Raw genomic sequence first — 103,249 nt, forward strand, 5'->3', positions numbered from 1 at the left:
AGATGAAATGCTTAAACTTAGTTTATTGGCAACTTTTTTCATACATTTATTATTTCAGAGTTTTTTGGAAGTCCTCAATAAGTTCAAAATCACATGGTCAAGATAAACATAAAGCAGTTTTTTTTTTTTTTTAATGTTGTCCCAAGGAATCCCATTTGAGCGGAATAATTTTAGAGTTAGATTTGTTGGGTACGTCATTACATCACTGTCTAAAAGCAGGAACCTTGGAAATATTGATTAAAAAATAAGTCTTACACTTGCCAGCACAGCCTGAAAGAACCCAGCTCTCATTTGGAAAGGAAGGATCCCCTGAAATCTGCTGGAGACCAAAAGTAAACAGTAAACAGTGAATTTAGAGAATTGGACTGTGTTGTTCGTGCTTTGACACTTAGACCATGAAAGAAAACAGTCAGCGACTTCTTCACCTGGGGCCAATGCGTCTAACATCGTTCGCGACCATTAGTCCTGTTTTTAAACCTTAAGGGCAGTGCTGAAATATTGCAGCTAGACTACCAGACTGTCATCTTATGGAACCCTGGATGTCTTTGGGCCTTTCAAGCACATTTGCCATGTTTGCTTGATGTATATTCTTAGCTTTGATTTAGACTCCCCTGGGCTGAAGGTAAGGCGAGTTGCTGTGCCTTGCAAATACCCAACTGACGCCCATACATCTCCGTCGTGCGCTATGGGGAGTGGGTTGGAGTGGGGGAGGCTCCGGGGAGGCGCCGTGCGTCGTGCGCTGCAATGCTTTGCCACGGATCTGCGCGCGGCACTCGGTTCCCGTCAGACTGATCAGATGCTCAGTGCGCGGCTCAACCTCGATTGCTGACTGAACGTAACAGAGCCGGACAAGAGCTCCGCTTCATCGGGTTTCTTCGTTTCCAAAGGCTGATCGCCACGGGAGTACAGCCTCCGGACCGTTTGAGGGTTGGCTCACGTCCCCCGGGGGGTCGAGGGAGGAAAGAAAAGAAAAAAAAACAGAGAGGGAGTGATAGGAAGAGAGCTAGAGAAAGAGAGAGAGAAGAGACGCGCGGACTTGCTGTGGCTCTGCGGGGCTGGCCGCCTCTCACAGGTTCGGAGAGCCCCGGGGGCGATGCTGCTGGGCGGGGATGGTGCACAGTTTCTGCCCGGTGGCGGAGAAGAAGATGCGAGCCGCTGCTACAACAAACCCGCACTGCCGCCGTCGTATTTTCCGACCACGAATTGATGATGGTGATGATGCTGCCTCCCCCACTGGTGTTTTTCTGCTCCTCCGGATCCTACTCGTCCGGTTTTCTTGTTCTCCCAACCTTGGATTATAGATGATTGTTGTGGACATTATTTTTCTTTTCATTTCACCAACTCGTTTTTTTTTTTTTTTCTGGGGAAGTGGGGGAATATATAAATTGGTAGACTGAGGTGTATTTTCGTCTCCAAGTACGCGCAATCACGCCCAAAATCAGTGACCGACGCCTTGGTGAGGAGGAGGGGGAGGAGGAGGAGGGGGGATGCCGCACCGTCCATCACCAAATATCAACAAATGTCAGCAGGCTCGGATTTTGGGGAAGCCCCCCTCGGTTGGCGTTTGCGTGTAACCCGAGTAGCGTGGTGGCAGTAGGAGGTGGCAGCAGGGATATCTGCCGTGCCACGGCAAACGGTGCAGATATATGGCACGAGAATACATTACTCTTATCTATTTCTATTTTTATCGCACAGAAAAAAGGCAACCAGGGAGGAGAAAGAAAGACAACTGCAGATCCTGTCAAGATGCACTAGTCTGTTGAGAGGGGAAAAGACGCAGTCTCCAGATATGGTAGCCCACTTAGTGGAGATGATTGCAATATTTATTTCACCGCACAGCTATGCATCCTTATCGCATGTATTTACGGTGATCGATGTGATTGCCTATTGAAATGCAAGAACCGGCTCATTCTCGGAGAGGTTTTTCCTGACCAACAGATAAAGAGGATGCCTTCCTTTTCGACGGATAGAGAAACGCTGATGCTTTGACAAGATATAACTTTTTTTTTTTTACACTTTTCTCACCGCCAATAAAAGCGACTGTGTTTTCATCTGTCACAGAACTGATTTGCGTGAAATTACGTAAACACATCGCTGTATTTCCCCATTCATATTCCAAACACACGGTCAGAGACACCGTGCGCTTTCCCTCTCCTCTCCCTCCCCTGTCCTCCCCCTCCCTCCCTCTACACACACAAATGGAGGGATCTTCTCGGTGCTGAAGATCTGGGAAGGAGATACAGATAGACAGGAGAAAGACACAGACCAGACAAGGAGCCCACCCCAACTCCTTTCTGCATGTGTGTTTGGAGCCGAGGCTAATGGGGTGGTGGCATGTGGAGGTGTCACTCTGAGGTTCCCCCCCGGCTCCTTCCTAACCTCTGGCGTTTGGTGTCTGCAGAATGGCGCGTTTTGGAGACGAGCTACCCAACAGGTATGGAGGAGGAGGAGGAGGAGGAGGTGGTGGTGGCGGCGGTGGCGGGGGTGCCGGCGGACAAGGGGGACCCGGCCGCGGCGGCAGCAGGCAAGGGGGGGCCCCTGGAGCGCAGCGGATGTACAAGCAGTCGATGGCCCAGAGAGCCCGGACCATGGCCCTGTACAACCCCATACCCGTCCGGCAGAGCTGCCTAACGGTCAACCGCTCCCTCTTCCTCTTCAGCGAAGACAACGTGGTGAGGAAGTACGCCAAAAAGATCACCGAATGGCCATATCCTTTCATAAGACATGCCGAACAGCAAGCCAAGGTAAAGGGGTCGTGGTGAGGTGTGGCCTGTGTGGAGTGGTTTGGTGCTGAATCAGCCAACACCTGCAGGCTGGAAGTTGTGACTGGTCTGGTGATTTGCAGTGTGAGGTGGTTGGTGCGTTTTTTTTTATTTCCTCTTCTTTTCTTTCTTTTTTTTTTTTTTTTTTTTTGCAGTGTGAGCTGATAGCTGATGTGTTTTCTCAGGCTGAAAGTTTGTGTGTGAGCTGTTTAAGGCTGGTGATGCCGATACATGAAAGGAAGCCTGATTGCACTTCATGTTCACTGCTGTGTCCACACCTGCTGGCCTCAGGCTCACCTGGTAAGGAATCACCCATGATGCTGAGGATGATGGGGGTTGTCATGACATGTTGCTGCTGCTGGTGATTAACTTGCATCATGAATACGCATTTCGCTCGAACCTGTTAGTGACCTAACTCTGTGTGTGTGTGTGTGTGTGTGTGTGTGTGTGTGTGTGTGTGTGTGTGTGTGTGTGTGTGTGTTACAGTTATAGGCTAGTTGTAGTCATAGCTGAGTGCTGATGTCAGCATTATGGCAGGCTTAAGCACCAAGCAACCAGAAGGCAGAGGAAATCTCTCTCTCTCTCTCTCTCTCTCTCTCTCTCTCATTACAACTGACCATGTACAGCAGTGGAAAAATCTGGTTTTCAGGAGAGATCTGCTATTAGAACCTGGAACCCTCTCTGTCATAGTGAGGCCTTAAGCTTCATCCAGATGAAAAGAAAGATGTGAAGTCTAGTTTGCTTGGTGGTGCAGTTTTTAGTACTTTTTAGATCATTTTGCCTTTATCAGACAGACAGAAGAGCGAGGAAATAAAGGGGATGATACAACAAGAAAGTTCTGTAGGTTAATTTAGGGATTTTAGCGTTACATGTTTGTTATTTTAGAACCGTAGGTTTTTAAAGTCAGATGGATAACTAGCAAAACATAAACTGTCATCACGACAGGGCATTTCAGCAGCAGCAACAGAGGCCGGTAGCAGAAAATGTAAACATGACTGGATTATCTTGCTTGTTGACCGTCAGCTTCAAAGGTAGAAAGGAAGTATTGTACTTTAGGCAGCTGTGTCTGTGTTTGACAGAAAATGGGAAATATAGCATAGCATGACGTAGGGAGTGACATGCAGCAATGATCGCCAGTCACATTCAAACCAGGTGCCTTGTTATGTGGAGTTTTGACAAACTAGTTCACCTTTTAACTTCTTTAGGTTTTGCTTGGAGCCTAAAGAAACTACCTGATTTCAGGTTTTTCTGTGGCCAATTAGCTTGTGGTCATTTGAATAGAAAACATAATAAAAAAACTGAGGTATGCACTATGTTGACTAAATAATATAAAGGTTTTGAAACCACATTCTGGTGCACACAAGGTCTAACTACAAGATGGAGCTTCAGTGTTATATAGTAATGAAGCCTGAAACCTGTTTTGAGGTTTTTACAGTTACAATTTGTGTGTTCATGTAGAATTAGTCAAATTGCCACAAGCTGGCTGGGGACCTCTGGGGGTCTGAGGCCCCTGGGACAGTTGTTCGCTGTGTTGGTAGACCAGCTTTGGGTAAACATTGGTATTTTTTCTACACTGACAGAAGCTTCTCAAATTCAGAAGGCGACCTAGTCATTTTAAAAAGCTTGTGTAACACTTGTAGTCTTTTAAGCTCTTTGACTGTCAATACTGATTTCATCTACCACCAGGCATTCTGGGAAATGTAGGAAATCACCCACCACTAATATAGACTAGAGAGATGCATAAAAATTATCATAAGAGCTGAAACAATTTAATATTAGCAGATCAACAGAAAAATAATCACTATTTTAATTACTGATTTACTATTTTATATGTTTTTAAGCAAAGATGAACCAAACATTCCCAAGTTGTAACTTCATAGCTGTGAAGATACTTGTTTTACAGGATGTAGCAATAAATTGAATCTGTTTACTGAGTTTTAATCAGACGAGACAGGCAGTTTGATGACACCACCTTTGGCTGTGGGTAATTCTGATCAACATTTTTCACAGTTTCCTGACGTTTTATTGGCTAAATGATTAATTGAAAAAATAATCTGCTGATTAACTGCTAAGGAAATAAATGCATATGGAAAAGTGATAGCACTTGAACTTCTGGATAGGGTTGGACTTCAGAACAATTACAGGCACATCTTAACAGTACGGCATGTGGTCACTACAGAAAATTTAACTGTATATCTATACTATTACAAAAATAAAATAAAGACAAGAACAGAAAATTACCACCTGAAAGAGAGAAAGATTAGTCACATGCTGAAGGCTGTTTTAATGTTCTGACTGAATCGAGCTTGTGAGTTGAGTTTCGAATGTTGGAGGGTCAAACAGAGAAACAGCTTCACTTGTTTTGTGTTTGCCACAAAGACCTCCATAATCAGCTGATCTCACCAGCTGGACTTTGCTCCCTGAGGAAGACAGATACTGTTTATTAGACAGGATTAAACCATGTAATGCCTTAAATGATGTGAGTGTCAGGTTTGTCAGATAAGCGTGTGTGGGCCTGTTTCGTGGTAATGGTGTGTGTGTGTGTGTGTGTGTGTGTGTGTGTGAGAATTTGATTGCAATGCTTTTATGCCATGTGACTTTCTGCCACAGAAACGGCACAAACTGTTCATTAAATCTTTCATTTCAATTAGAAATCAATCAAACCACAAACGAACCTGTGCCAGTGAAGTAATCTTCAGCTTTTTCTTTCCCTTTCTTCCTTCTGCATCAGGTGGTCAAACGAGTCGCAGCAACTCTCGTTGTCATTAGTTACAGCTACTGGGAATTATGGAGAAAATGTGAAATAGAAACATGTGACGAGTCAAACAGGAATAAAAACTGCAGAGACGCCGTTTTGGTTCTTCATGTTCACACTCTCTTGTAGAGAACCTCTCATTGTGAGCTTTGCTGTCACTCGTCACTGTGTGTAACTTGCAGCTAACCACCATGGCATTGCTTTTTTTATTTAGTCCCTTCTGTCTTTGCCTGATACACCTAGGAAACTTATTTGGAAATCTTTTAATCTGAAAAGCGTGATGTCCTTATGCCAGAGGTTGTGGTGGATGTTTGATTGTATGAAGCAGAATACGAGGGTCCTGGGGGTTTGGGTTCCTGCGTTGAAGTTCAGGTAACTGAAAGCCTGTGGTTAAGGTTTGGAAAAGTTGGTGGTGACTGTCAGAGTTTTCAAGCACCTGCTTCAAGACAACTTCAAGTTTTCTCAATAACCAACCGATTATGTTTAGCTTGACATGGAGGCAGCCCCAGAAACATCATCATCATAAAACTAATCATTTGTCCTATTTTTACTCAGTGTGAGAAGATTTTCTGCTCCAAAAATATTTTCACATTTAAAGAACATCCACCTTCTGATTTGAAAGTGAACTGAGCATGCCACCATCTGCAAACAGCCAGGCTGTGTTGGCTGGCAGGCGCTGTGGCATCTTCCACCAGAGACCCAGAGGACTTCATTACACCTCCCTCCCCTCCCTCCACCTGCACTTCCCCAGTCCCTCGCTCCATCTCTCTCAGTGCTCCTTTCATCTCCTCTTCTCCACCACACTTCTCCTTCTGCAATCCTGCTTCCAGTCGTCTGCCCTCCATCTTCTCGCGCTGCCTTTTTTCTTTCCAGTCTTTGCTCATCTCATCATTTTATTTAAATTTAGCTACTGTGTTAAGACAAATACACTGTATATCACGTTAGCGGTAAAACTAACATGAAATGTCAAGTTTCCAATCAAATTTCAACCTAATGTCTGGAAAAACTTCAAAGGAAAATGCAAATGAATGTGTTTTCATACACTGCTGTTATGTTAATGTGCGGAGAAGGGTGCATCATCCATGTTTGTCATGTTTCTCCACTGATTTATTCAGATTTTTCTATTCGACACAATCTGAATTTTCTCTCTCACTCTTGTGTTTACTGTCTCTGCTCTGGTTCTTTTTATCTTCTGTCACATTTTACTTTAATTTACTTCAAATCTGATTTGAATTCACCACAAATGAGCAAACAACAAGCAGAATCAATAATCCTGACCTTTACATAAGTAACGTTATGCAGATCAGGGCTGAAACTATTTAGAGTAAGATAGTTGAAGTCGTGTCCATCTGCCAGGTGTCTTGAGAGCGTGTCAGAAGACCAGCGATGGTTGTGTGTGATTTCAGAAGACGGTGTTTAATTCTAGAAGATGAATCTAATGTCCTGATTTATAGTGGAGCCCTGTTAAGTGGATGGTGCCATGTGTGTTGCTTATTTTAAAGATATATTTATTTGATTCAGTAAAACTAAGCAGTTGAAATTTTGTACGTGTGAGAGATTTTGCATGTTTTGGAAATTTACAGTCAATGTGGCTGTGTTACTACGGAGGACTGATGATTACGAGTTCCAGCTAATCAGATAAAATCCTGGATGGAGACTGTAAGATGCACACAGACATTCACACACACACACACACACACACACACACACACACACACACACACACACACACTCACACTCACACTCACACTCACACTCACACTCACAGCTATCAGAGCCTATGTCAGCCATGACTGATCTGAACGGATCTGCTTGCTCCATGCCAGACGGATGAAGCCAAGCCACCAGCTGATCTGTCAGTGAGTGTGTGTGTGTGTGTGTGTGTGTGTGTGTGTGTGTGTGTGGATGGATGGATGGATGGGTGAGGGCAGGTGATACTGTAACACCTGTTCAGTAGGATCACTTACCGCAGGGGGCTCTGCTGCATCCCAGCACACACACACACACACACACACACACACACACACACACACACACACACACACACATGCATAGTAAGAGCATCCCAGAGGCTGCCAGAAAAAAAAAAAGCACCATTTGGGACATTCACGCTCCAGTGTGCAATCTCTCCCTCTCCCCCTCCCTCTCTCTCTTTCATTTGCTATAATCTGGTGACATTTTGATAATGCTGACGCCATGATATGATACTATCACAACAGAGCAGTAACTGAAATAAGACTCCATCAAAACACACTTCAATGGCAAAACAATAAAACAATTCTTCTATTTTCTTGGGATGATTCCATTGCTAAAATCTGTATTATAACAAATTTAACGTTCACAATTAGCAGCAACAAATTGCAGCACAGACCTGAAATGTATTCAAATAGTAGCCTAATAGTCCTATCATTTAAAATGGTCTTCCTAATGTTTTCACCAAAACGTACTGATCATCTACATGGACAGAGTGAGCACAGATCTTGTCACAGATCAATAATGACTGAATTAAAAAGATAAGGATTATTAGCTAATATATTATTAGTATCATCCAGGCTCCAATGCTTATCTACATACACTGCATTGGATTACAGCAAATGCCATGAACTGAGATTCCAGCTTCTCACAAAATCTATATGTTTGTTTTTCACTTTAAAGCTTCTACTAAATATATTCCCACAAAATGTTTGTATACACGCACATATTCCTGCGTACGCACAAACATACACACATACTGTACTGTCTTTGGTGAGCTCATACATATTTGCATCAATCTATATGTTATTCTGTCTTTTACCCTGATACAACATCATGAGAGACAGACAATCAACATGGTAATGGCTGTTTTGACAGAGCTTTACTCCAGATATGTGATCCTCACTGTCCTCAGTGTGTGTGTGTGTGTGTGTGTGTCTGTCTCTGTGTGTGTACTTGTCTGGATCTCACTATATAGTGAAATGTGATGCCCCTGCTGTCCTCTTCTGAACCCTGTGTATAGGCTGCCGCCACTCTGTGTGTGCGCATTACGTCTGTTGCACATTATAGTCTAGTGTGTGTTTAAAGATATCACAAGAAATCAAAATACACAGAAAACCAGTTATGATGATGGAACAAGTGAGTTAGAAGATACAAATTTTGAGAGTGACAGAGGAAACAGGAGGAGAGGAAGGAGAAGAAATGAGACAAAGAAGAGAAAAGGGAAAAAACAGAAGATGTAGAAAGGCTGGAAGACAACTAATTTACCATAACATCAATTCAACAGCAGCCATTGGCCTTCTAGTATACAGCTCATTTTATTCATGTGGAACTGGAAGCGAAAAGTTACCAACACTTATCTCTTGGTGAGAAAGCATCTAGAATATAACAATGACGAGGAAGAAACACATAATGAGGTGCAGAAAGAAATGGGTGATGAAGAGGACAAAGAAATGGACAGAGACTGAGAAAGAGAGAAAAACGGAGGCAGCGAGGGAAAGAGGCAAACAAAAAAAGACAAAGAAAGAGGTGATGAAAGGTGGAGAGAGAAAAAAGAGCAGGAGAACGATGGAAGGAGACAGAAATGTGGAGAAAAGACAAGAATTAGAGAATGATAGAGGTGGAGAGCCATAGTTTCCCCCCATGTTGAGTCACTGATCTACATTCAATCTGCACTATGTGAATTATTGATTGGCCTTTAGCCAGTGTGTGTGTGTGTGTGTGTGTGTGTGTGTGTGTGTGTATACATGCACATGCATATGTGTGTGTTAGTGCTCAGACACTTTTGCTGAAAAGCACAGTGGTGGAGTTTTCTTTTTCCTTTTTTATTCTATTGATGCAGAGGGAGGGAGAGGTAGAATAGGGAGAGCAGGACAGACTGATGTGTGCACACACACACACACGCACACCAGCATGTGTACGCCACACACACACTATCATCCATGCACAGAAAGACAGGCTCGCAGGTATCTGTAAACACACACACACACACACACAAACATGCATATGGTGTATTAATGCAGCCAAAAGCACATTTCCATTTTTCCGCTCACAGCACACACACAAATGCATATACACAGACACATGGAGAGACACAGAGGAAACCAACCTCTGAGGCACAACTGATCTCTAAATACTGATGGGGGGTGGGAGATGAAGCATCTCTAAACCAACACCCCCGTTTCACCAGCCAGGATGGTTTCAACTCCTGCCAGATGAGCCAGGAATCTTCTACTCGCCCGTTTCTAACACAGGGGGGAGTTCTGAGTTTGTGCTTTTGGCTTGTGGTTTTTTTTGAGTGTTTGGGTTCAGCATTTCTTCAGGACACCTGCACATTGTCTGAACTCGCATGAGAAAAGTGATGTATTAGTAGGCATTGTGTGTGTATATGTGGGTGAGGTTCTATATTTGTAGACAGTCTCATCTCCTGCTCTAGTCTGCAGCTCTGGTTGTCCAAAAGATGCCTTAGTCATCTTCTGAAAATGTTTTATTCATTTCATATTTAAGCTCAAATCTATGCTGCTTAGAAACTGTGTCTTCACTCTGGACACGTGGATATAGATTCCCATCTAATGTTACTGTAAGTAATTAACAGGGAATGTTTCTGTGATTTTAAAGCCCTCCACTGTTCAGCCAAAGATAACTGATACTCAACACTCAGTTACTGTTAATTCAAGTGGTCATTGCAAATCTATAAAGTGCTCTTCTCTTTCTCTCTCAAGCCATCGTCTGCAGCTACTCCAGCTACTTATGCATATGTCACAGCTCATTGTTGCAATATGAACTCAGAAGAATGAGTTGATGTTCTGAAAAAAAAAAAATGAAGATTTGCTGTTTTTAATTTTCTTACGTGAAAGTAAACTACTCAGTCCACCCATTATCAATCTCAGCTAACACTGGGGCATCACGTCGGGTATTAGAACGTTGTGATGGGCGTTTTTGTCAATTTATAGACTTCACAGCCTATGAGGTGAAAAACAATAATAATAATTATTAGTTGCAGCCCTAAATGTGTGTAAATGTTGTTGCATTTTGTGAGAACTGCAGATATAATTTGACTTTCAGCAGTGCAGGAGTTGACCCGTCAACTTTACAGCTGCAAAACTGCTGGAATGTAAGAAATTGGGAAGGACAATGAGTGACAGTTGTCCCTGGTTCAGGGTGGAAAATGAGGGCCATCGTCCCTCCAACCTTGCTGCTAAGCTTCTAATAGTTATTTTGCCAAAGTAATCAATGGTGGTGTCAGGAAATGATGACCTTAATGATCGTAATTATTGTAATTGAGCTGCAATAGAACATTATTCAAGGTTTCACAAACATAAAAAGAGGAGCAGTGTGTGTGATATGAAGGGTTTGTATGGTTGGATGAGGACAAGAGGAGAAGACGCAGAGAGCGAGAATATTACAGAATAAATGATGACTATCTACACTCTCAGCTCCATTTCTTCGTCTGCTCTCCAGCTCTTCCGGACTGAGCCTTTCTCCCCTCCCACCTCCTCCTCCTCCTCCTTAGCCTCCATCTCTTCCTCCTCTTACACCCCTCTCAGCTCTCTTCTGTTTTGCACTCTTCTCATCCCTCCTCCAGCACAGCCCCCCTCCCCCCTCCATTTTACTCTCCGGCTGCTGTCGACTGCAGTGTGGAAAGCAGATCGGAGCAGCGAGAGACAGAGCGAGGCAGGAAAGGAGAGATGCGGAGAGAAAGTGAGCGATATGCAATGAAGGGGGAGGTGGAGGAGAGGAAAAAGGGAGAGCAGTGAAGGAGTAGTGACAGGCTCCGTGTGTGTCCGATCAGGGCACTTCTCCCCAGAAACAGGGCCGAGTGCAGGCATCTGCGTGTGTGTGTGTGTGTGTGTGTGTGTGTGTGTGCACTACAGTCCATTTGTGCAAGTGTGTGTAGGTGTGAATGTGCCTCTCGTGTTCCTGCAATTTGTGTTTCTCTGAGTGTAATAAATGCATTTGTGCTTGTGTCTGAGAGCTTGGTGAGATGGTGTACTGTAAGTCTAAAGCTGATCTGAAGCTCGGTTTTGTTTTGCAGTATGGTGCCCAGCTGCTACAGGCTATTCCCTTCCATTACCCATCATTCCTTGCTATAAAGTGTGATCGTATGCTGCTCACCTGAACTAACACACCTTTCTATTCCTTTTATCTCTGTCTCTACCCATGTTTACTGATAGTGCAGTTGTTGCAGTGATACATCAACCAATATCATTGCAGTGCATGCAGCACACACTGTATGTGCTACGTCCATACCACACAGTATCATATCGACTGCGTACAATTAATGCACACTACTCACTGGACATTCAGGATTTATTTTATCTGTGCAGTTTCCACAGGCAGGAAACATGTGATTGCACCTGCTGTTATGTGGGAAGTCTGGGTTAAAACAAACTAAAATAATCTGCTACTGTATGATAATAATTTCTTATAATGAGGATTAACCGCAAAATGCATATCAGCCACACCTTCGTGCCGAGTGTCATCAAATAGTTGAAACCAACGTTGGTAACCAGTGTTATGACAGAATAAAAGAAAATAACATGTACTCTGATTCATTTACAGCAGCACGTTTAGGCTGCAGGGATTTTAATGCTTTTAATATATATATATTTTTATTTTACTGAACAGTCACTGTAGAGAGACAGGAAACATTACAGTCCTGTGGCCTAGTCATGACTCCACAGAGACAGTGTTGTTCTATCACTGATCCTCACATGAAAAGAAATGCAGCATCTGAAAATTTATGGACTCACAGCTCAACTCAGGAGACTTTTTAAATACACCACAACCTCTTGACCTAACAAAGAAAAGCACTGTACTCTTGAAAATCATAATAATGGTGTGAAATGTTTTGTTTTCCAATTGTGGTTAAAATACAGAAATCGTTCAGTGGCGATAAGAGTCTCATACCACGATCATCACTAAGATCACATCAACTCATCCTCAGGATAAATTCACTTCAGCGAACGTCACCAACCTTTATGAGATTAAGCATATCAGCAGATAAGTAGTTAGGGTTTAAAGATAACCTCTGTGCAGTAAGTTCCCATGAGGCTCTACTGCAGCGCAGTAAAACAGAAAAATCCCCTTCGCTCATCAACATTTAATTTCGAGATCATGTGGAAAAAAAAAAAAAGTTTCCTCTCCTAGCGCGAGCAGGCGTGTGGTCAGCATTGTACAAACTAGTGCCGGCCGAGCGTCCAGTCCAGCTGACTGGGACACTGCAGCATCAGCAGCCTGTCAGTCAGCCTGACAACCAGTCTTCCACGTTACTGTGTCACTTGGCCAAGTCAGGGGAGTTGTCCTGTCAGTCCGAGAGGGTGGGCCCTGGGGTCAGCACGGCTGTCAATCAGCGGGCCCTGTGGCAAAGATGCCGAGGACAAGTGGATAACTGAGAGGAGACGGAGAAGAGACATGTCACTTTAATTAGGGAATGGCTAGTGAGGCCTCTCAGGCTGGATTTTATGGTGTGATGGGGTTAGACCAATATAACGATTTGCTAGTGTAGTGGGCCATTTTTGGCTTTTAGTTAAACACTGAGCAGTGTTGTTGTTTCTGCCACATCCCAATTATTTTAAGTACAATATCATGACTGACAGAAACAGGGGCTGAAGTTCTGAAAATAAGACCTGACTTTTAATCAACTGTAATTGCTCTTTAGCTATTCAGTAAAATAAATTAGGTCTTCTTTGGCAACGTAGGAGAGTTGCACTGTCTACAGGATATTCTACCCATAGCCAAGACAAATAATCTTGGTTTAAACGGTGAATTTAGCATCCTGTCACAAATATCCACATGATATCATGCCAAAGTGTTTTAATATTAAACCACTGTGATTCAAAATAGCAGCTATGGGCATTAAATGTCTTGGGTTGTTCTTAATTTTAGCTCCACTTGTCCTGTCAGAAGTGGGAGGTAGTCAGGAAGAGAAACAGAGAAGAAACAGGAGGAAGAGGATGTAGGGGGTGTGTTCAGCATGAGCACCCCCCCGCCCCCTCCTCAGCCGCTGCAGGAGGTTGTCCAGGAGGGGAAGAAGGGGGGGAGGTCAAGCAAATATCTGCATGACCTCGTCCTTGACATGAGGCAACAGGACCGATCAATAACACTTGATTCATTTATTTGCCTGATTAGTTGATGAGACACTTTGTTTCTCTGTGAAACTGCCTCTTATTCAAAACTGTGACAAAACAGGGTGTAAAGACGGATATTTCAAGAACACTGTAACTTTAGTTCTGTTTAATCAGCTCGGTCAGTCTGCAATGCAAGAAACAAGAAACGCAAACAAGAAGATATTTTTTAATTGCATTTGCAAAATGAATTCTTCATGTGTGGTGGTAATCTGTTTAATGTGCCCTGTTACTTTAAAGTTAAATACAAACTCTAAGAAAACAGCAGGAATTTGTTTCCATTACAGAATGTGACGTGATTTGACAACAGAAAATTTAAAAATATTTGAACATTTTTAATATTAGACTGTTATCGATTAAATCGTGAAACGTTTCAGCCTTGCACTAGTATCTAGGTATCTAGAAACGCTAATACTTTCACCAGCATGAACATTTTGATAGCGAGTCCTAACCAAAGTCCTCAGCATCAGTTCAGTGTTTCAGCAGCATCTGCACACACAGGCTCTTATCTCAGTCTGCGAGCAGGCCCGCTACGTTAGCCGGGGTCACGGCATCAATACCGGCCTCAGATCTCAGGGTCAAAGGTCGTCTGTTTGAACCAGAGAGGATGAGAAGTTGATGTCATTAGGTCTCCAGGGGCTCCTCCAATCAGAGGGCTGCAGGGCGCTTGGTGTGGTACAGTAGAGAGAAAAGACAGACATGTTTTCCAAATTGAAGTCACAACACAGGAAATGTGGACAGGATATTATATTCTGCAGCCTTTAGCATGTATATGCTAACAGTTTGGATTGCAATCGAGATTTGGATCGACCGGACCGGGAATGCTGTTACCATGACAACTGTACTGTCTTCCCAGTGGACAGTAGCTTATGGAAAGCTATTTTAGATCACCCCTTCGCCACATTTACAAGAACAAAACAGTGCTTGTGTAAGAAACAAGAGAAATGTGGATTAGAAGAATCTTTACCAATTGGCACAGTTGCAACGAGTTTAGGAAATCCAAAAAAAAATGATGTTTTCATGTCACAGAAATCTTTAGCCCCAAGACAGCTGACCGGCATGAGCAACAAGAAGTGCAGACAGAAAATCTGACTCGTTACAGTGAGAGGAAGACCTCACCTTCTGTTAATATGGCAATATGAAAAAGTGGAAGAAAACCACGGCTGATTTTGACCATGGTGGTCCAGAGTGGGAAGCGTATGTGTGTGTGAGAGAGAACTCTGCATGTAAAAAAAAACAAAACACCAAGAGGGTACGTATTAGGACATGGTGGAAAAAGAGACTGAGAGGAGAGAACATAATTATAATTACAGTGTTTAATCCTCTGGACACACACACTCACACACACACACACTCATATACACGTACTGGGTGAGCTGTTAATTAACTATTCAGCGACAGGGGACTCTGGCATTGGGCTAATTATTTGAACCACACATCCCTGTACTCGTCTCTTTGTCTCTAACGCTTCCAGACAGGTAGACAGGTATTCCTCGCTTTGAGCTCACCTGGTAATTGAAAGGTTTTGCGTGGAGATGAACACGCTCTGAAATCCCCAGAAGTCTAAATCATCAGGGACAGTGAAGGAGCTAAAGTTAGGCTTCTTTTCTGCTGCAGTCTTATCCACAGTGTAATACGGATTTAGCGTTAAAGGAGGACAAGGAGGCAGAATAAGCGGCTGTCGCCTCCTTATTAAAGGTTTTTAAGGCTCCATGACTTTATCTCACAATTCAGCTCAGTTTTAACATGGTCAAATCCTCAGAGGGATTTTGTTTGCAGAGGGGGTTTACAAAAAAAAACACAACATGAAGCCACAGTAGAGCAGAATGAGTAACGTAACCTGGGCCAATTACACGCAGACAGCTGAACATGTTATGTACTGTAAGTACTGCAGGAACCTGTAAAAGCAGTAGATTTTGTTAAGGTAGCAGAAATGAAAGAACGTTATTATGAACATTAGACAACGCAGTAGACAACAGAATGATTCTTCCAAAACAACCACCTTCCTTTTACTGGTACAGTTTTAAAAGGGTCTATTTTATTACAACACATTAAATATTAGTTGAAAATCCGAGACTTAAATGATGAATTATAAGAAAATACTGCACATTAATCAAGTGTCAATTAACCGTTTCACTGTACCTTATGACCATTTTGCTGGATTGCGTATCTTTTGAGGTTGCAGGGTCTTCAGTAAGGTTCAGTGGCTTTTTAAATCAACAATGCAGAAGACCTGTCAATGTTACACTGCAGATTTTATTCATACCACGTCTTTCCTGACCCCAGTTGCACGAATCCAGTTTGTTCAGTTCTGTTTTATTTGACTCAACCTATTTGTTCTCTTGGTTATATATTTTTGCATGACTGTGTCACTTGGCCTGTTAACACTCGTCCTCATTAGTGTGGGATTTAATCAAGTGTTTTGAATGTTCTGTGACTGTATAAATGCGGCTTAAGTGGCATTTCCACTCCTGAATGGATTTCTAAGTAATTAAAAAACATTTGTACAACCATTTGTTTGATGCTAAATATTAGATGTAGAGCAATGACAATTTCAGCCTAGTAAACATCCAATATCTGTCTTGCATCAGTGCATGTGAATAATTGTCTGTGGGTGAGTTTTTCACACATCTGATTGTGACTGCGCATAAATGTGTCTGTGTAGGTGTGCGTATGCATATGTGTGTGTGTGTGTGTGTGCGTATGCATATATGTGTGTGTGTGTGTGTGTGTGTGTGTGCTGGTGGAAGCAGCAGTCAGGTGTATGCAGTCTGTTTCTAAATCAGATCTGTGTGATTCACTGGGTTGATGAGTCACCACAGCAGCACGAGCACAACCAGCCTTGTCTTCCAATACACCCCCAACCCACACACACACACACACACACACACACACACACGCACACACACACATATTTAGTAACTCCATGTGTTTGTGTCCAACTGTACATGTATGTGATATTGTAGTGTGTTCATACATAAGCCTGTTCATACATACAGGCATCTTATGTTTCTCTCTTCGTGTGAGTGTGCGTTTGTGTGTGTGTGTGTGTGTGTGTGTACTAAATAATGGGATAATGCTCCATTCTGCAGATGCGATTTGGTGACTAATGTAGAAGTTGCTGATGTCATGTGTTTGCTTCTCTTCACTGCTGAACTCCTCATTTCCTGGACATTCATCATTTATCAGCCAATCACCTTACACACACACACACACACACATGCACACACATGCACATGAATACACTCATTATCTAGCTCAAAGATGCAGGCAGCGTAATATACAGGATATAACCTATTGACATTACATGACAAGTTGCTTTTATTTAAGGAGATGTGAGAAATGAGCAAGAGACAGATGCACACAGGAAAGAAAGCGAGGGATGAAGATAGAAGTGGGATAGATGTGTGATTCAAGCTTGCAGAGTACAAGAAAGTGGGTGAGAAGGTGTGAAATCAAACTAGTCACAGTAGTAGTAGAATTACTAATAACATGCACCCATGGATAACTCAGACTAATGAGAGAAACTGGATCACACTGATCAGAATATTGGAATATTATACATATGGAGTTGGATTGAACTTGGATGTTGTTAAAATGCTTCAAGGCAGAATTGCTCTGGAGAAATAAATGTGAGTGAAGTGAATGTGAGTGACTTTGTTTACATGGACTCCTATACTCCAACTGAGACATCCTGGGCGAGACACTCACCCAACTGAAAAATCATATTGACATATTGGCTGATTCTGCAAAATATTATCTTCACTCTAGTCGAGATTATGTTGAGAAAGCTTGTTGATGTGATGCTTCAGGATTCACTTGCATCAGATAAATACCAATGTTGCGTGAAGACACTTCCTGCTTATAAAACTCTGGACTAAAGATTTATTGTTGTGCCATACATCATAAGCTTCAAATAAGAGCCATAGACAAACTTAAGGAAGTGGAGTCCACACATTGTTGTAGCCAAATATATCATTTCAACAAACCCAACCCTAGAGCTCACACCAGTCTTTAATCAGTCTGGGCTGCTTGTATATGTGGTCTCCAGATGCTCTGTGCGACGGTCGGAGTCAGCAGTCCCATTTTCAGCTGGACCCATAGACTAATGACTTGAACTGAACCACTTACTGTACAACAAGTAACCACTGTTTCATGGCGTCATGACTTCAGAATTTGCTTAGTGTATACTGTTCTTTTGGACTCATCAGACAGTTCATCCCTGTGATACTGCCCTACTGTTGACCAGTGTGTTTTTGTGTCCCTGATTTGGGGTTTTCATGCACAGTTTGTTGTAAACCAGCACAGAAGCCTGTGCATCATCATCATCATCTGTGTGTGAGCATGTGTTGAGCAAGTGATGGGGAGCAGGGGATGTTTTAGAGATTTGTGGCTAAGGTGAACTTGCTGTGTGTGTGTGTGTGTGTGAGTGAGTCAGAGAGAAGACAGACTAGTCTAGGTGATCAGTTCTCTTGACAGTTTTACGGCTGCTGACCTAGCAGGACACTGGGATGTTAGTTAGCCCAGCTCTTCCCACATTAGACTGTGTGTGTGTGTGTGTGTGTGTGTGTGTGTGTGTGTGTGTGTGTATCCATGTATGTGCATGTGCACGTGTGTGTGTGTGCTCATTCCTGTAGACTGCAGATCCACTGATATTTCATAGACTCTTGACTTTGCCTGTACGTCTGAATGTCTTCCTATGAGTGTTTGCCTCTATGCAGTGTTTTTATAAGTTATTATGTTAATTTGCTCACAAGCTGAATTTTCTCTTGAATCTTATTTAAGCCACAAAAAGGTTCCATAGTTGAAGGGATGAACACATATTTCTTTATCCTAACCTATCTAATTATTTTGAGCAGAGGCTATTCACTGGTAAACTTCACCTTTTGGTGGTTAGAAAAAAGCTTAAGAGGCTTATTAAGGTATATTAGGAGAAACTGGTTGAAGATCAGGCACAAAGACAGGCTTTGCTACCTGCAGTGGCCTGACCTGAATAAAGCCAGAATACACTTACATCCTCCAGCTGAATGCCTACTCTGTGTAAGCACCATGACTTATCATACCATTGTAGCTCCGCTGTGATTCTACGCTCAGCTGCAGCCATTCTTCACTAAATCAATCACACTGAAAAACAAATATGCGCATGCAGCAGTTGTAGTTACACAGGTTGTGCAAATCATCATATGAATCATCTACAGATGTACATAGCATGTACGTTTCTATCAAAAACACATTGATTCAAATTGCTGAGGTCTGGTTGAAGCAAGCTTAAATATCATCTGATAGGATTACTGTGAAATTTCATTATGGGGATGGAGGAAAAAATTCTTACAAAATTCCCCAGTTACACAGACAAAAGATATTTTAAGACTCAACCTTGTATGACTCGTGCTGACCAATGTGCTGCAGGTGAAACTTGCTTAGGTCTTTTAATAGAAGGAGTTTTCCATTGAAACTGTGTGATAGCACATTGGGTTTGTTGACAGGATATCACGATTTCAAGCAAGACGGTTTGATTATCGACTCACTAGTGCGCCAGCACATTATCACTGAATAGCTCCTTCAAAAATACAGACTGTTCAGATCCAAGCCCGTAGTCAGCTGATCTGACAGGACCATGACACTAATTATAGCTCCAGCTCAAATAATTCTTGCTTGTGCAATTATATTAAACTGAGGAGAGACATGTGGGGATGCAACTATTCCACTTTGTCTCTCCTATATGAATTTTAATATGCAAACTTGGCATATTGGGCTTAGCCAAGTATCGAACAATGATTTTGCTAATAAATTGCTAAGTTTCCTCCTGGCGAAGCTGAGCTGCTTTGATGAGATCACAGTGTGGCCCAGGTGGTCTGCTATGGAACGTGGAGAAGCTTATTTATCATACGGGTCACTGAGGAGAATTAGACTTTGTTACTGAAATGTTTCTTCCACGACAAGGAAACATCCAGTGTGTATATATCAGAGACATCTTTTCTGTTTTCATTTCACTAGAAATAGAGACATGTACACCAACATTTTGGTGCAAACTGTAAAGTTGTGGAAAATTTTACAGAGACATAGAGTCAGTGTTCAGTCTGCAGCTGTCATACCTGGCCTGCTCTATACCCGACCTGTTTCATAAGTTGAGTACTGGTGCCTGGACTGATCCACTGTATTTCATCAGTGCATCACCAGCAGCGACTCTATGAAGGCAGATATTTTCTGGTCCATCGGTTCTTCCTGCTGAAAGATCTGCCCCTGCCATTGAGGCAGTCCACTTGTTATTGTCATGTTGGAAGTCTAGCTGGTGGCTCACTGAGCAGGCACCAGGCTCTCTCTCTCTCTCACACACACACACACACACACACACATATGCATATATGCACACACACTGCAGCTGCTTCAGTGGAGCAAAAATGGAAATGGTACATGTAGCTGTGTGTCTGCTGACAGTAACCTACTTTTATGGAGCCCACTCACTCAGAATGATAAAAATACTGCAGTTCTCCCTCCTCCTCCTCCTCCTTCTCCTCTCTGTCCATCTTTACTTTCCACTCATCTCAGCATCCCTCCACTTCTCTATCACTGCCCCATCACTCCCTCTTTATATCCCTACATCGCCTTCTTGTCAGCATCTTCCTGCATCTCTCCATCTTTCCATCCTTCTCATAGTTACCTTCATCCTTCCTTTCCTTTTTCCATTCTTCCTTGTTTCCTTTTGTCCCCTCATTTCATTCTCCACTTTTTAACTTTCATTGTTCTGTTTGCTTTTTTGTTTCCTCTTTTCTCCCCTTTTCTCTGTTTTCTTCCTTCCTTCATTCCCTTTATCCTTTTTTTTTCTCCTTCCTTATTTTCTCCTCTCTTTATTCTCCTCACTATTCCTCTCACTTCCTCCCATCCTGGTGAGGAGATGCTGATACTGTAGCTGTCGGCCTGAATGAGCTTGGTCTGCGTGATGGAGTGAGAGAGAGAAAGACAGAAAACAAGCCATGTTTCAAGACAGAAACACTGGGAGGGAAAAGAACAGTAGAGCTGTATCTTCCGGCACAAGTGGTTCAGATTAAGAGGAAAGCAAAAGAGGCCTTAACTAAAAAAAAATATATATATATAGGGAGGGAAGATTAAGAGAGGAAGATGATGGAGAGATGTGATGCCTTTGGCTGGGTGAGAGAAACGGGTAGAAATGAAAGCTGCTGGAGATATTTTAAATGAAGGCTTGGGATAAAAGTGTAGGGGCTTTTAGAAATTAAGATTTTATTGGAGTCGAGATCTGATCTGAATTTCAGAAGATCTGAATTTTAAATAATGACAGGACTGTTAACGTAAATAAATCACTCCCATAGCTGAAAGGAAGTTTCCACTGCTGTGATGTTCTACAGTGTCAATCAGTGTAATTAGTAAAACGTATATAAAGGTTAATCCGTGATTTTTCAAAAGAAAACAAAGAGATAGAATAAATCTTATTTCATTAGTGTCTGTCTCTGATTATAGTGGTTGTATGTTTGTTATTTCTGGTGGTTGTGGCTTCTTACTCTTCACTGCTTAAGCCAATATTCAATAGTCTTGCTTTCTGCAGTTTGTTCTATAACCAGATTCTCCTGTTGTTCAATTCGATGTTGTAAATGGAAACCACTGCTGGTGGTCTGACGGTAACCAGTGAGTTTTTTATTGCATGTTGATTTAATTGGGAATCCTTAGATGTCCCAGATTAGAGGGCAAAAACAAAACAGGTAGACTGAACCTGGACTAAACTGAACCCTTTTCTCCTCTGCAGCCACTAAATTTACGAGCCACCTGATTTAATAATTCAGAAGACGACTGGATTGTTGAAAGAGAACAGGACTCCAGATGATGACTGACCTCCAAAAGAAGCTGCTTGAGCAGAGTTACTTGTCAGAGTTAACAGCTGTTTTAGTCACATGTTCATATTCCTTCTGTGATTTTGGACTAAACTCTGAATTTCTCTGCTGCACAAATGACCCAAATAATTACAGTCAAATCTAATCAAGTGTAAATCCTTGTAGAAAGTGAATGGACGTAAAATGAACAGAGGCAGCGAATGACTCAGAACAACGTCGGTGTTCTCTACACGATTAAGGTAAAATTTCAATAAACCCCTTTGTGACATTTTATCATTTTTTACGTGGACCATTTTAACCAGAAGCTCAGCTGAAACCCTGATCAGAGCTGGTTCAGCAGAACTATAATACATGAGTGTGTGTGTGGATGTGTGTGTACATAGCTGTCACATCCTCGAGATGAGACTCTTTCCTTGAATTGCATCATGGACAATGCTGCAAACTGTGTGTGTGTGTGTGTGTGTGTGTGTGTGTGTATTCATTTCTTTGTGTACTTATGCTTATGTCTGTAGCTTCCATTCAGTTTGTAAATGGTGGATACAATGGTTTGGCCCAGCCCAGAAAGAAAGGAGGGAGTGATGGATGGCTGTGTGTGTACACAGAGGATGCAAATCTATGTGGTTCTCATTACCAGAAGGCAAAGTGGCACGACAGATACTGTGGGGAAAAAAACAAGCTTCTTCCACAAATCAGAAAGAGCTGGGGTCAGGGGAAAGAGAGCGAGAGACAGAGAGGGATGCACTCTTTTATCTTTTACATGTCTATATATAGCTGTTCGCAGGATGGGAGAGAGAGGAGGGAACGTGAAGGTAGAGGAAGACAGGATGGAGAGCAGTCAAGATGGCTGAAAAAGAGAGAAGAAAAAAGATGTAGAGGTAAAAGGTCTGAACATGCAGGAGATGGAAGCAGCTGAGCCTGTCTGCAGCCAGAGAGGAGGAAGAGGCAGATGGAAAGATTAACAGGAGAGGCAGAGAGAGGAAGGAAAGGTGAAGATGAAACACTGAGCTGCTGCTGAAGCTGCAGGTCACAGCATAAAAATATAAAACTAAAATGAATAAAATAAATGAGGCACAGTTCAAGCAGAGCACAGAAGTTGTGCTTGCATTGGTTGAGCACAATCAATGGCACATTCACAGCTGTGTGGCAGCCTAACTTAACGCAGGCGTCCAGGACGGGCTTTATAACCCGACACTGTCCATCTGCTGCTTGCTGCTGCAGCTCCCCTCATCTGCTTCTGTGGTATTTTCTTAGATTTGTATGAATGTTTCCTAAAAGAAGGACTTGATCTGGTGAAGCTTTAAAATCACTGAAATATACCAGTAGAATATATCTGGTTGTTCATTTTGGACCAGTACTAACCAAGATCCTCCCTAAACGAGATCTGATCCAAAAGGGGTCCAACACAGGTCTGATTAGAAGCTGACAGACCCTGTCAAGGATCTTTTGTCTTCTATATTCATGGTGTCTCCCACGTTTAGGTTCTTATTTTCACATTTTCCTCAGGCTGAAATCTTTGACAATATTTCTGCAGTGACCTTTGTGAATCTGTAGTATCTGAAGCCACAGATGACAGTGGTCAGGTAGGGTGTTGGAAACTAGTGACCACACCCAGGGGTGCTGTGTTAGCAGTAGCACACGAGGTGTGGCACTGCACAAGCAGAACAATGAGACTGGAGCTGCTTTGCCTTCTCACAGTGACCACTAATTTCCATTCTGCATTCAGGCTCAGTTGCTGTTTCCTGATATTTCTCACCTCTGCATGTTTGTGAGGGTGGATGGAGGGAGAGCGAGCGGGTACATGCGTCACTCCCATAAAGGAAGTGACTCTTGCTGAGTCGAGTGCTGCACAGTTTCATTTATTTGATAAGGCTTCATTTGGTGTGATTTAAAATCTCCCCCTCATCAGCCTCGGCTCCCCTAAAGCACAGCCTCAGCTCCACACCAAAATGCCTCATCAGCTGAAAACACACATACAAACACACTTGGGTGAACACACACACATCCTCTCTGTGTGTGTGTATGTATATATATATATATATATATATATATGTGTGTGTGTGTGTGTGTGTGTGTAGACACAGACAAACTGGTTCACGAGGACATTTTTCACAGGGTGACTTTAATAAGTGGGGGTGGTTTTGGGGAGGTTTGTAGTTGTGAGTAGTTGTGGATTTTTAACAGTTAGATAGTTGGTTGTCTTCATTGAGGAAATTCTTCACCACACTGGCTGCAGAGTTAAGATGAGAGCACTAGGGGGTTCGTAGCACATCGTTACTAAAGGTGTAGGGCAGTTTTGTGCAGCTGCTGGGGGTAGATATGTATAAATGGTATGTGCCGACTTCACTTTTTCACATGGTATCTCACGTCTCAGTCATAGGGGCCTGCAGTGATGTAGAAACAGCTGATGGACATTAGTTTAATTATTTATATTGTTTATTATTTCTTAAACTGATGTTTTTAGCTGTTTTTGCAGTGTTTGGTGTATCTGAATACACCGAAGGCTGATGCTGAATCTCAGTGGAGTGCTTCCTGAAAATTGCTCAAAATATTCATTATATCATATTTAACATATTCGTTAGTGAAGCTGGGATCAATGAGTTTCTGGCGTTTTTCTTTTAAAATGAATTGAGGTCTCTACTGTTCAGCACAATTTGTAAGTTGTCTTTTTCCATTGTGTTTCAACTTGAAGGTTAATGTGAACTGCGTGGTATCACTGTAGGACTATTTAATTGCGTGTGTGTGGTAGGCTCAGTTTTGGTTGCATGTGGATTATGTCATTTTATAACAAAGCAGTCAAAGTACCTATGTAAAAGTATAGTTGGTGAAAATGTTTATTTGTATGCTCCAGTTTACTCAGTTTCCTCTCGTCACGTGAACAAAAGGTCACTGCAGAATATATATGATCAGTTTTCATTAGCAAAATTAACACTGATCACGTCGGAGCCTGAAGGGTCAGCTCACCAAAAGTACGTACTCCTCAGGGTACGAGGCCATTTTGAAATTCTGCCTGAAAATGGAGCGTGTGCACAAATGCCCAACATTGCCCTCCCTGTAATACGTTAATACACTTGCTGGCAGAATCATCGGTGTGTGTGTGTGTGTGTGTGTGTGTGTGTGTGTGTATACACAATAATAGGCAACGGAGCAACAATATTTTGCTGATGTAGGTGTTCCCTTTCTCCCTGTGTGTGTGTGTGTGTGTGTGTGTGTGTGTGTGTGTGTATTGAACCATTACCTGTTCATATGAACGTATTGTATTGTTTTGTAAAGTCTGCTTGTGTTTGTGTGTTTGTGCTTGTGTTTGTTCGTTCTGTTTGCATACATGGTTTTGTTCGTCTGTCTGCATGTGTTCAATTGTGGCCACCTGCAGTGTGAGGGCGAGATAAAGAGCAAAAGTAGGAGGAGAGACTCTCTGTGTGCGTGTGTGTGTGTGTGTGTGTGTGTGTGTGTGTGTGTGTGTGTGTGTGTGTGTGTGAGAGGTCAGTGTATTTGGCAGGGCAGGGGTTGTTTCTGGCCATCAGAAAGCCATTTTAATTAAAGAGAAAGGAGCACACACACGTTTTTGCAGCTCATCAGTAATATTATTGCCAAAAGAATTTTTTTCCCTCATTGCTTCCAGTTTACCTAATCTTTTTCTTTATCACAGAGGAGTCAGGTACAATGAGCAATGTTTTGAGAGAGAGCGAGAGAGAGAGAGAGAGAGAGGGTGAGGGGATAAGAGGAGGATAAAACCTATGTGAGGTCAGAGAGAGATGGAAGGAGGAAAAAGATGGGGATAAAACAAGAAAGAATGAAAATGAGAGGAGAAAAAAAAAGGAAAATCAATAAAAATAAAGAAAAGTACGAGTAGACTAAACATAAATGCAAAGAGAGGAAAACCGGAAAGACATAGAGGGGAAATGGAGAGAACAGGCTCGACAGATATAGAGAGAGACTGCAGAGACGTGAAGAAATGGTAGGAACCGAGAGAGAGAGGCACACACACATACACAGAGGGAGTGTTACCTCCTGCTTTCAGCAGGTTGTTAGGCCAGCAGAGTGTGTGTCTGCTGAATAATAGATGGTGTAGCAGGCTATCATATAGTCAGCTCTCTCTCTCTCTCACACACACACACACACACACACACACTGTGGGCTGCGTAAGGCTAGTGTAAATTGATTTGCGTCAAAATCCTGCAAGTTGGTCATACTGTACCATAATAACTTACAGCGAGGGGACAGAAAAACAAACATGGGGAGCAGTGAAATGTGGGATTAAATTAAAAGTGAATAAATTACTTTTTAAAAAAAAATAACACAACAGTGTATTTGTCGTTTAAAATAAAAAGAAATTACATTTCTAATAAATCTCTTAAATGTTAAAACATGATTTTTTTAATAGTATGTGGAGGAGAACTCTGCTCTGGGCTGAACAAAGCTGGCAGATGTTTCTCATACAGGAGACTAAGGAGTCAACATCTGCACAGTTTTTACTGGTGTCATGGTGGATTCTTATAAGTATAAGACTCAAATGAGTGAAAGTCTAATCCAAGACACCACGTATCTGTACTCCAGAAAGTCAAGAGTATGCCTCTTTAATGACGTGACATGTGAGATTTGTTCATTCAAAGTTGTTGATTCTGTTTTTGTTTCCATTTTCATTTGATTCATAAATCAATTTTAAAAAATGCATATTTAGCTAATTTTAACCATAATAGTTGGTTTTTTTGCTTTCAACTCTTGCAGAAGTGAAGCCTAGCAGCACTTAAGTTTCATAGTGTTACGTCTGCAGCCCTGGTCAGAATCAAATAAAGCTTCAGTATCAATAAAATGAGAAATCACTTGAGTTTTTTTTTTTTTTGAGAGATTCATCCACAGATTTCCTCCAATTCGTGAACATGTTATGTTTGTGTTCGTCTCCACCAGTGCATCTTCCCAAAGTGTGTGTGTGTGTGTGTGTGTGCCAATGCCAGGCACCATGTGCAGTCTAGTTCAGCAGCGTCTTGTTAGTGTGTACTCCTCAGACCGACCTGTCTGATCCTCTCACATCAAGCAGCGCACACACACACACACACACACACACACACACACACACACACACACACACACAGAGGCCGTCCTCCGGCTATAGTGTCAATGTCAACGTTGCATCTGGTAAACACGACAATAGACACGTACTCCACCACAAACACACACACACACAGACTAACAGGATAATGACTGGCCAATTAGGCACAGGCCTGATCTGTCTGGATGCATCCAGTCATCTTAGCCCCTCCAGCAGCCATTACTCAGGCATGGACACACACACAAACACACTTGACTGGATGGAGCACTGTGAAATGCTGGCTGCTCCACCAGGTGACCTCTGTGAGTCAGGCTGTGTGAGTCTGGAGGAATTTTAATGTACGGCTGTGATAAACCGACAATTTTCAGTTTAGGTTTAGTAATGTCAGTCATTGCTGCTCATCTGTTTGCTTCTGCTTTTCTACAGAGTGCACAAATCAAACATGTGTGGAATGTGCACCAAGCTTTCCTCAATCACTTTTGATTACTTGATGTGTTTCAGTCTGAAAATTTCAATATTGGAAGCTTTTTAAAAAAAAAACATGATTATGCAGTTTTTACTTTTATTAGACAGTTTGACATTAGAGACCACAGGAAATAGAAGAAATCACAGGCACACAGTGCTGGACAGTCAGGACGTGTTAATGCAAGGAAGCTTTGAAATACACTGTGAAGAAGAATTTCATTTGCAGTGGCTTTTTCATGCAGCGTGAATCGCTAATGCATGTATATGAGGTGTGTGTGTGTGTGTGTGTGTGTGTGTGTGTGTGTGTGTGTGTGTGTGTGTGTGCGTGCGTGCGTGCGTGTGTGTGTGTGTGTGTGTGCTACTTGCTTGTGGTGTTTGCCTTAACTCCAGCTGTACTCCGTTTGAATGGATGATCCTCACCACCATTATCGCAAACTGCATCGTCCTGGCTCTGGAACAGCATCTTCCTGATGGTGATAAGACGCCTCTGTCTGAACGACTGGTAACACACACACACACACATACACACACACACACACACACACACACACAGCGTACAACATAAACACACACGTGCATAAATAGTAATCTTCCTTTTGTAAAAAAGATTAACTTAATTTTAATTCTTGTACATAGAGAGAGCTTAGTGAGCCAAAGTCAAATTCCCTGTTTGTGTGCACAAACTTATAATAAATAAACTGATTCTGATAGACAGGTATACACTCAGAGTACACTATCATCTTCTCATATTGGCTGAAATTATTTTACAAATGCTGCAAATTTTAAATCATATTCTAAACATTTTGGTAATTTTGCAAATAATCATTTTTTCAGGCTCAAACCTCAAAAAAAAGACGCACTGAGGTTGGGACAAGACATTTTGGCACAGTTTTAAATGTTTTCTGAGTTTATCCTACAAATGTCACTTTATGATACTTTTATTTATAGTAAATAGTTTATATATTCATTTTTATCATAAAAGTAAGAAGCAGTCCTTTGGTAGAAATAAGCACAAATATTCCACTAAAACTGCTCAACACTGACTCTTCTTCTTACCTCTGTCTCTCTCTAGTCCTGCTCTGCTCCTTACTCTCATTTTCATCCATTCTCCTGTTTCCTCCACTTCCTCTCACCCATGCAGGAGGAGACGGAGCCCTACTTCATAGCCATCTTCTGTTTTGAGTCTGGGATAAAGATCCTGGCTCTGGGTTTTGCGTTACATAAGGGCTCCTACCTGAGGAATGGCTGGAATGTCATGGACTTTGTGGTTGTGCTCACTGGGTAAGTCCACGACGTTTCTTATCAACTTACAACTCATTTTTCTTTGTATAGGTTTGTCTTAATGTTTTGATTCATATTAAGTTTATGTTTTATTTTCATGTCCGTGTTTTTACTTTACTGTGCAAACGGGGCCTTCGTGTACCATCCACTGCATAGATAAAGGTGTAGGATGCGTTTCCATGGTTACCAGTGCACTCAAACAATCACACAGCTTTGCACAACTTGAAGTGAACTTTCCTTTTGTTCTGTTTGTGTGTAACATTCGCTTTTTTATGCAAACGTCCACAGTTAAAAACGTCAAACAGCAAAGTGGAAACATGACCAAAATGTTTAACTTTATCCGCCAAGTTTTTCTTTATCCTTTAGCCTGATGCACAGATTTTTTACTTTGTCTGAATATGTATTATCACACTCTTGTGTGTTTTCAAGTTTAAAATGGCTGACAAACATGTCTTGTTTCATTTAATGTGTTCTGGACAGAAACGAGCTGGAAGTCAAAACAGTTCCATTTAAAACATGTTTTGTCCAGTGAGAGTGTGTGTGTGTGTGTGTGTGTGTGTGTGTGTGCGTGTGTGCATACAGGCAGGTGGTGAGAGCTGTGCTGTAACTGTGTGTGAGTTTGTTGTGTGATCTAAATATGGCTGCCTGAGCGAGCGAGAGGGGGATGGGTGGAGATGGTAACAAGATATAGTGTTTGTCAAGAGGGAGACAGTTGAATTCAGACACACAAGAGTCTGTTCAATGAATCCAGTTCAGTTCACTGTGTTTTTTTATTAGTAATGATGTGGATCACAATATCACAAAAGCATAAACGCAGGTTTCCATGTTTATAGTTCATCCTTACTGTGTGTGTTATACTGTAGTAGCATGACTTCCTCTCTTTCCTGGTCCTCAACACACACACACACACACACACACACACACGCACAGCAGAGGTCTGGTTTGACAAGGTGTTCGCGTGTGATCAGGGCCACTCCTCCTCAGTTGCTATCCTCCTTTAATGAACACACACACACACACACACACACACACACACTTAGAGGCTGGATCAGAGCAGCACTGCAGGGAGCAGCAACCAGGGCAAAGTGAAATGTCACTTCTCCGAGAGACAGGGGAGCAGGTTTGTTGTTATGGCAATAGCTGAGAGGGTGGTAGCAGTTTCCTCCATCCCCCTCACTCTCTTTCACTCAGTCTTTCTTTGGTTTATTTCAAATGTACTTTAATAGAATGATCAGATTATAACAGCAGCTGTGACACTACAGGAAATTGTAGTATTAATCGTAGAGCAGAAGTGTTGGGGGGCCATGTAGAACATTCTGCATGGAAAAAGTCTATAATTTTACCCTTCAGGATTAACAAAGTTCATCTCATTTTACAGTATGTTGAGGATGAGGTTGGGTTAGTCTTGATCTCGGAAAAAAAATAAAATAAAATCTTACCTTCAGCTTTCACAGGCATCAGAAAACTCCCAGAGAAACCGAAGAAGGCAGCCATGAACATGAAGGGATAGTTTTTGTGAAAACACTATGTTTCAGGGGCCTAAACACTGTGAAGTTTTTTCCCCAGTCTGTAAACTGTAAGTAACTTTCATGGGAATAAGTGTGGTTTCATCTTGGAACATCCGATCCTTTCCAGTTTCCCACATCAATTAAATAAATGAAGGTCCAAATAGCAAATAAAAGGCAGAGAAAAGCCCTGAGGGTAGCTGAAATTACCTCTACTATCATGGCTCACATGATACATTTACACATATTGTATGTTTCCACACTCACTGCTCTGCTGCTTGGTGAGTGCTACTCTTTATTTGTATTTTCTTTTTATCAGAAATGCTTATTTAAATAGTAATTATTCTCCGACGGCTGCTGTTCAGCTACTGTCACTGAAGAATGGGCACCAAAAAGATGTGAGTCATCTGCTATGACCTTCACAGTCAAAAGGTTTGAACCCAACTCAACACCTATGGGCGGTTATGGAGCAGCGGAGGAATGGTGGTCGGTCCACTGGGAGGAACGAGACCTGTAGGACAAAGAGATAAATACACAGGATAAAGACAGAGGGAGCTCTCATAGCAGTGGAGCCAGAGCAGCAGTGTAGTAGAACTGTAGTACTGCAGCTACATCACAGAGGGAGGAGAAGGGAGGAGGAGGTGGAGGAAGAGGACACGTGACAATGTCTCTTCGTTCCCCAGGGCTCGGGATAACAGGACAGTGAGAGAGAGAGAGAGAGAGAGAGAGAGAGAAGGAGAACAAGATGGATTTGTCAGTTAAAGAAGGCGTGAGAGGGATGGAGAGCAGAGAGGAGGTACAGTTAGAGGAGGAAAACCACACACACAGGAAGCAGGGTTGAATGTGGTGGGAGAGACAGGGCGATGGGTGGAGATGAGAGTGATGTATGGAGAATAAGAGAGAGAGGGAGAGGGAGAGGTTTGGAAAAAGGATGGGAGGAAGGACAGAAGGGAAAGATGGAGATGGAAGAAAGGGGGAGGGGGAGAGGGAAATGAGAAAGCAAATGCAGAGAGGAGCAGACTCAGAGAGGAATGAGTGTGTGTGTGTGTGTGTGTGTGTGTGTGTGTGTGTGTGTGTGTGTGTGTGTGTGTGTGTGTGTAAATGCTGCAGTAACCTGCTTTTCCCTGCTCCCTATGATCAATCACTCAGCACAGCCTACATAACACACACTCTGCTGTTATCTTGTGGTGCATACACACATACAGACACACACAAAACGTCTTTCCGTATTTAGACACTGTAAATGTATGCACATATTATTATGCATGGATTACTTGGCCAGTCCTAACAAATTTAAAGTCTTTGTTTGCCGTATATGCTTAGAGAACACATGTTCTTTGGGGGTTAAGACCTTTTTTGGAAAACATTGTCCAGAGAGTTGTTGGAGGGTTAAGACCTGGTTTATGCTTGTACAGTATCACCTATGTTATATTCAGTACAACAACGTACTGCTCTAATAACTTTATCGATTGTCTTTTGTGGAGATTTGTAAAATTGGGATACTTTGAAATCTAACAACATTCACAAGTGCTTGGTTGGAGCTTTCATGTACAGTCACACATGCACAGCAAATGGCTTGTTTTTGTAGTGTGTTATAGTAGAAATATATCATGACACTCTCTGACCAGAGTATCATCAAACTCTGTGTGATTATTCCTGGGGTACGGGGTCATCTCAGCCCACCATGGCTGTTATAAGACATCTGGCTGTGGTTTTCAAAGATGGCACCCATCCATTCAATTAAACTTACTCACCGAGTGCACACTGCAAATACTTTTTTCTCTTTATAGTTTGGTGAGTGGGGGCTGACTGAGCATACACACATACGACAGTAATTTATTTTTTAGGCTTTGAGAAACTTGAACAAACGTCAACTCTTCATGGTTTAAAGGAATATGAGCAATAGCTGAGTTTGTGTGTTGATGGGACGTCGGTGAGAAAAATGTTTTTTGTTGTTGCATGATGGTGCTTGGTCACAACTCTTGGACAAAGGCTGACTCTGCTGTACGATGACCAAATCCACATGACTGGTCAAATTAACTTTTAAAAAACACACAGTATCTGTATTTCTAAATAGCAGATAGGCAGTGAATACTTATGGTTTTCTGAACCCTGAAACCCGAACACTGCACAGTGGATCCTAGTTTGATGTTAGTTTGAGTTTCAGTGTTAATAGTGTCAGTCTCTCTCACTTTTTCTCCCCTCTCTAGGTTTCTGGGAGAGAGTGTCGTGACTGAAAAGGCTTCTGCCGCTGTGTTGTGGTCTAAACGTGTGTGTGTCTGTGTCTGCATGTAGTATGTGTGTGTGTGTGTGTGTGTGTGTGTTTGATGAAGACAAGAATTAATCAGAGGAGAATGGAAAGGAGGAGGAGAGGGGGCACAGGCACATGCACAGAGTGACTAGTGTATTTAGTATTCAGGGATGACAGTCCATTGATTTTCAGTGCTGTGCTGTGACGTCACACACTAATCTAATCATTCACAGTAGAGTCTGGGCCAGTCAGTCAATGAGAGGACACCATAGACGTCCCTACAACTCTCCTAATGGATGTTCAAAGAGACAGGGCTCAGAAATAGACCTCTCTCAATCTACACATACAAAGTATTTTCATACTGGATACTTTTATGCACTGAATCTTTCCCAGCACGAGTGGTTCTGTCGTACTCTGGTTGTTGTTTTTTAAAGGAAATAATAACTGATACGATATGGTGAAGGTGACTGACGTCCAACAAATCACACAGGTGCATCTGAACTGCAGGACTAGTTTTATTGTAGACCTGTTTTTGGCTCACCTGTGCATTTTCACCTGCATTATGGGGAAAGAGATAACAAAGTTAATGTTAGAGGGAATCATGTTTATGGCATCGAGAACGTTTGGTTAAATAAATCCCTGCACATAGTGTGTAAAAAAACACCTTAAGTTGGAGACAGTCGCAGTTTTATCTAGATGGTTAGAAGTCTTTGGATTTTAGAAATACTTTCAATATAGTCTTGTTAAAAAAACTTCTGGGGTCATCAGGGATTTACTGCTGTGAAAAATGCTTAGCTCAGTTGTCATAATGCTGGTATACCATTATCACAACACGTAGCTAAGTATGTGCACTTTAACCAGTATATTGAGAATATAATCAAATATATAATAAAACCCAATGTCAGACCTAACCCAGCTACTGAATATTTACAGACTATGCATGTTTTTGAGTGGATTAAAGTTATTTAACAATATGCCAAAACAGTCCTGCTGGATGAAGGTGGTTGCTGCCAGTTTAACCATAATTTAGTTCATCTATATTCATAAGATTGAACTAGCCATTTTTTTTGTCTCTGGAACAAACTGTTCAGGTGAGGCATGGAGTCTCAAGAGGCTTAGAAAAGCGGTTCATCACATTTTAAGGGAAAGGTGACATACTGAGTCATTGGTGTATTCAGATAGTAAATGACATCAGATCTCTACAGAGGGGAAAGCAGGAACCTCTGACTCATCGCTGGTACGATACACATGACGCATTAAATGGAACAAGTGTCCATAAAGATTTTTATCCAGCTGTGTGGTCACAGGCCTTCTGGGCTAAAAACAGGCTGGGAAGCACGTGACTGTGAATGAAAAAAGTATTTTTGTGAATCAGGTCACTTTTCAACACAGACCCAAAATGTAATCAAGCATTAAGAACTGGTGCACCCAGGTGTTAGAGTAACAACAGAAAATACTACATGAACGCAGAAGAAATGAAGGCAGCATGAAAGGAAGAATGAGGATGCAGACAAAAGTACCTGTCTGAAAACAATCCCTTTGCCATTTCTTCCATTATCATTAGAGCACTGCGCTCTTCTGGACTGAGATCTCTGATGTTGTTCCTGGGATCTGTTGGAGCCACTCTCCCAGTTTGGGGGTCACGGCCCCGAGGGTGCCGATTACCACGGGGACCACTGTTGCCTTCACCTTCCACATCTTTTCTAGCTCTTCTTTAAGCCCTTGGTATTTCTCCAGCTTCTCGTGTTCCTTCTTTCTGATGTTGCTGTCACTTGGGATCGCTACATCTACCACTACGGCTTTCTTCTGCTGTTTGTCCACCACTACTATGTCCGGTTGGTTAGCCATCACCAGTTTGTCGGTCTGTATCTGGAAGTCCCACAGGATCTTAGCTCGGTCATTCTCCCTCACCTTTGGAGGCGTGTCCCATTTTGACCTTTGACCTCCAGCCCATACTCAACACAGATGTTCCTGTACACTGAGCCGGCCACTTGGTTATGGCGTTCCATGTACGCCCTGCCTGCTAGCATCTTACAACCTGCTGTTATGTGCTGGATTTGTCTCAGGGGCATCTTTGCACAGCCTGCACCTGGGGTCCTGCCTGGTGCGGTAGACCCCCCCTCTGTCGATCTTGTGCTCAGGGCCTGTTCTTGTGCTGCTATGATCAGTGCCTCTGTGCTGGCTTTCAGTCCAGCTTTTTCCAGCCACCGGTAGGACTTTTTGATATCAGCCACTTCTTGTATCTGTCGGTGGTACATGCCGTGCAGGGGTTTGTCCTGCCATCACGGTTCTTGCTCCTCTTCCTCTGCATCGGGCTTCTGTTGCCTGAGATATTCACTAAGTATTCCATCGCTTGGGGCCATCTTCCTGATGTACTCATGGATCTTGGCTGTTTCATCTTGGATGGTGGCTCTGACACTCACCAGTCCCCGGCCTCCTTCCTTCCTCTTAGCGTACAGTCTCAGGATGCTGGATTTGGGGTGAAGTCCTCCATGCATTGTGAAGAGCTTCCTTGTCTTGACATCAGTGGCTTCTATGTCCTCTTTTGGCCAGCTTATTATGCCAGCTGGGTATCTGATGACCGGCAGGGCGTAGGTGTTGATGGCTTGGACCTTGTTCTTCCCATTTAGCTGACTTCTTAGGACTTGCCTTACTCTCTGTAGGTATTTGGCTGAGGCTGCTTTCCTTGCGGCTTCTTCTTGGTTCCCATTTGCCTGTGGGATTCCAAGGTACTTGTAGCTCCCCTCAACATCCGCTATGCTGCCTTCTGGGAGTTCAACTCCTTCAGTCCTGACAACCTTCCCTCTCTTTGTTATCATTCGACCACACTTGTCCAGTCCAAGTGACATTCCAATGTCGTTGCTGTATATCCTGGTGGTGTGGATCAGAGTCGATGTCTCGCTCAGTCCTGGCATACAGCTTCTATATATAGATATATATATATATCTATCTATATATAGATAGATAGATATATATATATATATATATACACACACACACAATATTATGTTGATTGTTTGAAGGACTTGTGTGAAAGGTGTTTAAGTTAGAAACATGGGGAACAGCACAGGTTTGCTGCTGTTATTATTAGTGATTATTGCTTGGGCATTTATTTAGAAAGGTGGTTTAACTGTTTGGCACCACCTTAAACATATTATACATTATATGGTTGACAGAAACCTAGCAAATAAAACACTCACACTCATTTATTTATTTCATGTCTAAACTTTGGGAAATTAAGTCTTACTTAGCTCGTTAGTAGCTTCGTGTGAATGTGTTTTTAACTTGTGTAACAGTTTGCAGTCTGTTAAATGTTGAATAATAGTTTCTGGGTTATCCTAAGGAGGTTAGGTTGCTGAGGTGTGTGTGTGTGTAGGTGTGTGTGTCGCTGTATTAAGTCTGTTAAAGAGTCTGAAGAGAAAACTTTGGACTGTCTGAATATCCCTTTACACAAATCACTCTGTTAAAACTTGCTTCAGTGTGTGCCGCTGTGCACACACCCACACATCCTTGTGAACAGAAAAAGATTCACAGACACAAACACACACCTACAGAAACACAGCGTGAGGGCAGGAGGGCAGTAAAGCTAGGCAGGTTCGTAATCGCACCCACAGTGTTTTCAAGCATCAGTTGTGCTGAAGTGTCCTTTAGCAAGACACTTCATCTCTGTGTTGCAGCTCTCCACCTGAATCTGACCTCTGATCTCACTGGCAAGGAAAAGAGAAACTGTAATAAAGTTTTCTCCTTCAGAGTGTCAGAGAGTTTTTAGGTGGCAGCCATACTGGAAATACTAAACAGCTGATTATGATGTCCAGAAAAATGTTCTTGTCTGTTTCCAGTAGAGAAGTGGTCATCTCACCACAGGCTTATCTCAGAGTGTAGTGTCAGGGTATCAGGTTAACCACCACTGATATCAAGTAAGTTGTGCTTTGTGTCCATCTGATGTGTATGAGTCCAATATTCATAAAATGTATGAGAAAACTATCTGGTTATTTAGAGCCTAGATGTTTGATTGTCTTCACCAGCTTCTTGCTAATTTTATGTGTCTGCTGTTTTGCTCTGCAGACATAGTGTATAATGGGGTTATCATAGCTTTACAGTTTAAACAGCTGCAGCTGGAAACACAGTTGATGAGAGCACTGAGATCGAACCGAACATAAAAACCAAAACAATGATCTAAAAGAGGCAGATAAACCTACACAGAGATGCTGAGTCGGATGATAATTCAGTGGGGATGTGTCCCAAACAAACCCCTAACACAGTGACTGTAATAATTTGATTCATTCAGAATGTAATCACAGTGATTGCTTGAAAAATATTATTTGACGGTCTATTTGTACGACAAAAATGAGACTAAAACTAAATTAAAAATAATCTTTGACAACTTTAACAACTGATAAAATTTTCTGTCCACAGAAATGGACAAATGGAGCAATTATTATCTTAATCAAAAGTTTTATTCAGTGACCTGCAGCATCTGTGGAATCACAAACTGTAGGGCCTGATCTACATAAAGTCTTTCCACTTCCCAAAATACCTTTTGTTCAGATGTTGTTGTCGTTGTTTTGGGGCCAAATTGATCCGCAGTGCAATAAGAATTAGACAAGAGGACACAGCGGAGACAAACTAGGAGAACGCAGCCACTATGCTAACATTTATGAGACAGTCACATCTGGATATTAATGGATTGTTACTTGCAGTTAAATCTTTTGTGCTTAAATGGATTGAGGGAGTTCCAGGGCTAATGCTGGCAATCAACCATCTCAGTCCTCTTCATTGTATTAATGTCATCTGACAAGTTTCACTTGTCGAGCACTTAGTATTTCAGTCAAAATGTGAGTGATCCACCTTCTGAATCTCTCTGGGCTCTGGAGAGCAGGGGGTCTGTGGTTATGAACAAACATTTGCAATAGACAAGAATAACATCTGTTACCATGATGGTGACAGCTGTAACTACAAGATGCTTAGAACAATATGATTTTTAGAAAGGCAGACTAAAATGTCTAAATGTAACTAAATTAAATACTAAAATGACCAACGTTTAGGTGCAGGTCACAAGTACGGACGTCAGGGCATTAACAGCAAACAACAACTGTAAAGCCTCAATCAAACAGAAACCCACATGCAGTACTACACATGGACATATTTAGCATGCATGCCAACGCACTGAGAGGAAAGACATGCACAAACAAGAGTGCAGAGTCCAGACGCCGTACCCTTGTGAGGTCCAGGAGTCATGCCGGCAGGAGACTTGGGGACAGGTGGGCCAATCAGCTGGCCCGGCAGACAGTGAGTGAACGAGAGACGTAATGAGGAAGGTGAGGTGAATGGAAAAACAGGAGGAAGATTATAGAGACAGGAAAGAGTGACGTGGGTAAACAGGAGGAGGAAACAGAGCTGTGTTGATATTATTAAAGGACAGAGGGACACACAGAGGGATGGAATAGCAATGACAGATCAATCAGAAAAGAAGTTTATCAAAGGTTACGGGTTTGAACATCAGCACTGGCTAGAAGCACAAAAAGAGTTCATGGCTTCAATAACAATTTCAGTGAAAAATAATAGTCACTGATCTCACCACAGTTTAAAGTTTGATGATTTTCACTTTTCTACATTAAAACCAGCCATCAAGGTGAATTTCTGCAAAAGACTTAAGCTTCAAAGTCTCCAGTGGCCAGCAGGGCATACAAACTGTCCAGGCTTTACCAAGGTTAATAAATGTTAATAAAACATATATGTGATGAAAGGACCGGCGGGTGGACAAGAGAGGGAGATAGAAACACAGCACACTGTCATTTGTTATCAGCCACCTTCATTTCTCCTCTTCCCCCCCAGCACTTGATCATACATGACGTGAAATTAGATGAGTAAAGGATGAAACAAGGAAGAAATAAGGAACTTCGGCTCATGGTGGAGGTAGAGAGAGTCCATCAGCTGAGCGTTAGCACTCTGCTGAGATCTGCAATAATGCAAGAGTGAGAAAATGAAGCGAGGGAAAGGGAGAGGAAGAAGGGATGAGGATGGAGACTGTGGTCAGAAAGAGAGTGCTACCACTCTGCCTCTGCCAATGAAAGCTTCAGTGACCATCCAGGAGATGGAAAGTGAACTGGAAAAAAAAAAGAGATGGATGAAATGAGGGATAAGAGATGTTTGGATGGAAAGAGAAAAGAAAACTGTCTTGGAAGCTTGAATGAGGTATGTCAGCTGGTGGAAAAGATTCCCAAAACCCTCCCTCACCTCCAACCCTTCCCCAGTTCTTTGGCCGACAGCCCCTCGGCTCCAAGCCGTCCCAGTAAGAGAAAGTCACTGGGGCATACTACCTTGGTGGTGGTGGTGGTTGGGGTGAGCTGCTCCATAACAGTTATAATGTTGTGCTTAATGTCCCGTATCTATTAGGAAAGAGAGAGAGAATCAGCCAGGGTGGGGCTTAGAGGGTTGAACTGCAACTGTTGTAATCTCCAGTCAGGCATAATTTACATTGTTTATTTGATTGTTAAATCACTTCTAAGACATTATCAATCCATAACATGCTTTGCTTTAATCTGACTGTAGGATGTGTGCACAATACTGCAAAGGAAGATTATCACAGCCATTTCTAATATATTCATTTTGATTTAACCTTCACTCTATTGGAAAGTCATTACTTTTCTAAGTAGCTGTCACTCAGAATAATCCAAAGAAAAAAGAGCAGCTGTAACAAAGGTACTGTAATCTTATTTGGACTACTTGGGATTTTGTCAAATCGTGGATCTGCTTAAGTTCTTACGAATCGAGTTTACTCCACCTGTCCTTACCTCTGGAATCTGAGAGAAAAACATGGTCTTCCATATGGTTTTGCCCAGGGGTCCCTCAATCTATGCTCCTCCTGTGTTTCTCTGCTCTGTATATGTTGGGAGAGGTTCCAGCAGCTCCTGACCCCAACGAAGCTTCAGCAGGTACAGAAAAATGAATGAGAAGCTGTCAGAGTAAAACATATTTTCATAGCAAATAAGGAAACTTACTATTTACGTGTTTTCAGTTCAACAGATGCTTGTGTTGCAGACTAAATACCTACAGCGAGGATGAAAACCACGATGCCAATTGTTTGTTTCTTACACTGCATTTGAACATATTGTTCAGATGAACTGTGCACTATGACACATTGGAACATTGTCCATCACGTGTGTTTTTAGGTGTGTGTGTGTGTGTGTGTGTGTACATGTGAGAGAGAGAGAGAGAGAGAGAGAGAGATAAAGGGATGAGGCCTCAGTGGGAGACACTAAGGGGACAGGAGCTCACACTGTGATGACACATGGCACTCCCACACTCTTTCTACACTATATACACATGAAGCACGTGCGCATGCACACACACACATACATCACACACAGCTTATGCACAAGTGAGTGGCTGGAACTGGTACCAGTCTCTTGCACGTTGTGAGTGTGTGTTTGTACTATTTTTTGCCCAACAGCGATAGTGTCCATTACACTCAGCTCACTCATAAATGCACACATGGTCTCTGACATGTGAGCTTATGTATGGGCCTATGACATTATACAATATGTGATATCAATTTCATTGTGAGTGCATTTTGGACAATATACTCTGTGCACATTGTTCACAATGAGCCTGATTTCATCAATGCAAACTACTCACTTCCTATGAAACAGCAGCTCTAAATTAGTGGCTTAGTTGTTTACAAATAAATAACCACTTAACCATGTACACATGTATAAAAACACAATAGGTTCAGCTTTCAGCACACCACTGACAGCACAGAAAGTGGGTCATTCATAGTACCTGGGCTGAGCTGTATTTGTCATTGTCATGAGACTGTACTGTACTTTGTGTATGTGTGCGGAGTGATCACATGACTATATATTTGAGGTGTATATTTTTATGGGCTAAAAGGATGCACTTGTATTTTCTTGGTCAGTATGCATGGAAAGTTGTGTGTACTGTGTGCTTGCAGCAGGAGCTGCTGTTAGAACAGGGTGTGAGGAAGTAGGTAAAGATAGTGTGTTTGTGTAGGGGCGGGGGTATGTGGGCGGGGGATGCTGGGGCTTGAAAGGGGTAGAAAATCAATTGCTAGGAGACCCACTTCCCATCCTCCTTGCTGCAGCAATGCTGAGATTCCATCAATGAGCCGGAGCTGCGTTGCCCTAGCAACGCTTATGAATGAGAGCAGGTCGGTAACCGTGGAGACTCGGTAAAGAGCGGATTCGCCGGTTGTCATGGCAATGCCACAAATGGGGAGAGACCAAGCAAAATAAAGATGGTGAGTGAACTCCGACTTTATATTTAAGGACATCAATCATCGGATGTGCCAAACGTCAGTATTTTAGGTCTCAGGTCTGGTCATCCAGTTTCTTGGATCATCTGTCGGCATTTTGAAGTGAAATGCAGTTTACAAGTGACTTCCTGAATATCATCGTTGCAGTGGAAAGAAATTTTTAAATTTGAGGGAAATACTGTATAAAACCAAATCAGTGAGTATACCTTAATAACAAGTAATAAAAAGTTATGAATAAATAAATATTAGAAAAAGATTAGAATAGGGTTTGTGTATCAATTATAACTGTTGTTATAAGTGTTATGCATTATGATCTGTTAAACTGAACAACAGCTAACCTAAATAATTAGATATTATCATAGTGCTCCATGTTGATATTCATGCAACTTTTCATAATAATGGCCTTAATGAGGAAGCACCATTTAGCTTGTGATGGGAAACCCTTCAATTCCAACTTGAAGAAAGAGGAGCCAATACAGAAAAGTGAACGCACTTATATATTACAGTTTAAGTGTGTGTGTGTGTGTGTGTGTGTGTGTGTGTGTGTGTGTGCGTGTGCGTGTGCGTGTGTGTGTGTGTGTGTGTGTGTGCGTGCACTGTACAGGTTGATTGTTAGGTGTTTCTCAGCAGTGAGAGCTTCTGTCATCACTCTCCAAACACCTTCTCCTCTCAGGTGTCTCTCTCTCGCTCTCTCTCTCTCCCTCCCTGGGGTTTTCCCTCTCTGTCTCTCTCTCTTTCTCAGCAGTTGAATCACACACTTTTGACATGCAGGGCTATCACTCCCTTTCAATCTGCTCACTCTTTTTCTCAGTCCCTGTCTCTCCAGGGATGCAGCATCTCTCCCTTCCCAGTTTGTATTTGAGTCCAATAAGCTAAAGGCAGAGTGGACTATAACAAACAGTCTTGATTTCTGCCAATGATGAATCATTACTTTAATTTCTCCCTGCAGAAAACATGACAGCTGTCTTTCACAGCAGACACCTGTTTTAGATCATGACTGGATACTGAGCACCAACAAATACTTATGCAAAGGTATGCAGAACCTCATCAAATAGAAATACACCAGAGACTCCAACAGCCCATAGAAAGAACCTGCAGAACACAGTAACAAATCTTTATTCACTGTGAGAAACTGTGTGAGTCCAACTTGTGAAAATATTGTCCTGGTGCATTCGTACATAACAAGTAACTATAGTCAAGTAAAGAAAATGACAGCAACCAGTCTTCTCTTTACTTCTAAAGCTAAACATGCCTCCACCATAAGATCCTAACTTCAGTCTAAGCTTCTTTATGGGGTTTTCAAGGCCTTGTTTAGGAGAGACACATTTATCCAGCTCCACCAATATATTTATTGCATGTAACAATATTAATTTTCTTCCCTTGAGTTACCACTATATCAATAGAGCCTGATAATTTTTTTTGTGCATTAGAAAATGCAATGAAAAAACGATGGTGCTCAAACAAAAGTGATAATAAATAATTTTCTCAGCCTCGTTCTTTTTCACTAACCATCCTTTCCTCCCCTGCCATTCTCCTCACTTCTTCCTTACCTCTTCCTCTTTCACATTCTTGTTCTTCTTTCACTGTTTCCATCTCTACTAACACACCACCCCCTCCATCCCTGCCTCTATCCCCATCCAAACTGGCAGCACAGTAGCTACTCCCTCTACTGGCCACCTCAGTGCACTGTGGGCCAGTTAAGCTGTTGCCAGGGGTGACTGCATCCTGCAGGTTAGGGTTGTCTGGCAGAAGCGAATAGTTGCTGTCTCGCACGGATGAATATTGAAGCTTTGCGTGCGCCCTCAGATGAGCTATACGGGGAAAAAAGAAGCAGTGAATTGAGACAAAAATAAACAGAGAGCGAAAGCTGGTAGAGAATGGATGACAGATAAAACCATAAAGGCAGGAAAGGTCTGAAATTAGAGTCAGGATATCAAACCTTCTCATCCATGCACAAACAGGGTACGACAAAACAAAAATCATAAACCATGTTTCAAATCAAGTCATAAATATAATGCAAAGAGCAGCAAGATTCAGATTACATATGAAAAGAAGTTAAACTACAGTATCTCACATGCAGATTCAGAGAGCACACTCAGGTAAACAGAGACCCTCTCATCTGTTTGTGTTCACTGTTAGAGCCTTTCTGGTCCTCAGAAAAAGAAAATGTTTTGCTTATTTTGCTGAGGTCCAGTGTTTTCAGGTCTGCAGCCTGGCCTTTAAAAAGCCACTGAAGAAATGAGCGGCTTGGCTGCTGGTACAGTGTCTCTTAATAAATGTCCTCTTACTGGAATTAGCAACAATCTAGGATAGAGCAGGGACGGGAGAGAACAGGAAGACAGAAGAAGGGAGGCAGAGATACTAAATTTCAAACTTCAACTCAGTTCATATTTGCTTTCATGCCTCTCACCCTTCTTCCATTTTTTGTCCTCCTTCCTTTAGCTGTTTTTAGAGTTTGAAGTGGTCAGATGACATTTCTTCATGTCCCCTTACTTTTAAAGGTTCAAATCCACTGTTCATATGGCTCTCTCAGGAATATTTGATTTAATAAGAGACAGCTTCTCCAAGTCTTTTGGCACAAAAGGCATTCTGGGAAGAATCCTAGAAGTGAAGTTTTCCTGGCATCTAAGACACCCATTGTGCTGTATCGACTGAGGTCCTATGAGCTCTTGCAGTCTGCTGCCTTGAGAAATCAAGCACTAAATGTATGCAGATTGCAAGCACAAACCTAATAGAAGCCATAGCCCAAATTCGCCTTGTATCTTCATGGTTACACAAAAGTGCTTTAGCACTGCTCACACAAATACCCACAAGCACACAGATGACTACGGGGGGGGGGGGCTCACATGATCATCATGGGCCGGTGGCAGGGAGTTCATTCTCATTAGTGAAACATGCCAAGATCAGTGAGAGGAAATCATCTCATTTCACAAATCACAGCTCGTTTGTTGCAGATTTGGTGACTGGCTCCTGGCCGTCTGTCCTTGGTCTGTGTCTATGCACACACACCGTACTGGAAGGTTTATGCGTCTAAAAACACTTTCACAATACACCGTCCTTTGTTGGGGTAAATATATTTTAGTGCATAAATTAATTGAACACATGAAAGTTCATAATATCAAACTTATATAAATCACATCAAGAGTCAATGAAGTGAAGCTGTAATAGAGAAGCTTGTTCTGTCACTAGTAACCAAACCCTTATTAATCTTTTCTGCACATCAAGGCCAAACAAATACAAATGCATCCATATCACATAAACTTCCGTCTGCGTCTCTCTTATCTTATAAACTTATCTCTGCATCCAGTTGAAGTCACAATTATATAATTCCTTTGTATCTGAATTACTGAAATATGTAGTGTTATGTATTATCATCAGCGTTTTTTATTTTCTAAAGCTCCCTGACGAATGGTCGGAGTCGGCATCCTGTTCTCCTCCCCTCTCCACCCCCAACCCTCCTCTCTCATCTACTCCTCAGAGCATTCCCTCTCTACGCCCCCACACTCGCCCTCCCCTTTCTGCTGGACAGACCCTGCCGTCCGCCCACACATGAGACAGAACATGGAATTTTCCAACCTGTCGCCTGCAGACTTTACACCAGCAGGCGTAAAGTCTGCACACACACACACACTATAGACAAACACAGAGCCATCACATCCTGAGGTGTGTCCCTAAAGCTCAGTCGTGCCTGTAGCTGTAGTGGCGAGAGTCAGTTATTAGTAACTAAATCATTCCTGCTGTAATAGTTCATTTTAAACCTGGTTACCGTAACCACATTTCAGTTTTTCAATTAAGGAACAAATATAAATCCTGTAGATGTTCACATTATTTAGGAATTTAACAAAACAATCTCCGCTAAGATCCCCTTTCTGGCTTGTTGACCACATCACCTGGTCGCCATCAGCAGATTGATTTTCTTTAATTGCCATGAATCTATAGCTGATTGGATTCTGACATATGCAGTGTGTTTTAATTCCCTTCATTATTATTATCATGTTTTTATTTCTGTGTAACTTGTTTCTTTTTGAGTGTGACTCTAAAAACGGTTCAACCACGGCCAGTGGTTTTGGTGTGGACATATTACTCTCAAACAACACAAGGTGTGACGAGCACATACCTTTAAGGTATTACTTGTCAAACTGATGGCGCCATGTTTTTCCTTTCTGTCTCTGCCTCTTGCAGTATTTTGTCATCAGTGGGGTCTCAGCTTGACCTGAGGACACTACGAGCGGTGAGAGTGCTGCGACCGCTCAAACTGGTGTCTGGGATTCCCAGTAAGTGCTGATTATAAATAACTACAGTTGCTTCCATACACATACGCTACTACCAGATACAACATTTAACCTTTTTTTTCATCTTTGAATACAATTAATATAGAAAGTGCCCCCTTGAAACCATTTTGACAAACCCATTTAATTACAACAAGCTGAAAACTGGTGACAAATGTGCACTTTGGCTACAGCAACACTGGCTGTCAGCTACCAACCATCATCTAATGCTGGAGTGCACTAAATGAATCTATTTAAAGATCGTCCTGTGAACCTTTGTTTTGCACCGTGTCCTCCAGGCCTGCAGGTGGTGCTTAAGTCCATTATGAAGGCTATGATTCCCCTGCTGCAGATTGGCCTGCTGTTGTTTGTGGCCATCCTCATGTTTGCCATCATTGGCCTGGAGTTCTACATGGGAAAGTTCCACACCACCTGCTATGATGAATTCACAGGTAAGTGACTTATCTATTGCAATATGCCTTTGTTTAAAGTAACTTGGAGCTGTCACAACACATTAATGATGGCTTTGCCTCATTGTGATGTAATTATTGACATGAATCAATCAAACCTGTTGTGGAAGTAACAGTCTGTCATGTCTTACTCATCTGTCTGTAAAGAATATTGGTCAACAATGGGTTTAGTGACTGGGCAACAGAGCCATTGTTAGTATTATTAATGCATGTGCTGTTCCTGCTACTGTATGTCAAGATGTCAGCTGTGTAAACAACCTGCTTGGATAATACCAGGGCTCTGGAACCGATTCGTTTTAAAGCCATGAGTTGAATTTGTGTTTGATTAGTCAAATGTGGGCAGCACAGTGGTTAGTACTGTCGCCTCACAGCATCAAGAGCCCAGGTTCACAACCCGTCAAGGTTTCCTCCAGGTACTCTGGTTTCCTCCCACAGTCCAAAAACATGTATGTCAGGTTGATTGGTGACTCTAAATTGCCCATAGGAGTGAGTGTGAGTGTGTGAGGTTGTTTGTCTCTATGTGGCCCTGTGATGGACTGGGGACCTGTCCAGGGTGGACCCCTGCCTTTCACCCAGAGAGAGCTGGGATAGGCTCCAGCTGGTCCCTGGGACCCTGGTTAGGACTGAGGGGGTATAGATGATGGATGGAAGGAAGGCAGGAAGGCAGGAAGGCTAACATTTCTGATTCTCTGATCAGGAGAGACTGTGGATGAATTGCCGTGTGGCACACAGTTGCCGTCCAGGTTGTGTCCTAATGGCACGGTGTGTAGGGGCGGCTGGCTTGGACCCAACTATGGCATCACCCAGTTCGACAACATCCTGTTTGCCGTGCTCACCGTCTTCCAGTGCATCACCATGGAGGGATGGACAGACATGCTGTACTATGTAAGTTAACCTTCCAGCTGAACCAAACCTCGGTTTGAACATAGAATATCACATAGTTTAGTTTACAGCATTAAGGAGTTTCAGACATCACCCTGACCTGGAATGTCAGGAAATATACTTTTCTTGGCAGATAGCTAGGTCAGTTTGAAGCTAAACATTCTTGAGTTTTGCTCAGTGGTTTATAACACTGAGAAAGAATTTCAGAACTGACATTTGGCACAGTACCACATTTATTCCTCTCTCTTGACAGTTAGAACAAGTAGAACAATACAGTTACACTAAGGGAAAGACGTACCCGTCACACTTGTCGCTGTGGGAGTTTTTTAGTGAGTAGCTAGACTGTCTCTAGTAATTTATGTGACTTTGTGCCAAGCAGAACTTCTTCACTGACGTGCACCTATAGTGGGTAAAGACAAATTTTCCTGGTCACAGCTGCATCATTTTTTTTTGTTTTGTCAGGTTTTTGACAAATCACCATGGAGCTTGGAGGCAAATTTTGCCTTATGTACATAAAGTTAAGGTTATCAGTCTTCAGTCCCTCATTTTTCTCACCTGCTACCCAGACGTGTGTTTGAGTGGCAGTTTGCTTAAATCCTACAGAACCTCACTTCACACTTCAGGAAGGTCTTAGCCTTTTATGCCCTCAGATTTATTGCATGTAGTGTACAGTGTTAGACTGACTGTTGTAGTGGGTTCCCAGATAATGTTGTGTCTTTGGAAAAACTGAGCCAGCTTTCTCTGTACGACCCAGCACTTTCAGCCCGGGCTCTCTGCGTGCAGGCTTCACTAAAATAAATGAGCAGGCAGTTTTTCCTATGTAGTGTTATTTTTAGTCTGAGTACATCTTTATACACAGTTGCTATCTACTTTAAAAGAAGTCAAACATATCTTGAAAATTGGTTCTTAGTTATGCTAGCCTTGCAGAGAGAGAGTCTTGTCATACCTCTCACGGCTGAATACATTATCAGAGTTCAAATCCCTCCCTGCAACCTTCTCTCTGTTCTCTGTGGTGTGCGTTAGTTTTGTAGTCTATGTGTTTTAGCACATTAAAGGAGTTGAGTGGGGGGTTGGTGAGCGGCTTGAATTTCATTCAGCTAAATGAGGCATAAACTAGTTTGAGATTTGATTCAAAACACCCTATTCGTCCAAAGGCTATTTTCCATCTCGTCTCTTTTTTCAGTTTAACTTCCTTTGTCTGTCTTCTCATCGGTCGTTTTCCTGCTGTCGGAATCGCTCTCCTTCTCTCTCTGCCTCCTCCTCTTCCTCTCTCTATTCTGGTCCGTCTTGCTCTATATTTAACATCTTTTCTGATGGATGGAGGCTGACTTCCACACTTACACAGGCAGTCAGGAGGAAACCAATGAAAGTTTAATAGAGAACAGGCTGCTTGCACTGTACCAAGCAGTATAAACCCTAAGACATGCACACAGCACTCCAGGACCAGATAATAATCAGCTGATAGTTCCATTAAAGCCCTGCACAGGTCACAGAAACACGATTTTCTCCACTAACCTGATTTTCTCTGATTGTCAGCTGAATTTGTTAAGTGAAAGGAAGAAGAGACACAGTTCCAGACAGTTTTGCTGCTGTCAGTGTGCTCACCAGACACCTCCGTGCATAACGCAGCACTTGACTCATGTCTTCATGTTGTTGTTTCTGTTTTTACTGCTACTAGTGCTACACCGCACTTTTGTGTCATGCACACACAAGACTGGTGGATTTTTGTAGTGATCGAGCAAACATGGATGTAAACAATGCAAGATATTTTTTAAACTTTGCAAATGTTTATGAGGACAGAAATGCCTTCAACATGTGCGTTACACCTCATATTGTGTTTTGGTGCAAAACAGTGAATGTGAAAAAAACTTTCTGTTTGTAAGACACCTTTAATTTGAAAGTTTTTTTTAATTTGAAAAGCTAAATTGTTTCATACATCAATTGGTGAGTTATAATATTTGTCTGTGTGTTTTCCTCTGCCTTACTCGTGCAGAGTAACGATGTGGAGGGCAGTGCCTGGAACTGGATGTACTACATTCCCCTCATCATCATCGGCTCCTTCTTCATGCTCAACCTGGTGCTGGGTGTACTCTCAGGGTAGGTTCCTGTGTTGTCTGTGGACACTTGCTAACATTTCTACATGGTTTATATTTGCTCTTCTTACTTTTTGAAAATCCTATGCGACATATTTATGGTTTCTATAACAAGAAAAATCCAATAGTGGAAAAATGAAAAATGTGCCCACAGTGAATTTGCCAAAGAGAGAGAGCGAGTGGAGAACAGGAGCGAGTTCCTCAAGCTGAGGCGTCAGCAGCAGATTGAGAGAGAGCTCAATGGATACCTGGAGTGGATCTGCAAAGCAGGTCAGAGCAGACTGTCAAACACTCAGTGCAGACAACCAGATGAATTATGACACAATGTGTTAACATCCTATTTTGTTTCATTTATACAGAGGAGGTGATTCTGGCTGAAGAAGACGCCACAGGGAACTTTGATGGTGCTGATCTTCTTTTATTTTGTGTTTGTGTGTAAATGAGGCAGAGAACAAGAGATGGACTAATAATTCACAGTGACAGCTGTTGTCCTGAGAAGACATTAGATTTATCTGAAATATACACTAAAGCATGTCTTTTCTTCTACGTTTGTACTTTGACACTGCACCCAAATACCAAACCAGAAGTGCAGTATAAAAATCCCGTATAGGAGTCGTCATACAACGATGTGTGTCTAATAGTTTGATAACACATTGTTTGTGGGCTGGTTTGGTACATGTTACAGCAATGTGTTTATCTAACAATGCTAAGTATCCTCAGAAATGCTCAGTTATATATATATATATAAATGTGGAGATTAGCACAATACACCTGCAAGTGACAGACTGTGGGAAGGGTGAAATGGCGGCGTCTGAGCGAGAGAGACATAAACACAGGAACTTTTTTTTTTTTTTTTCCCCCCACTAATGCCAGGTTCGAGGCGAAGGCCAACCATCAAAACCAAAAATAACAAGACAGAGCTGCTGAACCCTGAGGAAGGAGAGGACAACATGGGTGATGCAGTAGGTGAGAAAAACAGAGGGCTGAGTGGAAACAGCTTTTTGGTTTGTTTATTTTGTAACACAACACACCAGTTCTTTTCATTCCTGGTTGGTTTGGTTCATCTAGTCACAACTGAATATATCAAATCTAAAGTCCATTAGAAGGCTGCATTTTGTTGGTGCCAGTTATTTCATTTAAAAACACTCCAGTCTGCCTCTCCGTCCCCCCAGGTTTTGCCCGCTCCAGCATAAAGAGCGGAAAGGACGGCTCCACTTACAGCAAGAAGGAGCGACGGATGCGATTCTTCATCCGCAAGATAGTGAAGTCGCAGGCTTTTTACTGGACGGTGCTCTGCCTGGTCGGCCTCAACACCATCTGTGTGGCAGTGGTGCACTACGACCAGCCTGAGCTCCTCTCCGATTTCCTCTGTAAGTCAATATACTGTGCACACGACACGCCTCAAAATACACAGTAACATCTCAACACTAACGTGCTGACTGACTGTGAGCTATATAAACACACGTAATACACACTGCACCATACACACCGACAACAGCAGCGTTTATCAGGAACCTTCTGGGACTTTAGCTACATCTTGACTGAAGGAACCTGGATCCAGTTTTCATTCTGGGTTGCAACAACATGAATATTTTTCATACTATAATAAAGCAGTTTGTCAACTTGGGATGGCAGTTTAAATAAATACTTAAATCATGAAGACAGCTCCCAAACTATTCTAGAAAGTGAGACAGAAATCAAACTAACTTTATTTTCTTATCTTAACACATATGATCGAAGTCCAAATGTAACTCTGCATGTTACATGTCAGGTTCACCTGCCATCACTGATTTCCATGTGAATTTGATAACAACATACAGGTTTCCCAGAGTAGTGTACATCCATGATGAAGATATTTATCGTTTATTTTAGTTTATTAAGTCCAAGTGTTGGTGCAGTAGGAGGTTTTCTAGCACTCACCTTGCTGAAATACAGTATTATAGTCAGATGACGAACTGCAGCAGTCAGACTCTTTATGATTTATAGTCTATTAGCTCTCTGCTTAATATTTCTTTGGTACCGACCATGTGTCAAATGCAAGACATCGCACCCTGGTTTGATTTTAAATGCAGGACATATCAAATTCAACACCAACATCTGAGACCACGTTTGTCATACTTCACTTTTAGAATCAAACACCACTGCTCTTCATGTACACCTCACCCAAACCTGAATCATCTTTTTACACTTCACCTCCTACATATGCAAAACAAAGCATTTCCAATTTTAATATGAGTCCAACAGCATCTAGTCCCTCGACAACTTCTGGAACATACTGCACTTGCTTTTACATTAGTCCTGCTTCCTTTTCTTATACAGTTGTTGGTGGCAGGATTAACGTGATGCGTTGAAGTACTCGGTAAAAGACACATCAATATCATGCCTGCTGTATGTGACATGCAGTGTGAGCATAGTTTACTTAATAAGCACAGAAAGCCTGAGAGAGGAGCTACTCTGTCCTATCATTACATCTTCTGCCTGCTGAGTTTCCATAAGCCCGCGTTATTTCAGTCTTTACGTTAGTTCTAGATGCAGACTTGCTGCTGATGACATGACCAGACACACACACACACACACACACACACACACACACACACACACACACACACACACAGACCCACTGAGACCTCAATAGTCGGCTCGTTGTCCCTGGCTGGTGTCCAGTGTCATTAGCATATGAAGCTGTAGCTGCTGATGGAGTTCATTCATCAATGGACTGTCATACGCTGCTGGCCTCTGACCACTACCGACTTCCACTCGTTTAACTCTCATTTTCTTTTGCCTTCCTTCTCCTTTGTTTTCCCTCCCCTCCTCCCTCACTTTATTTTTTTTTATCTGATTTTGTTTTTCTCCACCTCTCTTTCACTTTGACCTGACATTCTTTTATCTTCACATTCATCTCCCCACATTTATTCCTCTCACTGTTCCTGTCCCTTTATTCTCCACCCCTCCCTTCTTCTCAAATCCCACCCTTTTGCAATCCTCCTTGCCTTCATTTCCCATGATCCTCCCTAACACCTTTTCTTCCTTTCTCTTTCTCCTTGTTCTCTCCAGTCTATGCAGAGTTCATCTTCCTCGGTTTGTTCATGTCTGAGATGCTCATCAAGATGTACGGTCTGGGCATCCAGCCCTACTTTCACTCCTCATTCAACTGCTTCGACTGTGTGGTGAGTAAACACACACACACACACTGGCATGTTACTTAATATCACCTGCTTACAAATTTTCGATTTGTTTTTATTGACTTTTATTGACGATTTTTCATCTGTGATAAAAAGGAAAGAGGTTTAGTTAGTTTTAGTACTTCATATATTAAATAAGAAGTTATATTAAGATGTTTTTTTTGGCTTGGATTCTAGTTAGAGCAATTCTACTTTACATTGTATGTAGATTTTATAAAAACCCTAATAAAACCCCTTTTTTTTTCAGAAGGCCAAGACAGCTTCTTTCTACTTCACATTTTCAGAGAAACACGAAAACCTCACTGTTAATAAATGAGTTGACTGCTTGACAGCTACACCTCATCTGCACAGTGTGGATCTGTTCAGTGACAGATCAAATTAAATTTTAATTGTGTAATTTTTCTGTTTTTAGAATTTGAAATCTTTACCTAGCTGTGTCTCTATCAGAATACACACAGTGACAGGTGGTAACTGAACACATGTACCAGATGTTTTGGATTAGTGAAGTAAATATCTGTGTGTGTGTGTGTGTGTGTGTGTGTGTGTGTGTGTGTGTGTGTGTGTGTGTGTACGTGCACGTGCACGTGCATGCAGGTAATCGTGGGCAGTATCTTCGAGGTGGTGTGGGCTACCATCAAACCAGGCACGTCCTTTGGGATCAGCGTGTTACGAGCTCTGCGACTGCTCCGCATCTTCAAAGTCACCAAGTAAATGGCGTCTCAAACACACACACACACTTACATATGCATGCATTTCCATCAGTTCACCCATGGACACACAAGGGTGTATTATGAGGGTCATGATGACAGATGGAAATTATGGTTCTGATATGAAATGAGATATTGGTGTTTTATTTTGAAAATCTTGGTTTGGACAGCCATTTTTCCTATCCTCCTCTTGCCTGTCATGATCTTTCCTCCTCTTGCCCTTCGCTCATCAAACTTCTTCCTCCTCCTGCTCTTCAGATACTGGGCTCCTCTTCGCAACCTAGTGGTTTCTCTCCTAAACTCCATGAAGTCCATCGTCAGTCTGCTGTTCCTCCTCTTCCTCTTCATCGTGGTCTTTGCCTTGCTGGGGATGCAGTTGTTTGGAGGACAGTCAGTATCAGCACTTAGAAGCTGATTTCCAAGTATTGACGTTTGGTGTCTGTCTCATCTTTCTCTAATTTCACTTTTTTTCTTTGCTTCTTCTCAGGTTCAACTTTGAAAACGGGACACCACCTACTAACTTTGACACATTCGCAGCAGCCATCATGACGGTGTTTCAGGTGAGAGAGGCACGCTAACAAACGTGTGATGGGTCCACATGAAGATTTGTTATGACAGCAGATATTCGTTTGTCATTTATGTGCTGACTTTACCTTCTTTGCTGACCACAGACTTAGCAGAAATGTGCTAAATGCTGAACCATCCCTGTGTTGAAATGCCTGTTTACTGAAACACTAGTTTAAAGGTTGGTTTGGTTTTAGTGGAGTATGTTTTATGCAGAAATCAATTTGTCACTTTCTTCAAATCGTTGTGTGAATAAAACATCGTGCAGCGACTGTATCGCTGAAAGATTTGTCCTTTCCCAAATGACATACTAATGAGTCGCTGTATTTTCCAAAATGACTGTAAGCACACACACACACACATTTTCACATTAGCTGAAGCTCTTGTTGGGGGTGCATTTAATGAAGTCCATTGTTGTCTTGTCATCAGTTTGTCAGATGTTCAGTTCTGACTGCACTCTGCATGTTTCTGTGTTCTCTGTCCTTGGACAGGGGAGACAGCTTTTGTTAAGAGCCATTTATGTTGCATTGTTGTGTCTGAGTGACTCAGACACCAGCTGTGTGTGTCTAGTTTCTCTGTGTATTAAATCATATTGTGTATGCCACATCTTTTACATGCATGTGCAATACAACTGTTGCATGCGCCCACCAGTTTAACCACAAAATTTTAGATATTAAAACTTGGATGTGTGTGTCATATTTTCTTCATGGGTTTAGTACGGCCTGCTTTCTCTGGTTTCCTAGATAAATAAGAACGCATTTCTTGTCACTTTCCTTTTCAAAAGAAACCCTATATTTACCACATCAGTTACATCAGTTAAAGTCACTAATCCTGTGATGGTTTCTCCTCCTCTCTGCAGATCCTGACAGGAGAGGACTGGAACATGGTGATGTACGATGGAATTCAGTCCCAGGGAGGTGTGAACGACAAAGGGATGGTCTTCTCTATCTTCTTCATTGTCCTAACACTCTTCGGCAACTGTATCTTGCCTACATGCTTACTTGTGCTTAAACTCAGTGTTTTCTCAGTTATTTTTTTTATATGCATGAGTCTACAGACACAGCAATGGAGATGGTCGGGCTCTTCATTATTTTTTAAATCCTTGAAGAATCATTTCCTGTGTTTCCTATGACTTTCCCACATCTACAACCACTCTCTTTTTCTCCTTTGCTTCTTCATCTTTCATTCATTTCTTCTCCAAACCTCCTTCCTTGTTGAAAGAGCATCAAAATTCTCTCTGGCTCTTTGCATCAATATTTCTCCTTAACTTCTGCCACCACAGACACTCTGCTTAATGTCTTCTTGGCTATCGCTGTTGACAATCTGGCTAACGCCCAGGAGCTCACCAAGGTACAGGACAAAACCAGAAAAAATACATTTCCTTATTAAAGAAAGTAAATATATATTGCACCTTCTGAAAGAATCATTTGGGCCAGTTAGTAACAAGAAATGACTTTTTGGTTTGATATGAATGGGCCCTGTTTTTTGTTTTTTGTTTTATTTTGTAAATGCTGCAAAATACATGAGAGTTGATTATGAAGTTGCAGTATTTGATTTAAAAAATGCAAAACAGACTTTTTTTTTGTTCTTCATGGTTGTGTATTATGTAATGTACTAGTAGACTGAAATATAAGCTAAGTGACTGAAATGGTTTTGTTCTCCAACAGGATGAGGAGGAACAAGAGGAGGCAGCCAATCAGAAGACAGCACTGCAGAAAGCTAAAGAGGTGGCAGAAGTCAGCCCACTGTCAGCAGCCAACCTGTCTATTGCTGCGTGAGTAGACACACACACTCACACACACACACCCTCACACACACACTCACCTGGCAAAACAAATGCTTGCACACAAAGTCACCCTGAAATACACATGTACGTGAACACGCTGGTACACACACAGTCTTCTGGACAAAAGTCTTTGATTTTAGAAAAACACAGCTTCTCTCTTCTGACATTTTATGATTGGCAAGCATTCATGTACATGTGATTTACACACTCACACAAAGAAACACACACCATCACACTCTTCCCTCTTCTCGTCCTCTAAAACATGATTAAGTGATTGTTCTGGGAGTGAAAGGAACAGATTCAGGGCTTTGCGAGAAGCGAGAGGCGGTCCGACTGTAAAATCTGCTCTTGGCAGCAGAAACGCTGACAATAGGACACATCAAACGATTCTCTGAAAAAAACCATTGGACTCTTCAGTCGCTTGGCAGTCCAAGCCTTTGACAGGTACATGCAGATTAGAAGCTGGTGGTTTTGACACTTGCCAATTATATACAAACTTGTCAGTCATTTATTGTAATAAGGTGTTGATCGTTTCTGTGACTTATGGAATTTATATAACATCTTATAGTCTGGAAAAATATCTGCTAATCGTCCTTTCAATCACAGAACACAACATAGTAAAGTCAAGATGCAGCACTTCAAAGGTGTTTTACGTTTCGGATGTGTTTTCAGTATGTTCGGCATGTTCTCAATTAAAAGGAGAAAGAATGAAAATGTTCTGGACACTTTGCCTCGAGCTGATGCCATGAAATTAGACAAAAGATTTGGATAGAGGGACCCCGACAGGACCCCCAGTGAAATCTGCTGCAGCATCTGAGTCAAAATAGTTTCCTTGTTTTATGGTTCTTTTTTATAATGGTGGTCTGTGGAGAAAATGCTTCTGAGGCCACAGGGGGTTTTTTGGTGCAGTACCACAGCTGGACAGTGTGAAAGTGTGAAGCCTTCTAGTTTAGCAACACAAACCAAACTAATGGGAGGGACTAAGGCCCAAGGAAAAGCTACAAGTGAGGGACACCTGGATCTTTAAGATCTACCCACTGAGATCTACTCACAGTTAAGGCTTCCTTCATTTACACATTCTGTGCTGCTAATTTCCCTTGGGAATCTTAAGGTTTCATTATAAAAATCTCTAATCCTTCATTTCCCTTTTTCTGTTTTGCCCTCGTTCATCACCCGTCCTCCCATCACCCTCTTATTCATCACCATATCCCTCTTCTCTTGTCCTCAATAAATCTCTATCTCTGCCTCCTCCTGTCACTCCTGCTCTATCAAATACCCAAATACTCTTCTTCCAATCAACACCACCTCCTACTACAGTAAGGAGCAACAGAAGAACCACACCAAGGGCAACAAGTCGGTGTGGGAGCAGAGAACGAGCGAGATCCGCAGACAGAACCTGATGACGAGCCGCGAGGCGCTCTACAACGAGCTAGAGCAGGATGACTGGAAGGTGGGAGGGGAGGGAGAGGAGGTGAGGAACCCCCCCCCCCCAAAAAATGTGACACAGATATACACATATATATGCAGTCTACTCCTGATATATATATGGTGAATATTTGTTGTGAAGTGTGTAGAGTGCTGTAGTTGCTTATTATAATCACTTAAAGGGACATTTTAGCTCTTTGATCTTTGAATAAATCAAAACAACTGAACAATATTCACATAAAAATGAAGTGATTGAATGATTAAAGACATTATCAGCAGACATTAGGCTAAACACAAGGCCCTGAAAACATATGAACATATATCACCATGACGTCACAACCAGGGTCCAATATATTAGGAAACAACTGACCTGATGTTTTTGCCAGTTGTTCTCAGAGAGCTGTATGCAAAGTTAAAGGAAAATCAGCTTTTCTATTAAACTGACTGTTAATACAGCATGAGCATGTTGCCTGCGATGATACCAGCACTTTGACTGTAATTGAGAAACATAAATATTTGTTTGTAGGAGTAATTTAACATAAGCTGCAATCTTCATTGTTTTACTTCTCGCTTCGCTGCAGTGATGTAGAGGCTGTGCTCCAGGGTGTGTCAGTTCACTGTGGCATCACTGCTGCGTGCAGCATCGAGCACAGAGCACAGTTCGGACCACACCCAGTCACATCTATGAGTGGTGCTGGGTAGGAACAGAGAAAGAAGAAGAAGAAACTCACTTGAAAGTGTCAGCTAGTAAGGATGGAGAAGTAACATGCAGTGAAAACACTGGACTAGCACAAGGGCCTGATCTGCTTTTTAACTGCTGTGTATTTTGGGTCATGTTGCACAGATGTTTTGATTCCAGGGTGTAATGTCCCTTTAAGCCATTCAAAGTGTGTTATTATAGCGCTAGCTGCTGCTGTATGGGAAGGCTTGAAGCTGCATGCTTGGAGCTTTGCATTATTAAAGTGGGGCATGCAGAGAAAACCAGAGCTGTGCCCAAACAAGGCAGCAGGCTCAAAACTGAAGTGGGACAAAGTGTAATGTTCAAACAAAAATACTGAATAAAGAAGAAGATCAGGAGTCGACTGGATATAGCTCGGCAAACTGTATATTCACAGCTGGTGCTGTTTTACCATTTCGTGGATTTTTGAAATATTCATGACAATTTCGATTTTAAATTGTTCATGTGAAGCCAAAAATGGTGGACTGTTTGCCGAACGGTGTATATCTGTGGCTCAGGGGAGGGGATGAGGTGGGGCGATTGTGCAAGTGCTGCAAACTCAGTTTGCTCTGGGTGAAACGAGTTGGCTATAAACTGCCTTAATTAAGTTAAAGCTGGCATGGTCTGCATCCAGTGTGCCAACTTTGACTTGAAGTGTTATTGCAACCCAAACAACAACAGAAACATGTAGATGCAATGATGCAATTAAGTTTTGGGGGGGGGTTTTGTGCTGGATCTTGTCAGTATTTGCTCATTGGAAACTATAACCCAGTGGTTTCAAGCTTGCATGGATGTCAATGAAGAAATAGGTTTTTCCTTCATTGCTGCTTTCCTTTAATTTGCTTTTTATGTTACCTGCACTGACACCACATGATCAGTGTGTCAGATTTCAGCTTCCACCTCATTACAATGGATGAGGCTCAATACCTCTAGTGATAAGTGAGAAAATGCTAATATGACCCTCTGTGACAGGTAGTTCCTAAGGTTGTAATAGCACCCACTCATACTGTCTAATACCCTATTACCCCAATGCAGGTGTCCTACCCACGTAAGGGGCGTGGGGATATGAAGACCCACTTGGATCGGCCGCTGGTCGTCAACCCGCAGGACAACCGCAACAACAACACCAATAAGACCCAACCTGGAGAGCTGCCTCTGGACCAGCAGTATCGACGCCAAGACGTCGATCACTGTCACAGAGCAGGCCACTACTATCACTACCACCACCATCACCGTCAGAAAGCCATTGGGCCAGACAGCGGAGACACAGGCCAGCCATTGGAAACCCACATGGTGCACGGCTTCAGCTGCACATCTCTAGGCAATGTTGGGGGGAGTGTGGAGGGCCATCAGGGGGAGGAGAGGCATAGTCACCGGAGCCATCGAGGCCATCGGCACAGGAACAGGGAAGGCAGGGAGGCTCGCAGTGTGTCTCCCCACAATAGCGAGGGGGGAGATGGGAACAATGAGCACAGGAGGTCCAGACAGCACCGAAGGGCAACCGGGGAGGGTGAGGAGGGCAGAAGACACAGATCCAGAGGGCTGGAGGGAGAAGGCGAGAAAGGCGATGAAGGGGAGGGGCGAAAGACAAGACGGCATCGTCACTGCAACCAGGAGAGGAGCAGAGGCCATCGCAACAGGAAGTGAGTGAAGGAAGGGTTTATTTTCTCCATGTCTGAGAATCAAATTACAACCTGACAAGCATTTAATAGCCAGTTAAGTTTGTCCTTGTCTAAGACGTCAGGAAGCCACCCAACACTCTGGCCACCAACTTTGTGAAATAATGACCAGTGGCTTCCTGGTAGCTCAGCACAAATTGGTAGGTGCTGATGACTTAAATTCCTGCAATGACATGGCCGAACACATGCCAGGCTAATAGCTGAACCACAGTCAGTCATGACTGGCAAAGGTGACCAGGCAGAACAGGCCACAGGCGGATTGTCCTGACCAGGAATATCAACAACCATGGCACTGAAAATGTTTAAAAAACACACCATAGATGTCCTGACATATTGGTTTGTCTAAGACCAGGTTTACACAGACTTTGCAATATATATGAAACATGTTTAAAGCATATTTTCCTACTTTGTGGCAGATGAGCCAAAATGTAAGATCCTCTATATACATCTGGGCACTAATTAAAGCTTTAACAGTGTGTTTGAATGTGTTGGGACCAAGTGCAGGAGATGTTTTTATGGCATATGGTGCAATGTGGTGTTTTTCATCACATTCATTTTTATCTTTGTTCTTTTTGTTCTGCCTTTGGTTTCTCCTTTCCCACCTCCCCTCCTCCGTCAGGGAGCACCACAGTGCCGGTCCCAATCTCTCCACCACACGACCCATACAGCAGTACAACGAGGATCTGGACAACTTCCGCAATAACAGCAAGCTGGCCAGTGTCCATGAGCACCCATATGCCCTCCCACCTGATCATCCTGACCACCCAGACCATGTCAATAACCTGCTGAACTGTTGCAATGCTGACACCCACACCCTGCTCCACAGCATGGACAGCCTGATCCTTACAAGCATTGCCAAACCTGAGTACACAACTATAGACATGCCCCCAGTCTACCCTTACCCTTCCACCAATGCCATCCTGCAAGGTGAGTTTCTGACTGGTGTAAATGGGCATATGGACTGAAGGTTTGTCAAAAATTACTAGACATGAATTTGTAAACTGGATATACACAAATAATGACCAGATTTTCTAGACTCACCTGATTTTAGTCAGAGATTAAGGACCTAAATCTCACACCTTAAACCCATTTTACTGCAACACTTCCACAGTTCAGTGGTCCATTTATTTTCAGGATTGATTGGTTGATTGGTTTGGGTCATCTAGTCGAACAAAAGATGAGAATATATAAGTGTTATCTCTTCAGGTCCATCGTTGAAGCAGAACTGGTGGATGTGCTTCATGTGTTCATTATCTTAGCTGACCTTCTTCTGTTCCTCTTGCTCTTTGCTCTCTGTATTTGTTTTGCTCAGTGAACAAGAATGCCAACACAGACCAGAAGAAGAGTGAGGAGAAGAAGGAGGAGGAGGATGAGGGAGGAGATGAAGATAGCCCCAAACCCATGCCTCCCTACAGCTCCTGCTTCATCATGTCCACCACCAACCCGTGAGTAGTGTTTGTGTCTCTGGAAAACCAAACACTGTTGTAAAACATTGCACTGCACTAAATGAGCAGACAGATATTTTATTTAATAAGAACTTTTTTTTTTTTACCTCTGGGCTCAGAATTGTTTACACTGGTTTGTGTGATGTTGTGTTTGCGTGTGTGTGTGTGTCTTTGTGCTTACACCAGGTTTCGGAAGTGCTGTCACTACATCCTGACTCTGAAGTATTTTGAATTCAGCATCCTGTCTGTCATCGCAATGAGCAGCATTGCCCTCGCTGCAGAGGACCCTGTCTGGCCTGACTCGCCACAGAACAATGTGAGACATTTGTGTGTGTGTGTCATTTTGCCTGTGATTGTGTGTTTGCATCTAAAATGTCAAGAATTTAGTAACATGGAGATATTCAGTTAAAAATACTACAAGAGTAACATACTGCATCTTTAAAATAAGATTACAAATCTTAATAGCATTGAGAGCTGAATTATATATGAATATTTACATGTATGTGTGACAAACACTATATATAAGATTTAAATGTAAACATAGTAAATGTGTTTATCATGTTTATATGTTGTTTAGGTAAATGTTTAATCTACATCCACCTAAAAAGCAAAAGAAATGTGCTGAATAACAATGAAAAGGGAAATGACGGATGTTGTGAAATGGAAGTTTGAAATAGAAACTGAAAGGATTTTAGATTAGTATTAGGATTAGGCTCTGATTGGCGTGTGTTTCTTTCTCTCCTGATCCTTTTGTTCGTATTTTTTCTGTGTTTCATCTCTTTGCTATGATAATTATATCTCACTGTGAGTGTTGTTCTGCAGGTGCTGCGTTATTTTGACTACGTTTTCACTGGCGTCTTCACGTTTGAAATGTTGATCAAGGTAACAAAGAATCACAGTGTGTGTGAATGTGTATTCTGACTATTTTTAATCCTTTTGTTCTATGTGATTGTATCACTGTATGTTTTATGTGATTGTGTTTTTTGATTCTTTATCTGTTAATAACGTGTGTTTGTGTGCTTTTTTGTGGATTTTCAACATTGTGTCCATGCATTGTAAGTGCACTTGCACTGTGCATGTGTTTGACTTACTGTGTATTTCCTGTAGACAACCAAGTGTACTGTACTGTACTGTACTATACTGAGAGTGCTCCATATCTTCCAGATGGTGGTGCTGGGCTTGTTTCTCCACCAGGGCTCCTACTTCCGTGACTTGTGGAACATTCTGGACTTTATAGTGGTTAGTGGTGCTCTGGTGGCCTTCGCCTTCACGTAAGTGCCCACCCTCACCCTCCTCATCATCAGCTCCGTCATCCCTACACACATGCATATTCCACCATGCACAGAAAGACCTTTGTCGCTAAGCCTTGTATGTCCGATGCAACAGGATATGCTGATCTTGTTTCAATCTGTTGTACTTAAGAAATCACCACCTCCTGTTGTTGTCTTTCCACCTACTCACTCTGCTTTCCTGCCATTCTGTCAATTTTATGCCTTCAATCTGTCTCTACTTTCCATTTTTCATTTTAACTCTCCGTTTTTCTTGTATTGCACTTTCCCTTTTCCGTTGTTCTTTTCATCCTTGTCTAAGAACTCCATTCCCCCTCTCTCTGCTGTAGTATTGCCTTATTCTTTTCTATGCTTTCTATCTGTCTTGGTTCATCTCTTCATTTCTCAAAATCTTCTCAGCTGTCTTGTCATTGTGTCTTTATCTCCTTCTCTATTTCCTCATTGGTCACCATCACATGTGGCATCATATCAGCAGGTCTTTCTCTACATTTCATTGCCAATTCATCGGACCACCTAACATCAATAACAAAAGTCTAACCCTGATATTCCTTAACTGAATGATCCTCACCATGTCTGACCTACACTCTAAAAAAGAGAAGGGCTCGTTGTAACGTTTTTTTCTTGATGCTGTAATCTGTGGGGGAACCTTAGAGGGTACCCTGAGGAACTCCTTCAAATTAATTTTTATTCTTAAATGTCAAATTTACTGGACAGTTCTTCTTTAGTGAGGAATACAAAGATACTGGAAGGTAAATTAACTTTTAGAGTGTAGTTACACTGTCTTCACCCACCCTCCACCAACCACAAAACTTGCCTGAAACAGTCCACTTAACAATTCCTAACATCATTCCCCTTAACTGTCTGATCTAATAAACTATAACGCACCACCTGCTCCTTATCAAAATGTTTTCCTCCCAATCTTCCTTGCTCCTGTTCCCTTGTGTCCCCTATTTGCCAATCCATGCCGCTCTGATATTTCCACCAACCAGGCCGTGAGTCATCCCTTCCTCTTTTCTTGCATCTAAATCCCAGACTTTCATCCCCCAAACCTTTGCTTACCAACACAGCCCTACCTCTCTACAGCTTTGGTCCCTGCTGATGCCTTCACCTCATTTTAGATATGTTTCAGCACCGTTTTTCATAAGACCTTTTCCTTCTCTCATTACATATTGTGTAGCTAACAGATTCTCCTACCTCATCCCTCTTACAATCACCTTATTCCTAATACACAGCAACAACAATAAGACAATAGGGGACTATTGAATCATATTCAGTGCTTTCAGCTGACTTCTCCGATCCACTTTTGTGCTCCAGCAAATAACAGCGAAGGGTTTTTACTTGCTTTCTAACGGAATTCACTATTATATTTTTGTGCTGACTCCATGCTGTTCATACAAAATTGGACTTATGATCAGTCCATTTTTTTCCTGCCAGGACACTTAACCTGTACTTTGGCAGTGCTTTGTGTTAAATGCTAATGTAAGTGGGATAGCATGCTCGTAATGACAATGTTGACATTTAGGAGGCATAATATATTTAAAGTTTACCTTCTTAGTTTCACATTTTAGAAAAACATTTGATGATTGGCACTAAACACAAAGATTGCTGTGGTTGAAGTGATTGTTTTGACTATATGTAAAGATGGACGACGTGTCACCAACTCCTACCACATATTTCATAACCACAGTCTGTGCAGTCATGACAGCAGAGCTGCAAATCAGACATCAATCTTTCGAAAAACATCATCAAACTTAATAAAAACAAGACAGAAACTGAAAAATTACCAACTTGTACACAAATCAGTGTGAGGACTTAAAATGACAGAAATCAAATTTGGGTGAAAATTTATTTGATTTGATTTGTACTTTAAATTTTTAGTTTGGCTCATGTCCCATTCACCAATGCAGAGGGAACAAGGTTTATGAGCTTTACTGCAACCAGCCACTAGGGTGCGATCAACTTGACGTTCTTCTTTATATAAAGTCTATAGTCACAGATCAGAGTATTGGACAAATTAACATGCTGACCTGCTGCTGACACTACAGGAAAACGTTGTTGCATCTACATGACATGGCCAAACATATTCTGTAAATCAATCTGCTCCAGAAATACTGAATGTGGATGCTGTATTTTAGGAATAAGTGACATCCATTGCTACCTTGCTTGCTGTTATCTCCACTAAACACCAGCCTACCCCCTTTAGTCTGTAATGAACCCTTATTCCCCTCCAAAATCTGCCACACACCTTCCAACCCCACCTCTCCAGTAACTATTAAAATCAACATCCTGCCTCCAACCCAACCACACCCCTCCACCTCATTCTCCCCTGTCCTCCGGGGAGGAGGTCCCAGTCGGTCATTTTCCGTGGGGGTGAGGGCACCCCAGACACCTTTAACCCTTTAAGTGCCCAGGCTAGCTGTTTGCCTTGGGGAGGAACACCATCAGGGCTCATCGACTCGTCCACTTCTTTCTGTCTTTACCAACATACGCTCACACACAGACATACAGTACATATCCATTGTTTTGACCATATTAACGTACCCGGAAGCCCAGGTATTTAACTCTTCTTCCTCTGCACGACCTGTGGGAGTCAGTGTGGGAGGGAAGGAGTGGGGCATGCTGGGGCAGGGTGTGGTGGGTGGAATGATTTGTTCTAATGCTAACATGTAGATGAATACATATGAATTAAATATGTATGATACACTGTATGCACCTGGAGGAACTGAGTGTATGTTTGTGTTCAAAAAAAAAAAAAACAAAGCGAATGAAAGAAAAGAAGAAGCTTATGTGTGCATCCTCCTCGGCTCTGTGGTAGATCAGTGCATGTCTGCCTCGGTGGCTGCATGAACCTGAGCACAACCTGTGATGCAGTAAGTGGCATCACACAGAACTATGATAATCATTCTTGCAGTCAATCCCAGGCAAAGAATATGCTCCAGTTAAGTGTGTTCTCTGAATCTTAGATCTTGTGTTCAGATTGAATGCAAAACAAGTTTCAGAGGTGGGGCCATTTCATAAATCGTAAGTCGACAGGACTGAGACAAATAGGTGCAGATTTGTTGTAGGTTGTATAAACTGGTCAAGATGCAAAGTGAAATGTTTTATCTCAGTCAAAAACTGTTTTTATTGTCAAGACATTTCATGATGAAATCAGATTAAACAACGTGTTAGTGTGTCTATGGATACTTTCTCACATACTTACACTGTCTATGGCAGTGAGGCTTTTCTAAAACAAGCGGGGGCGCTGTAGTCCTTAAACGTTCCCAAACAGGAGTGAATAGGGCATTTGCTGCAGACAATTTTTAGATACCTTTGTTGCTGAAGTAAGCATTTCCAGCAGCATGGTGGTAAATGTGAGGGATGCTCAATAAACTCAATAAACTACAGTGCCCATATTCATGGCACATACTGTGGTGCAGTGGGAGGTTAATGATATCAAGTCAGTGGTGGCTTTGATCTGTTCATGCGATATATATATGAATGCTGCAAGGTTTAAATTTTAATTTGATTGAAAAAACTCACATTTATTCCAACATAGTTTAAGATTACTTCAATATAGAGTGACTTTAATCTGGAGCTCTCATGCTGAACCAGCCAGTGGGGCTAGCGGCTTCACTTTGCCCTCTGTCTAAACACACATGTTTGTTAAAAGCAAATAAACGTTATAGTTCATTGTCACTGGGTTGATGCTGCTGAGAACAACAAACATCAGCTATAATCAACACTTCCTGTTTTCTTAATCATCAGAGAAGCTGTCTATACCTAAGATCTACTTTAACACAGCTCAAAACGAATGCTATACTTTGATTCATAACAGCATACAAGAAGAAAGTATTCATATGCATTCTCTCCATATAGAGTGAAACATGTATGATGTTTCATTGTACCTTTCACATTAAAAGCATCAACATAGAACCAGTCTCAGGTTCCCAACAAGATAAAGTTATTGGACGACTCTACTCAAACACGTAAATGTTCCAGTAAAGTGAAACGTCACTTCAGGAAGAAAGTCAAGAAGCAGGAGGGAAATAATTCTACTATGCCGTCTGGTAGATAAGTTTTGTTATAGCAAGTTGAAACTCACTCCACTGCTGCACCCTTCACAGCATGCCTTCCCGCCATTAAGAGGATGCCTCCTCCCTTCCTTCACTTGTCCACTTCCCTTTTCCTCTCCTCCCCTTTCTTGCCCTCTCACTTCTCTAATCGCCCTTTGCTTTCCTTTATAAGATCCCCGTCTCTGCCCCCTCACCTCTGCTACCTCTCTCCACTCTCTTCACCATCCTCCTTGCTCCCGCCACCTGCTCCAGGGCTGAGCTACAGTACAGTTTAATGGGCAGAAGCTTCACACACACATCTATGAAATTCCACATTGAAGCATGACATTGTTTAAAAGCAGGTACATCAGAGAACCATTGTACAGAGGGTTTTTAGCATGGTCAGAGTGCAATGGCTTCATATGTTTACTGGGTTTTAAACAGTACAGTTGCGTTTCTTGCACCTTTCATCCTTCAGATAGATGCTCAGTGAAACATGGTTGAGAACCGCATGCTCTCGCAGTACTCTGAGAATGCCTTTTCTTTCTCTTGACGGTGTGTGTGTATCAGGCAATACACACAAATCCTGGTTTCTTGAGTCTCCACTCATGATGGATGTTGTGAGTGTATGACTATGTGCTCTGACAAGAAAACCTGGAACCGGCCACTTGTGGAGGGTTTAACACATGTTCTTCCCCTGCGCAGATATGCATGCAAGCTTTGATAAAATCCCTCTGGATGATTGCACATCTAATGAGGGCAATTTGTGCTGTAGGCCTGGTCTAATTGATCATTATGATGTGATAAGATAAGAATCGGTGTAAATGGATGCAGCAGTGAAGTTTCCTCTCCCAACCATGGAGGTAATTCTTCATGGAGCTGTTGCACAGCAGAAAACAGCCTGAGGAAATTAGGGTTTGCACATCCAAAGTCTCAGCTAGAGGCAAAATTCACAGAAATACTGAAGGTCTCAGTAAGTTAATGTGAGAATTATTGTTTGTTTTTTAAATGTAGTGCTGGTGGATCAAGGCACAATGTTCATTTTTGTATCAGAAAGTACATTAAGTAATACTATATTTCAGAGAATGTACTTAACTCAACTTAGTATTTGTTAAATATTACTAGGAATTAAGGAATTTATAGCAAATTATTAAAATAGTGCATTATTGTGTTTGCTAAATAGTTTTGTAAACCAGTTTTTATAAATGTCTGTGGTACAAGTTGTCACAAAAAGTCACAAGTCAGTTTAACAACAGTAAGATTAACTTCAGTGCCTCCAAAAAGCATTGATATGTTTTATTGTTATCATGATATGGGGCATTTTTAGTTGTTCCAGACTGAAATGTGTAGTAGCAAAGAATCAAAGCTTTGCAAAATAGTTACCTATTTACTTTAACTCTTTCATTTCATCAGTGCGGTGACATATAGTGAACCAGATTAAATCACCAGATGTGCATTATATATGACAGTGTGATATTTTAAAACTAATCCTGGAAACAGGTATGTACTTTAGATAAGAGATGGGAAAGGTGGTGGGATGTGTGTACATGTGTGTTAGTGGGTGGGTGGGTTTTGCTAAGCAGCTGTGGCCATCTTGCTGTCCTTCCTTCTGTCTGTCTCTCATATGGATGTATTTTTTCCTGTTTCTACCAAACCCCCTCTCTCTTTGTCTGGTGTCTGTCTCTCTATCAATACGTGTGTCTGTCTTTCTGTGTGTGTTTCCTCCTCTTTTCTTCCTCCTCTTCTTCTGTCTGTCTTTCTGTTGCTGTTACTGACTCTCGCTGTCTCCATCTTCGGTGAAACTCAACAGGAGCAGCACCCGGTAAAGTTCTTCTTCTGTCCTCCACCTCCTCCGCTCTGTCCCCTGCTCTCCACCACCGGATCAAATTGGCTTCTCTCTCTTTCTTTCTTTGTTCTTCTGATCGTTCATACTCATTCTCACCGTATCATATTTTGTCTTATTCTTCATCACCTTGAACCACGTCCCACAGAAAAGCATCCAAATGATACATATGTTTATTTGATAGGTTTCAAATGAAAAGGTTTCACTTGATGACCACAGGTGTTTTGGATGTAACATCACTCCACTTTTGTGTATATATATATATAATATATATATACTATATAATTTTTTTTCCCTTCAAAAGTAGCATCAAAGTCCCCCCCCATCTAACTTTGGATTCACCACACTCACTTCCTTTATGCTTCAAAGGTGGCTGTAAAAACCTTCTGCTTTTTCCTTCTGGACTGTCATGCAGTTGTGGTGTATTTTGCCATATTTGGGGGGTGTCAGTGCAATGTGACAATATAAGGATGTGCTATATTGGGCCATTATATGGATGAACAATAGAACGTTTTGTGAAGCAGTATCTGCGGGAACAGTGTGATGTCTCTTCCACTGTTGGCATCAAATATAGATGTGAACCAAAGTTTTCAACAGCTGCTGAACTCCATGAAGAACAAAAGTGCAAAAGCATCTTACAGCCAACTTTTAGCCCTACAGGTGTTGAGTGTCTTATACTCAGAACAGAGATTTTGGCCGGTGTCTAATTTGCCATTTAAGGATCATTTGCATTTCAGTCACCCGTCCTGTAGTAGGAGTCACGGACAGTTAAATCTGTGCACGGACACATCAGTTGAGAGATTCAAAGGGCAGACACCTTTTTTTTTGTTTTGCTAGTGTTTGATGTGCATGCATTTGTGAGTACGTGTGTGTGTGTGTGTGTGTGTGTGTGTGTGTGTGTGTGTGCGCGCGCGCGCGCGTGCGTGTGCGTGTGTGTGTCTAGAGATGTCAAATCCTATGAGCCTTACTGGGCTTTATTCTAATACTCCCAAGCTGCTCTGATAGAGAGACCTCAGTATTGATTATGGATTGAGTCTCACTCACACAGAAACCCCGCCACACACACAGAGACTGCTAAGGCTCAGACTCAATCAATCTGTCTTGAATTGAACTGTCTTACGCTTTCTGCCCTGGGAACTGAGTTCATAGTTGGAGTGATCCGTGATGGACAACGTCATTTCTGTTCAGGCTTGGCAGGTCTCCAGGCACCTACTGCCTTGTATTTTTGTTGTTTGTTTGTTTTTGTTGGGGGGTTTTTTTGTTTTGTTTAAAACAGCCAAGCCACTGACAGTAAAGATCAGCTCAGCTGTTTATTCCCTTGAGACCCAACGTTCAGTCCGAGGCTCCAGAGAGGAATTAAATGCAGTACACACAGCTGAAGGAGTCGTTTGTCCCGATCGCTCTTGTGGCTTGTTTTGTACTATTGGTGCAACGTGTTTGATTGTGTTGTGACATGTTATGCCATGTTCAGTAAGTGACATCACATGTCGAAAGTGTCTCACATAGCCTCCGTTTCCTGTCTGCTTCTCTTCATGCTGCAGTGTGAAAAGAAACTCAAAACATTTACAGAAAATGGAAGCTATGTGAATAGCTCAGATCAGAATCAGTCCATGTAGTGGTAACAGATTCAGGATTATAATGACATAATCCTACCCATTTAGTACTTAAAGCCCATGCTTCATTTTTTCCACATCTAAAACTTCCATTTCTTTTGATGAATCAAACAGCGTGTCACGGAAAAAGAAAGAAAGAGGTTTGGCTGGGCACTCTGCCGCGAGATGCCTGTTGATATGGAATGAGTGTCTATTGTATTATGGTGAAGATTATAATTAATGATGATGCTGCTTCTTGATTTCCATGAAACCAAATGGTCAGGCAACTGATCGCTTTCCCTCCCACTGGTTTCATGTATGACATGCACGTGAAATTTTCTTTTTTCTGCAAAAGACACTGTAAGAGCTTTTTATTGTTTGTTTACAGTTTTAGAGAAAAGTACTGCAAGTCTCGTGTGTTGCTGTCACTTAATTTGATGTTACAGTTAATATGTTAGAGATGAATTTCCCTGCGAGTACATACGCCTCACCTTAACCCATTTTAAAAAGTGGTTTGTGACAGTAGCAGAGGGCATAGTAAGAGCCCTCCGTGACAGCTCTTTCTCTTTATTCCTCCAGGTTGCCGTCTAATTTTCCTTTTTTACACTGTTGTTTCCTTGGCTGAACTCTAGGGGGAGCAGCAAGGGCAAAGACATTAGTACAATCAAGTCCCTTCGTGTGCTGAGGGTGCTGCGTCCTCTAAAGACCATCAAACGACTCCCCAAGTTAAAGGTAAAACACAAAATTCATCGTCTCATTTGAATGTGACAAAGACATTTTGATGATTCAACTACTGCTGAATGTGTCAACCCAGCTGTCACATTCATTCCAGTCCACAGACCAACGTTATCTTTGTAATTTAACCCTGAAGTCCTTTGTCTGGAGGTTGTTTGAACAAAGCAGATAATAACATCACAAATCTTAATGTATTCATCAGTCAGAGGCTGAATTCTCCGCTATAAGAAATGATATGTTTAGTTAATATTGTTCAGGGTCACAGGGGACTGGCCTTTGACCCTTGCGTCTTGTCTTTGTGTCTCCCCCCCCAGGCTGTGTTTGACTGTGTGGTTAACTCTCTGAAAAATGTCCTGAACATCCTGATTGTCTACATGCTCTTCATGTTCATTTTCGCTGTGGTGGCCGTGCAGCTTTTCAAAGGTCGCTTTTTCTTCTGCACGGATGAATCGAAGGAGTTTAAGCGTGACTGCAGGTTGGTTCAGAAACACCAACCACACAATGTACAATAAGACCAAATAATACAATACATAGCAGTGTGTGTGTGTGTGTGTCTGTGTGTGTTGTGGATGGAAAATGCATCTGTGAATTTTGTGTAGATGATTGTACATAACAGGACCAACTCCAACTTCTCATCATGCCCAGTGTAGACGCGTACAATAGAGTGTATGGCAGTCCTGTTGCTTTTCCATTTGATTATGTTTTAAGTTTAATCATAAACCCTGTGTTTGCGTTCAGGGGCGAGTACTTGGTGTATGAGCGAGATGAGGTAAAAGCGCAGAAGCGGGAGTGGAAGAAGTACGATTTCCACTACGACAACGTGGCTTGGGCCCTGCTCACCCTCTTCACTGTCTCCACTGGAGAGGGGTGGCCGCAGTGAGTGACCTGGACACACACATACTCAAACACCCTTCTGAACCTGCTTATTATTCAATTTCCAGTTAGACATTTAGTGAAAATGCGTCCATACTGTACTGTTTTGTCTTCCACATTTATAAGTCATCCGGTAGTAGTGCTAATCTTCACTCACCACACTTTTATACTAATTTGAGTGTAAGTATATGTTATTTATTAGTCAAATATAAAGTTAGTATGTTGTCTAAAAGCACAAAGCACACTTTTACATAGTAGTGACCATATTCCCTCTCTTCTCACAGGGTGTTAAAGCACTCAGTGGACTCCACGTATGAGAATCAGGGCCCGAGCCCAGGTTACAGGATGGAAATGTCCATCTTTTACGTGGTGTACTTCGTTGTCTTCCCCTTCTTCTTCGTAAACATTTTTGTGGCTCTCATCATCATAACTTTCCAGGAACAGGGTGATAAGATGATGGAGGACTACAGCTTAGAAAAGAACGAGGTGAGGAGAGACAGGAAGGCCTCTGTGAATGTGTAGCTCTCTAATATTGCTATCTTCAAAGTTTCTTACAGAGTTAAATGACTGAAGTAAAGTAACTGTAATGCTCATCTCCACCTGCCAGAGAGCCTGTATAGATTTTGCCATCAACGCGAAGCCTCTGACTCGCCACATGCCCAAGAATAAACTGAGCTTCCAGTATCGCATGTGGCAGTTTGTGGTATCTCCGCCCTTCGAGTACAGCATCATGGCTCTGATTGCACTGAACACCATCGTCCTTATGATGAAGGTACAGATCTGACTCCGGTCTTTTGCTCTGATGTGTTTTCCTGGGTACATTTATTTTATATCAATATGTTTGAGTCATTGGATTTAATAGTGCAACTCCACAGTTCCCCTCAGCTCTATTGAGCTTTTCTAAGTAGGCATCTGGTCAAGACTACCTTCTCTTTGACTTCATAAAGCAAATATTCTTTCATGACAAGAACAGGAACTGGTGTACTGGTCACAAAATAAGGCATGTGGCTTTAAGAAAATCGCAGTAATCTTTGTGAGATCACAGAAAAAAAACTTATATATTATTTACTCTTTTCTATCATAGCTGACAAAGTAGACACCCTGTATTTGGCTTCGGCCTCATGATAATGGCTCAACTCCTTGTTTGCTCTGTTGAGCATCAGTGAGAATGCATCTATTTCTTGCTGTGTCTTCAGTTTTAGATGGATGCAGTGGGATTCTGTGCTAATAAATGCGACTGAGTACTGTAACCATATGAACCCAAACTATTTAGCTCTGATAAACTAAGCAGTCCGTCTTCACCCAGGGAAACTGATAGCGCTTCTTACTTTTGCCTTCATTTACCGTTCCTGTTCCTTTTCTGTCGTCCTCTGCAGTTCAATGGTGCGTCGCCAACCTACGACGAAGTCCTCAAGAACCTGAACATTGTGTTTACCACCTTCTTCTTCATGGAGTCAATCCTCAAGATCATTGCTTTCGGCCCTCTGGTAAGACCACAGACATGCAGCACCTACACGCATATTTCTTATCTAGGTTGGCCCAGTCTATATGCTTTAGAATTTCAGCCTATTATTCATTTATAAAGAGGGTTATTTTGGTAGACAGATCTAGAGCATGTTCTTCCTGTCACTGAAAAACCCAGAGCGTACCGTGTCGCACAGCAGTCACGCTATCAGCCTCCTCCCAGCCTGTCTCCACGGTAACAGCACCACCACTGGCCTGGGCGTCTCCCTTCCCCACCCTCTGGCTGCAGCTCAGCAAAGATGCGATTGGCCACCATGAACGTCTCACTGCCTTCTCACTGGCCTAATGTCTTTTACTTTCTTTCCCAACAGAATTACTTCAGAGACGCCTGGAACATTTTTGATTTTGTCTCCGTCCTTGGAAGCATCACTGATATATTAGTGACAGAACTGGGGGTAAGTGCTTTGGAGTGTTTCGACCACTGACTCATGATTTGTCAGATTAAACTAGTTTGGTGGACTCAAAGGCTAGTTTTTAATTCATTTAGAGAAGTCACACTGGGATTATTCTAAACATTACCACCCATAAAGTGCTGCAGTAAAAAAACAACCACACCTTTAACACAATAGACATTTGTTTTTTAGATTTTTATTTCAGAATCATTTAAAAAATGCCCTGATCCCGTTATTATTTCTTAAGCAAATGATGCCCAATGCTAAGGTTCAAACATGATTATCAAATTGCACATAAGGATGCTATAATCAGAAATTTCATAAGTGGGTCTACTGGTCCCAGAAGAACCAGGTAAGGTTTGAAAACAGATAACTATAGGACTGATTTTTCCTTTAAGTCAGTTAGTTGACACCTGACGAACAGTGTCCATCACACATCGTGTAGACAAACAGAGTTAAGGCTAAAAGGGAGACTTGCAGTTTGCAAAGGTAACAAAATCCATCTACTGGGCACAGGACCTTCCTGGAGTCTCTGCTCCTGCTTCATTTTGCTTTAAATATACAAGACATATTGTGATAATCAGCTTTGAAGATGGAACCAGACAGATTTTCTTACATTCAGACAGAGCCATGTTAACACTTTCTAGTTTGTGTGCTAAGCTAAAATAAATAGCCACTGTTGTTATGTCATATTTACCATCCAGACATGAAATGAAATAAAATGAAATTACTTTCAGACTGTTCCTTTAACTAACACAGTGTGTTGTAGGTTGTACTTTTGTTGTTGTTTTGGTGTTAGATCAGTTAAATGAGATCTGTCTGCCACCCTGTAAATGGTACAGGCAGGTATATTTATAACTCCAGCTAATTGTTTGTGCCTTTAATGTGTGAGCACACTCACGTTTATCTCAGCGTGTTACCTGTGATCTGTTTATCCGTGTGTCTGTGTTTCGTTTTATGAGCTAAAGATGATGATTGATGTCTAGACTGCAAGTTTGTGGACTTCAGTCCCTCTCTGTTGTCCAGCTACTTTATACGTTGTTCCTTTAAACAAATACCCACTGACACGTTCAGGTTTTCATTATGAACTCATCAAGCCTCTGACTAAGGTCCTCACAGACGTGATTAGCAGTAACTGTGCTAATTACTGCGAAGCAACTGTGTTTTCAGATGATGAGAGTCAAAACTGCTGCTTTCAGCTGATCATTTCTGGAGTCTGTTTTCATTACCTGTCTGCTCAGCGGCGGCTCTGACACCAGATTTATTTTTATTTTTTTTTACCATCCACTGCTAAAGCTAAAAAAAGAAAAGAAGAATATGGTTTTGTAACAGAGCTGGCATCAAAGACGGACTGAAGCAGCTGTATCTCATGTCTTTCACTGTTGTTGCTGATTTGAAGTTGTTTCACTGCCTTTTCAATGACACCCATAATGATTCCGTCTTCCTCTTCTATCTCTTTACATGCTTTCTTTAAACCTCTCTACTTTGTTGGCGCCCTACGCCCCTCCCACTCCCTCCTCCTCTGATAAAATCCATCCAATCAAAATGCACTATGAAATCCTTCATCGTGTTCTCCATCTGTGCTGCGCCATGACATGTGGTGGTGGTGCTGTAATGATGATGATGATGATGGTGTGCGTTTCGCCCCTTGCCCCCTGCCCAATAAAACACACGATCAACTCCCTCAAAAAAAAAAAAATCTCTCTCACCCACTCACAATGTGCTCCAACTTACCAAAAAATATTTAAAAAAACTTCCTCCCCATTCGTCTTTCTTCATCTTCGCACATGTAGAATCTGGTTGGTTTGTAATTTATCTCTCCAAGCTTTCTGCTGCATCCTCATTGGTCCTGCCTTACCCCCCTGACCCATTCCTTACCCCCAGTAACCCAGTCCCCTGTGATCAGTCTCAGCCCTTGACCCCAGTGCATGCGCTTTCTGGACTTGATGACATAGTGAGGTTCATTATTAACATAATGTATATTTTTCAGAACAGGAAATGCACTTAGATGCATATTCAATTCCTACTAGGAAACTTTACACAGCAATGTTTGTACAATAAAATATTTCAAGTCGTCTTTTAGTAAGAAAAATGCTTCTGGTCAGAGTTTATAATTCATCCCACGTAAACTAAAACTTTCACTCATTTTTCAGCCAGCTGGATTGGTGATAAATAACCCCGATTATCTGTTACCAGGCTGAGTTGACAAAACAGAACTTTTATATTTGGCTCCTGGCAGCGGTTTGTGCACCGAATTAGATAAACTGGCATCTTGTTCAGGATGTAGACGGATCCCTGTTTGATGCTGTGTCCATCTTTCAGCTGTTTTTAGTGCAGGATGTCTCAAAATAAAGTTAAAGTTTAGCAAGTTAATAACATTTAGGGGGGAAAATAAAATCTCACACCTTTAGTGCAACTAAATAAGTGAATGTGTGAATACAGAGTTTATGATGTGCTTGGCCTCACTGGCCCTACTGGTCTGCATGTAGACCAGTTCTTGCCTCAAAACGTATGTTGCCATGCCAAGCCATGCCATGCCATGCTAAGCCATGCCATGCCTGCACTGAGGCTGCTCGCTAGTCCTTCCTCCTTCCTCTCCCTCTTCTTCCTCTTCATGCTCCTCTTCCTGCCTTGCCTGTCAACCACAAACACCAGGGCCTCAACAGGCTCTTTAGCTGTTGCAGATTAAGTGTCTCTCTGTAAGGAACCACAACATAAAGTCAAAAACCATATATAAGACTGGATTGCAGCCCACGGAAGCACTCACTTGAATTTTAAGCTCGACCTGCTTTTATGCTGGGTGCTAGAGGGTGCTTAGAAAAACCAGCAAAAAATGATTTTTAATTTTTGGCCATGCAATCATCAATGTTCACTAATAGATTTAAATCTGTTTAAATAAGTGCCCACAGTCATGATGTGTCCTTTTTGACATTGGGTTGGGCATTTAGGGGTGCAACCCAGATCCCACTGTAGTGAAAAATACTCAGAAAAACATGAAATAAAAAAAAAAAAAGAACACAATGTGGAAATATATAGGCTTGACTCTGTTAAATGGAGCTGGTTCCATTTTAAGGGCACCCAGCCTTGTATTCAGGTCTGTCTAATTTATTTACACTATGGCTGCTGTTCTCTGGAGATGAGGTGGCAAGTCTGGACAAAATTTCTCATATCCAGGGTCACAGACAGCCCCAAGCCATGCTCTTTTGGCAAAAAGAGCATGCATGAGTGTGTGTGTGTCTGTTGGAGTGTGTGTGGTTGACAGGCACAGTGCACTGTGCTCCATCTTGTGTGGCCTGCTTGCCCCCCCAGAGATCAGTGCATTTGGTTGTCTTAAAAAAAAGGCCTTCTACTGTACCAGATTGGATGATGACCTTTAGTCTCTGAATTTAATTTTCCTTGTTTCTTCTCTTTTTCTTTGTTTCCTTACCTTTTCTCTGTCTTTCTCTCCTTTATAATGCGATTATGTTTGCAGTTGGTTAGGTTTTGTTGGTTTTGACTTCCCCCTCTCTCTGTGTCCTCTCTTTTAGTTTTTGTGTTCAGTTAGAGGGAGGCTGTGCAGGTGTTGTGTGTTTGCTGGCACTGACTGTCTTCTCCCTCTCTGATGTAGAATAACTTCATCAACCTGAGCTTCCTGAGGCTGTTCAGGGCAGCTCGTCTCATCAAGTTGCTGAGACAGGGAGAGACCATACGCATCCTGCTGTGGACTTTTGTTCAGTCGTTTAAGGTATTCACTCGTAAACTGCTGCACACATCATATGCAAAGTATGTGCAACCGCAACACACTTGACAGCTCTGACATATTTCCTGTCTCTCTGTACTGTGGTAGGCTCTGCCATATGTGTGTCTGCTCATTGCCATGCTCTTCTTCATCTACGCCATCATCGGCATGCAGGTGAGTCCTGCCTGCTTAGATTTTTTTTAAAGTGGTACGACTTTAGATGTATATCTGACGTGTGGGAATAATTGTACATCTGGGAGGGTGAGAATAAACATGTACAACATCTGCCGAACTGGGGCAGTAGATTTATTCAGATTAAGATAAATGTATCTTTTTCTTCAATACCACAATGTGCAAATGCGTCTTATATTCAACAATGTAATTCTTGTACATTAAGTTAAATTACCCAGGGTTCAGCAAAATGTACTTTAAGTGTCAAACTTGAAGTTATTTCCTATGCACTGACGATTGTGCACATTAATAGTAGTTTAAACATTTTAAATTATGTTGGATGGTTTAATATTTTGCAGTACATTATGTACAGTAGGTTTAATATACAATCAATGATGTATCTAAAATATAAATGTCATACTAAAAAGTACAGACAAGTGTTACACTGCAGATATAGAAGTGGCATAAATTCTGCTCTCTCTCCAGCTGGTGTGGTTGATTTCTTTTCCCACTGTTTGTGTGTGTAGTTATTTGGGAACCTGGCACTAGATGAGGAGAGAGAGGGTGCCATCAATGAGCACAATAACTTCAGAACCTTCGTCATGGCCCTAATGCTGCTGTTCAGGTGAGTCCTTCCATCATTCCTTAAATGCACACCTTTCTAGTTCCTGCTCATGTTTCCAGAGCTGTGCTGTTTTGGTTGATGTTGACCATTAGTTGATCTCTTTCTGCTGCTCCAGCTTTCATGTTTTGCTGTGTCTTCTCCTCATGCAGGAGCGCTACTGGAGAGGCATGGCATGAGATCATGCTGGCTTGTCTGGGTGGTAAAGAATGTGACCCGGCCTCAGGAAACACAGAACCTGAGTGTGGCAGCACCTTTGCCTACACATACTTTGTCTCCTTCATCTTCCTCTGCTCTTTCCTGGTGAGAAACCCCCACAGAATGCCCCCTTACAAAAGTAAGGTCCTGCTGTGAGGCCCCTTGACACGCAGTGCTTCTTTCCAGGACCCTGCTTGTTGGCATTAACTGAGGTCTATGTGAAAACAGGAAAAACCTTTTCTGTGAGGTTGTTTGCTGTGTTCTGACACAGATGCTGAATCTGTTTGTGGCCGTCATCATGGACAACTTTGAGTACCTGACCAGAGACTCTTCTATCCTGGGGCCGCATCACCTGGACGAGTATGTAAGGATATGGGCCGAGTACGACCCTGCAGCCTGGTGAGTCGCACGCAATTGTACAAACACAAAGACATACACATGAAGTATCAAGTACGTATACTTTCTCATGCAGACATAAACAGAAGTATGGACAGACGAATGCACAGTTAATAAATAATGCTAGATGTGCCTACACGTGATGAATGTAAAGTAACTCTTGACTTTTTCTCCCGTCCCAAAATGGTGACTAGCGACGTTAACTCATCCAAGAAGTTTTACAAGGAAACATGATCTACGTCGTGTGATTGTAGCAGATAAAAGTGGGGCAGCTGAAGCTGGTCTGCCTGAGGAGAGAGCTCTCCAGCTTTCTCCATGTCTGTCTGGTTGAACTTTTCTGCCTTCTTTCTCAGTTGTCGCAGAGATGAATGTAACCCTGTGATCTTCCTCTTCGCCCTCTGTAATGTGTGTGTGTTTAAACATGCATGAAAGGAAGGTGTATTACACCTCTTTGTCTCAGTGTAAATAAATGCTCTCTCCTTTTTTTACTTTTAATTTTTCCTCTTTCATCTGATCTGCTCCTCTTTTTATTCTCCAACTCTGATGATTTTTTTTTTGGTCTTTCTCTATGATCTGTGTGTTCCCGTACCTAACCTCCCCTCCTTGTATTTTTCTTGCAGCGGGCGCATACATTATAAGGATATGTACAGTTTATTGCGAGTTATCTCCCCTCCCCTGGGCCTTGGCAAGAAATGCCCACATAGGGTGGCCTGCAAGGTTTGGACCAAACCCCTAAAGCACAAACTTAAATGCAACCTGCTCGCCTTTAAGAGACTGGAATGAATGTCGCTCTTTATCACTTTTAAATCAAATCCTTTACTACAACTTTTTCTTTACTTTGGTTTGAATTTTCTTTTTGGGTTTGCATTATTCACTTGTTTTAATCTCATTCTGCCATTGACTCATTTTGGGCGGGGGGGGGTTGTTGTATATGCATTCTGACATGATAATGAGAATGTTTGGGACAATGCAGAAATGCGCACACACACACTTGTACACGCACGCACGCACACACACCAGTTAGCGGTGTGTGAAGCATGAGGTGGTGCACTGCACTTGCTATTGTCTTCTGACTGAACGCTGGGGAAATGACACTGATATGTTCACGTATAATTCACTAGTATGTAAACAGTAGAGTCTAGACTCCAGTCAGCCATTGTCTTTTATTTCTGCTTGCTGTCTAATTTTGCCTGGGCAGAAAATGGTTGAGCGATGTGCATTGTTCTTGTTTGAGATGGGGTTTGGGTGTGAGGGTGGTCGGGTCCTTTTAGTGCAGAGACATACGCTGAGAGGGCTTGGTCTGAATGCTGTCACCATGTTAACCTTTGTGTTAGCCAGACCAGTGGTTTCCAGCCATGTGCCTCAAAGACTCAAGCCCCTGCAGGCTTTGATTACTCAGCTGACTCTGCTGATTTCAGCTATTGTGCTCGGTTAGACGTGACTCATGTTTGGGAACCTCTGGGCTAAGCAGCCTGTAATATTTAATGTGAAATGTCAAAGCCACTATGTGCAGAAAATTTATATAACAAGTAAAACAGTGTGTTTTTAGTATTTTCAGTGAAAGTCGCTGATAGTGGCTTTGAGGATTATTAGGCCTGTTACAAGCTCTTAATAAATGATGTGCACAGCATCACAAAGGTTTATGCAATAAATAAAATATGTCTCGGGTATGAAATTTGTGACATATTCTTAAAATGTGCAGCAACTTGCATTGTCAACCTCAGAGGGATCAAATGTAGCTCAGGCCTTCTCTTCAAGGTTCACTTTGACATGCAATAAAACCACAAATGGTCCAGCAGGGACCTTGTGTATCCCACATGCGTGTGTTAGCACACCTTGTATGGATAATGTAACAGGCCTTATGGTAACAGTGTATATTCGGCGTTACCTGAAATACAACAACCGTTCGGCCAAACCTGCTCTGTTTGTGGCTCTGGTGAATGGGGAAGGAAAGAAATGGGCAGGGTGTTTGTGTAGTTTGGGGCAGGGAGTCTGGGCATTAAAAGGTCTTATGTCCACCAGGTATCTCTTAATAACTACCTGTGCTGACAGATGGTTTCTTGAATCGTTACCGTTTTTAAACGGTCAAGAGATGTTACATATATTTTTTTCAGTTTGCACCTGGTGATATCGAGCCATGCAGATAGCAGCACCTGCCTGCGGCCGCTGATTTGTGGTGCTGGCTCACGCTCTGCACTCCTCTCACAGAAGTTACTGAACAAGTGTCACTGTTGAGCTATTGTTGTCATATGTCCCAGTCAGTGGCATCTTCTTCAGAGCTATGAGACCAGTAATGTGACTGGTTGACAGCATATTTATTTATTCATCTGGCCTTTTGCACTTTGATCTGTGCACACACATGAACCAAAACGTAGCAGGTTTACTTGAGGATACCCACACAGACCATATGCCTAAGACCACATTGCACATCATTGCACTGAATCTTTTCAAAGTGAGATCTATAGATTATTCTGAGCAACTAGAGTTTGAATCTCTGAGCAGTGTAAACTAAATTACATTCACCTGTATTGTAAAGTGAATTGGAAGGTCATGTATCTCAAACCCTGGACAGTTACAGTATATGAGACTATCTGCATAGCTAGACATCACAAAAACAGTGACTTCTAAAAGCCCAAGCCCTGCGTGTCGTCGTCAGGAGGCCTCCCATGACCATCTGAAGGTGCAGCTGTGTGCAGAGGTTCCTGGTGGACACGCAGCCTCAGTCAAGGACTGCACTGACTTATCATTGTGAATCACTCCGATCTCTGCAGCGGTGCTTTTCTTTGCCTGCTAGAAGCCCTGCTGCCTGTTCTATCCGAGCGGCAAAAGAGGGCGAAGGCCAAAAAAACACCCCAAATCCCCTTTTCACCTCGCATAGAACGGTTTCTCAACAGCAACTAACTAAACTAAATAACATCTCCAACCCTCCCCCCTTTCCCCAAACTTCTCCCTCCCTTCCTCTCCTCTCCCCTACTTAATGATATGCCAGATTAGAAGCCAGGTAACACACCCCCTCGTTCTCTCTCGTTCTTTTTCTTTCTCTCTTTCTCTCACCACAGCAACCACATATCCACAGCGATCAAAACAATAACCTCTGTGTATTTGTTTCCCCCTCTTCCTTTCCTTTGTCGGTTTCTTTCTTTTTTGCTCCCCATGTTTCCTCCCCCAAACAAACCTCTGTGTCTGCGTCCTCCTCCCTTCGACCTCCCTCTCCCCTCCCCTCATGGTTTTTCTTTCTTTACTTTTCACGTCGTCCATTTTTGTTTGTTCTGTCTGTTGTGTGCATGTTGGTATGTGGGTGTGTGAATGCTTGTCGTGTGTGTGTGTGTGTGTGTGTGTGTGTGTGTGTGTGGGTTTGTGTTTGCGGCCACCCCAGCGGCCGGATCACTTACACAGACATGTATCAGATGCTAAGACACATGTGTCCACCGCTAGGCCTCGGGAAGAGGTGTCCTGCCCGGGTCGCCTATAAGGTAGACTCGCCCCCCACCTTACCCCTCCACCCCCCTCAACCACCACCCCACCTGCTGCTCTCGCTCCCTTCTATCGTTCCTTTATTCCCTCTTTCTCTTCCCATCTCCGTCCTTAAACCTCCCCATCGCTGGGGAAGAGAACCTCTCCTGTCTTATCAGCTGAAACCTCCCTGTTCCCTTCCTCCTCCGCCTCCTCTTCTTTTCCCTCTCCCTAACCTCTGCCCTCCCTCCCTCCCTCCTCACAGCGGTGTTCTCCTCATTGTCTGTTAGTGGTGGTTGTGGTGGTGGTGAGCGCTGTCCTCTCTTCTCTCTCTCCGACCACGGGGATGGAGGGATGGGCTTTTGTCGTGCAGTGAAGTGAAGTGATAGTGAAGTGGTAGTCGATCCTCGTTCTGTTATTTCCTCCCGCCAGGCCGCAGGAGCAAGAGAACAGAGGAGGCTTTGCCAGTCCTTCTGCAACCTGCACGGACGCACTCACGCACACACACGCATACACCCACAACCATGTCAGAAAAACAGGGATAGAGCCACATCTGTTAAATGATTTCTCCTTTTCTGTATTCGATTTAGAAACCTGCAAAGAAAGAAACCTTTTTTAAACAGTTTTTAGAATGTTTGCACATTAAACAAGCCATAATAACCTTGTCTGTGCAGTTTTGTTAACAAGAGTTAACATATTTTTAAATAAACCAAAGATTTAGGGCAAAAATTAATGCAGAATCATATCATCTGGCAACATGTGTTACAGGTGTGATTGTTATTATAACATTTTCTTCTAAACACCAAGGACATTACTTGAGTTCAATAATGATACCCCTGATCATATATGTGGAATTGTGTATGGTCATATATGAAAAATTTACACAATCCCTCTGCTCTAGAGGCCAAAACACATAAAACCATCATGGAATAAATTTAACCAGAGTTAAATTCACACACTGCAACTATTTGCTTACGATGCTGGTACAGAAGGACCGGCAGGGGTGTTCTGTCTTCAGTCCTCTGCGTCTCTTATTCCTGTGGATGGCACTATAGTGCACACATACACATGCCAACATTATCACACACACACAATGTGTACTTCCAATGCACATAATAATGAATTATGGAATGAGGAAAAGTTCTGGCCCATGTGTTTTTTTGTTTTTTTGTCTTTTTTCAAGATACTTTTTTGACACCTGAGCAAACTTCGGCATCTGTTTGTGCCTCAGACCACCAGGGTAAAGATTTGGGTCAAGCATTTCAGCCTTCATGGTCTCTTTGTCTCGTTCTGTCCTCTTTGTCAATCATTTTCTGGCATCCAGATTCACTAAAATAGGTTTGAACAGATCATTTGCTGCTTTAGGTGTCTGAACACATCCTATATTTTTTGTTGTTTGTGATTTTGGTGCTAAAAGGCTTTGGAAAGTACCAACACAAAAGCCGATATCATAGAAATTATACCTGATTTAAAACCTTATTGTTTTTAGAAAAAAAAAAAAAAGAACTTCATGCACTTTCTGTTTTTATTGAATCTGGAATTATCTGATCAAAGAATTTGACTTGACATTACAAACCAGCTTTCAGTCCTTGAGAGTTTTTTTCATGTTTAGGACTATGGACAGATTTGGGGTTTGTTACCCAGACCTACAAACAGTAATTCCTTCTCCTTACTTCTCCTTGTATACACATCATACATAAAATTAATCAGTATTAAAAATGCTAAGCCTTTATGCAAATAGTGTACAAGCTTAATAAGTATGAGGCGTGAACAGAGTCTGCTGTTACATTTTAACTGGATCTGGATGTCAGTACCTCCTTCACTCCTGTTTCTCTAATCTAACTTTTGATTCTTCTTTTCTCCTTTCTCCTTCTCTTTTTCTCTCCTCCTCACTATTTTTTCCTAACTTTTGCTCTGTCACCTTTCTCTCTCTCTGTCTTCCCTCTGTCCTACAGAGTCACTCGTCCGTCAGCAGTCAACATCCGTGTCCATTCCTTCATAGCATCCACCCGTTCATACGCTCTGTCTCTACCTCACCTCTCCTGACTGTTCTTTCTTCTCCTGTCTGTCCAGAACGTCAGAATGTCTTGACAGTGGCCCCCATCACATACTTCAGCCATCAAAACCTCCCAATATTCATTGATACAATTTCATAGAGAAGGTCCACTGAAGAAAGTTCTTGTGCTTTTATTTATTTCTTTTTTGTTTATTTATGTCAGAATAGCGAGCAGGAGGTTAGACATCCTGAACCTTTCGACACTGATTATCTTTAACGATTAGACAAAGTTCTTGATTTTCCCTTTAGTGGACACTAGGCCTCAACTTTAATGGAAAAATAGTTTTGATGACTGTACTGCTACGACACCTTGTTTTTTGAAGTTGACTTCTGTTCAGTAAACTTATGTCGGTGTTGTTTTTAGTCCTCGTCCTTATATCTTGTCTTGTTCTATGATTTCATCCTCTCTCTTCTCTTTTTCAATCTGTCTGCACACACACAAGGAGTTTCTCTTTTAACTTCAACAGACCCACGTTCTCTTGATTCTGCTTTTACTTTTTCAGTGTTTTCACAATCCTCCTCTTCTTCCTCATTCTTGTCCTTCCCTTTTTATATGTAACTACATCTCATGGCCAAGCTTAGAGTCACCTAGTTTAACTCAACTAACTCCTGTCCCCACCATGTGTCCCCTTTGATAGACCCCTGTCCCCTTACCCTATAGCACTACTGCTACTGCGTAGTCTGGTTGGTCCAAAACAAAAAACAGAAAATAAACATCAATCATCTCTTTTTGATCTTCTCTATGATTTTTTTCTTCTTTCAGGGAATGCCACAACTCTAATCCTCTCTAACTCTGACACCCCCTTAAGACACTGCACCCGTTTGGCATTGAGAGAGATCTTGACTTGATAAGAAATGCTACTTCTGTCCAATCTGATTAAGAGAACCATGAGATTAAATATATTTAGAGAGCCAAAATAAGATAAGCAACAAATCTGTCAATATGTAGGATCAATCCAGTTGGATTGAGGATACTCTCTTTGCGCGGATGCACGGCTGCTTGTATTGTGAAAGTGGGTTTTGGGAGAACTGAGGGATAATGAAATGGGTAGGTGGGAAGAGTTGGGGCAGGGAATGATGTAAAAGCATGTTGCATGCTCTGTGTGGCTGGGATTGTGGGGTTTTTCTATAGGGGTGTTGCGTCTTGTTGCATGTCATTCTTGCACACTGTCGCATGGCTATGGGCGACATGAAACCTGCCTGCTGCCTGCCAAGAGCTGTGGATGTTGGCTGATGCCCTCTGCCTGCCGCACACTGGGCTCTGGGCATGCCCGACACTCTCACACACTCAAGAACACACAAGCACGTACACAAACCCACCGCCATTGTAATACTGTGCTTGCATTGTGAGTGCCCAACGCTCATGTTCGTAGGTAAATCCAATGGACGCCAAGTGGTGGGGATAGTAACAAGCAAATAGCCCCAGCTGGCCCCACTTGTTTCGTTCTATCCTTAGGTTTTTCCATTGGTTTTACCTGGTATAGACATGTTTAGACAGGGAACCTCCTTACAGGTAGGGGGAGCTCTATAGCAGATGCCTCAGTTAAATAAAACAACCGCAGTCTCCTGAAAAATAGCAGAATTACACCAGTGATACTGTTATTGTTCTCCAGTCAATCTATTTTGTCTCCAAAGGACTTCAATTAAGCACCCTTAATTGCAGTCTGTGCAAAACATTGTGTGTAAGTGGGTGGGGAGGGACGTTGGGGGTTGTAGGGGGTGGGGGCAGTTTGGTGTATGTGTACTGTTATATATATTTATATATATCTATATGTGTGTTACCACAGAGATGTGTAAATGCGCCAATGCATTCACACATTTAGGGAACATGGGCACAGGTTGGGTCGGAGGCCATTTTGACTCCGATTGTTCTTCCTTGTGGTTCTTGGCTCTCACAGTTGCTTAGCAGCAGATGGCCCTCATTGGATAGCTGTGCTGTCTCGTAGAGTATCACTGGAAAAACAGGAGACACAGGGACTCACCTCTGTCCTCAAGCAAAGTGGTCTTGCACTGTTAATGCATGCAATAAAAGGTATGCCACAGATTTACATTCAAATTAATCTGTTAATCTAGACTTTTCCTCAAGTTGGAAAATAAAAAAAATTATTGTATCTAAAAGAGTTTTAGTGTCGCTTCATTCCGGCATTAACTCTAATCTGTCTCAGGGAATCTGAAATAAAACCTGGACAAATCCAGTCTATTTGTAATTGGCTGTTGTCTATGGAGCTCTCTCAACCCAGTCCGTGATCCCTCATCCCTTCCCGTCCCCTGAGGTTCAGGCACACCACTCTTTAGTAAGGACATGTCCCTTTCTCATCCTGTCATCCTGACTGGCTCTCCACAGAGGCTGCTGCGCATGGATCTGCCGGTTGCTGATGACAACACGGTGCATTTTAACTCCACCCTCATGGCTCTGATCAGGACAGCACTGGATATAAAGATTGCCAAGGGTATGGCCTGAATGTACTGTCATCCTTTTATTTGCTTTTCTGAGTTACTTTCATGTACGTTCCTGAGCTATTCACGGGTTTGACTTCTCACCTCTCAATGACAGTTTCTCTTCGACATAAATGGCTTAAATTGTTGTTACAAGCGTATCAAAAGCCAATTCTGACATTAACAACTTGCTTTTTATGTTTTGGGTGAATGTGTACGTGTGTGTATGGCTAAATATATTTCTTTTGTGTCTTTGAATCTCCTTTGTGTGCTCTGTACCTTTGCTTCATGTTTATGTGTGTGGATGTACTCGTGCTTTCTGCCTCTGATACCTGAATGGGGTCACTGTGGGTCGTGGGACACGTCAGGTGGTGCAGACAAGCACCAGATGGATGCAGAGCTGAGAAAGGAGATGATGGCAATTTGGCCAAACTTATCGCAGAAGACGCTGGACCTGCTGGTTACACCCCACAAGGGTAAGTCGCAGGAAGGTGGCGCACAGTGGTGTATATGTGTCCGATCACTAATTCACCAAGAGGACAGCTTCTGCCAGCCAGTGTCATTCACTGCTTTGCATCTCCTGATCAGGCTCCTACAGCATAAACACACATTCTGTACAAACATATACATGTGCATTCATACATCTACCAGGGCTGATTCTGTACATCCCAAATGTCCTTCTGGTAAAACAAAATATCTACACAAAGCACTTACCAGATTGCCCTGAAATTAGATATCAACATTTCACAGATGTTGGTGAGCGCCTGTGTTATTGTAGAGCATCATCATTCAGTCAGAATTCCCCTTATAGCAAGTCGCTCGTGCACCTTTTGTTTGTGTGAATAAACATCTTACACATGAAGGCACAGGTACTGTATTATAGGCGCATCAGCACACAACACACACACACACACACACACACACACACTGTTAATCTCTCCATTCATTCAGTCAGTCCTGGTATCAGGAGGTGCCTGCTATAGAAGATCCTCTATAGAAGTCTTTTCACTACAGGAAGTATTTAGAAACAAATAAACTAGTAAAGTAGCTCTAGCAATAATATGATTGAGTGTGATTGAGAGAAATCTTTTTAGAAAGACTATTTAAATGATTTTAGTACTAGTGTGATTATGATGCATGTTTAGTGATAACTTCAAATTGTTTGGCTAAATGCATGGCAGCTAGTAAGGTATAAGATATGCACTGTCATGTCTTATTGCCCAGTAATATAATAAGAGAATAAGATATGTGTGGCCATATCTTATCACACATTGATATAAGTTTTAATGCTAGAGGACTTGTAGCCATGCCACTTTGAAAAAGACACTGCTCATTCAGTAAAAAAAAAAAAAAAAAAAGTTATTTGACAACCAAAACACAGCTCAATGTTTTTCTGATTTTAAATGTTTGTGTGTTTCATCCAAACTCTGGGGATACATGTCTGGAGTTTTTAGAAAAAAATTGAGCTCCTGTTTTCCAGGGATTATTTGAGTGAGATGTCAAAGGGTTTCTTAGTGAGATGGCTACCTCGTCCTCAGCCTTAAGATTAAAGATTAATTCCACTCAACGTCTAATAGAGCAAAGTATTAAGAGAATGTTACTCAATAAGAGACAGTTACATCATCTGGCTGTGAAAAGACTATTGGCTCTGTTGTGTTGTAATGTAATATTTTCATACACCAGCAAGTGAGTGCAGTTCTGTTTCTACTCAGGTTTCAGTGTTTAGACAGTGATCGTGGCCCTGTGATGGACTGGTGACATGTCCAGGCTCTGGGTCTCATCTCCCTGGATAGGATCCAGCAGGTCCCCGTGACCCTAAACAGGAATAGATAATGCATGGGTGGCTTTAATATCTTGTTTGAAATTCAGGTCTTTGCCTCTTTGGACTGACAGGAAACAGAATTGTCCCAGCTGCTGGTGTATTCTGCATGTTGTTGTGATTTTCTGTGTTGGTGGTTGTGTATCAATCTGTGTCTCTCGTCCCAGACTCCCATTCCCCCCTCACGGCTCAGGGTCCCATCTCACTCGGGTCTAATCTTGCAGGGTAACTTGTCATTTTCTCAGCAGCCACAGACTTGACGGTGGGCAAAATCTACGCCGCCATGATGATTATGGAATACTACCGTCAGAGCAAGACGAAAAAGCTGCAGGCCCTGCGAGAGGAACAGGTAGAACCCACTGCAGAGAAATAACCAGAGTGCAAAAGGCCTTTTTTTTTTCTGTTTCCATTTTCTCTTCTTCTTCCTCATGCACTCTTTTTGTGAAATCATTTCCACTAAACACGGGATTGAATTTCACCCTCCTTCTGCCACATATGGATTTAAAAGCATAAGAACCACATTTTATACATTTAAATCCTATATAAACTCCCAGCTACGATTCCAAACAAACCTCTATATACCCAAACCTTACGTTCCTCTGCTCTACCCCTGTATTAGCATGCTACCTGAAAATCCTGCTCTTTTTCCAGCACCTAGTTGCTGTCCTGGCCAGTCTTACTCCAATTGTCTTGCTTATTAACAGCAGTATCTACCTGCTTCACTTTCTCTGGCCAGTTAGCAACATTTCCCTTCCCTGATGCTTCGGGTTTGATTTCCTCTTTACCATGGGCTGTTTGAATGTGGTCAGGAGAATTACAGAGGTTTTACCAAGTAAAGTCATTTTGTTGCTAATAATGTTCTGAACGATGATGATGATGATGATGATGATGATACCACATGGCCTTACCTTTTGCTCCCTGTCAGTGCTCCTTCCCTCCTGTCAATGAATGCCTTTTGAAGATGCACTCGCTCTCGCTGTCTCCGTTTTTTCAGTCCACACTGTTGATGTGTGAAAACATCTCTCCACTCATGTCAAACCTCCTCTTCACTCCAGTCGGTTCAGCACTTCGTCCTAAATTTAACGTCACATAGGAAACCACCCAAATCTGCTCTTGGAGCTTGTCTGACCTTTCCACATTAACTGAGACATGTTTGCTGAGGTGGAATTAGGGGAGTTGGTGAATGGAGAGTATGTTAGTCTTTTAAACACAAGTACAGTATGTGTCTTCGTATGTTCCCTTTGGACTGAAAGGGCAGGTCCACACAGGCTCTCTCAACATGAGCAGTGCACAAGGATTTCAACCAGTCTGTGTGTCAGTTTGTCGCACCATCATTACACTATCACACTCCATTATTCCTCTTTTTCGCTGTGTTTGCAGTGCTGCACCATGGGGGGAAGGGAAAGAATCCACCAGAAACCATCACAGGGTCATCACTGTTTCTTCCCTATGACTAGTATAAATGTCGATGTCCTGTTATGTTGAGATATTTATGGAGATATGTGCAGTTACTGTGGAGTAAAATAGTATAAAGCAGATGCTAGAATCAAATATGCAGGATAACTTTCAGCAACCATGTAGGAAAACTCCATGTTGCAATTGACAAAAATCAGAGTTTCTCCTGACCAGAGCTCATGTCGTGGTTTGAATAAACCATATGAGTTAACACAAATGAGTTAACGTGCTAGATGGATTTATTCCTATGTTTGGTTTAAGGTAGGAATGAAACTACAGTACCTAATAAACCGGCATATCGAACGTTTAGGAAGGTTTTAGTTGTTATAACTGACAGTGCTGTCACCTCCAAAACTGAAAGCAAAAAGGGAAATTACAGAAAAGTTACATTGTATTAAACAATGGGTGGATTTTTTTCTTTAACCCCATCGTTGTTTTGCTCGTCTTCTCTTCTCTCGTCCTCCTTATTTGGTGTATTACTTGGGCCACATCACATTTCAACTGTCTTCTTCAGTGTTTGTTGTTGTGTTTGAGATGTTTGGTTGGTTGCTGTCTAGCATCCTCCCCTTTCTCTTTGTTGTCTGAGTCCCTTGTGTCTTCCATGCTGTCTCTGTCTTTCTCACATTCTCCTTTTATTTTCCCAGGAAGAGATGAGCTCTTGACTTATTCAGTTTTCGATATTTTGTCAATCCCTCCCGTTTGTCACCAAGTTCTATGATCCATTCTACCTTAATGACTGTGTTGATGAATCTGCCTGCTGTGGTGGTTGTTGGGATGTTAAGTGGAGGTTCCTGTGACCAGTGGCCTCTTATGTCCATTCACTGATACATACACCATTGCTGAAACATGTTCCTTTAAAGCCAGCGTTGGTGTTTATGTTTTTTTGCCATAAACCATCTAAATGTTTGTACCATGGAGGATGATGTTGTAAGGATGCATCACTGGAGCTAGTCAGTATCAAACCAGACCACCCAGACACAGAGTTGAGCCAGGCTGGACAGGATTAGATAAACTCACTGATACAATACATTATTTCCAAAGCCGGGTGTCTCTCTGTGACCATTTAACAGAGCTTAGAATTTCATAGCCAACACATTTTTTTTTTTGCTAATCACCACTGCTGGCATATCACAAACACATCTGATATGCATTTCACAATAATCTATATTTGTACAGTTTTTAGAGGAGTGTCCTGTTCAGCAGGTCAGCTCTTGTGTCTGAGGAGGTTCAGGTGTATACTTGTTTCTGACCAGGCCTTGATCCATCATTCAGGCTTTAGCTTCCAGGCTGTAGCAGTCATGAACCATCACCTTTAAGATATTCCTTGGAGGACTCCATTACCCAGAATGCCTTCCTTGGGAGGGAAGCTGCCCTACCTCTGACCTGTCTGATGGTAGCAGAAGTTGCTTTTTAATACAACTGGTTCAGGATCAGATGTCTAGTTCCCACAAAATGGGGTATTAGTCAAAAAATGTTGGCAGATGAAGGATTGTAATTGTTGAGTACAGTGTATTTTTAAAGGTGTGTTCCATAAGAATGGTGATCTGGTCCAAGACCTGTGATTTAAGAGCAATTTTAGCTCAAATGCCTAAGGTAACAGTTCCTCTCTGAAACAGATCTATGATCAGCTTTCCCTTCCTGAACATCAGCCTAACCGGGCATGGTGGTAAAAGCCAAAGCATCTTAAAGCAAGTAGTGTTCCTTTCAAATGCTTGTTCAGGGTGGTTAACCGATCCCAGATCAGTAGTCCGGCAGGGAACTTTACCTTGAATACCCACAGCCATGTGCTTGCCGATGGCGCCCCTGTGTGGGTGCATGCTGCGAGTGCATCCTGTGTTTGTGCCCTGTGACTGCCCCCTGAGTGTGCCTGATGCCAGCCTGCAGGCCATGTCGTGTATCTCACACAGAACCGAACGCCATTAATGTTTCAGCGCATGGAGCCGGCCCCCGAGGGCCAGGGCACGGACGGCCAGGGGGGGCAGGGCGTGAATGGCCTCCCCAGCACCCAGCCAGAGAACATCAACAGCATGTGAGTAGAATGGGAAAGGGATGGGAACCTACCATGCTGCCCTGAAACATGTATTTGAGGTGAAATAACTGGGAGTACCTACATTTCAAGCTCACAAATAAATAAAAAGTTGAGTAAACTGAAGGTAAACATACATACGCTCATACATACATACATACATGTATATACAGTATGATGTGACATATATACACGCTCTGCATCTCTGAGATGTCCTCATGTATCAGCCTTCTTTTCCTCTGGGGTTTTCATTCAGAAGAAATTCAGCAGCTAAACTTTGCACAGTTTAAAACAATAGTTTAAAATGTCGTCTTTCTTTGTGTACTCGTGTGTAAAAGTATGTGTTTTTGTTTGAAATACTGTTGTACTTCTTGTTAGTCACAGTCAGATGGTTTAACTGGCTATTTGACTATTTGCTCAGTTAGATTTAATAGTTAATTGATTGGTCAAAGTTTTTAGATCTAAACCCTATAATTCCCTGGCTTCTGTGTGTGTGTGTGGGGGGGGTGTGTGTGTGTGTCTGTGTCAGACCTCCTGAGGGTGGCATGACTGAGAGCCAGTCATGGGTGACCGCCAAAGCCCAAGAAATGTTTCAGAACTGGAGCCCCGACAGACCCTACCCAGATGATCTCCACGACAACCGGCACAACCCCCAGGTATGACGACAAACACACATGTCGACAGGATGCTAACACACTGGGTCAAGCCTGACAATCAATGCACACACCTTCGTTTGTCTCCAACTACGCTGGTATATTTTTTTGTCAATGAAGTAACTTCCCAAACTGAATTTTGGAGAGCTTCACCCAGCCCTGTGCAATAAAAGCTGAAATAACATAAACCTCAGGAAGCGCTGAAGAGCTACAGCAACCTAAGCGAGAAATTAAAACCAAAGTTGTAGGGTGAGTGGTTGAGTGGAAAGTAAAAGAAAAACCCTTTACTATCTCAGGTAAGTGTTTTATTGCAAAATAACTTTTAGGATTTATAATGAACATCAGTGGTGGTTGGATGATCGCTGCAGGAATAAAAGATAATCAGTCAAATGGAGCCTGATTCTAATCTGAGGTGTTTATGATTTAAAAAAATGACCAATCACTGCAGCTAAATTCACTTTCCTCTCTGATATGAAGTGAATTCACATCATCAGCTGCAAAAGAATTTAAAAATCCCACTTTTGAAACCATGTTTGAATGTCCTTCCTGTCAAAAGACTTAGAATTATTAGTTTTATATCAGCTCCATTACCACCAACATAAGTTGTTAACAAAAGCCAGTGACCTGGATCAGAGGTAAATTCTAAAGTGCCTGATATTGATGCTATTACTGCAGTGGACTGTAGTGTCTCTGTCCTTCTTTGACCTCTGACCTTTATTCAAACCTCCCTGTCTGTCTCTTTTTTCATTTTTCTGCTTGAAATTCACATCCCTTATATTCTCGTAGTCGTATCATCTTCCAGTCCCTTGATTTTTCTTCTTCTTTTCTTTTTTTTTTCTGTACACTTGTCAACCTCCTCCTGAGTCAGTGGTTTGGAGTTCGTTTATTCCTCCTCACTGCCCCTTACTTTCACTTGTCTGTTGGGATGTCCCTACTCGCCAGTGCCTCATCTCTCTCTTCAGTCCCTTTACTAACTTAAAGTGATGTATATGGAATTGTGCCATGCGTTGTATAGCAGTCTTTGGAAAGTAAAGGATAGAAATTAAGGAGTTTTCCTGCCCCATTATGGGGTTTCTGGTCAGTGGTTTGAGTCCTGAAAAGTGTTTCCAAAGAAAATGTTTTTTCCAGATGGAAGGGGTTCGCCATTCATGCAGAAGTCCAAGTCCAGAACAGTGTTTTTCACTATCCACAATCCATAGTATTAGATTATGTGGTTGTATATTTTATAACCTGAGCTAATCTAATCAGTGCGCTCATCATTTAAATGTTTCAGAGTTTCATTTGTAATGTTTTAAAAAAAAAAAAAAAAAAAAAAAAACAATGGTTGGATTATTTAATTTATGCAGCAAAGAGTTGCATAGAATAATAAACATTCTTGATACCTCATTGAATTTATTTCATACCCTCCCTGCTCAGTTTGCGGCTCCCTCAGTTAATCGATGAGCCCTGCTCCTGTCAGAGTCCCCTCCCTCAGCAGACAGTGGTCACGGCCCCTCTCATTGTGTTTTACAGACGGTAGAGATGAGGGAAATGGGGCGGGACGGGTACTCCGACACGGAGCCCTATCACCCAATGGATGGGCATGGGCGGACCCTCTCCATGCCCCGCCTCTCGGCAGACAACCAAGTGAGCACCTTCATCCCACCATCACCGTCATGACTCCATCATTATACCTGCTAATGGTGACGACAGTTGGAGTGAGCTGAAATAGTCTCTTGTTGCATCCTAAAAAATATGAGAGATCAGTCTGACAGTGACCCAGACCTTCTTTTACAAAGGCCCTACATGCTGCACACATATGTTCAAAAAGACATGCAGTGATTTATTTTGGCTTTTCTTTGTTTTGCTGTAGACAAATTAATTACTTTCATATGCTCTTTTTTATTCTTCTCTTAATTTGAAAATGCTAAATATATTTCTAATTTGTTTCACATACTAATTCTTTATGGCCTTAGTGCCATACTGTTAACATTTGCACTGGTTACATTATAGATGTATATACTTATTAATTTGATTTGATTTTAATAGATTATCATAACAATTTCTGAAAATATGTTTAATTCTAATTCGACTTATTCAGGATTTAGATTTTATTTTGTGTTTATTTAATGAAGTACTATTCAGCTTTGAATTTTTTTATGTAGCTGCAGTTCTAAATGAAAAAACATGGTTTAGGATGCAACATAAGATGCAAAACAAAACAGAGACTTATTAAATCACTTCCCTCTGTTTGTGTTGTCTTCCCTCCCTCTCGTCCACCATTCCTGCATCCCTCAGCCCCTCACTCTCACCTCCGCTCCTCCAGCAGTCGACCTGCTGCTGCTCAGCTCCTCTCTGGAAAGTAGAGTGGAGCTTCATGCTAACTTTAGAGCAGCACGGCGTACCTTACGTCGGACTGCTGGATAAATGGCCTAGATATGTGTATATCTGTATACACATATATACTAAGACCTACATGTGGAGAATATTTAGTTCCTTCCAGCCTTTTCCTGTTCCCTGCTCAACTTACATTAAATCCTTGGTGTGTCTGTCCTGTGTGAACTGTGGCCAGAGGTAATGTCAGTGAAAATTAAAAAACACAACACTCCACTTTAGTATAAAAAGTAAAAACCTCATGATTGTATTCTGAAATACTGCATAGGGCCAAGTGCATATTTAACTGCCTCGTGTCTGTGTTGGAGACAGAGAGGTCTGATAGATGTTGGAGGTGGTTTTATGTTGAAATCCCATCCCAACCTTTATTCTTCACCAAACAGTCAGTGGCTTTAACAAAACCCAAATCCTGCTTCCATTCATCTGCAAATCTCGATTTGAAATCTTACAGGGACAGATTTTTAAGAGATTATTAAGATTATTAAAGAGGTGAGGGTGGAAACATCAGGTAAGCTGATGGCCTTGCAGGTGGTGTTATGGTATGATGTTATATAAATGCTAGGGGCTGATAGGACGTAGTTTCATTTCCAGGTCAAATCCAATTGATGCTGCTCTGCTCTCACTTTGAGTTTGTAAGAAATGGACCAACGCACCAAAAAGTGTACGCAGTGACACTGACCATGGACATAGTGTTTGCTTATTGTAGACTAAAACAGAAAGGTGAAATCCTATTGAAGAGTCAAATATTAAGAATCATTTGGACACATTTCAAAGCAGAAAACCTGGATTTTGTTTTTTTCAGTGAAGTCTCTGGCTGCAGTTGCACACACACTCACATGCACATGCACAATTACAAACAGCATCACACTCCAGCTTGTTACTGCATCAACTCATGTTGCTCTCACTTTGGTATGTTGGTTACTCAATTAAGTGTTTCTCTATAAGCATTAAGTACAGACAGTAGGCCACTATATGAGAGGACTGTGGTTGTCGACATATAAGCTGAATCGTTTGTAGAAAAGATGTTAGTTTTATTTTTAGTAATTCTTAATATTTTGAGCTACTGATGTGGTTTATTAGCAAATGTTATGCTTTAGTGCAAACAGCTGACACTGAATGTGAAAGGCTGATAAATTAGTACCTTACACACACACACACACACACTCTGCACAGTACACTTGTTTTTCCCAGTGGATAGTGGACAGTTTCTTCTCTTTACTGTTCTTTATGTTTGGGCAAGCTGCACCCATGTGTTTATACAAACACTACCTGACCAGGCTTTGATGCCTGTAGTATCGAACACTATCAATCCTCTGCAAATTCTCCTGGAACATACAGTATAAGTCCTGCGTCAGTGTAATTAGACTCTACTTTGAAATAATTAGATGTGTCCATGTAATTAGGTAGGAACTGACAGAGAAAGGTGCAAGTATAGAAAATGTGTAAGTGTGCGTGTGTGTGTGTGTGTGTGTTGTGTATACAATATATGTGTGTTTCTGTATATTGTAACTTACTGTCTTCTAACACTGCTCTGCCTTACAGAGAGTTCATGGTGTTTCGGTAAGTGTGTGTATGAGTGTGTGTGTCGTCTGTCCTCTCTTGCTCACTGACACACCCACCTTGCTGTTATGTGTCTGCACTGGCTTTCTATCAATCTACTCTCTCTCCTCTTTCTGTCTCTGCCTTATTGCCTGTACTTGTGTATTTTTTTTTCAACCTTTTTATATCTATACCCTTTTTCACCCTTCCCATGTCCTTTCCTTCTCCCTTCCCTCTCAAAACATTTTTATCTCCTCAAAATAATCTCTTTGTCCATCCTCTCCCCCTCATTGTTTTTCATTCTTCCTGTTTATTCGTTTCTATATTTTTCTCTGCTTCTATTCTCTTTTGGTCCTGGCGGCTATGTTACATTGGACCTGTGTTTTGTGTGTGTGTGTGTGTGCGTGTGTGCGTGTGTGTGCGTGCGTGCGTGCGTGTGTGTGTGTGTGTGTGTGTTTGTTTGTGTGTGCTACACTGCTCTGCTCTATGTGTCCTCTCTGTGTTTGCCTGCTCTGCAGCGGAGGAGACACAGGCCTCGCGGAAATAACCTCAGTGTATGTACCTCTCTTTCTCTACCTCTGTCTCTCCCTTCCCTCTCGGTTCTTCTGTCGCTCCATCGTCATTCTTCAAACTGGATCTGGAGTAAATTGTAGTTTCCTGGTTGTTTGGACCCACATGGGGGCACTATGGTGGGTTTGAGCTGCAGCAGCACAGTTCAGGAGGTGTTAGTTGGACTGTCAGTCATCAAATTGACTTTTGACAGGTTGTTTACATTTTCAGACACCAATATCCACAAACACACAATGTTTGAATTCTGCACCTGCCAAAGTTTAAATCCTCAGCCCAACATGTCGGAGAGGTGGATGCTCACCGATCAACCTTACTGCTCAGGCTGTGCACCATCGATTTAAAAGAGAAAACATCTCTTTGTATTTTGTATTTTAGAAATTATCTTCTAAGACTTCTAAGACTTTTTAGTCTGTGCACAGAGAATGACCGGTATTCCCTGCAACCCTACAGTATGTGATACCCTGGTCAGTAAATAGCTCAGCTCAGTTACAAATCAACAACATGTAGTTTGACTGACAGAGCGAAATCCTAAACATTAGAACATTTCCAGAGTTTCAGCTGGTATTAGCCAGACACAGTCACAGCTGTTAGCAAACAGTCAACTAATTAAATGACACTTTATGATTGGTGTCGCCTGTTATGTCACATGAAACTGACTGGAAGTCTATTTACTGCCTTTCTGCAAATAAAACAAAACACCCCCTGAGTTGTGTTGATGCAATGAGCCCCACACACTTGGTACTCCCTAGATTTTTAAATCAACAACCTGCCGTCTGATTGTCACATAATTATCAGATCTACTTTGATCCTCTCTCCCTTTTTCTACCTTGAAATCCTCAGCTTTTCTTCGAGCTGCCCCGGTCTCTCCTGCTCTTTCCTTTCCCCTCTGTCTTCCGCTCGTATTGAGGTCGCTCTGCTCTCCATTGTGTGTCCTCTGCATCAAGTTTCCCTGGAGTTTCAATGGATGCAGTGTGTGTGTGTGTTTATATGTGTGTGTTATATGTGTGTGTGAATCTGTTGCATCGCTGCAGACCAAGCCAACAGTGTATGACAAAAGCATGGACTGGCCTGATGTGCTACTGTTGGCCTGTGCAGGGGACTGACAGTGTGCTGGCATGTCATTGGTCATGCATGATGTGGCAGAGCTGAGTGTCGCCATGGAAGTGATGGAGGAGGTGGTGTACCTGCATAGGAAAGTGTTGTTTTGAGCAGTAGCATGAAAGGTGAAGTTAAAATCAGAGAGAAAACACAGTGAAGCTGTAACACTTCAGTATTTTTTTTTAATTCACAAACTCATAGTCATAAGTATTTAGTATTTTTTAAATCATCCTATCAACTTTTAACTGTACTCACATTTTCTAAGGTCTCAACCCAATTAGTTTTTTTTTTGTTTGTTTTTTTTTTTGCACAAAATTTTGTGTTTTGAAATGTCCTCAGGTACAACGTATGGAAATATACGTGTGTGTGTGTGTGTGTGTGTGCGTGTGTGTGTGTAAGCATATTAAGTGTATGCACATGTGTAGTATAAAGTGCTGCCAGCTACCCACAGGACATGCATGGCTTGGGTCAGAGGAGTATGCAAACTGTTGTCTGTGTCGGGGCACTTCCTCCCAGGACGGTGAATCCTCTTGTGTTCACCTGACTCTCCGTCAGGGCTGCTGCTTGCAGACAGACATGTGCTCGGTCATCAGGGCAACGGGAAGCTTTCTGAGGTTCAGAGTGTCGGCAGGTTCCTGTCTTCGAAGAGTCTGATAGAAACCCAGCAGGAAAATCACAAGTGTACATTAGGTAGACTCTAACTGTGGTCAGTTACTTTATACGATTTGCTGTGACTGTTGTCTGAAGTGTTCTGGTGCAAATGTTCAAGTTTTATAACATTATTATATAACTTTAAAAGGATTTTGAAATATTATTAATCCTGTATGATTTTCCTGTTGGTTTTCTTGCAGAGCAGTTTGACCAGATGCTAAAGTTATGGAATGTCAGGTCACCTTATCTACAGGCCGACGTATTTCATTTATGTCACACTCAGTTTTGGAAAATACCTGCAGTATATGAGACATGAAGGACTAACACACACCGTGTCAAATTCAGTTCTTCTACTAATCAGCCTTTGCAAGCTTGTGTAGCGTTGGCCATTTATCCTTTGTTGTGTTTCTATTTTTAATAAAAGTTTTGTCTGCTGTCAATATTCAGTTCAATGTAAGCTGCTGGAATTAACAATTGGTTTATTTTTTATTTAAAACTAACTTTTTATTTTGAATCTTTAAAAAAAAGAACCAAAACTAATTCTTATGCCATTTGTATTTGTTCAAACATCACTATTTCAATCACAGTCTAATATCTGATGCTCTTTGTTGAAACACTGTCGCTTTCCAACCTGAGTATCATGTAAACTAAATATGTCTGTCATGTGGAAAAGTAGGGGCTTCTGTCTTATGCATGTGAGGCATGGTTTCTCTAACCCTCCCTCATGCCTGCTCTGTCTCTCTGCCCCTCTCTTCTCTCCCTGTCACTTCCTTGTTTATCTCTGTTTCATTCCTCCTTGTTTTAGTGGAGCAGCACAATATTACATGTGTTTGTCAAGGCTCAATATTTAGGGGTTTCAGTGGCAGACACTGTGCAGATACTGTAAGAAAATACATGATGTAAAATGGGTCAAGTGCTGTTCATAATGACAAGTTTGAAAATGTGTATGTTATTATAAGATCAGTTAAGAGAACACAATGCACAATAAGACTGACATCCAACATGTTTTGGTGTAATTCACTCAGTAAAAGTCACAGCATCGTCCTCGCAACTTGGGAATGGACTTCATCACTTACAATCCGTTAAATCTCACTTCTTTCCTCCTCTTTTTTTCTCTTTCCCCCGCTATTTTCTCCTTTCCCTTTTATCTTGTCACGTCTTCTCCATTTCTGTCTGTCCTTTCCTGTCTGCATTTTTCTCTACTCCGTTTTTCATCCTCACAGACCATCACAGACACTAGTCCGATGCGTCGCTCCACCTCTAGCCTGGTCCATGGGCGTACAGGCCGGGGCGTGAGGCTGGATGACTACTCCCTGGAAAGGGTGGTGTCTGAAGAGGGCAGGCATGGAGGACGCAGACACAGGGACAGGAGTCACCGAGCCTCACAGCGCTCTCTAACCAGATACACTGATGCAGACACGGGTGAGCCTCTCGTAGCAGTAGCTGTCCATCTAATTCTGCTAAAAAGGGTCTTTTCTGCTCGTTTCAGGAAGAGTTCAGTGTTTTTCTGCTAGTCAGACCATGGTCAGGACAAAATTCTGTTAGATTCCTTTCAACTTGGGGAGATCTGTGCATTTACTGAGCTATTGTAAGACAGCGGAGTTATCAGCATATTCACAAACTTTTATGTAAGTCAGTCTTGGCACAAAGAGGTCCTTGAAAAGGACATTGTGCAAGCAGAAAGCCCACTTCATCACTAATTGCGAGTGTGAATTGTATGCTTCGTCTGTAAAACTAATCCAGCGAGGCTGGCACACTGAAACTCTTAAATCCTCTTTATAATTGGAAGCTCTGTAATCTGATGGAGAATCCTTTACTCTGCTTCCTGGACTTAGTAGTGATGATGGTTCTTTAAATTGCTTTTCCCCCCTTTAACATTTGACTGCACGGGTGTGTTGAGTGAATATTTTTTCTGTTTGATGTAAATTAGTTTTTTCCTTTGTGTTATGTTTTATATTTACAAATGTAAACTGAGACTTTTCTTTTCTAGGTCTGGGAACAGACCTTAGCACCACCACACAGTCCGGTGACCTGCCACCCAAGGAGCGCGAGCGGGACCGCGGCCGGACCAAGGACCGTCGTCACCACCATCACCACCACCATCACCACAGCTCCATGGACAAGGAGCGTTACGGCCCCGAACGCCACGACTACCCCCACAGGCATCCTCAAGACCGCCACTGGTCCCGGTCACCCAGTGAGGGGCCAGACGGACGAGGTCACAGACAGGTGGGTTCCAAAGATGCCATGCTTAAAACAGATAGTTTCCCAATAGCGTTCCATATTGTTTTTGTCTTTGTTAATTTCATATATGTAGAACACATTATATGAAGCTTTTACTCTACAGGTTGGATAAAAGCACTTGAGCCTTTAAGATTTTCTCTACTGTCATTATGGATACGTCAATGCTGACGATGGTGTTTTACGTCATACCTAGTTACATTTTACTGCTGTTGTCCTGTCCTGTTGCCAGAGCAGCCTAGGCTTTTGTAGGTGTTATCCAGATATTAGACAGCTTAAAATGAAATGAGCTGTGTTTGTCATGGGTCTTGACTTTTATTTTGATCCCTGTGTACCTGTTTGTAAATTGAGCAAAGATTTTATTATTTTCAAAAGATTGGATGAATATTTTTAAAGTGATCCTTACACGCTCCCTTTTGCACCCATCACAACAACAGTTCTTTTATCCAGTAAGAGCTTACGCAAAGTAATCTCACTTTCACCTACTTATGAATATCAATCTCTCTTTTTTTGTGTTATGCTTTTTTCTTTGTCACTGTTTCTCTCTGTCCATTTTCCTTCAATGTGATGTGTGGCTTCTTGGTGTCAATTTTTTGCTCATCACTATGTTTTTTGAATGATTTTCAACTGTGTATCTATCTATCTATCTATCTATCTATCTATCTATCTATCTATCTATCTAAGATTTTATCTATTGTTCTATCGTTCTATCTATTGTTCTATTGATCTATCGATCTGTCTATTGATCTGTCACTCTATCTGTTTATCTGTCTCCTCCTTTCTACTCTTTTCTGGTCTCTGTGGCTGTCGTGGTGCGTTTTGATTTTCCTTGTTTACATTTTGCTGTAGGGCAGTAGTTCAGTGAGCGGCAGCCCAGTCCCCTCCACCTCGGGGACCAGCACTCCACGTAGAGGCCGTCGGCAGCTGCCCCAGACCCCTGCTGTTCCCCGTCCGCACGTCACCTACTCCCCTGCTGTCCGCAAGCCAAGCTACGGCCCCCCGGGGCCGGGCCGATTGCGCTCACCTTCCCCCCGACACTTCTCCCCACCAGACCATGACAGGGGTTACCACCACCGACCCCCGTCACGCCATGCCTCTCCCCACCATGGGGGCTCCTCTTCCCGGCACGGTTCGCCACGGTCCCCGAGGCACCAGTCCCCACGCTCGCCCCTCCACGGCTCACCTAGGTCTCCTCACCGAGGCCGCTGGAGTGGGCCTCCACCTGGGGACAGCCTGGAAGGTGACGGGCCCTTCTACGAGCGTGACTACGAATATGAGCGGCACCACGAGCCCCCTGCCTATGAGCAGAGCCTGTCCCATGGCAACCCACACCCACATGGGGGAAATCCTCACCCACACCCACGCTCACCTAGGACTGCACGCCATGGGCCTCCTCCGCCCCCTCACCCGCATCCACGTAGGGTGCCCAATGGCTACCGCTCATCCTCACCTTCCCCACATCGGCGGGGACCACCATTGGCACCCCCTCACCCACACCACCGGCCTTCCCATGCCAGAGGGCCACGCAAAGGCCTGCATGAACCTTACAGTGAGACGGACGAAGATGACTGGTGCTAGCGACCACAGACGAACAGCAGCCTCCGGTGCTCCGGCCTTGTATATGCAGACTTTTATCAAAGCAGGTGGCCTCCACCTTCACCCCTGGGACTCTGAAGGAGACGATTGGGTGGAGGGGAGGAGGAGACTGTGCTGAAAATAGCCTTTTACACAGGTTGTGTGAGACTCAAATTGGTGACAGAGCAGCACGTGGATAAATCAAAAAGAGACAGCCATGACAACAAGGGTAACGTCCAGGAACAGTATACCTCTGCCTCTCTCAGTCTCAGAACTACACTTCCCAGAATTCTCTGCTTGACCAGCAAAACCAGGCTGCAGGAGGAAGAGAGAGGTGTGGCAACAGAAGAAAAGGAAGGAGCATGTAGTTGCAAATGGCCACTGATCATTGTGGTTTGCAAGGCCTGAAAGCACTTCTCTCAGACTGACATGTGATTGGTTAGTTTCGCTTGACGTGTCTGTCGCTGGACAGTTTGCTAATGTAAAAAGCCTGAAAATGAGCTAGAACCCAGAGTCCACTGTTTTGACTCTGCTTGACAGATATGTTTAAAGAAAAACAAATAAACAAAAAGCCAGGACCCCCTAACCCTTACATGCCAAGCTATGCCTCCAGAAAATCAAACTTGAACAATGAAGAACAAAACGAAACTTTACATGACAAACAATGAAAAGAAAAAAAGGGAGAACAACCACTTTATGTATAACCTTTCTCCTTTCCAAGGGACAGAACCAGGAAGCTCCGCCTATACTGCAAAAACCAGCCAATCTCAGCGCTGGCTGATATTTGATGAGTTTTATCATCTCTGTTTACTGTTAAAGACTCATTTAATGCTGGTGGAACTGATGTGACATCACTTCCTGTCCGGTAATGGTGGTAATGGAGGGGGACAGGGCACGGTGTGGGGTCACTTCCTGTTCAAGTGCACTATGAAGGTGGTGGGCTCAGGTAACTGGAGAAGGGAGTCAGACATTCGGTCAAGCTCCTTCCTCCTCGGTTACTCATACCGGCACACAGCGAAGGATGACCTGACAGGAAATGACATCACACAGTTGAATGGGGCGGAGGAGAGGAAAGGAGGGGTTGGGGAAAAGACTAATTTCTTCAGTATTTCTTCTATCGATTACTTCTCCTTCTTGTTCTTCGGACATTGGAGCTTGGTTCTTCTGTTGCATTCGCTCAGCCTCCTTTGATCTTTTTCAGTCCAAAATTTGGTGGAAACCTGCATGATTGATTAAATACATACTAGAGAGAAAATCTAACTGGTGTGGGTGGGTCCTGGGGGCTTTATAGCAAACTTTGCATTTAGGTTTACAAGAGAAGTTCTCTTCTGTCAGATTCTTTCTCTCTCTCACATCTCCAAGGTAAATTTGGGTTCCTTTATACTGAGCTTTAACAGCTGTTACATTTGCCTCAGTTTGTTACCGATATGGTTCAAAAATCGGTGTTTCTCTACACTGTTAAAGAACAGAAAACGCTGTAGGATCACATTATTGTCGCCTGTAGTTCTTGAGAAACAAGAGGGAGAAAGGGTGGAGAGAAGCAGACTTCTACCACACTTGATTTATTATTATTGATGACAGTCTTATGAATAATGATATCAATGCAAAATGACGATGATGATATTAATGACTGATTGGTAGAACTGTTGCTGTAGATTTGTTGTCATGTTATTTGGAGTTCAAGTATGCTATGTCCATCTGGTTTACATCTGTTATGTTTTTAGTCCCCCATTTAATGATGTTTACCGGTTTCCTGATGCCTTCCTGAAACTTTTTTGAGCGACAACGGCTCGGCAACATTCACTTAGCAGCGTTGCGTGTTGTAACGCAACTCTTTGAGATACTCTCCCTTCAGAAGGGTGGAGGTCAGGGGAGTCTTAGTACCTGTCTTACAATGATTCATGGGCTTGTCAACCCAAAGATCAATAATTCATGATGAGAGTGAGGAGTACATCCATTTATTGACAACTTTTTTCTGCACTTCACACTGCAGATGTTTCAGAGAAGCCTGTTTTACAGAGGTTAAAGCTCTACAAAGGTTTAATTCGTCCCCTTCTACTTTTCCCTCTGTTTGGCTCTGTTGGTTTTTTTTTGGTGAGATTAATTGCCGGCAGTGACAGCACAGTATTGGTGGTACAATGTGCGCATCAGTTAGCATTAGGTGGTGTTCTCTTTTTTTGCCACCAGGGGGCAGTTATCAGCACATATTCTCCGCCCTGCCTTGCCCTCTCTATTGGACAGCCTCTAGACCACATCCTGGTTTCTAGACCTGGAGTGGAACCTTACACCTGATTCTTGTATCTTTGTAAGATATATAGATGAAGTCTAGTCCTAGTCAGGAAATGTTGGATGCAGCCTGCAAGATGCCATGTCTGTCCGTTTATCAGTCAGTCCTTCTGTCTGCCTGTCTGTGC

General features: G+C 42.3%; 1 protein-coding gene across 1 annotated transcript; it reads left to right on the top strand.

Moving 5' to 3' along the window:
- Positions 1 to 2,402: 2,402 nt before the first annotated feature.
- Positions 2,403 to 101,803, top strand: cacna1ab (calcium channel, voltage-dependent, P/Q type, alpha 1A subunit, b). The gene is made up of 51 exons (XM_026302958.1): positions 2,403 to 2,707; positions 27,369 to 27,474; positions 28,114 to 28,253; positions 44,467 to 44,558; positions 44,852 to 45,004; positions 45,720 to 45,907; positions 47,898 to 48,001; positions 48,152 to 48,267; positions 48,357 to 48,401; positions 48,871 to 48,963; positions 49,170 to 49,367; positions 51,052 to 51,164; positions 51,774 to 51,886; positions 52,145 to 52,276; positions 52,374 to 52,446; positions 53,310 to 53,430; positions 53,733 to 53,800; positions 54,118 to 54,224; positions 55,554 to 55,707; positions 57,415 to 58,022; positions 58,678 to 58,985; positions 59,371 to 59,503; positions 59,690 to 59,819; positions 60,326 to 60,385; positions 60,668 to 60,774; positions 61,782 to 61,784; positions 66,637 to 66,648; positions 68,894 to 68,993; positions 69,311 to 69,471; positions 69,735 to 69,872; positions 70,154 to 70,355; positions 70,477 to 70,641; positions 71,246 to 71,356; positions 71,705 to 71,788; positions 75,393 to 75,509; positions 75,612 to 75,677; positions 76,202 to 76,299; positions 76,449 to 76,599; positions 76,766 to 76,893; positions 77,511 to 77,607; positions 84,744 to 84,849; positions 85,204 to 85,311; positions 86,900 to 87,003; positions 90,017 to 90,138; positions 90,665 to 90,791; positions 92,301 to 92,414; positions 94,704 to 94,721; positions 95,219 to 95,254; positions 98,243 to 98,441; positions 99,010 to 99,248; positions 100,110 to 101,803. Exons 1-51 carry the CDS (start codon positions 2,403 to 2,405, stop codon positions 100,836 to 100,838), a joined length of 7,302 nt encoding a protein of 2,433 aa, XP_026158743.1. The 3' UTR covers positions 100,839 to 101,803.
- The last annotated feature ends 1,446 nt before the right edge of the window (positions 101,804 to 103,249 follow it).

This window comes from Mastacembelus armatus, chromosome 1, assembly GCF_900324485.2.
Source record: "Mastacembelus armatus chromosome 1, fMasArm1.2, whole genome shotgun sequence".
NCBI lineage: Eukaryota > Metazoa > Chordata > Actinopteri > Synbranchiformes > Mastacembelidae > Mastacembelus > Mastacembelus armatus.

Excerpts from the sequence above, each read along its gene's own strand:
- cacna1ab (XM_026302958.1), top strand. The coding sequence starts at position 2,403 with ATGGCGCGTTTTGGAGACGAGCTACCCAACAGGTATGGAGGAGGAGGA. Across the intron at positions 48,002-48,151 it reads GTGCTGGGTGTACTCTCAGG|TGAATTTGCCAAAGAGAGAG; the intron begins GTAGGTTCCTGT and ends ATGTGCCCACAG. Across the intron at positions 48,402-48,870 it reads CGCCACAGGGAACTTTGATG|GTTCGAGGCGAAGGCCAACC; the intron begins GTGCTGATCTTC and ends CACTAATGCCAG.